Genomic DNA, 144179 nt, shown 5'->3' on the forward strand with positions numbered 1-144179 from the left:
AAGACACTGAGCTGGTATTGTAGTTCTCCCATAAACCAGCCTTTGTGGTATTCATGTGTCTCCACAAACAGAGAGCGGCAGAGAGAGAGAGAGAGAGAGGGGAAGGGAGGCAGCATGAGAGGGAGGGAGAGAGCAAGAGGAAACAGATTCTCAAGACCTGGACGAGCCGTGGGAAAAGAGGGGTCTTGTTGAGGAAAAGCAAGAAATGTCTCAGGACATTCCTTTGTGATTACACAGCCCTGGACAAATCCAGACATTCTTGCAGTTATTCTGTGTCTTAAGGCTCAAGTTTAAGTCAGTTTCATGAGTGGAGTGTAAACAGCAACATCTTCATGTCCTTAGAATTGTTGTGACACATCGTTACAGTTACGTTTTGTAATTTTTAAAGCTACTTGATTTGGGGAAAAAAATCCAAACTTGAGGAAAAAGCTGTGGTGGATGAAGTACCCAAAAAACAAGGTCTGTTTTTATTTTTTTTGCAACTTAAACAATTTAAAGAACAAAATCAAATTTTTCTTTCCCTTTCATTCCTTCATTAGTCCATCTGTCCCTTCCTCATTCTTTCCCTATTTTGTGGTATCTAATGAAAATGCTTAGGGGAAATGTAGAGAAGCAAAAGTATACATTTCATTCAGGAAATGTGAGCAAGTAGAAGTAAAAGTTGACAGAAATATAAAAACTTAAGCAAAGCAAAAATACTCCCCAAAAAATACTTAAGAACTTAAAAAAAATATATTATTACTTCGTTACCTTACACCACTATCCCCATGTCCTTCGAGTTCTTGTTAGACATCGTTACAGTTATGTTTTGTGATTTTTAAAGTCATTTCATTTTGGGTTAGGGTTAGGGTTAGGGTTAGGGTTAGGGTTATTGCACCAATTATACTTTTTTATTAATGAGCTTCGCACACAATGAAACTTTTGCACCATGCTGTCCCCGTACAGCCAGAATAAAGAGGTCAGAGAGACAGGTATCTACATAAACAAGAGGATCCAAGTGAGAGGAGGGCACTGTGTGCAAATCTCAGGTTACATGCCCATGATCCTAGCTGAAAGTTAGCTGCCCCCAGTGGGAAAAAAACATGTTCCTCCCTTGTCACAGCTAGCATGAATGAGAAACAGCTCCGAGGAATGCTCCATTATCATCCTATCAGCAGCACTGGGGGAGGAGAGCTTGTAGTCTCTCTTGCAGAATCATGTGTCTGAAGGAGGAAGAAGGAGGGGGGGCGAGCGGCATTGGCCTACAGACCCGCAATTGGTTTGAGCATCCTCCTCCCCAACTTACCAGACCTTGCACTTCCTCATTTGTCTAGGTCATGCGTCCTTTTTTGTCAGTAATTAATCTGTAGCACCGCCTTCCTATATTTATCCTTTTCACTCTCAGTTTCTCCTTCACCTCTTGTTCTGTTAGCCTTGGGTAGATTTACACTTGGTTTTTGATCACTGTTCACTGTTGAATACCTGCGACTCATAATGGATTGCTGGAGCCTTTTAAGTGCCACGTTTTTACCAAGCATGATGAGTGTCTTGTTGACCTTCACATCATAATGCATCTGCTGTGCAACAGTGCTCCCACTCCGCTCCAAAATGACCTTTCGGAGCCCCCTCACACTTAACACGAAGTCAGCGTGTTACAGTTTTTGATGGTAAATTAATTTTACTTGGGAGAAAAAAAAACCCTACACAATAACGTTTATAATATCTGCAACATGAAAGGAAAAGGAATAAAAAGTATATGTTCAGGATTATCTTTGATCAATGGTTCCCGAGGTCTGCCAAATTAGATGCCAGTTAAAGTATGCAAATCAAATGAATGCTGCTAATCCTGGATTTACTGTGATGACGGGATCTGCAAGGCCTTTCAAAACAATTATTCAAATCAATCTAATTAAACCTGTTGAAATTGGCTTTAATTGCTTCCCTGACTAAACAAACACCAAGTTCTGGCATGCAAATAATAGTGCAGCTCAATTGGCTTTTCCAGGGATGTGAAAGGCAAAAACTGTGAGCTGCAGCGCCCCTCAGTGGCTGTTAGCTGCTCCTGTCTGTGAAAATGACGTCAGCCCTGAATAACACTGTGTGTATGTGCGTGTGTGTGCGTGTGTGTGTGTGTAAAGGCTATCTTTGTCACAAAATTACCCATATTCTGGTCATTTTCAGTAAAGCCGGGGATCATCTTCAGTTAATCACAGATAGCAACCACAGAGCTGTTTGTGCTTGCCTTTGAGACAATTATTTCTTATGTAATCTGCACCTGGCTTTAAATTAGCACCTGTATTTCATCTAGACATGTATCCAGAGTGTAGAAGTTAGTGGTATCTATTGGCAGAAATGGTATATAATATTCATAACTGTTTTCATTTGTTTATAATCAACAGGAATTTTTTTTTTTTTGTTAACTTATAATGAGCTGTTTATATGCACATTAGGCACCCAGGTAGTGCTCCTTGGCGTCAAAGCAAAATTTTATAGGCTAAACAGTGTAATCACATCTGTCATGTGATGCTCTGTGGTTCATAAAGACGTTTCATAAAATAAAAAAGTATTGCACAACAAGGTTTACATTGAGGTGCAGATCACTGGCAGTAGACGCGAACGTAGAAACAAATGTGGCACACACTGGTGCCATGTACATTTCTCTTTTATTTAGATGACGTTTCGGCCCTAAGGCCTTCTTCAAGATCAACAGTCATGACTGACAAATTGTCTAAATCAAAGAGAAATGCATATGGAGCCAGGGGCACACAGGAGAAGATTCAGTTCTGTAACCTCACTTTTAGATGCCACTAAATCCTACATAATGGACTTTTAAGGTGGTCATTTTCTTTGTTTTGTATGTCAGCTCTCTCTCCCTCTATCAAATTGATCACCATCTAACAAACATTAATCGATGTCTGTCAACAGTGTAATAAAAGCTAAAATGCCCAAAAAATAATTCAACATAAACCCTATTTAGTTAAACAGGCCTATTACAAAAACCAGCCAATGCTATGACTCTGATAAGCACAATCAGTTATCAAAATATAAAACTTGATGGAAGATTTGCCCACGCGCATAATTCATTTCAACAGCCTCTACTGCTGAAATTTGTTATGTGAAATAATTAATATCATGCAGTTTATGTTTTACGAAGTTTGATTTACTCTGTTCTTGAGATGTCCATGTCAGAGATTTCTGTCTCCACCTAAAAAAATGTTTTGCTGCACAAAGCATTGAAACACCATAATTTCCAAAATCTACTTTTTTTTCAGAAACAAAGTTGCTTAATGTACAGAAACTTCACATGAAAACTGACACGACAAGTTTCCATTAAAAAAAACTCTCTATTGGATAAACTGTCCCTATAGAGCGTGTTCTGTGGACGATGTTATCGCTCTGCTCCAAATGCTTTGTCTAATTAATAGACGTGTTTTCTGTGTTCATGAATCTCACAGAAAAACACTGGTTATGTATTTGGCATTTACTCGGCAGAGCTGAAAAGCATGTAAGTAGCTGTAAGCAAAGTTTTCACTTATTAATTTTGACTTGCATTCACAGTGTCTCCCTTGGGGCAGTAATTTTGAAAATGTCAGAATGCCATGATGCACGTAAGATGCATCACATGCCCCAGTTTAGTCGAGATCCAATGAGTGGTATCTCTGAGATATTTCATGTAAAGTCAGATTCTTGAAACTTGAATTACATGAACTTTTAAACCACTATTCAGTTCAAATGGCCACAATGTAGATGTTTTAAAAGATTTAGTCAATATTTTAATGTATACGCCATTAGATCATCATGGATATAAGTATACTATAAGGACAGTTTTTGCTGTCTCTTCCTATACCATAATGGCCGATATGTTCCTTCATGCCATTAATTATTTCATTTTCTGCATTTTCTCTATCCTTATTGTGCTAAATTCATATGAAGGTTGATCTTTACACATGAACGTCTTTGCTGCTCATCACATTAGGAAGGTGACAAATGTGAGGTTTCTCAAACTGGTGTGCTATAATCGTAATAATCAGAAGTCAAACAGTGATAGAAATATCTCATTGCTGTACCACGTTGTAAAAATAACTGATTATAAGTAGTACGCCAGTTATGACTTTACTAATATCAAAGTATTATCGGCAACATGTACTTGAATATATTAGAAATGCTCATTATTCATAGCTGCATTTAGAATGCTGTGTTATTATCAAACAGCTGTTTTATTACTGTTGCAGATATTTAAATATTTTTTATTTTGTTTATGGGTTTGTTTTGATTTGATATACCCTTGGGTAGTTTAACCTGTTACATGTCTTCATATGTCATAAAACTATCAAATATTTTGTCCATATGCAAATTTTAATCTACAAAGTAACTAGTTGTAAAATAAATGAAGCTGAGTGAAAAGTACAAGATTTCCCTTTGGAATGTTGCCAGTTAGGAGCATAAAGTATTGAATGTAAATTAAAAAAAAAAAAAAATGTAAACAAAATAAAGTATAACATAGTAATATAGTAGGCTAGTATATGTGCTTGACAATTGTACTTGAGTAAATGTACTTAGTTACTTTCCAACACTCCCTGTGATGATTGCAAATTAAAAATCAAACTCATGCAGACCAGGACAAATGCACATTCACCCCCTGAAATTTACACCAATGTCTGTACACAATGTTGCATCCTTGTACTATTTACTGTAGCCTATATCTGCTATATTCCAGACTTTAACCCCAAACTGTGTATTTTATATCCAGTTGGATTGTCTGGCTTATGTTTTGGGCTGATTCGGAGGGATTATTTGCCAATGTCTCAAACACACGGACAAAAACTAGCTGTGGTAGTGACTTCAAATCCATGACAAATGCAGTACTTAATAATGCTGGATTATTGCATGTCTCATTCCACAGATTTTGTTAATCACCCAAAATTTGTACACAGACCCTACCCTGCAATTTTTTGTTTACTTTTTTGTAAACTTGTTTTCATTCTCATCATTTTAAGTCCAGTAGTATCTCCTTTCTCCTGAGTACTGAAACTTTGCTGTGAAAACAGAAGTAACAAAGCCATACGTTTGAAACATTTAGAGGCCTTGGTGACATATTTTGGAAATGTTGCTGAAAGTGATTTTTTTCTGTCAATTTAGAGTGTATTAAGATTATACCAGAGCTAAAATATTGCATTGAAGAATCAACAATCAGCAGGTGGTGATAATAGTAATACTTTGTTCCAGTGCACATCACAGTGTCTGTACTTTACTTTATTTTTTCATATTTGTGTCAATTTTCACTTTTACTCCCCTACATTTCTCAAATAAAATGCATAATTTACTCCACTAAATTTCCTCAGAGTATTTTAGTTACTTACTAAAAAATTGGGTGGGAAGGGAGAAAGGGAGGAGGGGATGGACAGACAGACTACTGAAGGACTGTGAGGAAAGAAAAAATTGCATTTTGATCCTTAAATGCTTTAAACTGCAAAAAAAAATTAAAAAATAAAATAAAATTTCAAGTGTAATGTGGACTCCATTTTTTGAGGCAGTGTATGTTAGGATGAAATAAATGTAATAACTTTTAGATCTGACCGCTTATCTTTGTGTTAATAGCATTAACTCGACTTTTACTTTCAATACTTAAGTACATTTCATAGGATAAAATTAATTTGGATACTTAGGCACAGTACATATCAGATAGGGCCTACTTAAAAACTTTTAGCCAGGTAATACTATAATGGGCGACTAACTTCTGCCAAAGTCACTTCCTGGTGAGAAATCTGTAGGCCTGCTTTTACTTAAGCGTGGCCCTCAGAAGGAGACTGGGGGGAGTTGTAACATTTTTTTTGTTTTGATGTCATTATTCAAAAACCTCTTGATCTATTTGGAGAAATAGTTTATGTTAACTTGTATCTGTGTTGTACTTGTTGACAACCATCAATTATTTTTACATGCAACATCAGATTCACAATATTGATCAAAACACTGGAAGTCATATGTTGCATCTGCCCCCAAGTGCAGGGGCGATTTTAACAACACACTCAATACCTAAATATACACCAAGGACAACGATAAACCTCCAAGAATATAGATAAAGTTCAAACAATGATATGTCAACTGAATAGCTGATTGCAGTTGAAATGAAACAGTTTGAATCACACACAGTATGAGACATCAGTTTGTCTGTTGGCAGGCAAAGAGGGCTCACCAGTGTGTTTTGTGTAAAATGTTTGTCCTCTTTTACTGCAAACAAATGTACCTTTGAGTACAAATAAAGCAACCTTACATACTTTATCCATCACTGTATACAGGTTTGTATTAGCAAAACAACATGTTGGTGTAATTAATCCCAGAACATATGACAGACTTTCTTACCTTAGCCACGTGGAGGTGCTGTTCGCCTCGGTTTGGGAATTTCTGAGGCGTCAAACTCGGTGAGACGTTTGATTTTATCGTGTCCATAAAAGTGTCTTTTCTTCACGGAGTGAACATTAATGTGGTTGTTCAAATCTTCCTCACGACGCAAACGTGACTGAACCATCTGCATACGGATAATAAACCACCTGAGAGTAATCTCTCCGACCACTCCCTCCGGCTCATTACGAGTCACCTGACCGTCTGTGTCGACAGCAGTCAACACAGACGCCATCGCTGTGCTGAGGCGAGGAAATCAAAGGTGAGGGTGTCTATGCTCACAGTGACAGTGCATCCTGTTAGCATTAATGCGAAATAAGACTTGTTTCGGGGACCGGATGCCTCAAACGAACATCGGTGTAATTTAGCACCACCGATTAAGTTAAGGTAAAATGTCAGGACTTCTGAACGCCAGCTTTCAAATGACAAGCTAACCAGCTAGCTCAAAGCTAACGGGGCTGCGAGCCTCTGTAGCAAACAGCTCTGCAGAAAAACAGCTGAACCACCCCGGTGGCACATCTAAACACCGTCTTGGTAGGTAGTTAATATTTCACGACAACTGGCTTGAGCACGTTAAACACGTCAAACTGCCGTCTTTCGCTTAATCAGCAAGCTTGTGGTCAACTGCTAACGTTATTTTGTAGCTAACCGAACGTTAACGTTACTCGTCGCGAGCTATGGTCGCGAGCCACCTTATGATCATATCTTTATTTATACAGACTGTTTCGACCGGAAGCGGAGCGGTAAAAAACATGAGGGAAAAGTTACATTTAATGTCGATCTACGCGATTTAGTCCAAACATTATTCAACTGTAATTATCTAGTTATTTTAACTGTATTTGCAAGCTGGAGGCAAAGAGGTAAACTATCTAAACTGCTAGCTGTCAGGCCGGAGTTGAACCAGGAAAAGTAAAAATTAACTCACATCGAAAATTTAAGTTTTTACTTAAAGTCAGGGACTAACGGTAAGCTACCCAATTTCTCATTTGACGTGTTGCCAAAGCACAATTACTATTAAAACAATGTTAAAGTAATTTAAAATTAACGACAGATCACAAGTAACAATATTAGCAAAATAAATAATTAAATTAGTTAAGAAAAAAGAATATACAGTTAAGTAGTGTATATATATATATATATATATATATATATATATATATATATATATATATACACACATCTCATATGTCTCATATGTGTTAACGATTAACATGTTTTGCATATAGGTGTGTATGTGCACTACTGTGTGAGAGGTTGTTTAATGACGGAAAATTGACATAATTACACATACATAAAATATTTATACATATATCGTATATAGTACTTAATGTTTGAGGTCATTAAAAAATAATAATATATTTCAAATTCACAGAATCAAGTGTTAATAGCTTTAGCTGTCTCTTTCTGATCATACATGTTGTATTGGTTACACCTATTTCCACCTTACTTTTAGCTATTTCTGTTATATTTTGCATCCTACTGCTGACTAGTTTTTATATTTTGCTCAGGTTAGTTAGTTACAGTTGAGTAGAGTTAATTTAAACCTTGTTAAAACTACTGCAATCTACTAAACAAACTATTTTGCAGTAAATCCACTGTTATAATGTTCATTGTTTCATAGAAGTGTTGATTCAGTTAAATGATTATTATGACTAAGACTGTGGTTTGTGGTGCTGTTGCTTTTGTTGCCCTCATTAACCCTAAATGGATCGGTCAAAATATTCCCAACAACTTAATGTATAAGGCAGCACGATCCTACAGCACCACAAACCACAACCTTCATCTCACTTCTCTGAGACCGTTGCAACATAAATAAACACTGAAAGCTTTGTGAAGGTGGGATTCATCGCTCACTAGGAGACATGGCACCTGCAGCTTCTTTCATGGCAATGAACAGCAGCAAATGGGAATATTTCAAGTTTTATACATGCAAAATATTTTCTGTACTCCCCAGACACACTCGTCAGACTGCTTCTATTAAACTGTTTTGTTTTATGCTAAAGCATTTTATGTTTCCTATGTTTTGGGGTGATTCAAAGGTTTAAGTGCTGTGTTGTGGTTTAATATGTTTGTTATATGTTATTTACTGCTGGTCGTTTCAGTCTGACAGGCTGCTGGCTGGCTGAGCTATCTTTGTCCACAGGTGCCATAGCTAATGTCAATGGATCCATATCACTACCAGGGACTCACTCACACTGCACCACCTTATGTCAGGAACTCTCAACTCTCCCACTCACATCCTCTGTACTTTTGGCTTTTAGCTGAATGCATCAATAGCACTCAAGTAAATTGCAATATTCTCATTTTTTTTATATAAGTAACCTTGACTGTGCACTGTGTTGGATTCAGTAATGCAGCTTAATAATGAATGATCTCAGTGTCTCGTGACTGTTACAGAGCACCTTGCTCTCTCAGAGTGCTACTGCTTGCTCCGTGGAAGTGTCATGTTCATGTGAAAGAGTTCAGTCCCAAAGATAGGCTCTGTGACTTTGATACCAAGTCCAAGAAGCAGCATGCTGGCAACTTTTAGTGTTTACAGACACACTGTCACGTGCACTCTGTCAACAAATCAGACATGCTCGCACAAACCGCCCCACCAAGCTTTATTACTAGACGTATTTAGAGGTTGCAGCAGGCATTTTAAAAGTCTTTGCTGCGAGGTGTAAACTTCCTGCCCTGTCCCGTCACTGGGTGGTGAATAAAAGATGGATCTGTGAGCATTTCTTCCTGCTTCCTGTCAGCTCATCTTGACTGTGCAATAATATCTTTTGGATTTCTCATCTTCACATCGCAACAGGCAATCCGTGATGGACTCCAGGTCTCGCAGACTTCCTTTTTGTCTGTCCAGCTCAAGGTCGTCCTACACATCCAGTCCAGCAGTCTCCTCCTCATCACTGGGCTCCAGTAGGTTGTACAGTAGGGACACTGTGCTGAATAATGACCGCTTCCCGAGGGCGTCATCAGCTTACAAAGCGGACTTGGACCACCAGGTAGGCCGACTGCACAGCCCAGTTTTATACACAGTGCACACCCGTCTACAAATTTGCCTACAGCCTTCTGGATAATTGACTCCTGGTTTACAGCATCAGTCTTGGTGTGTTGTATATGGTTGCATGCTTTTGTTTTTCGGGGTTTTTTTGGTAGGTATGTTTTAGCTGTCATGTTAGGTGAACACCAGCTTCATCTGATTTAGCCTGCTAAAGGTCACAGGGGGACAGCTGGAACAGTGTTGCTTTCAGTGGGATGAAACGATCAAGAGCAACAGTGACAACAACTGCGCTTATTGGGCCTCGTCCACGCCATCCCGCTCTGTTTCTGTTCTGCTTGAGGCTTTCATCATCTGTTTTTTCCAGTGTATTCCAGAGAGACGGTGTCCAAGTAAGCTCTTTTCTCACAGGTTCCCACAGGAGCACGGTACAGTAGCTAACCACATTTATCAGTGGAGCAACAGCAGACACTTCGGAGGTCTTTTTATAGGGCAGCCTAGATTCCTTGGCACACGTTGTGTGTATTTCAGTCCTGCTGCTCGTCACAGTCCGTCTCAAAAGATAGTGTTACTGTTGGCCTGGGCCCTGTCTAGTTCCTGTACTTTCCAGAACAGTCCAGAACAGATACAAAGACCCAAAAAAAACTGCCAATTGATTTTTTTTTCTTGCACAATTTAAAACACACAATGACAAAAAACAACATCCACGTTAACACATCCATGTTAACATCAGCTCACGCACAAATTGGAGAACCCAATCAGAATATTGCTCCATAGAGCAACTATTTTGTGGTTGTCCCACTACTAAAATACAGCAAAAGTATGTATATATATATATATATATATATATATATATATATATATATATATATATATATATATATATATATATATATATATATATATATATATATATATATATATATAATTACTGTTTATGCATATATATATATATATGCATAAACAGTAATTAATGTTTTAAGTTTTGCCTTCTCTCCTTGTGAAGAGTTCCAGTTTCCTGAGCTCGTCCAGAGACTACAGCAGCTCTGACAGTCGCTCTACCAGCTGGAAGTTGCCCTCTTCTCTGACATCCTCCAGCAGATCTTATGATCACCCGTGGACCGAATCCTCGCTCAGCAGTCGGAGCAAACCGGTACTGACGCCCCACTGTGTCATTTGTTTTTGTCAGGCAAAATACCGCCCTCCTCAAAACATTTTTAGGGGAAAGGTTAGAGTGATATTGCTGAATGAGGTCATTGAAATTTATTTTTCAATGGTCGCCTTTCTTTTCCCAGACTGATTCTGAGGCGAGGTTGGGAATGCGCTCCAGTCTGTTGAACGCCACTGATGACGGCGATTCTAAAAGAGCCAAACTCTCATACAACAGGGGACTGTACTCAAGAACGGCTGGCACCTCAGCTACAGGATCCACCTATTCCAGTACTGGGCTCAGCAGTGGCAGAGGTACATATACCACCTTTTTACTACAGTTGTAATATCTTCATCTGTCACAGATAAGACAAAATACGAACTTATGTTTTACTCGACCATTCCTGCTTCAAAGTAAAAGCCCTTTGACAAACTTTTTGACAGAATCCCTTTAGTTGTTGACGCGAGGCATTTTACTGTGAAACAATGGCAGGACTGTAGTTGATGATGCAGTAGCTTGCACAGCTTCATAATTGTGAGTAATAATTGTAGTTATAATAGCAGGCAGCTCTGCAGCAGCTGCCACAACTAACAATGTGAACACACACTGCTCACGCATGTGATGTGGCCCAGGTGTAACCTCAAGGGCAAGTGATGGGCACTGCATGCAAACATCCTTAATACAGCCTCTCCACTATAAAGTTAAAGGAAAGATGAGGGTCCATATTTTGAGGGTATTTAAAATCACATTGTCTGGATTTCTAAATACCCTGGTGTACTGTAATACTGTCCTATTGCCCATACCTACTTCCCATTAGTGTTTAACTGAAATGGAAACTGAACCAAGCAAACCACCGAACAGTTTGTCTACTCTTTTGTAACAGGCACGGGTGAAAAACAAACTGACGCCTATGATTCATCGTGGAGCTCATGCCGTTTACTCTCACGGTCGCCATCTTCCTCTTCAAAGCCGCTGTTGTCCACGAGAGAGTTGGAGACAAAGAACGAGCCCAGCCTCTCAGGTCTAGGAGAAAGAAGGATCAGGACTCCTGGACTGGCTTCGTCATTGTGTAGGCATATTTTGAAATGTAAACACACGAAACCTGTCTAAATGTCTTGTTACTTATGAGCCAGTCTCACACTTCTGTCCGCTCGTTTCAGATCAGACAGACAGAGTGACCTCCACATATGCACAGGGAGCACGGCCCAAAGAGACTGCCTACTCTCCCTCCTTTTCTTCCTCCTCCTCCACTGTTAGAGAAAGCTCCCTAAATCGCCACCTCCCATCTTCCACCTCCTATCGATCCTCTCCTCTTGTGCGAGACTTCAGCAGCAGGACCCCATCCCGTTTCTTGAGCGGCTCATCCGCCCTCCACTCATCTCAGGGACAATCAAGAAACCCTGACTCTTCTTCAGATAGCTCCTCCTCTTACTCCTCGCACAGCTCCAGGTACACTACTCCCCTGCCCACATCGGAGGCCACGCTTCCTCCAAGGCCGGCCCCAGAAGGTGGAGAGCCAGAGGGCCGGCGCTCCGCTCGGGGCCTTTTGTCCCGTCTCTTTTCACGGCGCTCCAGCCAAGACTCCTCTAGTGGATCGTCCAGTGTTCGCTCCCTCGACGAGGACAGTCCATCGACTGGTGGAGAGTCTGTGGACAGTGACGAGGGAGCTCGCAGTGTGGAGCCCGAATCAGAGGCAACCTCGGGTAGCTTCAGGACTCGTAGAGCAGACCTCGCTCCTATACAGGAAAACCGCAACGATGGCTATCGTAGTGGCCAGGCTCCGTCCAGAATGGCGTCGTGGAGAGAGCCTGGCGTCAGCAGTAGCAACAACACCAGCAGTGGAGGAGGTAGCAGCAGCTACTCCTGGCTGTCCTCCTCCCTCCGTGGCCGCTGCCCTCCCCTCCTCTCTCGCCTCAGAAGACACACTCGGGACGATAGCTCACACTCAGCTGCGGGCTTAGAGGAAGGCTACAGCCGTCCACATTTATTGAGAAGGTGGGACGACCTCGAGTACAAAGCAACACAGGAAGAAGATGACGACGAGGACGAGGAGGAGGATGAAGAGGAGGAGGAAGATGAAGGAGCAGTTGGTTTAGAGGCTTTTGGCACAGGTCGACCCTGCAGACTCGAGGATGAAACGTTACCTGAACTCGAAGATGCCTCGGTTGAATTTTCGCCACGCCGCAGAGTCGGAGTATATAACAACATTTCAGCCTCTATGGGTCCATTTGGTGGTGTTGACAGTCAGGCGGACGACCAGAAAGAGAAGCACATTTCCAGTAGGGATCAAGAGAAGCTACGCAAGATAAAGGAGAGGTAACAACATTTTAACATCCAATATGTGCAGTTATTACTTACGTCTTCTAGAAAACTTGGATATAATAAAGTGATTTGGGTATGGGCTTTCTTTCTTGATATAGACTACTGCTGGAGGATTCTGACGAGGAAGAAGGCGACCTGTGCCGAATCTGCCAGATGGGGGAGGAAGTGGCCACCAACCCCCTGATTCAACCCTGCCGCTGCACAGGTAGTCTGCAATACGTCCACCAGGAATGCATCAAGAGGTGGCTCCGCTCCAAAATTGGCTCAGGTAAATACAAACTTTTTACTGGCTGCAGCTTTCACCAAAGCCAAGTCTTGTCAGCCAAGGTGATAACCTTTGTTTTTCTTTCAGGCACAAACCTCGAGGGCATCACAACATGTGAACTCTGTAAGGAGAAACTGCGTTTGAACATAGACAACTTTGACATTCAGGAGTTGTACAGGACACATGTTCAAGTGAGTCGCCATATTACTTCCTTTGGTTAGAGAACTGAATTTCAAAATGTATTGCACCCAAACTGAAATGAGTATGAAACAATTTATGGTTTATAGAAAAATGGAAATTGCCCTTAAACATCAGTATATACGTTGATAATGAATATAGCATGGTATCCTGGGCAGGAATTGCGTGAAACATTTGATGAATTAAAATCATGTCAAAGTACGAGGTTGCATCTATACAGATGATTGAATAAATGAGTGGAAAAACACAACAACTGCAGATGCAGATTTGAACTGTTCTTGATGGCTCCACACACATGGGGTTCTCCTTTTATTTTGCCAGCTATCTGCTGTTATATGTTTAGATAAAAACTGTAAATTGTTTACTGAAAGTGTGGGTTTTTTTGTTGTTTTTTTGCTTCACAGTCAGAATATGACGAGTTTATCAGCAGCGGTCTCTATCTGGTGGTGTTGCTGCATTTCTGTGAGCAGAGGTTCTCTGACGTCCTGGGAGCAGTCGATGCTGCTGGGGTGAGAACACACACACACACACACACACACACACACAACCCTGTACTTCTAAGCTCATTAGGACTCTCAATGACGTGCCTCTTCCTAGTGCAGGGATGGTTTCTCAACTTGCTTTGCCCAGGGGACCACTTTTGCAAAATGACAGAAGGCCAGGGGCTAGTTACTAAACAAAGATTGATAATATTTATCAGATAAAGTGAATAACTACACAAACTAGTTGCAGAAGCCCTGCACAGGTCAGATGTTCACAGGAAAAAAAGACAATTTTGATGCTTTTTTTAATGCACTCGGGCTCCTTATTCATATTCAAGTACACAAAAATATTCCCAGTGGGAACCTTTTTATTTCTATTGTGAATTAGAATATTGTCACTCTATTGCTGACCAGATTTGGCCTATGGTGGCACAAGTTGAGTATCGCCACCCTAACCGTCACAACTACATGCCTAACCCCAACCCTCACCTTTACTCATGTAGATCTCCTCTCTTTTAATCTATCCTGAACCTTAAAGCCAAGTCTGAACCCTCAAACTGCCATTTAAAGGCCCAAAATGTCCTCGCTCTCATGGTGTTGATTTTGAATTGGTCCTCACACAGATAGATGTACAAATGTCCACACACACACACACACACTCTACAGATATCATTGGCCGAGAGATCTGTTTGTCTTTTATTGCTGTCAGACTTCATTACAGTGTTCAGGGGCTCCTGTTTGCCCAGTTGTTTTTAATACATCATAGCATTCTTACACATTGAACCACAGACGCCCCAAGTCCATACTGATTTACACAAAATTTCACAATCTGAAAATGTTTAAATGATGAATTGTGGTTGAGATCTTGAAAAGAGAAACTGCCTCCTTTTCTCACCCAGTTATTCAACCTGGTGAGAATTCTTCATGAACACATGGACAATCTTGAAAGTATGTTGCTCAATCCTTCTCTTCTATGTTTTTGCGTTTGTTCAAAGATAATTTGATTTGCTGCAAGCAAGCTTTTATCTGTAATGTTTAAAGCTGCAGTACACTGAATTATTATATGGCTACAGAATTTGACTTAGTGTGTCTGGGTTCTTGCAGTTCCCCACGCAGAAAGTGACGAGGAGCCGCGAGACAACAGACCATCTATCGAGTTTTCTGACCTGGATGATGATCTTGAAGAGGAGTATTAATTACATGAAAGCAGTGGATTGAGGGTATATTTAAAAAAAAAAAAAAAAAAAAAAAAAGTGGGTCACTCCATGCCATATGGTAGCTCACCCAGTTTTCACACATGCTTCGACATTGTCATGTTCATCTGAAATGCAACGGCACTGAGAAATGCCAAGTGCACAGAACATGTCTCGCCTTTGTTTCCGGTGGCTTTTGCAGATATGCAAACTCAAAAAAATATTTTGGTTGACACCACTGTATTTGTGTTTCTATGAGAGTGCACTTTATTCATTTATAATTTAAGAAGAGTGCAAGTCTTTTTAACTGTTATACCACAAGTGCTTTAATGTTTAAATGAGAAGGCAGGAATTGAAATAGCTTTGGTAATAGCGGTGACAAGGTTGATACTTAAGTGGTGATGGTAAGGCGGATGCTTTTTGAAGAGAGTATAAAAAGTGGCAATTATTCGGGTTTTTTTGTCCGTTTCCTTTTACATTTCCCACTGAGAATATGTTTATGAAAAACAACTTAAACCCATCAATAAATTTTCTTTGTCTATGTTTCAGTGTTTGAAATGCTTTATGTATGTCTGTAAATCTAGTTTCATGCTTTCAATTTTGGAAATAAACACTGAATGCAAACTGCCTTATTTGTTAAGCCTTCCTCTTTATTATATATATTTACTGTTATCTATTTATGGTTCAGGCACAACATAGTTAACAGAAAGGTGTTTCTTGTGATAAGCAGGTAGATTTCTCGCACTGATGTTGATGGGTAATTCTCGATTACATAGTACAGTATGTAATAAGAAAAAAAGTCATAGTAAAGTATGTGGTCAAAAATCACAAAAAGTCATTATTCAGTATGGTGTCAAAATAATGAGATAAAGTCATAGTATAGTTTGTTGTCAAAAATCATCAAGTCAGTATAGTGTATTGTCAAAAATCATTTATATAATTTGAAACATTAACTAATAAATGTGAAGCTTTTTAAGACAGAAATGCCCCGTCAGAACCCTGTCACAGTGATAAAATAGAAAAAGACATTTTTTGAAGACAGAAAATTTTATTGGAAGGACACTGTACCTTATTTAAGCTTGGTCTGTTTAGGAATAACAGAAAAGTTTAAAAAAAAACAGAACAAAAACACCCACACTAACACCTACACTAACATTTGGTGTAAAACTTGATACGAATGTGTTAACAAGCCGTATTGATTCCAAAAAGTGAAAGGAAAGCTCAGGCTTTTGACATTCAAACGACTCAGAGCATCTTTGGTTCATTCTCAGCTATAAAACATATTTACAACGCATTCACAGCAAATGCAAGTGCAATTTGAATGTCTCTCTCTCTCTCGAAAAAAAACGAAAAAAAAACCTCTCCAAAGCTCGTTGTGCTTAAACATAGTGGCAACTGCAGCTTCACGACATTATTAAAGTGCGTTCTTGCTCAGTAGTTAAGTGCATAGAAAAGTCAGATCAACATAAATTATACAAACACGTCTGAATCATTTTGAGGCTAAGACGGTGTCCTACGTCTTTAAAACTGATCAGCAGGACTTTTAAGATGTTTCTTTCATCATTTAAGTATAGCTGCGTATTGACTGAACAAGAAAATACACTAAAGATAACCCTATCCAAACGATTTAATACTCCCATTTCTTCTCAAGCAGTGATGTTTAAAGGCACAGTCAGTGAGATTTTCATCAATCCCTGTTTTTTCTTACTTTTTAAAAGGCACATACCAACTACAAATACCAATGTTTTTTTTAACCAGAGTACAACCTCTTTACAGTTTTTTATGGGATTTTCTGAAGTTTGGATTTATCAGTTGTTTCCAACTCCTTTCTAATGAATGTAGCTTGCACTCGCTCCAGTAGCTGCTAAATGTCGCTAGTTGGCGACATATGCTCATTTGCATATTTGTGACATCATCGCACATAAATGACTTTTAATTGCTGAATTAGATTTCGTAGGAAATTTGAATGGCCTGAGAGCTATGGTGCTTTTACTATAGTGCACCACTTTCTAGTGCTTCCAATTCAGAGTGTCAACTTAACCCCAGAAACCACAGAAACTCACTGCAACTGACCTCCTACCTGCCCCCCACCTATTAAACAAAGGAGAGAACAGCGTGGGAGAGACCCCACGCTGATGATGTAGAGCCATGGACTGGGATTCAATGAGCAGCACACTATATTTCTCTTTTTTCCTGATGGTCTGAATTACTCACTAATGCTACAGTCCATCACCTTGGAGGTCACACCCAGTCCAGTACAACAAGTTGTAAAAACCAAGATGTTAGCCATACCAGTCCAAGCCAGCTTAGCCATAGTTAGCAATACCAATTGATCACAGCGCAATACACTGTATTTTGCACATACACTGTAGCAACATGTCCACAGAACGATGTTGGACAAAATCGTGAAAAAAAAATGTCTTAGTATAGTACGTTATTGAAAATCATGATAAAAGTCATAGAATAGTATGTCATCAAAAATCATGAAAAAAGGTCATAGTATATTGTCTTCAAAAATCGTGAGTTAAGTTATAGTCCAGAATGTCATCAAAATCATGACAAAAGTCATATTATAGGATGTCATCAAAAATCATGAAAAAAAGTCATGTTATATAGTATGTCATCAAAAATCATCAAAACTGTGTGTATTACTGTTTTAGTGAAATATAAATGAGACAGAAGTTGCTGATAAACACTTTCTGTTTGTTTGAGATGAGGACTCCCTCGACAACTAGATGATATATCTCAAGGGGTTATCCTTTCAATAAATTTAACTAAATATTACTGCAGCTTTTACTACTGCTGCTACTGCTGCGATTTGGTAATCCAACTTTGGGGAATGCTCCACTCGAAATTTCCAACTTTGGTGGTGGAACACAACATAAATTTGTCACAAGTCGCTCTTTTAGAAATAAAGTTGCTAAGAGGGTCTGAAAAGTTAAATCTAGCAAGAAAGTCATCAAGTTGGCAACACTGGCTGTTGCTCAGGCCATCAAATTGGAGCTCAACGTAAAAAAACTCAACAGCAAAAATCTCTAATGAAATACAATCAAATGTTTACATAACAGCCACAGTCTTTAGTTTCTTACTTTTCCTTGTAAACAGTTATGGGTCATACTTTGGTAGCGAATTAGCTCCAACTCTATTGACAGTGAAGTCTTGGCATTATTCTGAGTGATATACACTGTGTGACAGTGCAAGTCAAAGAAAAAACAGGTTTTGCTGTATTTTCAGGTGAACTGGCCCATTAAAAGTCTATTAATTAATCCATTAATTTTAACTGTGTGGAAATCAAAAGTTGAAAACTGGAATAGATTGAGTAATGGTAATTACATTTTAAAATTATGAGTGGATGTTTAGTTTCTGATACTATGGAGACATTCATACATCAGTGCAATTTAACCCCAGTTGTAATGTTGAATGGGAGTTTTTTTATCGGGTTATATATTTCTATAAATCAATTCAAAATATAAAAAAAACAAATAATGGAACTCTTAACATCCCACTAATGTCACTGGTCAACTTTTACCAGACAGCATCAGCCCCAGTATTTACATTCGGTATAACACTGGGCTCTCGATAAACAATCTAAAATAACCCAAATTAAGAAACTGTATTGGCGAATATTCACACTTCTCTAACAATATTTACAGTTTAAACATCATTTTAGAAAGTTTGCAGGTTCGAGCAGGATAAATAAATAATTTAAAAAAGGGGAAGGCTGTATCTGCTCTTGCTGATAAGTACTCACATGCACACAAGGCACATCAATACTCCCTGAGGCGGATTATTTAGGCGAGCTCAGTCAGCGTCTGTTATGATACTGGTGCCATCCGAGTCATCAAAAGTCCTCTTGTAGCGGACAGTAGAGGAGAAGTGAGCTCTTTTCTTCTTATAGATGATAAAGCCAGCGACTGCAAGGAGAGCGAGGACGACCACAATGAAGAGACCCAGCGCCACATGAGAGCCTCCAGACTCTGAGGACACAAAATAGAAGTTAGTTAGTCAAAGGTTTAGTTGGCTTTAGCTGGTCGAAGATGGTCCTGACCCAGTTCTTGCTGATCTTTTATTGTTTGACATGCTGGTGTGACAGCCTATCAAGCCGTGCACATTTACCTTTATGCATAACACACATAAGACTTAAAAGATTTATGCCCTTTGCTTTTCATACTTTCCCCTTCATGACACTGTTATTTCTCCATACTCAAGTGCATTGATTTGGTTTCAGTTTTGCAGTCACTTCAATGGATAAACCATCACCAGCTGGTATGACCAGCTAAACCATCAAAAACTACACAAAAACATACCTTAACCTGGTCAAACAAGCTGGTCAGCCAGTTTAACCATCTTAAACTGGTCGAGCTGTTTTTTTCAGCAGGGTTCATACAGCTTTTATAAGTTCAGAATCTCTATGTAAGAGAAACTGATTAAGATTTAAATGTAACACTTATTTTCACTGGTATTAGTTAGCAAGACTTTTTATGCACTTGTATATATATATATATATATATATATATATATCAAAATTTGGTCACAAAATAGTTATATTCTGTGTTATTGGGCACTTCAACTTTTTCAAGATACTCCATCCACCTGACAGGTGTGGCATATTAAACAGCCTCATTACTAAACAGGTGTGCCTTGAGATGGCCACAGTAAAAGGCCACTCCTAAACTTGCAGTTTTATGTGGAAAAAAAAACTTTTTTGAGATTTAAGATGAACTGAATGTTCATTACACTACCACAAGCTGTCTCCAGTTTCCTTTCAATGACTTTGGCAGTATATCAACCAAACACACAGGAGCCACACCAGCTCAGGACCTCCACATCCTGCGTCCTCACCTGCAAGATCATGTGAGAGCAGCCAACCAAACAGCTGATGCTACAACCGAGCAACAAACAAGCGGCGCGGTGCCTAAACTAACAATGGCGGCCGTCAGTGTCAAAGACGTGTCCAAAGATGCAGTACAGAAGCTCCTTTATTTCACACAAAAGCCGTCAAACGGCTCTTCACTACACCGTGGAGTTAGCGTTAGCTAGCCTTTGCTTTTTTGGTAACGTTACAGCTAAATTCACGGACGTCCTATTGTCAAAGAAGAAAAATACTAAAACTAGGTTGAACAGATAGCGGCTATTAGCTAACTTAAGCTAACGTCACCTAGCAAAGTTTGCTGCACGGTGACGTTATAAACGATGTTCACATCGTGTGCCATGAAAATATTAGATGAAAATAACTGTTGCTAACGTTATCTAACCGTTTAAAGGCTAACTTTACACTGACGGGTATCATTTGGTTCAAACAAATGGTAGCATTTACGTGAAATTGGTTAAACCTAACGTTAAATCATGACGCCGCGTCGCAGTTTGTCACCAATTTTTTGAGAATCTCACCTACAAGCTAACTTAGGCTAACATTACCAAGCACAGTTTTCTTTATTGTGACGATTTACAAGATGCTGTGAACACAATGTATGAGGTTATATATACTGTCACTTTGCAGCAAATTTTGCTAACACTATGTTGTCTTACCTTAGAACAAATGTTGACATCCTTTTTTGCTATCTACTGTAGGTTGAGCTGCCACGCGTCTTAATCCAAATGAAACACTTTGCTCTGTTTATGTGAGGTTTAGGTAACGGATTAAAACACACTTAACTGCGTACATTTAAATAAAACCGCAGGATGTCCGCGCTCATTTTGTAGCTGCACGAAATGTGATTGGCTAGTGGCGTTCGAGGGCGGGGCTTAACTGAAGAATTGCTGGTCAAAAACTGTCAGAAACATGTATGTCTTATACAGCTTGGTCAGAAACTGTCTCAGGGAAGCTCATTTGCCTATTGTCATCATCACCAGGGTCTTGGCCTGACAGCATTTTGTCGTCTGGCACATGTTCCAATATCTGCCAATATACAGCAACTTTGCACAGCTGTTGAAGAGGAGTGGGCCAAAAACCCACAGGACCATCAACAACCAAATCAGCTCCATGTGAAGGAGATGTGTCGCATTGCATTAGACAAATGGTGGTCACGCCAGGTACCAACTGATTGTGTGACCCAAAAAGCACTTCTGTAATGATCTGAAATCCCAAAAGATAAAACTTCAAATTTTGGAGTAGCCTTTCACTGTGACCATCCCATGGCACACCTATTTACTAATGATGCTATGTAATGAGCATGCTGATCTGCCACACCTGTCAGCTGTAAGCATTATCTTGGAAAAGGAGAAGTGCTCACTATAACTATAACTATAACTATAAACTTTGAGAAAATTAAGTATTTCATGTTAATAAAAATGTCTTAGATCTTAAATTTCAACCTGCCAGAAATGGGAGCAAAACGAAATAGTTGTGTTTCAGGTTTTGTTCAGTGTATTGGACTGAGACACGCAAAACCATGACTACTGTCAATAAAATAATGTAACTTCTGAAAAGGTGGAGCTATGCTGCTGAGATTCAGTTATACATACCCATATTCTCTTTCTTGCTGAGAGTTAAATAGAAGGATTGATGTCCATGAATTAACATGTTAAACAGGGTTACTACAACTGAAGGCACAACTTTTTAAGACTCTTTTGGTGCTACTTGATTTGAAATTTAGGACCGATTTTACAGTAGCCAATTTTGATGGAAAAAAACCCAACTTACTGAAATCAATTTCTTAAGGTAAGGGGAAATTTTATTTTTTTTCAAATATTCATCGTAACATGACGTTTGGGTGATGTTGATGCAAGAGGCATTTGATAAATTATTGATTTTTTTTTTTATTTCATAATAATCCTGCCTCCAATGTCTACACATTTTTTGAAAGACTGACTTGAGACATTTTAATTCCAATTAAGGTCTTATTTTTGGATTGATTAATTTCATGCTTTTTGAGACTTTTTAAGGATCTGCAGGAACCCTAGTTATATATTATTGTATCTTCTTGGCCGGGACTAGAAATGCCTCGGAGTCTCCACTGGTCGCCTGGTCAGGTTAACCCTTTCTGTTTCTGACTGTTAGTGTTGCTTCAGTGGTATCTATCTTACCATATTACTCTCTGCATAAATTTGCACAAGCGCATTTCCTGAAATGTCAAACCATTACTTTAATACAGTCTTGATACTCACTTGCTTCAGTTTTGCAGACGACACGACTGAGGCTGTTGCTGCAGCTGACAAGTTTCCAGATTCCTTTGTCTCCTGCCATCATGACGGCACAGTGGGGCTCCGAATTCTTCCAAGTAACCTCAGTCTCAGACTTCCAGTTAGAGTAAGCCAGAGCCGAGCCATCATGCCACGATACAGGCTTACCTGACAGAGAGAATGAGGAGATAATGACGGGAGAAAGGGAGAGGGACTGACATCACTATTTCACAACACAAATGTCACAAGTGATGTGTTTCTGAGTGATGGTGAGGGTTAATATCTGAGTCAAATGAAGCGAGTTGGGTACAGCCCTAGTATGGATAAAATCTTAATTGAAATACTTAAAAACTGCAGATTTGACATGTCATTTTATCTAAATCCTCAACAACATTTTACTGTCTTGCTATCATTGAAAATTGTGTGTTTTACCTTGAGAATCGAGCTCCATGTCGAGCCACACTCGACTGGTGATGAGATGGTCATCAAACATGTGCTTTGACACAAAGTCGCTCTCCTCTTTGGTTTTTAAGGTCAGTAGTTGAGCATCTGTCAGCAGAAAAAATAAAACAATTGGTGGGCAACAGTTGCTTCATGTGAATACTAATTATAACCCTTCATACACGGAACAACAGCTCACCCATGCTCTGACAGATGCTCCTGGCCCGCTCCATGCTGTACACGCTGTAGTTGTAGAAATTCATGTCGAAGGCGTAACAGTGATCCTCATGCTGCACCCACGTGGCCCCAACGTTGCTCTCAGGGCAGTGATTAGCCTCTGGGGTAACCTGCAGTCTGGCTCCTGATTCACAACAACACAGAAACAAGATGGACGACGGTCAATGCCACTTCAACTCAAAATAAGGCCCAGTCCATGCGGACACATGTATGTTTGAAAACGCCGCTTTTCCCTCCTTCGTTCTCTTTTTTTCCTATTAACACACACTGTTTAAAAACCAAAAAAACTCATTCCAAATGACAACACAAAAACACAATTAAAGTGATGTCAAGAGGTTGCTTAACCAATACGCAGTGATAAACCCGTCACCCAAAAACCTCACAAAGAACAGGTAGAAAACCGATCAGGAGTCTGACAAAAACCTGTTACCAGAAGGCTACCTAAAGCAGTGTCCTACGCAATGCACTCTGACGCTTCTGTTTCTCAATATCATGGAAGAGTAACCATACATTTGTGTGTAAGCATAAAAAAGTCCTATAATCAAGGTTAAAGGCAGCATTTTTTTGGTCATGTCCGCAACTGCAGGAAATTTTGCTTAATTTGTGATGTCTCATAAAAGGGGAAAAAAAGATTGATATTTCTCTCTTAAAACTCAGTTTTCTCTGTCTATACATCAACACTGTAAACGGTGTTTCTAAAACTTCTTCACCCTGGACGGAGTTTTACAAAATTCCGTTTTTAGTAACCTAAAATGCAGTTTGCATGTAGACGAAAGCCCAAAATGCATAGAGAAAGCTGCGTTTTCAGATATACTGATGTTTGTGTGGACCAGGCTGAACGCCAGGTTCACACTGCACAGAGAAGTGCCACAGAGTGCGTCAGTTTTCCATAAAGCGCCATCCGCTTCCTTTCGGCACTCGCACTGAGAAATTGGCCTGTTCACACTGGACACACTGCAGCTTAGAGAACTGCGGTACATAAAGCCATAATGTAAAGGATTTAGTGGTGATGGTTTTCTCCTCTAAATCATTGGGAAAAACTAAACCATTCTATGCAGATTTGAATAATTTCCTTTTTCCTATGTGTCGAAAGAAGAACAATATATACTGTATAAATAACATATAAAACACATCTGTGTCTTACTCTGGGAAGGTGTGGTGATGGTGGTGGTGTAGCAGAGGGCGCCGTCTACCAGCGTGTTGCAGCTGGTCCTTACCCAGGCTCCAGCAGGGGTTACAGAAACACAGCTGGCTTCTTGTTTGTTTGAGCTGGAGCCATCCTGTGAGTCAGAGATGGTGGCTTTGTAGTCAAATCTCGTTCCATCAGACCACTCAAAAGCCGAGCCACTGACCTGCACAAAGAGAGACACACAACACGAGACATGTTAGACGGTCGGGTGAAGTGAAATTATAAGCACAGAAATATGATGCGCCACCATGTGATAGAAACTGAAATGAGATATGCGTGGGATTATTTCTGCTCAGATTTTGTTTTTTTCTTACATCCTGGTTGGATAGGCCGATCCACAGTGGGAAGCCGTCTGTCTTGACGATGAGGTTCACATGTGCACTGTGCTGTACATCGTGGATGCTCGCCAGGTGGCCTCCACGCTGATCACACTCTTTCAGAGCCTGGTGCCAATTTAACTTACGAGTTACAACTTCATAAGTCAAGTTGCCGTAATGCTGAAAATCCATGGATGACTTATTGTACTCCTGTTTTGGCTCTTTGGAGGGAAGGATAAAATAATTTCAGTATTGAGAGGTGGACAGAGAAATATGAATTATTAATGTTAAGTGTGAAACACCAACCGTTGTCCAGTTTGCAGGTCACAATGCTCCTTTGTTTGAAGTCTGTGTAAAATTTTGGGTTTGAGATGAGAATCCAGTTGCCGGCAACAGTGAGACCAGCCAGGAACGGTCTATCTACATCCGGCCTGCCATTTGCCCAGTTGGAGTACTGGACATTTGTGCCATCATACCACTTCATCTGGTTGTCTACAGCAGAACAAAAGTACTATTAATCCTGGCATAATGACAAAAACATACACACACTCTAAGGACCATTATTGAACGAGGCTGTTACTACACTACTAACAACAGAAATATATAATAAAAAAACAATTCCTTGTCACATTATTTAGTGTTTCAGTCCTCTTACCTTCATCAGGCAAATGTCATAAAGGCAAACAAACCAGTACCCTTAATATATGTTTACACAGCGCCTCCCTATTAGGGTTTATATTAGCAAGTGTTGCACCCGTTATATAGCACACCGATTGCAGACTGAAAAACAACTGAACAAGAAAAAAAAACTACATAAATGTCAGTAAAACTACTCACCGTTTTCATCTTTGAACAGCCCGAGCCAGACAAAGCGGACCAAGCTGTGAAACGGTACAAGCTGCTGCTTAATGAATTCGTTCTCTTCTGCATTTCGGATGGTTAGGATGTCTGCATCTGCATCTGAAACATAAATGAATCATCATTAAAAACTTTAGCAACATCAGTCTATTAGAGAGAGTTTCATGAGCATACCTCCAGATAACGACACATCTACTCTCACTTAGCCAGACCTATTCCACACTTTGTTTTACACTGTGCCAGCTGGGGAAAGGTATGGCTGAACTCATCGTAACGCCACACTGAGGGAAGAAAAACCTTCTGGGTTGTCTGTATTTTTTTTTTAATGAGGAGTAATCAACCCTTACAATCAAAAGAGCCTTTTTTTAAAAAATCTGTCTGGAGTCACAAAACATATTTGGCCCTTTAATGAAACTAGTCATTTATAAATATGTCTTACCACAAGCTTACCGCAGTGGGCTATTCATGATTATTTGGTATTTTAACTTTGCGGCGTTGGTGTTTAAAGCATAAAAGCATAACGCATAAAGCATATTATCTCTCCATGCACTATTAAATTCTCTATTTTCCACTAAGACTTTTCCTTTTTTGGAATTGGAATCCATAGCTAGCCTAGCTAGGGAGACTCAATAGTAGCCACAGGGTTTGGCAAAATATTGAGGAAAAGGTCTCAGTGACTCACATTTTGACAACTATGTCAACTATGGCTCACAAAATGTCGAAACATTTTTTATACGGTATATGGGCGACGCATTTTAAAATTGGAGAATGTAAGAATCACTTTAGGCCTACAAAAATTATAAAGTAAAACTAAAATATTAAAAAAATAACCATTATTTCCATATAAGTTTTTGTCAAAGCCACAGGGACAAACAGGAGAGGGGCTTAAGAGCTGCAAGTTGCGTATCGCTGGTGCGTAATCATCTTGGACAGTGCTAAGCCAAGGATACAGCGGCAGTGTCCTTCCAAAATAGTGTCAGAACGGAACTTGCTTTTGGTGGAAATTTTGCACGCATGGAGGTGAGGCCTGGCATTAAAATGGCTAAATCCCAGCAAAAGAAAACGCAGCATAAAACACAAAAACACATCTTAGCGTGCAGGTTGTTAGCCCAGAAGCTGTTGTTTCACGCACAACACTAAAACAAAGCTAAAGATAGATCTGGCAAGAATCACGTAGCAGTGTGTATTTTGATTACATTAGAACTATGGCAGACTTACTGTATGCAGTCTACATCCTGTGAGTCAAACTAACGTGAGTCCAATGTTGTGAAGTACTTACGAAGGTTTTTGCAGGTGTCCTGAATCTTGCCTTGGTCAAACTGCTCCCATCTGGTGGCGACCAGCTGGAAGGAGTAGCAGTTGTTCTTGAAGGGGATCCAGTTTGGACCGTTAATCTTATGGGGGCACTTCACTGCAACATCCTCTGGTGTGGTGATGATCTCTTCTGTAATACACAAGTTTATAGTTTCAAAATATTAGCATCTGCAAGAATGCTGGCACATGCCAGCAGAGAAGGAAGAGATTTTAGAGGAGATGAAACCTGTCAAGTTTTCAAACCCTAGGACTACAAAAAAGATGAAGAGAAGAATAATTATTTAGAGTGCTTTTGTTGAAGTTATAAAGTCTTTCTTTCTTCTGCAAAACCTGAAAAACTTTATAGACTAAATTTACAATGTCACAATACTTCCCTCTGGAATTACACCCAGATGTTTCTTGTGTTTTCTTTTGACAGTTGGGCCAAAAAAGGAAGCCATAACTTTATTTTCTGTGCTTCTACATTTCTTCTACAACAGACTATAAATCCTGTTACCACAGATGACGTCTCAGCAGAGCAGTACATTTAAACAGCACACACCAAACTTGTGCTTTCAACATTTTGAGAGAGGACTGGCATAACTGAAATCCTTACACAACTTCTCCACCACCACCATGCTGAACAAATGCACCAAGAAAGGATGTTGTAACATTCAAAGCTTTTCTGACAGAATAAGCAAAGAGTGGACCTACAGATTTTTTTTTTTATCTAGAATAAAACATTTTGTACACCACCACTAGCAGGATTGAACTGTATGAGGATATGCAAACGTTTCCATTAATCTCCATATCTAAACTCACCGTGTGGTTTGTGGCAGATCGCTCCTCCCAGTTCCTCATCGCACTCGGTGACTTTCCAGAAGCCATCCGTGTCCAGATAGACACAGGAGCCACTGGTGACATCGGAAGACCAGCGGCTGAACACAGTGTGGCTGTGGTCGGTCCAGCGGTAGTGGATCCCATCCTGAACACAAAACAATGCACAAAAGATTTTTTTGTAAAGGAAGTACCTTGCAAAAAAACTGACTTATGATAAAGGCAGCTCTTCCCTTGGTACACTTACATCTTCACTGAAGAGGCCGATCCACATGGGTGTGCGTGCACGGCTCACGTGCACAGTCAGGGTGGACTGCATGAAGGTATCGGCCACACTCGCCAGGTCCATGTTGTTACTTCGGCACTGCTCTAAAGCCTCAAACCAGGTGAGATTTTTGGCGAGCAGCAGGAAGGTGTGGTTATTGACGCTGAAGGGCTCTGTGGGGATGTGGCGTTCCTCCACTTTATCTGAAATGAATGAACCTTGTATCATGCCATGCAAGTTGTGCTAGAGATTTAAGTTGCTTTAATATCTCGGTTGCAAAAAAGAAGTGGATTTCTTTTCCCTGTTTAAGTAATTATCGGGACACCTTATTGCTTTTATTAGAGAGAACACAGTAGAGAAATGACAGGGAATCAGGAAAAAGAGAGATGGACAATGATATGTACCGGCTGGCATCTACACCTCAAGGCAACCAGCCCTTAAAGATGTTGAGTTTTAAGCCATGTATTATTTACAGCCCTTCAAATATATTTTCCAGGGTTAACGTATACTTACTAAAACGATAATCAAAAAAATCTTAAGAGGAACCTTAATATGGCAGGTTAAGCAACTCAATGAACTGACTTTTTGTAAAAAAAAAAATCTGGATAACAAAGTAGTATTAAGTGTTGGAGTTGGGGATTTACCTGCATAGTGCTGACAAATGGCCACATTTTGGTGTTGTGTGCAGGAAGAATAGTCCCAGGTACCCAGCATGGCAGAGTTGGGGTTATTGATCAAAAACACACACAATTCCATACTCGCCAGATCCAATGACTGTCGAGAAAAAGGGGGAAAATGTACAACAAGTAGTAAGAAAAATTACATTATATATTCAAGTGTGATTAAGATTTTTTGTCCCGTTTAAAGTTTTCCTTTTGGAGAGATGTCATTGGTCAGTGCTAAGAGTTAAAAGGATTTTGTATCTTCAGTCTGTGGCTGACTGGATAAAGATAAAGTGTGGTAAAGCACAACTTATCTTGTGCTCTGAGTCTAAGTTTTGTATTAAAAGAGCATTCTACTGATACTGATTCCTTTAACCAGGTCAGACTCACAATAGACACAACTGTGGTGGATGCTTCCTCCAACCACTCAAGTTGCAGTTACAGTTTACACCCACGAATAGCCAGACTCATATGTAGCCATGACAGCTAACAATGCTTCAAATATGAATGTTACTGCAAAGAAATTACATACTCTAAAACGTGGATGCTTGACACACATCTTCCAACTGAACTACTGAAAAAATAAACATATGTTTAGACACCAAAAGTAAACATCTGCAGAGCCTGGAACCTGATATTTTAGTGAAATATGTGTTTTGAACATTCACCATTTTTTTTTAAACTTAATTTGGATAAAAAAACAAAGATTAGTCTTAATATCTCTCATGTTTCAAGAATTCCAAAAAGTTATAATTTAACAATGCTCCAAGAATTTTAGACAAAAATACATTGGGAACTGGACTATGTGCCCAAAAAAACAATACCTGCAGCCAAGGCTGTTGCCGACAAGGAAAAAAAAAAAACAATGCAGCACCTTTATTTCATTGTAACAACCTGGTGCCCTCAGTGCAACATGACCACCATCAGTTCAGTCAGAGATTTTGGTGAGTTACACCAGTAGCAGCAAATACAACTGCTACCCTCAAGTAGAAACAAGAAGCGGTCCATGGAGGTCAGATAAGCTTACTTTTTTCCAAATCATCACCTCCAGTTTTTTCAAATTTCTAGTCTCAAGTAACATCACAGCGGCTTTATAGAACTTATTTTGCACATGCAAACACCCATAAAAAGAAAAGAAAATCGAGTTCCCAGTTAATACAGAAGTGAAGGTAAAGGGAACTTACGGTGACTTTTATGGCTCTGTGCATGCCCAGCAGCAGGGGGTTGAAGTTAAGGTAGTTAACTGGGGACTCGTCCGCCCATTGAGGGACGTCACGTTTGATTTTCAGACCAATCCATATCCTTTCCATGTTTCTCATGCTTGGCAAAAGGGTGGTGATGAAGTCTAAAACACACACATATAGAACAAAAATGTTTTAGGTTTGATAGAGGATGAGTGCATTGACTCTAAAGAGCCATTATTTATAATTAGAACAGCTCAAATTTGATAAAACATAAGAAAACAAAACAAGGTGTTTAACATCATCTGAGTCATGATAGAAGTGCTAACCATGCTTGTCGGGTTCACTAAACATTGATCTGGAATAACGGCAATCCTCACCTTGCTCCACCTGATCTGATATAGAGACCAGGGTTCCCCTCACCGACTGACATTCTTCACCTGCATACTTGAAGGGCACAGGCTTCAAGCTCGTCATTACTGTGTAGCACTAAAATAAAACAAAAAAAACAGAGCAAAGTAAATAAATCTTTAACAGAGTGTTGCAGTAATGAGTCCTTACACATGGAAAAGGTTTGCTTTTTAGCACTTATGGTTCCCTTGTTTTGAACTAAATGGGTTTTTGGTTAGATGCCCGGCATAATATCTGTGGTTAAAAGAAGCTTTTCATGTTTTGTTCTACCATATTAAAATACCTCAGTTAGTACATCAATCGTGAATTTTAAGTCTTTAATGTGTTTTACAAAAGGCGTCTGTAAGTAATGAGACTACAGAACGTCATCTTCACAGCCTTTACTTTTTACCTTTGGCAGTTGCATTTGTGCTTCAAAAATCATAGAAGTGGCGTTCTTTTGTTAAAATGACTTTGCTGAACAAAATGTGTCTTAAGTTTGTTTTAAAAACAGGGCTTATTTCTTTATAGTAATCCAAAATCCAACTGGAAAAATCCCATTGGCTTTTTGTCAGGGGAACCATGGCAATGTCAACTTCTGGGTTGGCCTACAAAAAAAGGTCATCCCTGCAGCATTTTAAAAAGCGATTTCTCTCAAATTCGTCTGACTACTGCACAAGTGCTGGAATAATCTCAAATTAAGACTGTTTATGTCGGATCATTTCTTTCCAGACAATTGCAAAATTGTAAGGTCCGTGTTAAAGAGTTTCCAGGCGGATTTTTCTTTTAAATATATAAAAAAATCTTATCTTTCTCTTATCTTAGCTCTAACGTCTGTGTGTTATGGTAATTCTTTCAATGTGTTTGTATGGTTATAAGAATAAGACCATGATAACAGGAGCTAATCTGTTTTTGAGTGTCATGCAGTGTCAAGGATGTAACTGCAGAGTTAAATGTGCTGTTGGCTCAGACCTTATTTCTGAAGGACAGAGATCCATTTCCACAGGGCAGTCCTCCAGGCCGAGGCTCCAGAGGGTTTTTCTCCACTGACGTGGTGTTGTGTCTCTCACACACAAAGGACAATTTCTGTTGGCAACTGCCCTCATATTCTGCAAGTAAACATGACAGTAAATGTGAATAAGTAAAAGAGACTGTAATTATGTCCATTATGAATCCAATTACATTATGTACATTACGTAAACCAATACCTTGTAAATATTACTAATTACTTAAGGTTAAAAAGAGGCCATTTTAAAGTACAGTTGTGTAAAATCAAGCTTTAAAGCCCTGAAAAGCAGATTTTTTTTTAAAAAAAAAAAGGCATGGCGTTTATTTTTATCTTATACTATGGATTCTCACCGCATGGAGGTTGTTGTCTGGTTTGATATTAGCTGAACCAGAATTTTTATTGAAGTTTCCAAGCAAACGAAATAAGACATTTGAGTGTTTATACATTTAAAGCATATCCTGGATTCAAAACGCTGTGCAACGCTAAGACTCATTTAGAACAATATAAATAAAAAAGAAACTTGAAAAATGCCTGACATTATCAGTCTGATGAAACTAAACCATGTGTAACTGTCACCTTCTTAATCATGGGGATTTTTCTTTACTGATCTAATGTGTTTCCTGTCACATAATATGATAAATTCATTATCAACCTTAATCATCCTCAGTTGTATACAAACAGTACAAAGTTAACTCACGTGGAAAGAAAATTTCAGGACTGATGGAGGTGCATCTGCCCAGGAAAACTGAGTGGTAAAGGTACAGCTGGGTGTACCTGGAACATAAATTATTCAATTTAACCTCAACATTTTACCACATAAAAACAGGTATAAGTGTCATGAAATGATTATGTTCGCATACAGACAGCATATATGTGTGTGTTACTGTACTGGCTTACGTCATGGGGAATATCCGCCCGGGCTCTTTCAAATTGACCCACCAACTTTGCTTGGGAGAAGTCGACATCTGTTAAAAACATGCAAGCTTTAGTACTTTATGATAGAAAACACATGTAAATATTTTTATTATCATGATCTCTCCTAAACACAGTTTATAAGTAGACAGAGAGAACTTGTGTTAAGACACTTGGGATTATGGAATGAAAAAGTGAATTTTTTATAACTTAAAGCATTTAAAAAACCATTTTCATGTTAAATACTTGACAGTAGTTGTTGTAGGCCTACGTGTCATATTTGGGAGCTCCTCATTGTACATAGTGTTCAGAAAGTTGAAATTAAATGTCACTAAGCTTGTATGACATTGATTATTGATTTTTATTTTTGTTTGTGGTTTGTTTGGAGGATTAGCTTTTTTCTTCTTTACTCTGAGTGCTTCCAGATGTATTCTGACGAAATATTGTCAGTTTCCCATGACCAGGAGATAATGGAAAGAATTTTCCCGGTCATTAGGCTCAACAAATCAACTGTGGATGCCCATGGGGAGAGAAAATAGGGTAACTGCAGAAACAGAGAAAAAGACTGGAAATTTTAATTTATCCAAGTTTTTAACTTCTTTTCACTCTTATTGCACAGCATATTTATGAACCTTTTAGTGCCCAATTTATTTGACCTTAACGCACACACAGTTGAATTAACTGGACCGTTTGCTAAAAGCCTGCCCCAAACCAGCTATTGTCCAGTAACAGCTTGTCAACCGTAACTTGGCATGGCAGTCCTGTTCATGGCATGGATGTATAAAGAGAACTGGATTTAGCGTTGGGGTCTGGGCCCTGTTTTTGACTATGAAAATTGCTCAGTGGCTCATGAAACCAAAAATAAAAAGGATTCATCTATAAAAAATTACCCAGATCTTCTGCATTGTGGGGCCCATCAAGCAGGAGCACGAGAGACTTCCTCTGGGCCTAGCAACTAACTTTGGTTTACCCTCTGCTGACTTGAATAGGTATACAATTATTTAATCATGCGGCTCTTCTAGATTTTCAAAACTTTACTGGACCAAATGGATCAAATTCTGAATGGGGAACCTGTCAGTTTTTTAGAAGTTATGATGCTCGAAAAGATTTATCCACTGATTTAAAAATGTCTTTTCTTTTGAGCCCAATGGCATCACGTGACGAACTCGGACGTTGTAATTCCACGGTTTCACCACTGGCTTCAAGGTCAGGCGCTGTTCCAGGGGCTTGTTTTGACATAACTTGTACAAACCCACAATTTCACTTACAGTCTCCTGAAACTCACCTCTTTTAGGTACTGTTGGATCTTTAAGACAGCAGTTGAGCTGAGTGGTGAAGCCAGTTTGCTGTCATTCATACTGCAGAAGAGCTTTGCTTCCTCAAAAGCTAGCTTAGGCTCCTTAACAAACCAAAACTCGGCTCCATCGATGAATATAGATGTCTCATGGTGTCCACCTGAAAAGCACGACAAACATGCTCTGAAGTCATGACACATTTTACACAGCGAAAACACATATTACACCCAGAAATAGAAAATAAGTTATTCTCAGTAAAAAAGATGAGTCAAAGAAATTCTGGCCATTAATAGATGAATTTACAGGCTCAAAAGATAATTACAGCTTCACAGAATCTGAAAAGACTTGGTTATTACCGGGATTGTACCAGTCCGGGTTCTTGGGTGTCTTTCCTGTTGAAGCATTAACAAAGAATGAGTTAGAAATAACCAAAAACACACCAATAATAAGATGATGTGTTCGTGTAGATGTATGTACAAGCTCTTTAAATTCTTAAATCATATGTTGAGAAATCTATTTTTTGGTTCTGTTGTATAAAACTGCACAAACCTGTTAATGACTGTGTGGATCACACAATTTTGGAGACTTTAGAAATTCCTGTAAGTACTGGTAAGCTGTCTTTATGAGACTGTATCTCTTCACAAACAAAAAACAATCTCTGCTTTGTGCACACATACACAGAGTATCTTCAGTCTTACCGCGGGGTATTTGGCAGACCCACTCCAGCCTGGCGTCACAGTGAAACGGTGTGGCGTAGAAAGGCGTGGGAGGTACGTCATGCAGCAGGTACACTAACAGGTGTGTCAAGGTGCTCTTCATTGTCTGACAAGGACACAAATTGTTAACACAAATATTACCATAAAGGAAATACACAAGAGAAGCAGTTTTATATCTGTGACACTGCATATCTTGTTGCTCCCTGCAGTTCTGTGACAGTGTAGGAAGGGAACGTCTCTCTTTCTGACAACACAATCACTAACTGAGACAATCTAAATGAGAGCAAAGGTCAGAGCCAGATGGCAAGATGTAAAGTTGTTCTGCAATGTGGGCAACAACAAGAGAGGAACACAGGAGTTAAATAAACTAAGAAATGATCCTCAGAACAAATTTGCTATACATCAAAAGCCTTCGTGATGTGAAAAAACAAAGAGGAACAACTGTTAGCAGGTGCCTTTTCTGGGATTTTTTTTCAAAACAGCATAATATCACTGAGCCAATGGGGGTAGATTTCTTCAGTGGCTCTTCTCATGGCTCCTACAACAGATGAGCAAGTGGCCTTGACTCACAAATCAAGCTGTACAGTAAAGATAACCAGATCACACTGAAACGAAACTAAAAACATGTTGGAAAACAAGATAAAACACTATTTCAAAAACATAGCTGGTTGTTGAATGAAGACTTTAGGCAAAAAACAAATATTTATTTCTCCTTAAAATCTACAGTTGGTAAGATTTCTAAAAACATATTTTTGTCATATCTTCTGTTACTATATCAACACAGTATTATAAAAGAGAAAAAACTCATGTTCATCTTTCTTACTCGTAGAGCTTATAATAGCATTTGCTAGAATCCACCATATGTGCACAGAAACAACCAATCAGAGCCGAGGTGTCTCTAACGCAGCTGTCAATCATGTTAATCGCTGCACATGAACTGCAGTCAAACTGTCAAACTAAATAGCTCTGATCAAATACAAATCAAGATTCTGTTACTGCCTTGACTATTTCTTGCTTCAAATGTTTTTAGATACATATTTTAGTGTACTGTAGCTGTAAAATATGAACGTTTTTTTTTTTACAGACTATCGGTCTCGTGTGGATGCACGTTTCAGGAACTATAACTAAAAAAAGTATATTTTTTTTAAAGTTACCAACTACAGCTTTAAACTCCCTTTGGTGAAATAAATCCACTCGGCCCACCTTGAATGCAGTGCAGTCCCGACTGTATGCATCATCCTCATGGAAATCTGTGTGTAAAATTTCCATAGATACCTGTTGTTGAGACATTAAAGAGACATACATAAACATTCACACTTAAACAATTAGTGCAAAAAGTCTCTCCAAACCAGATATGTTGTGTTTATGATAAATAAAAGTGAATTTTAAGAATTTACTGTGTAGTACAATTATAAATATGTTAGCTGATGAGAGAATATTTCTTGAAGAAGTCTCACATCAAAAATTATATCTTAAAATTATTTGCCATTTGTCCTCTCACAATGCATTTGGGCTGAGTTTATTTATACTCACAGGCTGGCCGTCACTCCACTGCCAAGAGCGATCGGTTGGGTTTCTCCTGTTCAGGCCGACCCAAAAGTGCCGGCTATCACTGCAACAACAATACCAGAGAAAACCATTATCATTAACAACACTTTTTCTTTTCTTTCAAAGTAAAAGATGTGAGATGAGAAAACATTTTTTAACGGTTGAGAAATTTTAAAAGGGATTTTGGCATTTTATTCTTCACTACAACAGTTTAAAATTGATTTCCTGAACAAGTGTGAAATGTGATTCAAGAGATGGCATGTGTTCATTTTAATGTTCAAGTAAAGTAATGAATGTTTATGTGAACAATAAAAGGAGGTCAGACTGACATGTTTTGCGTTCATCTCTGTTAGGTGATTAGTGGTGCCGTGCCCTCCCCACACTATTTTGCATTCAGTGTGTATAAAGTTTGTTCATGTCAGAATGCCTCAAAATAAACCATGACAAATACATTCATGCTAATAACGCTTCAAAAAAGGAATACATGCAGGACTGTGTGCACATGTGTGTACCTGATGCTCTCTCTCACAATACTGTGCAGGGCCCTCATCTCACCGCTGTTTGTGAAGCTGGGCAGGTTGGCTCCCAGCTCCTGACAAAACCTCTCAGCTTCCTCCCAGGTGCGTTTCCTGCTCAGCCTCTCCTCATGAAACACCTGACGAGGTAAAATAACAATTTACAACAGCTACTAAAACAGTGCCGGCAAAGTAACAGACTGTATTGTAAAGAACGCCAATTCAGCGTTTAGATCATGTGATTTAGAATCAAGTGACAATTTGTGGGTTAAGAAAGAAATGGAAAAAACATGAGATAGATGATTGTTTTCATTGGTCCAATGCAGAAACAGCTTTAGTAATAGATATATGTTTTTGACAATACTACTTTTTGACAATAATAAACTGCATGACTTATCTGTTCCTCACCATTAGGTCTTGGAATGATGTTAAAACATTTTTCAAAACTGATATATTAGTGCCAGAAATATTGTTTTCCTCATTCTATGCATTCATCTTACTTGTCAAAGCCTGCTGCATACATTACCCACAAGGCAACTCAAGTGTGTGTCTAATCAAAAATGCATTACAAGCTGTGCCAGTGGTATAAAATGGTATATACTCACTGTCTCCTAATTCACCTCACACACATAGTTTGACTGGATTTTTGAATGTAAGATGTATGATATTATGTAGATGTGTTTTAAGTGTGAGTGAATGGCAACAGAGATGGGGTGTCAGAGTGGCATGTGGTTGCTTATTGTATCTTTCCTTTTTAATCTCTAACGGATGTTGACCCTATGTTTTTATGTGTTTTATTTGTTTTTATGTTATGCTGTTGACATTTGGCTTGTAAGAGCCAAATGTGTGATTTAACTGACTAGACAGTAACTGTTACTAACAATTTGTACATTGGGTGTCGCTGCGCTGGTAAGAAAGGTCAGTGTTGCCTTCAGGTGTTTTTCATGAAGGGAAAAAGGTTTTTGACTGCTGTGGTGCATAAGACATATTTGTTCATCCTGAAAGTTGTGTGTTCAGTATTTTGATGGAAACAAAGAAATGTGCATTTATTCACATATACGCATGATGGTATGAATAAATATGATGATAGTCCTGCAAACCGGAGCCAACAGGTCTTTTTCTCATCGCAACAAAAATCACAACAAAAGGAAGGGTGTGTCATCGAGCTGAAGCAAGTGCGTCTGACAGGTCAAACTGGGTTAAATATCCCAGTGCCTTTAAGTAATAGACTTAGCTCATACACTTGTGAATGCAAGACAAATTTCTAAGTAAATGGACAACAAAGTATTATCTGATCATCTTTGCCGCACAACTAATGGTAGAAAAAGTCTGTGTGACCAGTGGTGTTTAAAGACACAGTCTCTCTCTTACACACACACACACACACACACCTTGTAGCAGTATTTGATGTTTGGTCTGGACACCCATCCATCAGGACAGGTTGCGTTGGGGTTCGGCTCTGGTTCTGGGGATGGGGGTGGACTGAGGTCTTTTCTACAAATGGTGCCGGCCTTAAAAACGGTACAGTTCTTCGCCTCCCACTTGCCCAGGGGTTTTGCGATGGAAATGGCTGCACAGCGTCCAGCCGGATCTGAAATATGCACATAGATGACACAGTTAACAATACTGTGTGAAGTAATATGATGGATGTGGTTATTTCCTGACCATTTAAATGACAAATATTTTAACATTGTTGAAGTTGTTGTTTAATATGTTGGTTTCACTTCTGGATCAGGGTTCCCTTTAAATTGCAACTATCATGCTTTACCATATTTTGTTTCTTCTATATAGTGTTACGATCATGGATGTTTGGATGACAAAAAGTGCTGCTATTCCTATTTACAGTCACTCCCCAGCTGCAATGTCAGTGTAGAGAGGCTGAGATATGGAAGGCCAGAAAACGCTGAGTGATGAGAGCAGAGTGTGCTCTGAGACTCTGCTTTGCACTGTTGTAATTTTTAATATGACAGACACATTTTTGTACTATAATCATTAACCATGAGTCACTTATGACAAGACTCATCCTCCAGTCTTGTGCATCAGGTACTAAGTACAGCAAAAGTGGCTTTACTAACCTGGTTCAAACCAGCCCCAGTTGGTGTATGTAACAACACTCGAGGAACCATCCTGGCTCAACCACTGGTACTCCCCCGTGTTCTTAATGTCCTGCAGACCTATCCAGAAATACTGAGGATCTTTGCCTATCTGCTCCCTCAGCAGACGGCTGATAAAGGCCTGCTCAAACCTGGAAAGGGTGGCCAAATATGAGAATGCTGGAAAGTACGTATGTGGGCAGCAGCTGATTAGTGTCGGTGTGTATGTTTGATCACGTTGAGCACACTCCTACCTGTTTCTTATCGTGACATTGCAGCGGTCTTTGAAGGATACTAGTTCGGTGTTTACTTGATAACACGAGTTGCCATGTCTCCTCCAACCCTGAGGGATAGACAACAGGAACACTTGACCTGTATTCAGTTTACAAGAAAGACTCTTTCGTATAAAGTCCTAGTTCTCATACAAATCCAGTCTTCTGATGGGACTACTGAGAACAGTCAGATCAGTATGATTGTGTGTTTTTGTGCGAAACACTGCAGGCTTCTCTTGGAAAACCAGGTCATTCAGACAATACTCACATCTTCAAAGCTACATCCAGGCTGTGTCACTGATTCCTTGACCTCTCCTTTCTTCTGGCACATGAAAGGTAACCTCTCTGTGCAGTTCCCAACCCGCCAACCATGAGACTGCAGAGCACGGACACAGGTTTGATTTTGCAGGCCTCAAATAAACAAACTTGTACAGCAGATTGTAAGAAGATAAAAACTCTTGAGTCACTCAACGCACAAGCCCAACCCGACAAGTCTTGTTACAATGAGTGGGGTGACACACAAAATGCATGCACTCACACCCATATCAGTACACACACACATACACACACACCTCTCCAGAGTAGAAGACACAGGTGGTATCCAGAACGGGCTGGATTGGTTGGTTTTGGTCCCAGTAGGTGAAAGTGACAGGTGTCTCATCAAGCCACTTGAAGACAGTGGGGTTCACGCCGCTACCAATCAAACCGATCCAAACGTCCAACAGTTGGCCATCTGAGAACACACATAAGAACATCAATTTATGGAAATGTTTAAAATCAAGGCAGCGGTCTGGTCAGAGAACATTTTGATTTTTAATTTACCTGCATGGAAGTTCGTGTTGATCATCTCTTTGCTGTCAATGGAGTGGAAGCTGGCCAGATAGCCCTTCCCTGCTCCCTCGATGTGGTTACAGTGCATCTGGGCATCTGTAAAGTTTCCAGGTTTGTCCTTGACTAACTTGTAACACCAGCCACTCCACGGGACCCAACCGTCTGCACACACTGTTTCTTTGTATACAAAAGACTCTGTAGAGAGGGAGCAGCACAGATAGAGGACGTGAGGGGAAAATCACAAATTTGACTCAAAGAGCTTTCTGATCGGTACAACAGGGACAAAAGGAGGGACAGAGGAGGGATCTCACTTCCAGAAAAGAGACAATATGTAGCTGTTATATGTGCATGTGAGAGTAGGTAAAAGATTTGGTCTTGTTGGGTGTACTATATGTAGCTATGGGCTGCTAGCTAAGCATCGAGATCCACAGCCTGTTTTTAACCATGTAAGAATGGCTCTATGGACGGGATTGTTGGTCTGTCAGTCCACCATTTTGGTCCAGACTGAAATATCTTAACAATTATTTGATGGATTGCCAAGAATATAACAGGGTTCCTTCAGCTAAAGGCAAGCTATATCTAAGACTTTTTAAGACATTTTTAAAGCCACAGAATTACATTAACACCAATTTTACAATAACCAAAATTTAAGGAGAAAAAAAAACATGTACTGACATAAATTACTCAAGAATAGGGACTTTCAAGGCGGCCTCTAGCTCAACAGGTGCCAGATGCATTAAAATATTCTAAAAAATAGATATACTATCTTCTTTTGAGATATCACAATACAACATTTGAAAATGATGACTCATTATATTCAACTTTTTATGTCTTAGCATTTTTAAGACTTTTAATTTTTAGATTAATTAATTTAATACCTTTTTAAGACTTTTCAAGGATCCACAGGAACCCTTGGATAAATTAAAATTCTTACAACTTTGTTGATTCCCTGACTTTCAAATCCAACCTCGAGAGCCACCTTTTTAATTCTGCTTTTATTGTTTGATTTATTCACATTTCTTGCTTGTCTGTCTTACTTTTGCTGATTGTGATTTTATTTATTCTGTATGGTTTTAGTGAATTTAATTGACATTGTTTTTGTTTTTGTTGAGCGTTATTCAGTTTTGTGAAAAGCGCTCCATAAATAAAATGTATTATTATCATTATTGCTGCAAAATTTAGTACAGACATTCATGTCTAACTCGGGATGATTTATAATATCTTTGGTGACCACCTCAGTTTTCATCACACCCCATCAACAAATCTTATTTGTCAAGTACTTTCTTTTGTGACCAAATACCTGAAGACTAATGACATCAGCTGTAGGTGAGATCGTGAACATAGTTACAGCAGCCTTAACATCAGCATGAGTACAGCCTGACTGAGCCTCTGGCATGGCTGTAGACCAGAGTTTCTCAGCTTGCTTTACCTGGGGGCCACTTTTGCATGACAGGAGGCTACGGGCCAGTTAATAACCAAACAATAAAATTTATCAGATGTAACAAATAAACCAGGCTAATCCAGTTGCAGCAGAACCACATGGTTAAGGTACACAGGGGCATTTCAAGGATTTAAGGACATTAAGGGCAAAGCTCAGATCCTCCCCTTGTACTTTTTTTTGAATAAACAAGCTCTATTTTTAAGCTTTTTGTGCACTCTGACACCTTATTTATATTCAAAGTATCAAAAAAGTCCACGTGTGACTTCATTAAATTTCACTGTGAATTCAAAAAGGTCACCAGGCCACCCTGCACCCTGTCATGGGCCAGATTTAGCCCACAGGCAAAAAGTTGAGTATCACCGATTTAGACTCTTAATCTTGTTTCGGTATGATTCAGAGGAAATATATAAGTGCAGAAAGTGATGGCAGCTGCAAACCTACCTGTTGGTGCTGTGGCTGAGGCATTGACGGTCTTCTTGCAAATGTAGGGCAGCCGTTTGTTGCACGATGCAGATTCATAGTTTTGTTTAGAGTTCAGGACTCCGCAGTCTGACTCAATAAGCAGAGAGGTGGATGGCATTCCTGTCAAACACATTTCCACACACAATACATCAAAATAAAATCGCAAACTGACAGTGACAGCAGAGCAAAGGAGTGACCTTTACCTCTGGATATCTCTTTAGGTTCAGCATATCAACTGTGTTTCACACAGAGAGGGGAAATAAAGAAATGTTTCATGTTGTAATAACAGTTCAACACAATGCTGCTGGTAGCAACATTGATCTGTTGTAAATTATAGCAACAACAAAGAGCTCATATCAACAGAAGGCCAGATGCCTGCAGTAGCCTTGACGTTCAAACAGCAGAGTTAAGTTGAACAACATCTTCCCTTTAAGAAGAAAAAAAAAACAGCAAACATATTACAATAGCTACAAGGCTTTATAAAGCCCTCCATTCAGTACTATTAATGAGTTATTCAGCGACAGCAACAATCCCAATGCCACACTGTGTCCAAAAACCAAGCACAATGAGCTTCTTTACAACACTGGCCTCATTGTTTCTCTGACTGACACCAAGTCTCAGTTTATAGAAGGCGAGCGACAACAGCAGATCACAACAGGATGCAGGGTTTTGGTGTGGTAGGAAGAGCAGGTATTTCCAGACCCAAATCAGGTTAAAAAAAACTAACTGAGTTTAACCACTGACTGTTTTAACATTTTTATATAAACGTGCTTACAGAATTACTCTCAGAAATAGGACAAACATTAGAAAGTAACACTAGACAAATCAAAATATATAACCATCATCACCTGTTTCCCAGCGCAGGACAGAGAGAGGGGAACCATCAGACCACTGCCAGCCATGAGACGTGTCTAACTGGTTAAGGCCATTCCACATCCGCTCCGGCATTCTGTCAAGGCCCTCCAATACTGCACAATGCGACATTCACAGCACACAGGACAAATAATGGATAGATTTAAACAAAGGAGTTAGATTATAAGATTATATGAAACATCTGGATGATTTGGAGCTGTGAAAACAACACAATAAAACAGATGGATACACAATAAATTGACTTGGTAGGAAAGAGAGGAGAAGAGTGGAAGAAATGAACAACAGTCGAGCCCTAACTGAAACATAAAACTGATATCATTTGGTTCAGGAAGGATGGACAGCCTGATAAAGGGAACTGGTGCTGCTCCAGTCACACCTTGATGTAGTTTTCAACTTCCTCAAATTAGTAAGTACACTGGTGTTACAAGGAAAGGAAGCAGTTGCAGGTGCTGTTTACATGGTTTTAATATTTCTACAGAAGCGCGTGCAGCCCAAAAAACTGAGAGAGGGCATTTAGGACTGAAATCCTTGAGTCTACAAGACTTTTTAGTTAACTTTTAAAAATGTTTCTGATGTTTGAATTGACAGTTTTCAGCTTAGTGTGACGAATAAGGCTCAAAGACGAAGAAACAGAGAAAAGTCGTCTGTCTTCATTCATTCTCACTTGCAGCATTGTAAGTAGTCAGACGCAGCCTTGTGTTGCAAATTTACAGTAATTACTGACAAACCCCGCAGCATCCGTTTCTATGTAGACTTGAAGCGTGCAGATGATCTGCAACACTTGTTGTAGGCCAGATCTTGGTGTTAATGAGGTCATACTTCCACTCACACAAACAGATGTTTCTCACTCATCTAGCCTCACTTGTTTTCTTATCTTTAACTTGCATGCAAAGAACAGCAAGCAGTAACAATACAATAATAAAGCAACAAAAAAAATGAAGAAAACAACACCTTCAGAGGGCCAAAGAAGTAAAGCAGTATATAAAGTCATTAAATGGAGCTATTAAATGGAGATGCGGTTCTACTGTCTTTCTGCTCTGTTTCTTTTTTTTACTGTCTTTATTGAGTTTTCAAAATATACAAAATCAACAGACGTAGAAAGACCCCATTAATTTCCCCTACCCATTGCCAACCCCCTCCCCACCCCCCTGATCCTACCCTGACAGGCTACTACTGTCAAAAATAACAAAGCAGTAACAGCAATACAAACACACAAAATTAACCATACAATGCACAACAGAATAAATGCATATAAGGAGGAAAAAAATCTATGAATTTGTATAAATTCACAAAAGAAAAAAAGGGCAGAAAGAAATAAAGAAAAAAAAGGAAAAGGAAAAAAAAAACAACCGAAACATTATGCCTGCTGCTCCACACACCCATTTACGCTTTTATACATATTTCCCTATGACTCATCCCAACAGTTGTAAAGTAGGACATAGGTGGGGACCACGTATTACCAAATTCAGCCTTCTTTCCCTTCAAAGTCAATCTAATCTTTTCAAACTTTAGATGGAAAATGACATCCCTCAGCCACCTGGCATGAGCAGGGGGGGTGGGATTTTTCCAGTTGAGCAAAATGAGACAGCGGGCTAGCAAACAGGTAAAGGCAATCACATTTTAGAAGTTCCCCGACCAGGCAGTAACCCACTAACATCTTGTAAGCTTCACTCAAAGATTTAAAAATTGAATCCCAAAAAGAACGTAAACTTGGGCATGACCAAAACATATGAATTAATGTAGCTGGCACAGATTTACATCTGTCACACGTTGCATCCAAATTTGGGTAAATTTTAACCAATTTTGCCTTGGAAAGGTGAGTAGGATGTACGATTTTAAACTGCATGAGCCCGAATCTGCTACAGCTGGAGATGGAAGAGTCGAGAATTGAGAATCGAGTCCCAGGTGTCATTCAAAAGCAGAAGGTCTAAATCCTGCTCCCATTGTATTTATCTCAGAGATGACTTCATAAATCTGGGAGATTATGCCTTTCCTATTTACGTCAAAAGACAGCAAACTGTCTACTGGGGCAGTTGGGGGCATATTGGGAAAGGAGTGGTACTGTTTCTTAACAAAGTCCCTCAATTGTAAGTACTGAAAGAAATGGGCACATGGTAATTTATATTTTGTCACTAATTGTTCAAATGATGCGAACACTCCATCCACATAAAGATCCTTAATAAACCGTAACCCATTCCCATGCCAGGTGCGAAATGCCATGTCCATCGTAGCTGGTGTGACAAGGTAGTTGGACATAATGGGCGCCATTATTGAAGGACTTTGCAAGCCAAAATGCTTCCTGAATTGCAAGCAGGTATTAAGTGTTGAGCATGAAACAGGATTGCTGAATTAACTGCCTGCTGAAACTTGTAAAGCAGAAGAGGCCAAAGAGTGGGCGGGAAGACTGTGACTCAATGACAACCCATTCGGGCACATTGTCATCCAAGTGGCCTTCGGCCCAAAAGATGATTTTTTGGGTGTTACTTGCCCAGTAATAATGTAAAAGGCTGGGCATGACTGATCCTCCCACCCCTCTATGTCTCTCCAGAAAGCTTTCTGCTCTGTTTCTTGAAATAGTTTGTTACTTAAACAGTTGGGCAGGGGTCGCCCTCAAAATAAAGGTTTTTCCTTTAAAGCACTCAAAGAGTACACATGTTGTTTCTAGGCTTTGAGAAGCACACGCAAGGTGATATGTTTAGATATTTATTTAAGATTTATTTTTAGTCATTATTTCTCCTTTAAAATCAATCAAGCATATCATCTTTAAAAGTGCTGGAGTTTTCTAACTTAATTATTTTTGCAATTTTTATCACTACACATATTATGAATGTGTGCGTTGGGAAGCTTTCCCCTCATTTTAGAGCATTTGAGATCGTGCTGAATCAACACTTCCATCATGAAGCTGACAACTTTGATTACCTTGAGATTTTTGTCAGGTTATAAGCAGAGGAAACAGATGAAAAAAAAGTTGAAAAAGAAGTAATAAATAGGAAATCAGCCTTACAGGTTTTGGAGTTGAGATCTTCGGGCCCAGTCACACTCAGCAGATCAGCTCCCTGACTACGACATGAATCCAGAGCCTCCTGCCAGGTCACCGCGGCACTGGAAACAAACTCATAGCAGGAGCCCCCTTCCGGCCCAGCAAACAGAGTCTGGCATCCCTCCTCTGCAAGGTCAAAGAGGCAGTGTCAGTGTGAGCGAGAGAATCTCAGCATGTCATTTAATTTTGTTAATGTAATTTAACGTAATTGATTACAGAGAAAAATAGATTTGTGCCAGTGAAAATGGCTTGCACACATCAGCTTCTGACAGACATTGTAAGGCCATTAATGTCAAAAATCCAGCCGTACAATGGAAACGTCAACATTTAAAAAATCAGCTGAATATTATCATGAAGCTTGTGAGAATATAACACAACATGCCAGGTGTTAGACAGTGTCCCTTCTTTCTGTCCTGGGCGTAGTCCGATGTTGTGGCACACCAGGACAGTCCAGGAAAATCTGCATCTGGGAGGCACCCATGATGCCAGCTGCCGTTGAATTTGAAGGGGAACTCACAGGGAGAGCCGGCTGCGTTCCCATCAGTGGTGTGGACGACTGTGAAGAGAGAAGAGGGGAGCAAAGAGCAAAGATCAGGAAAAGACACAAAAACATGTCAGGACAGGGATTTGTTGAAAGTAAAATTTGGTGTCTTGTTGCGTACAAAGATCTACTTTCTCTTTTCTCAAAACACACCAACACACACACCTAACAGATAATGTCTCTGAAATGAGACCACAATGAACTAAGGTGAGAGGAAAATCTGTCTACCTCACCTTAAATTTACATCAGACATGCTGGTAGGGCTGAGCAGTATATCAATATTATATTGATTATGTGATATAACACTGAATATGGTCTTAGATTTTGAATATCATAGCATCATAAGTGTTCTCTTTTCCTGGTTTTAAAGGCTGCATTACAGTAAAGTAATGTAATTTGCTGAACTTACCATTATATCAAAGCTGTTCTATTATTTGCCTTTACCCACTTAGTCATTATATCCACATTACTGATGATTATTTATCAAAAATCTCATGGTGAAAATATTTTGTAAAAGCACCAATAGTCAACCCCACAATATTGTTGCAATGCTGATATCAACATTTCTTTATAACTGATTTTCTGCATGTCAGTCAGCCTTATATGCAAGTATATAAACCAATGACTATGGACAAAGGAGAAAAATCACTCTATAACTGAGAGGTAATAAGTGAGAACAGCGAGAGATTAAAATCATCTTAGTGCTGAAAGTCTAATAATAGAAGATGTGAAAATCAAGTGATAGTCTATATCTTCTTTGTTTGTGTATTTTTATATTTATATTTTTGTTTTATAGAAAGCATAAACCATCCACACGTATATTCTGGGCCCTTTGGATACACATCTAAAAGAAGTGTTAAATTTCAAATTTTAATTCCTGCTTCATGTGAGGGTTTTTTTGGACAGTGATGGATACAGAGATCATCCCATATATTTCAGCAAAAATACCCTTTGAAATGACAAATTCTTTGGATGATAAAAATGTATTATTTGCAGAAAAATCACCTTTTCTTAATGCCACTGTGGCTCTTATTAATGCCAATCAACAAAAAAATAAGCACTTTTATCAAACTTAGTACATACTTCCACAATTATTGGATAATGTGCAGTTTCAAACCCTAAAATTATTTACACTTAAACCTTCTTTGTCTACTTTTATGGACACTTTTAAATGTAATATGCGGAAAACACAAGTTTATTGTAAATTTCTAACATTTCTTCATATTGTCCAATGTGTTGGTTCTGCTAATGCAGAAAACAATACTAATAAAACAAAAGTGAAACTTTTGTCGTTGCACTGTGCCACACAGACTCTGTGCATGTACACCATTATAAAGCACACCCAAAGGAAAGCCCCAAAAAGTCTCAGGACATAATTTAAAAACCGATACTCAGGTTCGAGAGGAAGTGCTACTCTACTAACCTGGAATTTGACACAACATGTTGTTTCTCAGCATAAATGAGTAATAAATGATGGGAATGGCGATAACTAACCAGTCAGGTTCTGTTTTAAAAGTACAAGAACCAGTTTTGTCATGTAAGACAAAAGCCAGCGGAGGCAACACCTCTAATACAAGGGTGTAACGTATCACAAAGTTCAACTGAGGGAATGGGCTCTTCCTAAAGTGTTATACTCAACACAAACTGAACACAACTTTCATTTTCCCCAGAGCTCCAAAATGGACAGCACAAAGCACTTGTTTTGCAGATCTACAAGCATTTTCTCTCTCATATAAAAACAAAGAAAATCACACTCACCGCGATACGGCCTCTTGCAGATGCTGTCCTGGGATCCCCCTCTAACCCAAGTGTCATTAGAGTCCCGTTTAGTGACGACTTTGCCATCACTGACCGCCAGGCCCATCTGATAAACAGTGAAAACAGCCCCATCCAGGCATTGCCAAAACAACAGGTTGTTGGCGCCACAGTCGATCAGGGATAACGTCTTAGTGCGGACGTCTAATGCCAAGCAGAGAGACATGTCCACATGGAAGAGCCTGTGACCTGAACCCCACTTCCACAACTGGGACTTGCTGTTTGGGTCACAGGAGGCGAGAGTCAAGTCTGCCGAAGCCGCTGCAGCCAGGCACTGTCTGGTGCTCCCGTGCTGGATGGTGAAAGCATCCTCGTCTGTGGTGATGGGACAGACACAGAAAACAGTTAAAAAATGATCAACTTCAGCGTAAAATCTGCTTTGAGCCTTTTGTTACCGTACCATCAAGATATGAAGTTGGCTCTGCAATGAAATTCCAGTCTTAAATTATTACTGGGCTCATGTGATCTTTTGAGAAAACATAAATGTAATAACAATAGCTACAATTTAGAGCAGTCAGATCATTTCCTCTGAACTTTTTTGTGGTACATTTTGGAGGTTTTAGCTGCAAGAGGAAACAGTATATATATATATATATATATATATATATACATATATAAGAAAGCCATCACAAAGAAATGGATGGAGATAAACCTTGAAATATAATATATCTTAAGGCTAAGACTTGAACAAAATGTAAAACACTGGAAAAATGATTTCCTTTTATTTGTGCTTTTATTGCTTGTTGTTTTTGGTCTTTTTTGTTTGTATTACTTTATATTGGCATTTTGTGTCCTGCATCTTGCATCATTTTTCAGCTCATTTCAATTTGATCCTAACTCTAAACTAGTTTTTGTCACTTGTGTTCAAGTAAGATCGTTTGGCTTTCTGTTGTTGCATTGCCTCTTATTTCTGCTTGCAGGTCTACTTTATTATTATTATCATCATTATTATTATTATTTACAGTAAATATGCACAGTATTTATAAAGTAAAAAACCCTCACACTTGAAGGGTGTTTTATAAAGCTGATTTCAAAATTAGTTTTGGACTAATTTTATTTCAATTTTACTACTTTTAGGCCAACATATAAGATAAAAATAAAGATATCCATGGCAGTGTGAAATAGTCTTTTCCCGTTTGGGAAGACATTTTTACAGAAGATATCAAATTATCTGCACAAACTATCCAGAGAGAGTGTACAGGAAATACATACACAGCAAAACAGGAGGGAAACAAATAACCTGTTTGCACACTTAAAGTCTGACCACACACACGCTCTAAAACAGTAAAAAAAAATCATATCACAGCTTCGGAGTGTAGTATTGGAGACAGTCAGGTTTCATCAAACTCTGGTAGCTCAGCCTTCATAATGAGAAAGCTGAAGAGATGCACACATGACTAACACGGAGATACTGGGGGAGGGAGGGATGAGTATGCAATTTGTTTGACCTGTCAGATTATGGTGCGACATCAAACTCACAAAGGGGATGGGAGCAAAGTCAAACTACTAACTTGCCTAGTTAAAATAAGAGCTGTTTTTTTTTTTTGTGCATTTGCCCTCAGTTATTGTAGTCCCGCAGGTTTGGAGCTATTGTCCGCGAACTAATGTCGCGCTTCTGTTGACGAAGTTAAACTGAATGGCCGAAACAGCTTCGTCATAGCTGAAAATAGAAAGCAGTGACACAGAAATGAAAGTTAGGTGTCCGAGCTTGAGGTAGCTACTTACCGAAACCTTTAGCCAGTGAGCAAGTCCCCAAGAAAACAGTTGTGTCCAACACAGTCAACAAACAAAGACAAAGTGTCGCTGTGGGTATTTTTCAGCATGGTTACGGCTCCGTCTTTTTGCTGGAGTCATAAAGAATTTGTCCTCTCGGAGCGGTGAACTGTGAATGTAAGCCGACCGATAACTTAACTCCAAACCGAAAGTGAACAGATAACTAACTAACCCAGTTGTCCCAACTGTCAGCTGTGTGTCCAGAGTCCCGCTCCGACGGCCCGTCAAGCCCGCACGAGCCCGAGTGAGGGAAGAGACTTCCGGTTTAACATGCAAAATAAAAACCAACTGCTCATCAGGAATTATGTGGAGGCAAATCAGAAGTATTAAAATGATGAGTTTAGGTCTTGTAAGTTATTGTATGTGATAATAATTAAAAAAAAAGTTTATTTATTTTTAGATGAACCATGACCTAATAAGTCATGATTTTTTAAAATAATAATATTACTCACAATGTTTTTTTCATTAAATTATATTGTAAAATAAAATAATATGAAATAAAATATTCTGTGAAGTTCTGTAGTGTTATGTCAATATTGACTCTACAGTAATAAAGGCTACTAAAACAACGCTATATTCATAGAAATATTAGTACTAATTCAAAAAAATAAGAATTTTCATTGGGAATGATATGAAAGCTCACCAGAAGTATAAAAATGATGTTTAAGTTGTCATAAATTGTTGTACATTATAAAAAAAAAAAAATCAGATCAACCATGACCTGCCAAGTTAAATATACAAAACTGCAACTAACAAAACTATTACTACTACTACTACAACTACTACTAGCCTACTACTACTACTCATAATAATAGCAATGATGATGATGATGATAATAATAACTTTGCCATGAAAAATATTGTAAAATAAAACAAAATTAAATAAACTATGTAAAAAATAAATAAAAGCATACACGCAGAGAGAGAGAAGATGGAGAGCATGAATTGTGAATTAAAATTTGATTGTGAAATCTGAATTTTGCCTTAATATCTCAGGACTTTGACTTGCATATGAGCATTTTGACTTAAGCTGTCTCATAATTCGAACCTATTTAGTCTCTTTGGACGGTCTGTGTGAGCAGAAAATGTGATGTGGGCCCAACTAACCCTTTAACTTTGAAGGCGAAATGACTCTTCTTCCGTCTTTGCCTTTTCATTTCCCTGCTCTTTGCGCTCGAGCCCTCCCTTCACATTCCCAGAAAGCCCGGATATTTTCTCCGGTTACCGCTTCACGCCCACTCCGTTTGTTTCCGTCAACTGAAACGCACGCGCGTCGTGGTTTCAGCTGCAGTGGAGGAAAGGTGCAGCAGGGCGTTATTGATTTATCTTGAACGTAAAGTGGCACCCTAATGCTGGCAGATGTCATGAATTATTAATGTTATTAAATCCTGATGTCTGTTAACTGTTAGAAAAACGGCTAATGGTTGCATTTTGTCCTTTTGTGTTTCCTATCTTAGGATCTGCCAAACGCTGAGACCTTTATTTAGGCAATCTAGCGGTTTGGAGTGTATCGTATTTAGATCAATGTTATATTTGTACACAAAGGCCTACAAACTCAGCATTGTTTCCAAAGTGACAACAGGCCTATTTCTTGTGTTACCTTGACAACGATGTTAGTCACTGGTTCATTATTTAAATAACTGATTACCAAGAATAATATTCAAGGAATAAAGATAAACTCTCAATAAAAATAGATGCATAAACTAAACTTTGCTTATTAGAAACCAAAGACCAAAAGCTCCGCGGACTGCCTGCCAAGTTTCATTTACCCACTAAAACTGAACATCCAACACCTGCTTTGTCTTTCCCAGTCTGTCTGGCTGTTATTCACATATATGTGTTTTTATTGTCAGTGATAATGAAACACTACAACAAAAAAAAAAACCTATAGAATTTTAAAAATAATTATTTTAAGGATCATGCATGGATTACTGAACGGGCCCAGGGGCCCAAAGTGTCAGGGGGACCCCTGACATGCAAATTGTGTACCAACCAGGGGCTACTGAAAATGTCCACTAACAGGATAAAACAAACAAAAAGGGACACTAAATGGCTACAAAGAGACAAAAACAACCACAAGGTGCCACACAAATGACTACAAGACACAAAACTACCTCGAGGACGCCCAAACTACTACAAACAGACACAAAGTAACCACAATGACACACACATTGATGACAAAGAGATACAAGATGCAAAAGAACTGCAAACAGACACATAGTAACTACAAAAATGGGCAAAACAAACACAAAGGAACATAAAAATACTTAATAAAAGGTAGACAAAACAAGAACAAGGAGAGATAAAGTGACCAAAAAAGACACCAAACTACCTCAAAGAGACACAAAGTTACCCCAGAGTCCCAAATGACTACAAAAAGATAAAAAAAACAACCATGAAACACAAAATGACTACAAAGACACACAAAAAGACGAAAAAGAGATGCAAAGAAAGTGCAGACTCACAAAATAACTACAAAAATGGGCAACTCAAATACAATGGGTCATAAAAAGGACTACAAAGAGACACACAACAGCCAAAATGAGACACAAAATGACTACAAGCAACACATAACTACAAAAGACATATAGTTTACTAAAAGAGACACAAAATTACTGCAAAAAAAAAACCAAAAAAAGACACATTTCTAAAAAGAAACAACAACAAAAAAGACACAAAATTACCTCAGAGACACAAAACGACTCATTGCGTCATAATCTGTCCATGTTAAGGATTGAGCCTAATTTTTCCAAAGAATAATGGCCACAATAAAATCAATTTAACGCAAAGGACAAAATATGCAAACAGTTAGCCCTGAAAATCTAAAGTTCTGTCAGATAGTGCATGGTTGTATATTATTACTACATGAATTATTTGATCTCAGATATTTTGTTAAGAGGATGTTGTAGGAGGAAATGTTTTATTAAGGCTGCCGACTAAAAAAGTGAAGTAATTAACAGACTGAAAAGGGAAACGTGCAGATTTTTCCAACTGCGGATTTCCTCTATTTCTTTGACTCCTCTGTTACTCATACAGCGGGACTCAGTGATGAAACTAGATTTGTTAGGCCGGACTTCAATTTATTAAAACAGAAAAAAATGTGCAAAATACATTGAATAATTTGCTTTGCATGATCGGACAAAAGTGAGCGTGAGATAAAAATCCATCAGTTATGCCTTACACATTTTCTGTTAGTTTTGAACATACAAAAAACCTCTTTTTATCAATATACAGCACATGTATTTATAAAAATAAAATAAAAATACAAAAGTAATACTGACAACATTGCTGTACCACGTGTGCAGCTCCAACAGCTCCTAAATTCTGAATGAAATGTACAAAATTACAAATGCCACTGTAATTTCTATTTTCTCATCAATCAGTCTCTTATATGAACATTTCCTTTCACCCGTTTGAATCTTAACCTAACTTTAACCTAAAAACCTTTTAATTCAAATAATTTTCCTAAATATTGCTTGGCAAGTGATTAACCCTTTAGAACCTGGATTGACATCAGTTTTGTTGTGCCACGTTTAGACGCCTTCACAAGCATTTAAACCAATGGAAACTGGAGGAATTAGTTTGATTTCTTTTGTAAACATTGGAGAAAGCCAATAAGAAATTTGGAAAGAAATGTCCAGAAAGTTGCAAAAAAATTTGCAAAAGGTGACAATTATATGATTTATATTTATATGATTTATATGCTGTGGGGAGAGTCTTAATTAAAAAAAAGGAAACTATATTTATTATTCTTATTATTATTGTTTTTGCTTATTTTCAGGTAATTTTCTTATTTTTTTTATTTTTGGGTCATTTCTTGTCAAGTTGCTCATTGCCTTCTTTCCATGTTTTTGAAAGAAATCTAGGTTTCAAAGGGTTAAATCCTCAAAATTCAGGATTGTAACAAACATCAAGTGTTCAGTACCTTTTTTAACAGCTCTCTGGCATCCTTTGTGAGTTTAGAAATTCAGACGTGTCAGTGTCAACGCAAACCTTCACAAACATTTGTCACATTTAAATGTTTTGAATGAATGGAAACTGTCGAGAGCAACTGGGATCCTTCAAACACATTCTCAGATTACAGAACTGAACTTTTTCCGTCATCGTCTCACCACTGTCCTGAGGAGTCACAGCTTTACAGTGTAATGTGGCGTTCATACCTGATGGCGACAGACGGACAGAGAATGGGAGAGCCACAGAAACCTTAAAGGAGTCGCTGAGTGCTATTCTCCTGAGTGAGACTCCAGGTCTGTGATCAGCACGTTTCCGTCAGACTCTGTTGCCTGGGAGCTGGTTTGTCTGTAGTAAGCGCTGCCGAGCGTGGGCAGCCCACGAAAACGTGACGCGTTCCTCTTGTACACGAACCACATCGCTCCTGCCAGCAGGGCAAAGATCAGCACAGCCACCAGCACCGCAGCGGAGATGACCCCATGATGTAGACCTGAAATACACAGCACGATAGCTTTCATGTCATCATGTTTTAATCCTGAGCAAATGTGCTCAGTTTCTTGTTCGTTACTTGAGATTAAATGTCCCCAAAATTTGCAAGAAATTTGTAAAAAAAAAAAAAGTACCTGAAAAATAGCAAAAAATAAGGAAAGTCAAAAATTATCATTTCGTGACATTTTCAAATATAAAAGCATGATGATTATAAATATAGTTTTCTGTAAAAAAACAAAAACAAAACAAAAACACTAGGTTTTTTTCAATTTGTAGGACATGTTTTGTCTAAGTTGCCCATTGCCTTTTCACCCGTGTTTTCCAAAGACATCAAACCAATCCAAAGGTTTAAATACTTAAACAGCATCTGAATGCAGTACAAGAGAAGTGATGTTGATCCAGGTTTCAAAGGGTTAATGTGTAGTTTGATGGCTCACTCAGTCAGATACTGTATATATTTGCAGTGATGGAGAAAGTATTTGGATCTTTTACTTTAAGTAAAAAAAAAAGTATCATATTGTGAAAATACTCCACTACAAATAGAAGTCATTTATTGCAACTTTACTTAACCCTTTGAAACCTTGTGCTGCATTCAGAACCCTTCAAACCCAGAGCAAATTGGCTTGCTTTTTTTTTAAATAGGATGAAAGGCAAAGAGCATAAAGTGTTTGGCAAAATAGTAGATTTGGAAAGGTATTTTTTAAAAAGCGCGGGGGGAAATGTCCAAAAAAAAATTCTATAATCATCTTAATTATATATTTCAAAATATTTTACAGCATTATTATTTTTAAGCACATGTTTTTCAGGTTATTTCCCTTTTTGTTTGTGCTTATTTTTCTTTTTTTCTCTTCAATTTCATTTATTTATTTTCCTTTAGGGTTTTTTTTTAACAGTGTATTTCCTGTACTTTTTAAAAATGTTTTTTGGTAATTTTGGGTAATTCCTTCTTTGGTTACTCATTGCCTTCTTCCCACATTTTTGTAAGAAATCAAGCCAATTTTGCATCACATCATATCCCAGATTCTGTAAAGATTCTGTCACTCTCAGCATGTTTAATCATACACTGTATCCGCACTGAGCTCGTAGCTGAGCAGATGTGAAACAAAATTCTCATGCTGATGGCATCAAACCAAAATATAAATCATTTAAATTAAAGTGCACTTTACCATTTAGCGGTTCCACTTCCACTTCAGGAATTACATCTGTAAGAGAACACATACAGTAAAGTTCGATATAACTTATCATATATCGTCTTGGGGTATTCAAACCAAAGAAGAAAATCGAGACTGATAATGCTTCTCGAAAGCTCTTTGCTACGAAATGTGATCTGGTTAAAAAATAGTGCAGTACCGTTTATCAAAAGAATCATTAAGAAAACCTTATTTTTGACCTTTTCATCTTAATTAATGTTTTCAGCTATTGTGTCCTCCTTGTATTTGTGTGAAACTCTGAAACTACACAGCCTTCTGTGAATCTGCAGCTTTCTGTGGCAAACACACACTTGGTTTTCAGGCTACAGAAAAGTGATAAAGATAAAAGCACCTTTATCCTGAATGAATGCACATCTTTCTGCATACAGTGACAAATGCAAAGGCATTGTTGAAGTATCTGCCAGGTGTGTTTTGGAGAAATTGGAATCAGAATAGTAATTTTTACACCTACAATAGCAGATTTTTTGGCCACTTTGGCTCTGGTTTGGCCTGTGTCTGATGTTTGGTGCTGGGTGAGAAGTGCACAGGGAGTTCAGCAGAGCGTTTTTTGGCTAAAAACTGTGATGAGAGCGAACTAAAACAGAAAAGTAAAACCAAAACACTGAGCTGAAAGATGATAAGATGCTACACAGAGTTTGAGGAGAGCTGTAGAGTGATGTGATAATATTATTCTATTCATCAATCTGTGATCAAATCTAAATTTAGGGAAAAAAAACTGATTGAAGCGACTTTAAATTTTGTGAATACGATCAATTAAATGTCTTCCCGCTAGCGCCTTTGTCCTTAATAAGTGAAGTAAAAAGGCCTTTGCATTTTGATTTTGTTTTTATTTAGCCTTTATTTAACCAAGTTTGACCCACTAACATCAAAGATCTCTTCTACAGGGAGAGCTGGTCAAAAATAGTAGCAACACAGTTTTTAAACAAAAACAAAAAACAAATTAAATTAAATTAATAAATAATAAATCTGAAGGCAAGTGGGATTTCTCTAAAGACTTTAAGTCTCTTTTGGTGTTGCTTGAATTGAAATCTAAGACCAATTTTACAGTAGCCAATTTTGATTTGAAATAAAAACCAAACCATGTACCGAAATCAATTATTTAATGTTAGAGAGAATTTTATTTTACTTTTCAAATATTTGTTGTAACATAAAACATGAACCTTTGGTGATGTTAATGCAAGAGGCATCTGATAAATTATTGTTTTTTAAGTTACCCATTATTTTGAGCTTTTGCAATGCAATGTCAGAAACAAAAGAGTCATGGAAATCTTACCTCCAATGTCTAAGCATTTTTAAGATTTTTGAGAGATTGACTAAAGACATTTTAACGCCAGTTAAGGACTTATTTTTAGATTAATTAATTACACGCCTCTTAAGACTTTTTAAGGATCCATGGGAACCCTGTACATTTTTTATCCACACAGAACTTACTGCTAATTCTTAATTAATTTGTTTTGTCTCTAATTTGATCCCTGTGGCATTATTATCTGGGTAAACTATAATGCAAGAGGAGGTCAACAAATACTTCAATATGTTGTATGAGTTCAAGAGACCCATTATTCTTTCAGACGGCCACAGCTGAACTTACCAGAGATGGTTTTGCAGACGAAGCCAAGCCGCTCGGTGCACTGTGACATGTGCCACACACCATCAGACACCCTGGTGGTGACGCAGGAGTCTCCAGTCAGCTGCTTGGAGTCCGGAGCTTTGTTGAGCCAGTTGGTGTAGTCCATAGGTGAGCCATCCACCCAGGAAAGAGAGTCAGCTAAAACCAGAGGCCACAGTTTAATAAAATGGGATTGCGGGGGAAACTGTGATCATCCGATGTGTACAAATTCTTACTGTCAATGTTGAAGTACATCCCCAACCACACGGTGTGGTGAAGGAACCCCGACGACCACAGCTGCTCCAGAACAAATCGGTTCTCTGTCTCGCTCTCTATGGTCAGCACATCCGAGGTGTTGACTAGGAGGAGACAGAAGCACAAACTCACAACTACTGAACTGTTGAAAGGAATTATTCAGAATTTTGGGGAACATCGTCAATTCACTTTCTTGCTGAGCGTTGTATGAGGTGTTAAATTCCACCCTCATGTTAGCACAGTTAAAATGAAACTACAGCCAGCTGAATGTTAGCTTTGAGAGACTGTAAAACATAGATTAAGATTAAGATTGCTGCTGTAAGGCTATTCAATGAAGGCTGGGACATGACCTTTGACCCAGTGGGAGCTATGGTTTGACACATGCGCAGTGTAACTAGAGCTGCAGTTTTGAAGGGTTACAGCAGACAGTGCTACATATAAAGAGAGACGTCCCCTCAGGGTCTGTTTGGGTGTTCTCAGCCTGACAGAGCCTTTCAAATGTGAGGCTGCCAACACACAACAGAATGCTTTCATATAGAAAGCATCTGTTAACGGTCTTTTATTAACCCTGTACATATTGGCTTGGTTTCCTTCAAAAAGAAAAGAAGAAGAAATGATACCTACGAATTTACAAGAAATTTGTAAAAAGTAAAGAAAAAAAACAAACTAATGGAAGTGACCTGGAAGAATTGCTTTAAAATTATTATAATTCTGTACCATAATGTAACTGCAAATGTAAACAGAGTTTTTCCATAGCTTTTCCCCAGACATTTCCCCCTAGCTTTTCTTTTAAAATAAATAATTTCCCAAATCTATTCATTTCTTGCAATTTGCAACAAGTGTCTTACCAAGTTGCTTATTGCCCTTCCCCCATGTTTTTGAAATAAATCGTAGTAATTTGCTCAGTGTTGAAAAGTTTAAATACTTGTGAAAGGCATCTGAAAGTAGCACAAAAAAAGTGATGTCACTCAGTCTCAAAGGGTTAACGACCTTTTCAGTAATTGCAGATTTTTAATTCTCACCATATCGTTTTTTTTTGCATAAAATAATTTCCGAATCAAGGCCGACTATGGACGCCTCAATGAAACAAAGCAATGATCTCCTTGTTTTATGAGCCCTCTGTGAGCACAGACCAGATTTCACTACATATGTGAGTGATATGACATGATATAACACCCTGAAACCTCCTTTTTCTGTTTTTTTTTAAACATTATTTTTAGGGCCTTTCTTGCCTTTATTACAGTGCAGTTAGAGAGTGACAGGAAAGGGGGAGAGAGAATGGGGATGACACGCAGCGAAGGCCACAAGCCGGAATCGAACATGGGCCGCTGTTAAGGACTCAGCCTATATGGGGCAGACTCACTACTCATTGAGCTGGAGGCCGCCCCTAAATCTCCCCTTTTTAACCTCCTAGATGAAGGTGGGGAAATAGTTAGCCTGCCTCTGTCCTGCCAGGCAACAAGCAGAAACAAACAGGGGCTTGAGTTTAGTCATACAGTGTGCAGTTGCTGGACAGAACCATGATCTGTTTGGAGACCAATAACAAGGAAAATGAACATGCACATTTCGATAAAAAAAACGTCACTCACCATCACGTAATGTGGGTTTTTAAATTTTGTGGATTTTTCAGTCAAAGGTGAAACAGCAAAGATATGTTGGGTTACAGTGTGCTTTGCCCACCTCATTAACTTGGCTCCAATACAAAATCTGAATGCCGTCACTGACGTCATGTCCTTTCCTTCTTTTATAGTTTTCTTTGGAAGTAAATGCTCCTTTTGAAGAAACAGTCAGGCGCATAATCCCCTGGAAAATTTTAACCACACTTTCCTCTTACTTTTTGTAAGGATTAAACAAATGAGGTATCGTGTAAATTAATGAGTTGCAGAGGTTTTGGTGGCTGTTTCCAGTCTTTTTGCAAAGCTAAGGTGATTAGTTGCTTCTTATTAGCTGTACAGACATGAGAGTGGTACTGCTCCTTTCATCTAACTCTCTGCAAGAGAACTAGTAAGTATCTCTCCCAAATATCCACCTATTCCTTTTAACCCTTTAAAACCTGGACAAATTAGTTTGCTGTATTTCAAAAACATGGGGAGAAGGCAATGAGCAATTTCATAAGCCACGGCCCAAAAATTGGTATTACTGAAAAAGTAACATGAAAATGACCTGATAATAAGCAAAACAAAAAAAAGAAAAGTAAAAATGAAAAACAAACAAGAAAATTACCAAATAATGTGGCACAAATTATAATAACTTATATTTTGTCTATAACATAATTAAAAAAATAAAATTACAGTAACCGTTAATATAGTTTTCTTACATTTTTCCCTATTTTTTTTTTTTTTATATACCTTCCCACGCCACCCTTTTTGTGTTGACTAATTTTGTGGTAATTTTTTTCTTTTTCCAAAGAAATCAAACCAGTTTGCTCAGGTTTCAAAAGGTTAAGGCCAATATACTGAAGCAGCTCCTCCATTTGACCTGCAGGGGGAGTATGTATTCCATTCTGCAGGATACTGTGATACAGCGGCCAATTCTTTCATCTATTTGTCTAATTTTCCATCATGACATTGTTGTCATGTAGACAGAAATCAAGCAGAAAATGACTACTCAGGTAATGAATAACATACCTTTCTGCCTGCAGTGCTCTCTTGACTCTTCAAATGTGAGTTTCTGCACCACAGGTTCAAAGTTGTAACAGCCGTGTCCAAATTTCACCCACGTTGAGGGACACGCCACCTCATATGAGATGAATGGTTTACTGCCTGTGAGACGGAGAGCAGGAGAAAATCATGAGTGACAGAAACCCAGCAGCCGAAGACATGCAGTGCTTCGATTTTCCAGTTTCACTGCAGTTGCACTGACTTGGCGGGTGAAGGTGACACAGGGCCCCTGATAGCATAGTTTCACAGTCAGCTCTCCGCCAGCCTCCGCTAACGTCCATGTACACACACTCTCCCGTCACAAAGTCTTCATCGTCATCGGCTGGGTCCCAGTGTGTGTACACGGTGTCACTGCCATCTGACCACTGATAATTGATGCCATTCTGTAACGAAGCACAGCCACCAATGTGTCAGTCATAAAGTTACACTTGTGGTGCCACAAACACTCAACACTTGTTTCACATGGACCTGTGACTGAGTTGTTCTTTGCTGTATTGCATCTTTTGCACTTATGCAAACATTCGTTTATTACATCAAATTATTGTGCCTGTATAATACCCGCAGGGTGGTGCTACATGTCACCACTGACTGCTACACTATTGCTGGTACTGAGTGTCTTCCATGTGCAGACTATGTATTTGACTGTTTTCACTGAGTTTCTTTTCCCAAAATTAAGTTTTACATAAAAAAGATCTTCGCAACAGCTTGCTTACAGTTATTCATTCTTGGTCGTGCTTACTTACACTTACACTGAACCTTTAAGGATGTTTGTTTTTCTGAGGGAGATTCCCGCTAAAGATTCACCAGAAGTGAAGCACACTCAGAGTTCCACTATATAATGATTCAGCATGATTCACAGCGGTGGTGAACTAGGGCGGATGCTATATTAATGAGCGTATAAAAGTTAAGAGAACAGAATAACTGTAGGTGGCAAATGAGACAGAAAATGAACAAGATCAGGCACGAAAAAAAAAGTGAGCATAGAGAATCGGCTCCCTTACTTCCTGCGTTCATTTGTCTCCATGACTAAGACATTCCACAGGGGCTCAGTGATACTTGAATCCAAATGTTAAAGCTCTGACTGTCTGCAGGGAAAACACGTCTGTGGATGGAATAACCTCCACATGGGCCGAAGGCCAGGACGAAAAACCCTCAAGGGATGTGAGACAACTGTAACAAGCCACTGGCGGGCACCTATGTATAACAAAATCATTCAAAGACATAAACCTGTAGTTTAGGACCTTTTGTAATGCTGTGGGTAACTTATCGTCCCTTGTTAAGATTTAGCTCTAAGCTATTCTGCTCTAACTTAAATATTTCTTTGTACATTTATTACTCAAGAACAGTTCAAAATCTGCAGATTTTTCAAAACTAAGAAACTCAATCAGATGTTGTGAATTACAAGGACTATCAGTGTTTATCTACATGATTATGGCCAGTTTTAGGATGCTGATGACATGCCGACATGCACAAATTGGGCTTTTGGCAAAGAAACAAAGATAAAAAGCACATGAAAAGTTTTCAATTACCATAATTTAAAAGCATGCCGATTTGTATTCTCTGCAATTCATGCTCATTAACCAATTTTAAATGGATACTTTTGGGAAACACTTTGATTTGCTTTCTTGACAAGAGTTAAATGACAATACGACTCTCATGTCCGTTAAATGTGAAACCACAGCCAGTACATTTTAAGTTTTGCTTAGCATAAAGACTGGAAGCAGGGGGAACAGCTAGCTTGGCATGGTTCAAAGGGGAAAAATCTGCCTACCACACTGGCTGGTAATAATGGATAGCGCCACTTGGACATCACCCATCAATGTGTGGCCTCTCGTTTTGAGGCCGTTTTTAGGGCCTTCGCCATCTTAGAGGTGGCCCAAGGTAACCATATCTGAACGTGATGGTGGAGCTGGGGAGCCGAGGTGACATCTGATTATATAGTTTAAGCCTTAATAAAAATGTAAACAGGTATTTAAAAAAATCACTCTTTGTAAAAGTTGTCATGAGGGAGGAAATTAGCTATGGAGACCAAAACTGTTTTTGTCCCAGGCTGTAAACATTTTTCTTCCTGCTGTAAAGTTGGTGATTTTAACATGGAGGTCTATAAGGAATGACTCACTTTCAGAGTGAGCCTCAAGAGGCCATTCATGAAACTACATTTTTTGGCATTTCCGCCTTGGCCAGGAACAGTGCTCAGCCTCACTTGCACTTTTTTCCAGTGGCCACAGTATTGCAGAAAAAAAGAGAGGTGTTTTTTTTTTTTTTTTGCATTCAGTGTGAACGCGGCATATTTTTTACCGAATTCGGTGTGAAAACAGCATAATGCCAGTGTGAACATAGCAAAACTGAACACGATGAAAATTGTCCCATCGTGTTACTCGCACGTAAATGGCAGCTGGAGTTTTTTTTGGGCATTTTGAAAACCGTGAAAATTTGCCCTCAGCAGTTGTGGTTGTGCTTGCGTTAGCTAGGAGAGGCAGCTAACAGCTAACGTGGTTTGCAACGAAAGAGTCTCCGTGCCCTGAAGAGAAGTGAACCAACACACTACACTCTTCTTTATTTATCAGATTCTCGCTCAAGTTGAAAAATTTCAACTTCTGTTTTGTCCAACGCGTCCACCATGTTCATCGCGCGGCCTGGCAAGAATTCACATCTTTGCATTGACTTTGTATACATACAACAAAAAACTGGACATAAACACGCAATAAACATGCAAAGCGCTTGCATCGGGTTCGGTGTAAACACACCATTAGAGCTGAGTGAGATATGGCAGGCAGGTCAAGCACTTCTGCGCATATTTGAAAGACCGTAAGTTTTTTTGGTGTATGAACCAGGCGAGCAATTTCATTGAACTGAATAGGCCCCATCTTGTGTATCAAGCTATTATTATTTATCAGTGGTTATTCCTTCGTCTACCATCACCTCTAAGATTTTTTAACATTTTTAGTCTGGTGTAAGAAGTAATGGTTAAGACTGTAGACAGAGGGATTTTTTCAACCTTTGGACGGAGCCACGCTAACCGTTAGGTTATTTTGTTTCCAGTCTTTATGCTATGCTATGCTAACTGGCTGCGGACCGATATGAGAGTGGTAACAGCCTGCTCATGTAACACTTCAAACATATTTCCCCTAAAAAATTCTCCTTAAAGGTAATCTGTACAATAGCAGACAAACACACACAATGCCAGTTCTCCGACACAGACATACAGTGGACATACACAGTGCAGAGGGATACAGAACATATAGCATGAGAGGATACATACGTCTTGACTATACAGTCCAATCCAGTGGGGGACTGCCAATCTATTGACAAGGACAGTAAGGAAAGCCTGGTGGTAGGCATCTGTAACGCTCACTAGGTCAGAATCATTCTCTATGCACATATGCATCGCGTCGTACCAGCTCATGTTGCCAGACACAACCTTGTAGCTGCGGCTCCTGTACTCAATATTTTCAGGGAGAGGTTGGTGATAGGAGTGGGTGGGGGGTTTGGAAGTGTCTGTAACAAGAAAAAATGAATAAAGAGAAGAGTGGGAAGAAGGACAGAGGTATTACTTCACGGTGTTAATGTTAAACACATATGCAATTTATGTATAAACAATTACCTATCAGTCAGGACAGGTAACCCTCATGTTGTCCTGGGGTCATTCGGACCCCAAATGAAATCTTTTGCTGTCAAAATATGTTTCCTTATATTTATGTAAACAAGGTCTACTGGCCCTAAATTCCAAAACAAAGGGATAAATGTGTGGTAATGGGTTGGACTGAAGTAAGACTAAAGGTGTTACACAGAATTGATTGACAATTTCTATAATATGCTTTAAATAACAGTCAAACCAGGCGGGGTCATTTTTGGCCCCAGATGACAAAAGGTGTATGGCAATCGGGAGGATATTACGAGGGCATAGTTTTACATTTTGGGCTTAATGTTTTCTTTGCTGAGAGCTAGAAATGGATACTGCTCTCATATCTGAGGAGTAACTTCCTTACTTGAGTGTCGTATATGCATTACGCTATCTCTCATGTATTTAGCCAATGCTTCATCCGAATCAAGATACAACGTGTTTGTTAGTTAGCTTTAAAAGTGCTGATAGGTTAATTTTTCGGTATCTTTGAACAGAGCCATGCTTTGTTTTTCCAGTCTTCATGCTGACTTAAGCTAACTGTTTCCTGGCTTTAGCTTCATTTTTACTCACAGATATGAGAGTATTGTCGACTCTAAGCAAGAAAGAAGAAAAGAAAGTAAATAAGTGCATTTTCCAAAATTTAGAAATCAAAGCCATCAATTCTTTTAATCAAATAATGCAAGGCAACATGAAAGAAGGGGCCCAGTGCGTCCATAGAAATGTGTCAGGCCACCACGTTATTGTATTTTTTTAATCAAAGGAAAATATATTTCAACCATATTTTCCCATAAATGTAGCCATTGTGTTTCTATGGTTCATGCTAACTTTGCACTTCAGGATACAGGAAACAAGGATATTGGTGCAAGCTTTGTGAGCCTCTGACATCTTCCCAAATAAACATGATTTTTACATGAATTATTGCAAGTGCAAGTCTAACCAAAAGCAAATACAGAAAACAGCCACCTGAAACTGCAATTATGGCTAACTACTATTATGACAGGAACATTATTGTTCCAGGTTGTGGTACTAAGACTTTTTCCACTGTGAAAAACATGTCCTGATACACTGACAGTGCAACAACGTGACGCTTGTGGAAATACACTGAACCAAAGCTGAGCCCTCCTCGGCTGCAGAGGACTGCCTTTGACTATCTCCACAAAAATACCATCCACAGGCAGCAGAAGACCGAATGTAAAAAAATAATAAAAATAATAATAATAATTAGCAAGCTACCTTTCCTTAGCTGTGCTTACCAAAGATTACCTTGACATACGCACATGGAACATGTGAAAATCTGAATTTTGTGGAGAAAGGACGCAATTACCAAGTGTAACGGAAAAATAATATAACGAGTACTGTAATACATAACTGTTGACATGAAGTAATAAGTAATCACATTACTTTTAAAAAACGTAACAGTTATAAATAACAAATTAGACTTGGAGAAACAAGCCCTACGTTGGTCACAATGTCCACATTTATGGAAAACACACCAGCCAGCCAGAAATTTCTTTTAAAGACACAGTAAGTAACATCAGAGTGCAGATGCTGTAGAGCCCTCCGTGGAGTGAAAGTGTCACAGTCTTAAAGTATCCATGTATGACAAAATTTCAATATGATTTTACGGCACCCCTTAGGTGTGCTTTGTTGCACTTGTAACCACACTCAACAGTGATGTCACAGTACACTTGTGAGTCACTGCTACATGGTGAGAAAGGTTAAAACACTGGTGATCAACAAAGATGATTTTTTTATTTGCATTTATTTGCATTTTTTATTTTTATTTGATTTTTTATTTGCAGTTTACTTTAAGGTACTCTGTAATGTGCCTTTAAATTTCATTGTGTTTTCTATTTTTTTGTGTATTTAACAATATGTCTGTAAAGTTTTTTCAGTTTTGTTCATATTTCTCTATTTGTGGGCCAGTTTCACACTGCGGCTGTCAGGAAAGAAAACACTTGTCAGCACTCTCGATTCTACTTCGACACAGCAAAGAGAAAAAGTTATAGGAGAAGATAAGAGACCGTTCAGCATCAGAGAGCTGGAGTGGTTTGACAGCAAGAGACAGACAGACATGCTGAAAAAGAGTCGGAGAGACGATGACAGACAGACAGTGACACAATAAAACAAAATATAAAGAAATTGAGGGATTCTCACCTTGAGGTTTTTGACAAACAAATCCATACCCACTCTCACTGCACTTCTCATCGTACCACTTCCCTGTCAGGTGGAAGTTGTGGTTGTTGGACAGAACGGTGCACAGCGGCTCATCAGCAAATCCAGTGAGCCACTCGTCCTCCTGTGAGTACATAAAGCACACATGAATACACAGAAATAAGAGAGACACCTGAATGTGCACAAAACGCAGATTTTTCTTACCAAAGGAGCATTTTGGTTAGAAACATCTGATTACAAAGACTAAACTTCTGTCATATGTGCCGCTAACAGTGAGTTGATGTATCCACAGGGTCTTACAGTGAGGTAGCTCTTTGGTTCAATTGGGGACCAGTTGGTGAAGCTGACTGATTTCCCATTGGTCCATCTCATGGTGTCCTCATCTCGCAGTCCGATCCACACACCCACGGCGCTTCCCTGGAGCAACATGGTGATGTAGGCTGCAGAAATGATGACATGACAAAAGGAAATAAAAATAAAAACACAACAGTGTTCCTTTCTGACATCACAAAAACAAAGTGATTCATCGGACGGTTGTGCAGCTCACTTCGCCTCTACCTTGTTCAATCTCGTCTTCTACAGCGACCAGCGTTCCACCGAACGAGGAGCAGATGGACTGGGCATCTTTCCAACTCTTCCCATCCTTTGGGCTGTCAGGGAGGTGAAGCAGGAGACACTGCCAACACACACACACACAAACAAAACATGAATATCACATTGTGAAATGCAAATTATTATTCCAAAATAAACACCGGGACTGTTGTTTGGAGAGGTCGAGAGTCACTGTTAAAAAAAAGCCAAGCATGTAATCATGTAGAGAAGGACATGATGTCATGTTACTGGTGAAACAAGAACAATGTTTGGCAGCTTTTATGAATCGACAAGAGTTCTGCTTCTTATGATTAAATTTGAGGAAAACCATGTTACTTTACACAAAACATTAACATCTTCACTCGTTACATCCTGTGTAGCTGGAAAAAGCACGTTAACGTCCACTTTAAGACGAGTTTGATAGGAGTGCCCTTGTGGCAGTCGACAGTTTGAGTTTGCGGGGAACTTTGTTTCATGTTGTTCTCATCTCTCTCACTGCCCTCATCTCCTGTCACTCTAATGAAGGCATTAAATATCGTAATTATTCTTTTTTCCATATTTTATGATCAAGGAAAGGACAGACATTGCTACAAGGCTTTCCATTCTGTTTAACATGCAGGTCGATGATACAAGACTGCATCTATTCAACATCAGCAGGTCTCATCTTGATAGTAAACAGTAAAGAATGTCCATCTCCATGCCCATTTTGGGCATTTTCATTTATTTATTGACAATATTTATTTCATTTCCCATTTAATTTTCTTTTTTTTTTTTTTTACGAATTTATTCATGTTCATATTGATTTACCATTTATTTATATACTATTTTCCACATTGAGTATAAATTCCCCTATTTATTTAATTTCCCATTTTACATCTTTATTTATTTATGTTTAAATGTATTTATTTGTGTAATTATTTACACATTTATTTATGTATTATTTTCCCTATTTGCCTCCCCCTTTATTTCCTCAAGGACATTTCCTTTTGTCTGGACGCTCTGTCTAACAGTGGCACGTACAGTCCTCCATATAGAATAAGTGATTTATATCTACATATGGAGCTGGTCCTCTCCCACAGACTCCATGTCGTCTCTGTCCAAAACGGACAAATCCAACACTTGCTCTAGATAGGGCCATTTGCATTTTTTTACTCAGCCAACGTAGTTCTCCTACATGCGCAAAAGATGCCACTAAATCCTACACACTAGAATTTTAATTTGAAAAGATTTTACATGCTACCAAAGGAAAATAACTTCAAAATCTTTCTTTTATCACCCAATATTGTAGTTTTACTAGCATCTACATTACTCGTCCATATCTATCCATATATCCATATTCATATTTTAAGGGAGACTAAATTTTGAAATCTAATACTGATTTGGATGATTTAAAAGAAGATCAACTGGTTTTGCTCTTCAGTGAGATTGACTCAGCTTCATCAGCAGGGGGTTTGTCAGAAATTGTCAACATAACTCACTCAAGAACAGTGAATGCAAACAAAAACATCCTGCTTAAACCCCAGATGGGAATTTGGGAATTTAGAGAAGTAAGAGAACAGGGTAAAATGAGCTTCTTTTATGCAGTTTTCATTGTTACAACAGAAGAATTGTATAATTTAAAGTGGTAACACTTTATTTTAATGCCCCAGTGTATCATTTTTAAGTCATATAAAGACAGTGAATAATTAGTTTATACCACACTATCATGTAGTTATAAGTAGATTAACACATTTTAACAATTATAATTTCTCTTCAGAATACTTTTTTTCTACAACTGTTTTACTATATTTTCATTAATTATTTGTTTAAACCCCAACCTACACCCCAACCTGCTTTTATCTGCTCACAGCTACATTTTAAATGACATTTTAAATGACTATAAAACCATTTTATTTATGTACCGCCTATAAATGCTTAATAGGGGGTTAAAGTATAGTGTTATGTCGTTAAGTTATTTTATTTTCCCCACAAGAATCAAATATCTCATTTTACCAATTTTACTAATATGTGACCAACGTGTTTAATTAAGATTCAATGAGAAAGTATTTTTAAGTGTTTGACTTGACTGACAGGTTAAAAACACACATAAATGATGGCTGTTGCTGCTGCACCCAGCTCAGCTCCACCCTACCGCCTTAATTTAGATTTTTTTGTCTCCAAAAACAATAAAACACTAGCAAATTATAAACAAATGTCAAAATAAGCCACCAGAAAATCATGGATTATGTCACATACAACACATACATATAGTTCCACAGTTTTTGTTTCGTTGCTTTAGTCTTTAACATGGGTCATAAATCAGTGATTTAACAGTGTGTATGCATGTGCGTGTCCAAACGAACCTTGTGGCCAAAGTAGAGCCATTCCTCCGGACATCCTCCGATGTAGTGCGGCTCCCTGGGAGTCTCCACCACAGACACAGTCTTCCTCTTGCAAACGTAGCCGTGGAGATCGCTGCACTTACTCGGCGACCATTTTCCTGCGACATACCAGGAAAACCTCAACACACTGTAGCATGTGCAAGTTAACATGCATCAGTGAGGGTTTCTAAATATGTTTACCTGATGAAGAGGACATTGTGATACACAACCTGTTTGTCCTCGGGGCACCACCGGCCCTCCCCTCTGCCCAGTTCTGAAAGTCTACCTCCGTCTTGTCGCTCCACCTGCAAAGAAACACAAAAATACATTTAATAAATGGCCCTAGATGATGTCCAGACGTAACCTTTCCCACAAGCCTCTACCGCGCCTTGTTTGTGTAAAGAAGTAGAAGAGTAACTCAGTAAAAGCTTTTTGTTTTTGTTTGCTTAGACACTCAAATTGTTTATAAAAATCTTGAGTTCTACTTGTTAGATTTCTTTTTCTATTTGGAAACGCCTGGAGCCTGTTTTTCCTTTTTAGCTGAGCTCTGCGTCTTGTTATATTTTTGTCAGGACCACTTCAGTCGAAGAAAATTTTATTTCCATTCCCAGTATGATAATTTGGCGGTATGGCTCTGTGCTGTTGACCTCTCTGCCCTTCCTCATGCCAACATGGAAACCCAAAGGCAGAGCAAGTGCACCAGAGCAGTCACCAGTCCTCAATTTACTAAAACTTGCCCATCATTATTCTCATTTAAAGTCTAACACAAAAAACACCTGTGCTGTAGTAAATGTGTGAACTGTGATTATGTGTCTGTTCCATTTATGATTATTATAACTTCTTCTTTGTCTGTTACATTGTCATGTTAAGGAGAGAAATACCTTCAGTATTTGAACAGACTGTAAATTCTACAGGGGAGGTTTTCACTATGAGCACTATGTTTGCTTTTTTGTTTGTTTAGTTTTTTTTAATGTTTTTATTATTTATTTCTATCACATCTTGTGTGCTAATAAAATTCAATTAACACTGATAAGTCAGACACAGCTGGGGTGGAGGCAGGCTGCATAGTGGCTAGCAGAGGAAGCAGCAACAGTAAAGCAGTTTGTAAAGGGCGCCCTGAAATGAGAATGCAATTCGGATGCATGTAAAACAATCACGTGATCTATCAGCTGACTCCCTCCCATCAATCAGCTGATCCATCAGTTGTTTTGGCTGCGTGAGTTTGTTTAAACCGGGGGGGCTTCTGGCTTTATTGTATAAAGCACTGTGTATCACAGTTTTTCTTGTATTAAAAATGCTATACAAAAATAGTGACTAATTGATTGATTGATTGATTGATTGATATGCAACATTACATCATTACCTCTGGCTTACTTTGACATATTTCACTGATTACAACACTGCACCTGTGAGCCGCACATGCAACCATTTGCAACTAGTACGCAAGCAATGCTCCCAAATTTCTCTTGTGAAACAGGACCCTTGGTTGTAACTACATCAACATTTCTTTACTTAACATCTTTCGACTGCTTCATTAGGATCAATAGCAGCGACAGGAAATGTTAAACTCCAGGCACACACACCTGACCTCCTCTCCAGGCCCGTCAACAGACAGGCCGATCCACCAGTCGGTCGGGCCCAGGGAGAGCTGAGGAGACACAGTGAAAGGAACAGAAATGAAAAGGAGCTTACTTCACTTTTACAATCCTCCTCACTGGGCAGGAAGATCAGCTTTTCAGAGTCTCTCTGACATAAGCGTCCATTCAGCCGCTCTCCTTGGCCCGTGCTTCGCCTCTTTCATCGCCTTGTTTTGTTTCCTTTATCCCCTCACAAGCCTCAACACCACAAGAGATTTCTTTTGTGTGGTCCAAAAGGCCACTGCTGAAAAACAGCCTTTCTCTAACTCCCTGTGTGTGTGTGTGTGTGTGTGTGTGTGTGTAGGCACTCGAGCGTGAAAGTGTCCGCATATGAGGTACGTTTCCACTTGCTCGAAGTGTGTCTGTAAACACTTGAGTTTGTATGAGAGTGTATTGTGTTCATGCACGTGTTTGTTTTTCACTGTGTGTGTGTGTGTGTGTAAGCGTGTGTGAACTGTTAGGAGAATGGCCTTATTGGGCCATTCAGTGGAGAAGAGTCTCTGTAATTAAGCAGATGTCTTTGACTGTGTGCTCCTGTGTGAAATTGCGCTCCTGCTCAATGACAACATAACAAGTGTTTGTGTCTCAGTGCACCTGGCATCAGTGTGATCACTGCACGTAGATGGTGGGAGCAAAAGTGAATGTCAGAAGTTTTTCCTCCTAAACTCATGGTATGAGAGGTAAAGGGAAGGTAAGGATTTATTCACAAAAACACTGAAGCTTCTTTTTGTATCTCCACGGCTATAATACTACTTTAATGTGGAACAAACTAATTTCAGATTTGTTTTTTTTTTGTTAAGTTATAGTTATAAATAGTTATTTTTGTCTTTTAAAATATGTCAAAATTGTTATTTCTGAATGAATAAGCTGTAAAATAGATATTAATGTGTTTAAGACAAAAAGACATTTTGCATATTGCATGTTTTATAATGAATAATGTTTTAAAAGGGAGACTGCAGAATAAATTAGACCTTTAAAATTATTACTGAAATTAAATTAAATTATTATCAATCATTACTGAGTCAATACATTTTCATAAAATGTTACAGTAATATGGGTTATCACAATTATATCATACAAATTTTTGCTGCATATGTAATATTATCTTTTGGAATTTTTATCATTTTAGCCACCATAATTATACCATAAAATTTTGATTCTGCCAAATATCTTAGGGTTTATATTTTTATGAAATTCACCGCCATGTCCAGTTTAAAAAGTGGATATTGACAAAAATGTATATGCATGTTATGTCACAGGGAAATAAAGCACTGGCAATAACAGACCCGCCGCAAGCGCTCCTTGATAAAGTGCAGCTCCTCTCTGGAGTGAATGGACACCAGGTAAGCTCCCATCATCTGGCAGGCCAGAGAGACAGTGTCCCAGTTAAAGGGCTGCTTCGCCAGCAGGTACTCAGCTCCACGGTAAAACACCCAGGGCTCGCTCTCTGTGGGGGAGCCAGGCAGACAATTATACTTTCATATACATTTTCAAGCAATACCATTTCAAAATACTGGTGGTTTTAATGAATAAATAATTAAAGTTCTAACTGCTGACTGACAGATGCTGTTTCACATCTAATGACGCCATTCCAAACTGCAGAAATACAGTTGACTCAGTTGCTACTTTAAGTTTTACCCTCTAACAGCCGTTGTTGCCACATGGTTGAAATTTTTTGCGATCAAATTGCTTTTTCAAAAAACTTGGCAAAACCCAATTTCATTTTATACAAATGTTTATTTTAGTATTTCGAATATACTGTAATTCTAGTCAGTTTTTCTATATTAAATTGACTTTTTTTATAATACATTTTACACATTTTTGATATTTATCTTTATTCTGAAGTTACTTCTATTTTCAAATTTTTTTATATTGCATTGGCAATTTTTAGCATATGTTTTATACCAATTTTTATTCTTTTACAAGATTTATTTTTATTTATTATCATAATTATTATAATTATTACATACATACATACATACATACATACATAATTATTTTTACATATTTGTGTACACAGTTACTTTTAGTTTCAGATTTCTGTTATATTAAATTGACTTTTGCACTTTTTACAGTGCAGTATACTGGAATATAAAAAATAATGTGTATTTTGCAAGGGCATTTCTTAGTTTGGCTGTAAAGGGTTAACAGTGTCCAAAGAAATGTTACATTTTTGGTTAGACAGTAATTGGCAGTCCTTTAGCAGATGTTTTTGTGTTTCTGTTGTCACAGACCAGCAGATTAAAGCTGTTTAATGCTTGTCACTGCAGTCCGACTAAACGGTGTCAAGTCTTTACAATAAGCTCATCTCAAAGAAAGTTATCCTCAAAGTCTGGAACAAAGAGATATCCCCCTGTTTTGAAACCTGGCTTACGGAGTTCTCTAATACTTTATACATGGAGAAAATTCGATATGAGATGTCAGGGAAAGCAGGGAGATTTAAACAGATTTGGCAACCCTTCCTTGATTATACCACAGCTCTGCAAAGACCCTCATGACACCTCACTGACTTTAACTTTCAGCTGAATATTTGTCTTCATGTACTTCTCATAATGTAATATAATTTTATCAAAGGACGACCACAGAAACATACTTAACAGAGCACACTGCTCTTTTTCTCCCTCTCTCGCCTACATGTGTGGGGAGTAATGGGAGGAGGTGAATAATGTTCCTTTTTCTGCCACCTCAATGTTTTTTTCTTTTCTCAATGGAAAAAAAACTTAAATAAAATATTTATAATACTGGTATGATTGACTGTAATTAGTTTAGTTTTGCTTTGGGTTCTATTTTTATTTATTTTACCTTTATTTATACAGGTAATCTCATTGAGACTCAGGGTTTCATTCTCATTGTGGATTCAATGGTCAGTCAGCATTTTCTTCCAAATGCTAAACCTGTCAGCCTGTAATTAAATAATTCCTGAAAGAATGCTGTGGAGTAATTACTGCAAACTAAGCCTTTTGAGTGCAGTCATTTGTAGCCTTGTTTACCCTGCCATGCCATATTTTATCTAGCTTGCTTTGAATCATATAATTGTAGAGACATAAACAATATTTTCAAAATCAGTGTCAATTAATGCTTTTGTATGCCAGAAGCAATAAAAAAGTAAATTAAAATTGCACTTACGCTCAGTGTACCAGTAGGGTTTCCTCAGTTTATCACCTGCAACATAAATCAGAGTTTGATAAAGTAATGCAGCACTGATATGGGTGCAGTATGTCTGTGTGGAGAGTGGTCCTACGAGGACGTTTACCTCTGGCCAGCTTACAGATCCACTCGTGTTTGGCGTCACAGGGCTGCGGCGTGAGAACATTGGTCAGGTCGCTGTACACAGCACAGTCCCTCCTGTCGTCCTCCTCGTTTTTATCCTCTATAAAGGAGGTCACCACCTGCACCACAACATACACACAACAAAACCATCATGCATTTATACTAATATTTCTGAGTGTAAAAACACGGCATGTGAGCGTACTTACAGGAGAACTATCAGACCACTCCCACGCTCCGAGATGTTCAGGGTCTCTCTTATTTAAACCTACCCAGAACCAGCGACCTTCTGTTCTAAAAAAGAGGAGCAGAACAACAAAAACACACTGCAACTTAAGTTCATCTGATCAAGTGTTTTAAACAAAATTTTTGTCAGCAATGTTGGCAACTTTTTCTTCCCAATAAGCTTACTAAAACTATCCTCTCTGGTTAGATGTAAAACACGTGATAAAGTGGTTGTATGCTAAATTTCTTCAATTAAATTCCAATTAAATTGTGAAAAAAAAAAATCTTGTCACTGGCCCACAAAACATGCATGCACAGAATTAACTATATCTTGGCAGCAACTCAAACAAAACCTTAGGTGTATTTTTTATCCCAACCTCCATTTCAAAAAATCATATCAGCAAGACTGTTTTAATCATCTGAAAAAAAAAATCACGAAACAGTAAGTTTAAAGTTGTAAAGCTGCAGAGGTTGTTGCATGTGCCTTTGTCTCTTATTGACTAGACTACAGCAATGGTCTTTTAAAATGTGTAAACCAGAAATGGCTTAACAGGCTCCAACTGCTACAAAATATGGAAAGAATCTGCTGTGCGTGTAGATTTAACCCTCGAGGTGTTTGTGCCTTTGCTATCAGGGCAGCTTAACTCTGGTATGATCTACCTGAGGAGCTCAGGCTAACTAAATCATGATCTTGTTTTGAGTCATGTCTTAAAACCGATTCGATGTTTGACGTGTCATGTTTTATGAGCTGCACATCCTAGATTTTTATCTTATGTTTTTGCGTTAATTGATTTAACTCCTGTATGATCTGATTTTATTATTTGTTGTACGTAAAACACCTTTTAACACAGATTTTCAAATGTGTAACACAAATAAACTTTTAGCGTTATTATTAGCAATAACATCCTAAGATATGACTAAAATGACCAATCACTTTACAAATTTCTCATCTGACTGTTTACATCTTCATATCGCCCAAACACTGCAATTCAGGAATTTGATATTTCACAATTCATTTCTTGGTTACACGACTTATTGTGGTTTCTTTCACTGGAGGCATCCTGTAGAAAAGTAATCATCTGTAGACACATTATAAAACTCCCCCAAACCACATTTCATCCTCAGGAGCCTGTAATTAAATTGTGTACCCGCTGCTCTACGCACATGAAATAAAAACACCTAAACTGATACATTTATCAGTTCCCAAAACATTCCTGCACTGATGAGGCCCAGAGGGCTGTACCAACCCTTCAAACATGGTACTGAGGAGCTGCTTAACAAACACCTGCTCCTCATAGTGGTGGAAACTGGCCAGCTGAGCCCCAAGGGCCTGGCAGAAGAAGTCTGCTTCCACCCAGGAACGTTTCATCAGGACTTTCTCATTGTGGAACACCTGGGAGAGAAACACTCACTGTCAGCTACAACAAACAACGTCAGTAAGGATTTAGATGCATCAAACAGTTTTTGTGTTACTCTTCTGTATATTTTTATATTCCGTGTGTATTTTTCAGTGATTTCAAAAATGGTTCTTTATTCATTGAGGCAGGTAAGAGCATAATGTGTCAGAATTTCAAATCCAGCATATAATATTATGTATACAGGGGGCAGACAAAAGAATAACATTACATTATAGCATTGCTATGCATTTCTGGTGAACCTTACCATGTCCATTTCTCTTTAAACTCTTCTAAAGTTAAATGATTATTTTTTGTGCAGTTTATTTTTGTAGCAGGCATCAACATGGGCTCTGGGAAAATGTGAGGGGTATGTTTCACTTCTTGACAGGGGTAAAATCAATACAGCATAATTTGATATTTTAAGTGACAATATTGTATTGATACACTGGCACCAAATATAGATTTTTTTGTTTACTATATAATTTATTAATACTGCAAATAAAAATTAAACCTTTGGTAGCCTTCTAGAATAATAAAAATCAATTGCTTTTTCAGTTAACAGAATACACTTTCCTGCAATAAAAATGACTGAAATGGGAAACTTTTTGTTTAAAACTTATTTAAAAAGTTTTCACCTTTGGGGACATAAAAAACATAAATTCCCTATAGGTGTAAATGCGATTAAGTTTGTCTGTCATTGTGTGTAAAGCCCTTAAAATCCAGTTTTACATTAAGTGTTTTTAGGGCCACATGTGATTTCTTGGCTCATGCCTGACGTATGAAAAGTTTCCCCTCTTACAAGCTGATGCATCTGGATTAAAGAGGAGAGATAAGGACAGAAGAGAAAGATGAAACGATGACTCAAAAACATGAATTGGGACAAAGAAGTGAGAGGAGCAACGAGAAAACAAGAGGGTGATCTGACCTTAAAACAGTGGAGCAGTCCAGAGTGTGATTCCCACCCTGGAGGACAGGGGGCGAAGGCATCAATGTGGTGCTCCGGCAGCTGGACCTCATGGTAGCTGCTGACGCTCTGCTTGCACACTGAAAAGGCCTTATGGGATTTGCAGTCTTTCACCTCCCAGTGACCCAAAGCCGGGCCACCCGACAAAACAACACATCCACCTGCACTGACTAAGGAAAGAAAAAGGAAAGGAGAAGGTAGATTCACATTAACCAAATCCCCAATTAAACACAATTACAATATACTTTTTCATAATAAGAAAACATAAAACTCACCTGGCTGGTGTTTGTTCCAGTTTGTGAAGGTGAGAGGCACTGAGGAACCATTGTGAGGAAGCCAGCCGTACTCTCCCCTCTTCTCCTCGTCCACAATGCCGATCCAGTAATACCGGCTGCTGTTGGCTCCGCTCTCGCTCAGCAAACTGTTGACAAACGCCTGCTCAAACCTGCCGCCACGAGGGAGAGGAGAGGTGAAAGAGGCTTCATTGTTTCCATGAATAAAACACAGTAAATCATTTGCTTAATAAGCCACCTGCTTTCCATTGTGAGGAGAGGAGCCTTGCAGTAATATCCCATCAGTGCATCCTCAAAGTTCTGCTCGTGGCTAGTCACAGTGTAGCAGGAGTGGCCATGTCGCTTCCAGCCCTGCAGTGTCAAAAAATAACAAAATCAACAAATCAAACTGCATTTGTTTTATTTCAAGCTGCAGCTTTTTCTATATTGCATAGAAAGTAGAATGACTGGCCCGAGGTTGTAGGCCTCAATAAACCAGTCAAACGTACGAATTCTTGAGTTTTGGCGTAAAACATGTTTTGTGAGGTCACAAAGACCTCTGACCACATTATTCTAATCATTTAATCCTTCAGTCCAAGTGGACGTTTGTGCTAAAATTGTTGAAATTCCCTCAAGGTGTTCTTGAGATATCATTTTCACAAGAATGGGACAAACAGATGGACGGACAACCCAAAAACATAACGCCAAGCCAATGCTGTTCCTGGCAAGGAGGGTTAAAACATTATCAAGTAAAGTACATTAATAGAGGTTTTGAAATAAAATAAAATCAGACATATGATGAAGAATCCAAATAATTTAAAAACAGCCGAGGACTCGACTGCAACGATCTGATTTTTAGAAAACGTTTGATTCAATTTTTCCGCATCGGTTTTATATCAATTTTATGTGTAGCTGCGACAGAGAGAGAAATTTCTTATTCTAGTGGTGACATCATAGTGTTAGACAGCCAATTACAATGCTCGATACACAAAGAAGACAAAGACTTGAGTGATTTTTTAGTTTTTTTTAAGAAAATATTTTTGCTCAAAATATGACACACGATGTCACAGCAATAGGACAATTAGTTGGTGAGATATTTCAGTCTGGACCAAAATGGTGGACCAACAGACCGTCAAATACTATCATCCATAGAGCCACACCACTGATAGAAATACATGTTCATATTTCTCAAGTGAATGTATTTTAAAAGTTTCCAGTGACAAAACTCATGTATCATTTTGGTACAACTGTTGAAAACCTTCAAAACTACCCAGTCCTAATCTGGAGTGGCGCTTATCTATGTGTGTGTGTGTGTGTGTGTGTGTATGTGTGTGTGTGTGTGCGTGTGCGTGTTTGGTGGAGTGGTGGGGTTGTTTTGACAACTGGTGTCAATTTGCCCCCCCCTCTTCACCCCAATAACCCATCAACCCCCCATCCTCCATATACATAGGGTCCAGACACCTATACAAACATTTACAAAGAGACAAGCTTTCTTTATATCTAGAGAGTCTTGAGTCATTTTATCAACAAAAAACACAACAGTAAACATTTAGAAGAGCAGACAACAAAGACACTAAAGTGGAGAATATACTTCTGTTTGCTAAAACCCCAGCGGGAATCAAAAAAGACTGTTGGATCTACTGATGTTATGTTCTGCCTTCAGGGCCATTCCCGGCCTCATGATCCAGGGCATGAAGTTGCCCGATGACTCAGGAGTCTGATATTCTTGTAAACAGATTCAGGGAGCAACATGAATGCCAGACAATACGTCAGCAGTCCAGTGAATCAGCTCATTGTGCTTCTGAGGGGGCAACTTGCTCAAAAGTTGAACTGATGCGGGCGTGTGGCTCCGCCTGGTGCACGTCCCGATCTGTATGGAGCTATTGTATCACTGCACAGCACAAAATCTGCCTGACAAACGTAAGCACACGTAACTTCAAATGCTATCGGAAGTAGATCTCTCTTTTTTTTTTTTTTTTAATACAGAATGTGGTGAAATAACTAAAATGTTTAAATTTTATCAAATCAACAGATCAGATTTTTATGGAAAATAATCTAATTACATATATCTTGCTTTTTTGGAGACATCAGCACTTCTTTTTCCAAAACGGAGTTGATCCTTATGGAACAATGTGAAACCAGACATCTCGTGCTGGTAGATCAGGGTTCCTACAACTTAAGGCAAGTGGGATTTAAGATTTGAGTTGAAATTTAGGACCAATTTCACAGTAGTAAGTTTTGATGGAACAAAAACCAATTACTTAAGATAAGGGGGAATTTTATCTTACTTTTTAAATATTTATTGTAACATAACACATGACTTTGGTGATGTTAATTCAAAAGGAATTTCATAAATTAAATCAAATTAAATTACATAAATTTAGATTTTTAAGATACCCATTATTTTGAAAGATTGACTTTTTAATGCCAGTTAAGGCCTTATTTTAAGATAAATGAATTCAAAGCCTTTTAAGACTTTTTAGGGATCCACAGGAACTCTGATGTGACTTTTGCATGTTTCTAATAATAGAGCTGAGCCACATTATGAGTAAAGTCCTATTAGAGAGCATTTAAAAAGATTAAGTGTTGTGTAATCATGTAATATTTGTAATTTGATCCCATTCTACTGCAGAGTTCGGTCAAAGGTCGAGCTACTATACAGAACAGTGTTACTGCCTGGCAGGGTTTCCCTGTCTGTCATAAACCATTGAGTACATGTTGACCTGGATGTGTGTGTGTGTGTGTGTGTGTGTGTGTGTGTGTGTGTGTGTGTGTGTGTGTGTGTGTGTGTGTGTGTGTGTGTGTGTGTGTTCATGTTCGTACCTCAGGACAACCTTCATCCCAGGGTTCAGGCTGATGAACAGGATTCTGGCTTTCTCTCCTACATACAGCGGGCAGTCGCTCATCACATGACACTAACAGCCAGTTACCCTCCTGTGAAAGAAGTGATTTGAGCTGACACGATTACATGATTAACCCTTTAACACCTGGACAAACATCAGTTTTCTTGTGCTGCATTCAGACACCCTTTACTCGCATTTTAACCTCTGAAACCTGAGAAAATTGGTTTGAATTCTTTCAAATACACGGGAAAAACATAGTCAGCAACTTGGCAAGAAATGTCCTGCAAAACAAAAGTAAAAGATGATAAAAGGAAATGATCTGAAAATTAGCTGGGGGGAATTATTAGATATAAGCAAAAAATGCGAGAAAATATATTAACAATTCTCTTAATTATATATTTAAAATGTGGTTAAGGAAAAAAAATGTATTAAATTTTCTTTTGCACTTTCTTGAGATAATTTTGTTGATATTGTTTTTTTCAGGTCATTTTTTTCAAAGTTTTTACTAATCTCTCACTAATTTTTGAGCCATTTCTTGTTAAGTTTCTCATTGCCCCCATCCTGTGTTTTTGAAAGAAAACAAGCCAATTTTCTGAGATATCAAAGGGTTAATCAGTTAATTGAAAGCAACTGAATTGGCAACTATTTTAATAAATAGTTAATCACCATTTGATTAAAAGGGATTTGATGGTTCCAGCTATTCAAATGAGAGCTATAAAAGACAGAAAGAAAGCATTTCCTTATTTTCCCCCTTAAGTGGAAATATAATCCTAAAACATTGCACACACAGGCCCGAAATACAGACACACACACAAACAGGACTAGTTGGGGGTTCAGTACTCGGTGAACTGGCACCTCTCCAGCTACAATCAGTGTTTGGTTCGTACAGGGACATGAACCCTCTGGCTCACAAGCCAAGTCCCTGCAGAATGAGCTTCTGCCGCCCCACTTATTTGTCTTAAATTACAGTTAATTGAATTTCATTGGGTTTTGAACTGCTAGTCAGACAAAACGAGATATTTGAAGATATCACCTGAGGCTCCTGAAAATTGTGATGGACATAAAGACCAAACAACTAAAGCTACAGTTGGTAACTTTAATAAATAAATAACTTTTTTTCACATAAATTGAAACAGTCAACATATCCACACAGCACTAAATAAACAGATAATCAGTGAAAAAAAATCATTCTCTTCTGGCTATTTGAACTCTTTAACGCAGCTGATTGGTTGAATTCCACAGTCCATAAAAAGCACAATGAGGGGGAGAAACATTTTGTTTTCATAGATTATCTGTCTCATGAACTTCTTTCAGAACATAACAACAGTTTAGCAAATATGACACAAGGATTTTTTTAATAAAAGTTACCAACTGTATCTTTAAGGAGCTACACTCACTTGTTAACTGAGCTTCAAGAGGGTTTCTACATAAAAGACCAACGCAGAGTTTCCCACCTTCCTGTCTGCTTTGACACAGAGTGTTGCATCCGTCAGGTTGTGAGGGGGGTGATACTGGTGCCAGAGCGTCAGAGTTACTGGTGAGCCATCAGACCACTCTACAGTCGGTGACGATTCGGGTTTCCAAAGACCGATCCACACCTCCATACTGTCCCCAGAGTCTGCAACACATGAGGATGCATACAAACAAATACTATTCAGTATCCCCTGGTGTTTCTCCAAAGTGTCTATAACATAGAGAACTTAATATGATGATGCTTACAGTTAGCCATGAGGTTGAGCAGCATTTCCACCTCAGACAGGGATTGGATGCTGGTGAGGTTTGCGCCCTGAGAGCCACAGGCCCGGGACGACTGCTGCCAGCTTCCTGCTTCTGCCTCAGACAGCAGCTGGTAGCAGAAACCATTATGAGGCCACCAGCCATTAGCACACTCTGTGTGGATATACTGCCAGTTCTCTGTACAAGGGAGAAGAATCGGGAGAGCAGAGGAGGAGAAATCAGAATGGGACAGACCAGAATAACATAAACTCACAGCAGACATTGTTTTGGTCTAGCCACCAACAGCTCAATAGAGAGAAAGGTCAGAAGTTCGCTCCCCAGGTGCGGCGCAGCTGCTGAAGCCAAGAGCAACAAAGAGCTAAAAGAGCGTCTAGCACTTTGACTCATAATTCATCCCTGCTATAGTCTAGGACACCTCTGAAGGTGCAGGAAAGCGGTCTACATTCATTTGTTTGTGTGTGCGCATGCTCTCACCCAGTGGCTCGGCTCTCCGGGTGTCGTTAGGCGTCTTCTTGCAGATGTAAGGCAGAGCGGACTCACAGGAAAGACTCTGCCAGTGACCCTCATGGGCTGAGCTGTACACGCCGCACTGTCCGTTGTCCTGCAGCGGGCTGGCAGGCAGAGCTGATGGGAACACAGTGACAGGACTAATGTTTTTTACTAACTCAGGTGTTTTCTTCCTCTTGCTTCATCATCGTTGAGAATCCTCCCCAAAAAGCCCCAAACAATTGTTACTGTTTCTGTAAAAACTGATTATTGTGCAGTTTAACAATTACGTCATTAAACCCTAATGTAGGGCTACAGAAATTAACTGAAAAATGATATACATTGTCATATGGCTAAGTACAATATCAAAACCACAGGAAGTGCAACTTTTAGATAAAGTTAAAATTAGTCACAACAAGCAATTATAAATGAAGCGTTGTGGTGCTACAGAGTTGCCCGCCCTAGAAATGATATTAGAGATTTAAGGGAACATGCTTGTATGGTGCAGACCCCAACATAAATCACATATTCTTTTTTTTTTTTTTTTTTTTTTAGTAAAAATGAACTTTTTTACTAAAATTGAGACTCAAATCATAACCCCAATGGGAATTTTTCTTGCATAAAAATAAAATGAGACACAATGCACTCATTCACAATTAAACATTTTAGATGGGGGCTGGATCCTCAATGTAAGCAACAACTGAACAGCCTTCCCGTGAATTTTTCATTTTGCCACACGGACAACAGGCAAGATGCTCTTCACAAACGGCTACTTCTTAAAAACTGGACAGTTCTTTTATTTTAATTATAACATATTGTACATATTTCATATTTATTCATATTTATATATTTCATATCTTGATTTTTGCAATACTTTTTATGCTTTTATTTTGCATTTCATTTTCTCTTCCCATTTTATGTTAAGCACCAACACACCAAAGCTAATTTTTTGTATGCAAAAACCTTGACTACAAACCAGATTCTGATTTTGTAAACAAATAAACAGTACCTGTGGTGAAATTGACCAGTGACAGAGGTGCTCCATCAGACCACTGCCACCCCCGTCCATCCTTCAGGTGGTTCAGCCCGATCCACACCATCGCTCCGACGCTTGCCAGTCGATCTACCAAAAGATACAAACACAAGAATGTCATCAACAAATCTTATCTGATTTCCATGGAATAATATCAGCTGTTCTCTCACGTCACTGTGGGATAAAAAATAATCAGGAGAGCAGATATTGATAAAATAAATATAGAATGACTGAACAAAACCTGCAAGAGCCTGTATGGTCTAGTGTAGTTCTAGTGTAGCGTTCGTGGATATAATGTTGGATGTTTTATTCAGCGGCTGACAGGTCCCTGTATGCGTTTTTTACCAGATGCCTACCTCTGATGTACCTGTGCTCTGCCAGGCTGGTGATGCTGAGCAGATTTCCTCCCTGAGCCTGGCAGGTTGACATCGCCTGACTCCAGGTCAGGATGGTGTACAGGTTGAACTGGTAACACGCACGCAGCTCCTGGTTTGACTCCCAGAAACGCTCACAGCTGGAATCTGTACAGAAAGCCACAAATTAAAACTGCAGCAGAGATCTGAGAAGAAACACAGGTACAAGTGCATTTTTTTTTTTAATTTTTTGTCATAATACTATAAAAATGGTTAGACAAGGAGCACCCTGATATTTCAGCCTGGTATGAAAAGTTAATGTTGCCATTGGTGAGACTACTACATGTGTTAAAAGGTATTTGTAAGGGGCTGCTACTCAATAGCAGTATACCTGCAAGCTAAGAGTCATAAGTATGGGAGTAACAAATATAGACAATAATTGAATACTAACCAGATCTGGTTGTGACTGCTGCTATTGCTGTTTTTTTGTTAGTTAGTTTGCTTGTTGTTTTGTGGTTTCTATTATATCTAGTTTTAATGGTTTGTTAGACACACACTGTACACTGTAAAGCCCTCTGAGGCAAACCATGTTTTGTGATAATGGGCTCTATAAATAAAACTGACTTGACTTGACTTGACACTGATATTTGGTTCAATTTAGTTAGTGACATCAGGAAGTCAGTGTCAGGACGTCTAATCACGCCAATGACAACTTGATGTAAAATACTGACGACTGATGACATTGATATTTGTTGGTTTTAAGCTCTGCGTGTAGCCAAAATCCAATGTCTTACAAACATTTCATGCCAGTGTAATGCTGATTTAGAATAACAGTTGGAAGATATGGAGACTAAAACCTAGTTAGACATTTAAAACATTGTAAACCCAATTTTCCTTCCTACCAAAATCTAACATCTGTCCAACATCTTTCTGAGGTCATAATGACATCAGGAATAAGTAGGTTTTCTTTTAATTACATCAATGTTGCGATCACAGTATATGGTATCCATCTTAAACACTGCCATCTAAAACATGAGTTTTATTTAAACATGTTTCAATGACAAATGTATTTTTTATTTACACATAACACTGCAAAACATAAGTGGACACCCAGACACTACACCCTTACGTGATCCTTGAACATTCCCGTTCAAAAGCATGGAAATGAATATCTTGCTAAAACAACCTCCAGTCTTCTGGACAGGCTTTGTTTCTACAAGATTTTGGATCATGGCTGCAGGGATTTCCTGTCACTCAGTCAAGGGAGGAGTATTGTAGTTGAGCACTCAAGTTGGGTGATGAGGTCTGACTCACAGTCTGACTTCCAGTTCATCCAAAAGATGTTGGATGAGCTCAGTTTCAGCTCTGTGCATGTCAGTTCCCACCAAACAGTCATTTCATTATGGGCCTGGCTTTGTGTATTACGATGTTAAAACTGGAGGTGTCCACAAACTACAGACTGTATAGTCTTTATACTCCTTTCTTGCTTTGGTGTGTCTGTGTTTACCTGGCACGGGACAGAAGCCCCATCTTTCGGCCTCATCGTAGCGAGTGGAGGTAGCACACCACTGAAGATGGTCCTCGCGGCCTTCAGTCGTGCACTCAGAGTACCATTTGTTGTTGTATTTAAAGGGCAAAGCGCAGGGCATCCCATGCGCATTTCCCAACAATGTGTGCGTATCTGCAAATAAAAAGTGTCACGTATGATTTTAAATGACAACGACATGTGCAGACAAGTCAGACAGACACTAAGATGACTGTTTTATGTTGCGTAAGTGTGTCAACTGTCAACAAAGAGACGAAAATAAGTCATGAAACATGAAGGAGATATGTCAGGTGTTTACCTTCGTATGGATACGAGCAGGGCCCCTCTCGGGGGGTGTTGTACCTTTTCCACTCATGATAGGAGTTTTTCTTTACCACCACCAGACGTCCAGCCACAGCCACCTTCCACTGGGAAGCTCCGTAAAGCATGTTTCCATTGCAGCGCCACCACAGCACGGGGAGGGCCATGTCACACTCGAACGTGCCAAGAGGCTGCGTTGTGTCAGAGATGTTTAGGCCCAAGCACATGCTGGTGCCCAGATTAAAGAGGCGATGACGGGAGACCCACTTCCACAGCATGCGGCGCGTGGGCCGCCCGCAGTCCTCCAGCACCAGGTTAGAGCGATCGACCGTGATGCAGCGTTTCAGTGGCTCACTCTCCAGGATAAACAGACCTTTTTCTAGAAAGAGAGGGATGAGACACAAGGAGGAGAGGAAAGGAGGAGGTGTGGAGAGAAGAAGGGTGAGAGACACAGAGGAGGAAGAGAGCAACTGATGAGAAGTTTTTAGCCACAAACATTAAATAAACTGAACCACTTGCTCATTTTCTGCATTGATTTGTGGTGGAAATGTCTTTAATTTGACCAAAATAAAAGTAAAATACCTCTGCTACTTTCATGGTTATTTGGCACAAGGTCAAAACTGAGATACTGTGTTTGTCCTGTTGTTTCTCATCATATGCTATATAACTGAATAGTTTAATTTTGGCAGCAAGATTTAGTTATTAAAACTTGAATTATTCCCGAAGCCTCACATGAGTTATTAGAAAAAAGTGAGTTATAGTTTGCCTGATAAAGATTTATTAATCAATGAGATGTCTCTGTCACCATTTAAATAAATATTGAAGAATAAAGCAATGTATACATTTATTGAGTACTACATTAAGTCTTACTCAACTTGTTATCCTGTGGTGAAAAGGTCACATATCGTATGACAGCGGACCACCACAGTGGGATGCAAATCTTTTTGTCTTCCAAAACCAATAAACATCTTCATGTAACTGGATACAATAACAAAACAGAGGATTTACACTGAATATATACAAATGTCACTGATGAAAAGGAAGAATAATCTGTCCCTTCATGTCACTACTGCACACTGGAGAGGAATAACGAAAGTGTGTATTAGAGGCGTATTTTCAGTGTCCTCTGTGTTTATATTTGAGTGAACTAAACTTCACACAACAACCAGTGTGTGGGATTTAGGGGCATCTATTGGCAGTGATTGTATATAATATTCATAACTATGTTTGAAGTATTTTTTTTAAATAAAAATAATAACTGTCGTGTTTCGGTAACCTTAGAATGAGTCATTTACATACGGAGCGGGTTCTCTGCAACACAGGCTGCCATCTTGCTCTGAAGTAGCCCAGAACAGACAAATCAAACACTGGCTCTAAATCCAGCCATTCATTTTTTCACATTGACCACTGCAGTTCTCCTACACACTTTGCACACGGTACAAATTAAAGTTGGCTACAACCTCACTGCTAGATGCTACTAAAGCCTACAGTATTTGAGGGGGAGAAGAGAGTGTTTACAACTGATGTGGACAAAATGAGTTCATGATTATGGTGAGCTGCTGTAGGAATGCAAAAAACATTTATTATCATATTGAAATAATCTTTTAATTATTTAAAAGATTAATCAGTTATTTAATTTTTAGCATATACGATATCTCACAATTTCTCAGCACTGAGATTGAAATCGCCTGCTTTGTCCACCAACTTTCCAGAACCCAAAAGTTTTCAATTTACAATAACAGTGAACAGACAAAAATGATGACAACCAAAGAATATGGGCCATTTACTGAGTCTAATTCAACATGCAGTGATAGAAAACAGATAATGAGCATATCCACACATAACAGAAGCTGCAATCACTGAATGCATGACGTTATTCATTGATAAACTGATTTATTTTCATTGATTATCACTCCACTAACTGACTGACTGAGGTCAACTGATCAGCTCTGCTGCAAACAGTTAAACGGGCTGCTGTTTATTCTGAGCTGCATGGTAAACATCTATATTTGGACTTTTTCTGATTTAATTTATGTTTGCTTTTAAGAATTCACCTTGGGGACAGACAACAAGGAAAGTACATGCTTGTCTTCAGTACTTTTTTTTCACAGATAATAAACATGACTGTTGGTAACATGAGCCAGGCTGCAGCAGTGGGGCTCAACAAGGGGACTCAAAGTTAGTTTGGGGTCCTCAGGAAACTACGGAATTAAAGTAAAAGTTAAATTTCAATCACGGTAAGATCAGCACAATGACATGTTGCATTCTCTACTCCCTCATACACTTCTCTGTATAGTTATATAATTATCTACCGTGTTAAAAGCACAGGGTGCAGTGTGAGCTTACTTTGCAGAAGCTCATTAACATTATTTTTTTTAAAAAAAGGACAGCTGGAGCCAGATGATTGAACTTACTGTAAAACTCCATAAGCTGGTTTTTCTCCAGCACTTCATCGTCCTCCTCGGTGACACACAGGCAGCTTTTCGCCAACAACACAGCCACACAAACAGCCGCCACAACAGCAGCCCCCGAGTCCACAAAACGACGCGACTGCATTAACATTTCGACGGCGGGATGCGGAGTTGAAGTGCAAATGTCCGCACATGCCGAGGCTCCCGGTCACAGAGAGGAGTATTTGGGGGCTCGTTGTGTTTTTCTGCCTTCATGGAAAAGTTTGTGCCGAGAAGAGTTTTTCAGTGGGGGACCAGCGACGTCACGTCTGACGGAGGAGCTGCTGCTGCTCTCCGGACTGAAGCTGCATTCCTGCCGCCTGTTTTCACTGGGCCCGAGCCATAAAACTTTATTTACACCGAACAAACGGGCTCCAATATACAATACACAAATACAGAAACATAGACAGACAGATAATTAGATAGATAGATAGATTGATATCTAGACAGATAGATAGATAGATAGACTGCACTTTTTAAGGTGATTGAATCAGTGGCGTAAGATAGTTTTGACGGGCTCCAGTGCACAATTTTATGATGGCCCCCACTGACAGATTTTGCACACAAACTAGCTCCCCTATCACTATATGAGATAGAATTGATTGATTGCTACAGAAAACAAGAAAAAAGAGAAAAGAAAACCACTGTGTAAGTGGGGTTTGATTTTTTGATGACATAAGGTAAATGGCAACATTTAGCCTGACCTGCATAAAACTTTTACACTTAACGAACATGATGCAATAAATAGTAAACAAATAAATAAACATAGATAGATTTTTTTATTGACTGCTACAAACTATTTTACAGTTTTGTACTTTTATGGAGTAAAATTTTGAATGAAGGACTTTTACTTGTGACAGAATATTGCCTCACTGTGATTCTACTACTTGTACTAAAGGTAAAAAAAAAAATCAGATTGCAGCTTCCTCATCTACATAAATAAATTGGAAAGCAGCAGAGGCTTAGATATCCTCACACAATCCCAAAGCTGATCAAGCTCCAAAAACACTGGATCGTACAGTCTCACACAATGCAAGTCAACAATAGCATCTTTCATTAACCACTCCTCACTCTAAATGCATAGCCTACAACTTGTGTAGTTCCCAAATTGGGAACTTTATAGCTCAATCTGTGATGATCCTGACAATGCCAGGGTAATTTTTTCAGACTTTGGAAAGCTTCTTCAAAGCCACAGAAGACTTCATACAACCTTTTTTAAAGAGACTGTTGCCTCAAAGGTCCCATCAGTGCACACAGCACACTACAGATGTCAGCTGTGATCGGTACTCTTAGGATGCTATAACCCCAGGTTTTCTTTAGGTCATTTGATAAAACAGAACTTTATTAAGGAAAATTCTCCACATGGGCACAATTTAAGGTAAAGTAAAATAGAACTACATTTTAACACAGATCCCTTTTACAAGACAGGGCCACAACAAGATAATGTGGGCTAATAATTTGTTTAAGTGGTGCAAATTTGCGAATGTTCAAATGACCAAAACAAAAAAGAAACAAAACTGACACACGGTAAACCTGGGGATACCAGAGCCCTGAGGCAGTTTTTTCAGATGGTTATTGATTTAGCCTTGAATGGAGTAGGAGAAAATGAAAATACTACAGTAGAGTTTAAGTACCTCAATACTCTGAATCAGCGGAGTTTAACCTGGAAATGGATAGCACTTAACCCAAAAAATAGGTGGGGCCTAACTAGAAGTTATAAAGGCTGAAATTGATGTGGGTTCATCAGAAATTGCAACTAAAGAACAATCTCAGGATTTAGCTTTGGATAATTTTGATCACAAAGATAAGAGACTTCAGCACAACTACCCAAATGAGGATTTCCCTTCATCATGAGTACAGATATTGACACACTTTTACTCCCTAACAAACATACATTTCATCTGAGTACTCAGCTAAACCTTTCTTAATACTTTCCCACTGCAACCAAAACAAATGTTAAACTGAATTTCTTAGCACCAAATCTAATCAACTGAATCAATATCTGTCTGTGTTATGAACTACACCGTAACACACATTTCACAATAAATCAAAATTCAACTTTATTTATGTGCCATGCCACTAAAAAAAACAAAGTCGAAGGCTCAGCCTTACTTTACAATAAAACAACAAACACAATATTTTTAAAAAATCATAACATCCACCTGTATATATACATTCATTAAAATAAAACAAATATTTTTTTCAGTAGTAGACCACTCGAAGTGCAGACTCCTCCTTTCCAAGCTGCATGTTACAGTAGACAAAAGTTTAAGTTTTCAGGATCATGCATCAGGAAAGTGCAGCGTTTTACAGTAAATCGACAGTGCACTTTTACAGCAGCAAGTTCATCATGTAGTGTCTGTCTGATCACAGTGTCGTCTACTGTGTTATATAAATATCTCTGAATCCACACAGAGACTCGTACAAAAACAAATTTTAGTACAAAACTTTCTCTCTCTGTCTCACACACACACACACACACACACACACTCACTCACTCACACACACTTAAGTGCACTCAGATGTTGTTTTGCCTCCAGTTTGTGATCAGTAGTGATCCAGTGTAATCTTTTCTCTCTGTGTGTTCTTATAAGTTACATTTTTGAATGTAGATGTTGAGCTTTTGAATAGAGGGTTGGTCCCCTGAAGAGAGACAAAGAAAAAACACAAATTAACATTAATAATCACATCAAATTAAATTTGTTCACACAGTTTTTGGACAACAGTGGAGGTTTATGGCCTAGAAGAAGAAGCTATTTAAGGCCTTGGCTTATCACAGAGATAATATATTTAAAGGGTTAAAGTTATTGTTGGTTTCAGTTTTTTCATAGGATTTGTGGACAACAAGAACAAAATTGTATATTATCAGTCATATCTTACTGTCTGCCATTTTGCCTTTGACCTCTCAGCCTCAAACTTGGCCACCTCTTTCCGGTCGTGGACCGACACCAACACCTTCCACACAGCCAGCAGGATCAGGCCGATACACACAATGGAGAGGGAGACCCCCAGAATAATCATGGGGATGTTGGGAGGCTCCGGGCAACCTGGGACAAAGCAGTGGACAAAATTAGACACCAGAACTTTCCGTTTCATCTGTTTTCTGCCTCGTTGTAAAACTTACCGTACATCTGGAGATCATAGACAGTGGTCCCTGTTTCACCTCCTACCACATTAAACGAGATGCAGCACTCATTCTCCGCCATCAGCGTGCATTGCTTAGAACGGCTCTTGTCATAATCTGAGAAGAAATGTGAACATAAATATCCATAAGGAAGCCATGAATCCATCGTGTATCATCTTCCCTTTGCACATTGTGCTGAGAATGTAAAAGGATATGCTCGCCTCTGTTGTGCTGTCAGTGTGATTTCCATATCAAAGACTAAAATCTGGTGTGTGTGCATGTGTGTGGACCATGCCATTGTATTTAACATCTGAAGCCTGAAAATCCTCCGTGATAATCAGATATACCTCTCAGCTTGCACGAGTATAGCGGGTTTAAAATAATCTCTTCTATAAAGGAAGACGGGGTCCTTTGGCCATTCACATGCACTACAAAAGCTCTGCCTGTACGACAAGGTAAATAATATGTTCCCCATTGTCCACAGCAGCCTCAATGGACATGGATGGCGTTGTGTTAAAGAGGGTAAAGGACAGGCTTCACAGAGACATCGGAGTCGATGAAGGTCAGCATTCCTCTAGATCTGTGACCCATGGGGAAACTTAACATGGCCCTGTGTTGATACCACTATCAAAAACACTGAGCTGTGAGAAAATAGCAACAACAAGCATTAACAGCACAGGCAAGTGATTGTGCTAGAAGACTGCTGTATATGGACTTATGGTACATTTATTAAGCTTTACTGTTGGTGCTCATCCTGTAAAAAATAGTATTTTTTGTTACTCTGAAGGGATAGAGGTTTAATTTGGACATACTTTTGTCACAGTCTGCTCCTATTACATAAAGGTCACTACCAACTACTCGCCTGCTCTGTTGTGCTGCAATAGGGTCCTACCACACCCTGTTACAACTATTACAAATTTTAATAGGACTTGGCTTGAAAACTTAATTAAAACTCTAATTTTCAAAATCTTTTAACCTCAAAGGTCCAGTGTGTGGGATTTTAGGGTGAGATATTGGTAGAAATGGAATGTAATATAAGTATGTTTTCTTCAGTGTACAATTACCTGAAAATACAAATTGTGTTTTCATTACCTTATGAGCTGTGTATATCTACACATGGAGTAGGTCGTGGTCTACGAAGCCTGCCATGTTGCACCGCAATGTTTCTACAGTAGCCCAGAGCAAACAAACCAAAAACTGGTTCTAGATTTACATTTTTGTGTTTTCATGTCAGTCACCATAGTTGGCAGCCCCTTGACAGTGACAAGCCATGTCGGAAAAAGTTTTTTTTTAATATGCAACTGCTTTATTCACTGTTTTTAATGTTTTTACCGGTTTAAATCACCACGTTCAGTTTTTTTTTTTTTTTTTTTTTGGAGAAGAGGGGAGACTGCAGATAAATTAGCACCTGCTAAAAACCTCCTGAACTTGTGGATCTTAAGTTATCAGAGAAAAAAGTTGAACACACATGAGCAGGTGCTGGGCTGGTGGCTCGACTGTGCTGTGCCAAACACTGTCATATAAACAAAGACTTTTTAATGTCAAACTACTTTGTTCAGTGTTTGTACCAGTAGTTTTAATCACCTGGTCTGTTATTGTTATCTGCTATTTTTGAGAGAAAGCTGCCTATGTGGCTAATTTAGCTCCCATTAAAAACAAAAAAAAAAAAACAAAAAAAAAAAACACCTAAACAATGAAGGAATTCTAACCAGGAAACGTTTCAGCTGGTTGCAATCGGCAATCCTTACAGCTGGATGCCACTAAATCCTCCTAAATCTCACACATTGTTCATTCAAGAGTTTTATTGCTTATTAGGATTTTTTTAGGTTACTTTTAGTGACTTCTTTCCTCGGATCCATTGATTTTAAGTTCATGACAGTGCGATATGAATATCAACTTGCACAGACTTGAAACCTGATGGTGATGCTTCAGATTTAGTGACCTTGTTTGCTGTCAGTGTTATATCACTGTAAATCTATTCCAAGAAACTCTCATATCAAAGTGTGGCTGCTGAAAGGCCACACACCCCTCAGCTACTGTTATCAACAAACCAGGATGAGAAGCAATAAGCAAACATGGACGCTGTAAGAAAGACAACACTCTTCAACAATGGCTGCTTTGTAGCAACAGCTCACGCCCAAACTTTAGACGTTACTATAACATGACGGAAACAAAATATTCCCCGTGATAAATGGATCACCTGAGGCTAGTTTCAAGTATCAGCTGGTTGATTTTAACAGCACTGGCATGACCTGTAATACGTGACTGATTGGCACATAACTGTGTGGCACTGGAAAATAGATTAGTGTTATTAAATGCTGTTAATGGGTTAAAACATGTAAAATCACAAGTATTGTCCTTTAATTTGAACACCTGCATCCTCTCATTATGTACTTACTTAAAAGAAAAACCTTTCAAAATGCATTATTTTTTTAAGTTGACAAGTTTGACATACAAGACAAGAGCTGGATGATAATTCACTATTTCGGTTATTAAAATTTCAGCAAAATCATATGATGATTTGATCTTATCATGTAGTGTTTTGTTGCTTTTTTCCAAATTTATGATTTGGAGCAAACTTCAACAAAAAATTGACAAAATTTCAGTTGTTTGACTAAGCAAGTTATGGCGCTATATGTAGTAAAGAAGAAATACAACACATTTGACAGCATTTGGGGCTCATTCATGCAATTTCTGGAAGAAGAAGACTTCGCAAAGGCGTTACAGTGAAGCACTGTAAATTTAAATATATTTTCGATATTTGAGTGGATCATCTCTTTTATTTTTTGTCCACCAAAATGTAAATTTTGTACCTTTTAAACAAATACAACAGCCGAACGTGCATTACTTTAATTATACTCAAAGTACCTTTATGTGTGTTTTGGTTTATAAAGTTTTTGTTCGACAGATGCAAAGCCTTTGCTCCCATGTGATGCACAAGTGAAACAGTTAATATAATATTTTAATGTCTGATTTTGCGTGCGTTAAAATACTATAATATGTTGTTATTCACATGACATAAGCGATAAGAAATGTGCAGAAAAGATGCAAAAACTACATCACATTCAATCATTTCTACTGAAGTGCATCATTATTTAGAGCAGTACCACTTCTCAGATACAGAACAGGTAGATTGTGGAGTCCTTTACCTGCTGTTGTGTTGATGGAAATTTTAGGGATGCTGCACTTTTGATCACACGACTCTGCATCGTCTTTCTCTTGCAGATGGCACTCTACACAGCTCCTGGTGTTAAAACAAGTGGGAAAACAACAGGTCAGGTTTTCCAAACAGATGAATAAGCTCTGAGGAAGCTAAACCTTAATGAGTCTTCAATCACTGACACAGCGAGCACAAAGACATCAGTGTTGGTCACTTATCACAGTTTTCCCAAGGCTTCAGTCATTCTCTATCATCTGGCTGCCCTGTAACAGTGGTATCAAATGGCACCATCTCTGACAGCTGCTTTATAATGGAGCAAGGAAATCTTAGTGCTGTGTTGGGGACATTAGCCATCTCTTGATGTCACATCAAAGGTGTAGACACATGAACAAGGGGACCAGAAACTGATATGCCTGTTCTCAAAAGAACAGACGGATCATGTGGCGTAAAGAGACAGCATCTTATATCTTTCAGGTAAAGAAACAACAATTATAGAGGTAACACCAACAAAAGCCTCAGCATCACATCCTGGTTCACCTCTAAGAGCTGACTGCCTGAATTTGTTCTCACCTTGCAGAGCTACAGGCGTCTCCACATGTTGGACACTTCTCACATTTGTCCCCAGACGCTCCAGGTACAGAGCAGACACAGTGGCCACACTCGCACTTTCCTCGTCCACTGCAGAGAGTGCCATCCTCCGACATGCACGCCTCAGTGCTGGCGCTGCAGTTGCAATACTCCCCGGTCCAGCCGCTTTCACAGTGACACTCCCCACAGTCACACACCCCATGGCCTACAAAGACAAAATCACTGCAGCAACAGCCTCAAGAACACATGAATAATTTCCAACATTCATGTGTGTTACTCACCTCCACAGAGCTCCCCACGGAAGCGAACACAGGAGTAATTGTCACACTCGCAGTAAGGTCCGTAGATGCGTCCAAAGCTGGATTCATGACACACACACTGCCCGCAGTAGCACTGCCCCTGACCGCTGCAAATCTCAGACTTATTGTTTGCCAGGCAGTTTCTCAACAAAGCACTTTCCTCATTGCATTCGCACTGCGCCCCCAGGAACCCCGGCTGACACACACACATGCCACACTGGAAAGCCCCTTGGCCCTCGGTGCACTGGCTGCTGTTAGCTTCTGGAGGCTGCCGGCAGTCACACGAGCAAAGAGACTCCATCTCCACCTCCAGACTGTCCTGTAGACCCACCGGTTTGAGGGAGAAGTGCCGCACTCCTGACAGGCATCCTGGAAGCACCACGGACACGTTGAACATGACCTGAGGAGCAATAAGAAGTCCAACGAAAACAACAAAATTAAAAACATAAGACAATGAGCACAAATATGCAAGTCCCCACCAATTCTTAAAGCAGGAAACACAGACTTTGTGCCTTTTGGGGTTGTTTTGTGTCACTTTGAGGCCATTTAGTGTTTCCTTGAGGTCATTTTGAATCTCTTCGACATTGTTTAGTGTCTATTTAAGTACATTTTGTGTCTCTTTGGTTGTTTAGTGTCTTTTCATAGTGACTTTGGGTCTCTTTGTGGTTGTTTCGTGCCTCTCTGATGTAATACTGTGTCTCTCTCTCTTTGTGGTCATTTTGCATCTCTTTCAATATCTTTGTAGTAATTTTGTGTCTGAGATCATTTTTGGTCCCTTTATGTGTCCTTCTGGTTGTTTTGATTATACTGTATCTTATTTTTCTGTTGCCAGCTGCAGATATCTTTGAAAATTGAATGTATTGTCATCTTAAGTCACTTAGACACAAATTCATATAAGATTAAGGTCACCTATAATGCACTTTGAACTGCATTAGCCTGTACGATAGGTGCTATGGAAAATACAAAGAGCAGTTTAGAGCCAAATCACTGACCGTCTCTCCAGGTTTAATGTTGGAGCAGCGTTTTAAATCAGGGAGGACGTTCCCGTTTGGGCATATGGCTGTAAAAGACATCTGGAGCTCCTCTGTGTCTCCAAGGACCTCCAGCTCGATCTCTGATCGCAGTTCCTGGAAAAAAAAAGTACACATAGATTTCAGCACCTTGTATGGAAACACAAGTGGCAGCTCAGGTACTGCACAAAGTTTTTCCCTCTCCAAAAATAGCAAAAATCAAATTAATATACTGACTTCTATTGTCATGAAGTGGAATTTCCAGGGCCTTAGGGGAATAACACTTTCACCCTGCGCTGACCTGCACTGTGCTGAGACTGTTTGAACCCTCCTATCTCGCTCTCTCTTTTTAGGTGAGTCATCATCCCAGGTGTGCTGGGCTTTACAAAGCACCTGAGGACAGCTAACCTCAGCTGCAGGAAAGGCTGTGTTTGACTGACTAATGAACTCTCTGACGGACTGTCTGGGTGCTAACAGAGGGTTAATTGGGTGTTTCCTATAGGCCTGTAATTGTACTGTGGCTTCAGTGTTGCCAAGGAGGAGAAAACACGGGGACATTTACGGGGATACACCCAATTTAAAGATGGATTAAAGTAAAGTATTCAAGATTTAATTGTTAAATATCTATCCACAGAGCATCAATCCAAAACTAAAGGTAAGTATAAATACTAATCATGGGCCTTCTATCACTAAATATCCCTCTGTGTGTATTTTATTTCTCTAACTCTCTACAATCAGTGCGATAAGGACTCCTCTCCTCAGAGTGGTTAAGTGTGGCAGAGACTAAAAGTGGGTGTAAGTGACATAAGTGATGAAGTAATTAAAGGACTTGCCACCAGTCGCTGCCGCCAGGGGGGATTTACAGAAGGAGTGCAAGAGAGAGACAGACAGAGAAAGACAGAGAGAGAGAGTAGGGAAGAAACAGCAAGTCAGAGTCAGGAGGGGCGAGGAGATCAAACAGCTGGGACAGGCAGAGACATGCTGTCAAACATGCTGATGCAAAGCACCGAGTGGTGGAGGGAAAAGACGAAAGAATGAAAGAGGGAAACCAGGAGAGATGGAATGGAAAAGATGAACAGAGGGTTAATTCATGCACGCTTTATGTTCATATGTTTTGCCCTCAGCCCAAAACATTTAGATGTCAATTATATCTAACACAGATTCACTGATTTTACAAAGCAGGTGTTTTCTGTCATATTTCTTATGACCCGTGCCTGCGTGCGTGCGCCCACACAAACACACAATCTACCCGCACATCCAGATCGCCAAGACCTGTTTACTTACTTTGTATGCTGTTACGATCAGTTCAAGGATGTTCCGTGAATCTTTCGCTACGACTCCAACTGTGGCGCCAGGTATGAGATTTGCATAGTTCTGTGACCGAAAAAAAACAACCAGATAAACATTTTAGTTAGAAATGTGGGCAGACTTGTCTCAAAATAAAAGTGCAGAAAAGAACCGCAGGAAGAAAAGAGGGCCCGTTTGAACAGGTTGAATGAGAATGCAGCTCCATGAATAAATATGTTAACCTCAGTAAACACTGTGCTCACACAAACAGTTTGAATTTTTTTTAAGTTCACTAGTTTGGACATTATTCTACTGAATTGAAATCAGTGCATGTATGATAAGAAGCAGTTACCTTATAGATGTGTTTCTGGTTTTCTGTCACAGCAAATATCAGTAAGATGTTGTTCTCCAGCACCTTATCAATCAGCTGACCGAGAGTGGGATACTCCTGGGGAAAAATGGGGAAATGTCACAAGTGAATGTGTTGTGAGTTGCTGACGAGTCATCACGGCAGACCCTAAAATGACTCATGAAATTAATGTCAGTAAAAGTCATGAAACTGAGGTCAAAGAAGTAGATCTGTGGACTTGAGTCAAATGACTTGGCCTGCAGTCAGACTCGAGTCACAACTTTGATGACTTTAGATTCAACTTGACAAAATTAACTCGACTTGAACCTAAACACTAATGACTCATAACTTTACTCACACATTAGCCTTTTGACTTAATACCCCTTGAACCGAATTGAATACACCTTATTGTGAACATTAAAAAAAATACTATGTATACGTAAAAAAAAACAACAAAAGTAATAAAAAACTATGAACATGTACAACAGATTTTCAATAAGCCACATAAATTAACATTCTATGTCCCACTGCTGTTCCAATCCATCAATAATAATAATAATAATAACAACATTTATGTAGCACATTTCACAGTGCTTCACGGTGAGATAAAAAGATGTACATGAACGTATAGAGAAGAAAATAGCAATTAAGCATACAAATTATAAGAAAAAGATATACAATACACAATCAGTCTCAAAAAACAACTCTCTACCACAGCATCCACCCCCACCACTTCACAACTGAACTACACAGTGGTCAACAAAAAACAAATTGCAGAATGCAAAATGTGCAGGTTAAAAAATCCTAGACACTTCCAACAAACTTTAAACACAAATTTTTAAATATATGCATGCTTTTTTTTACAAAAATATTTACTATATTATTACCCTGTTGTTAAAATTGCATTACATTTGGTGAAGAGTGAATTATGACTTCTTTAGAACTTACAAAAAAAATCTGTCTAAAGACGAACCTCTGTTGACTCACCTGCATTGTGGACATGGAGTATTCATTGTTGACATCCAGGTGACACTGCCCATCATTGGGAATAACGATGCCGGCCATCTTACTGTCCATCCCAAAGTGTGAGTCAGCATCACTGACAAACACCAGCAAACGCATCGAATCATTCCTCCAGCCTATCTTGTCCTATCAGAAGACACATGATGTTGCTCATCCTCCTTCTTATATCATCAGGGGTTAACTCAACTATCTGATTAATAAAATGACGGAGCTGGCAAGACAGAATCGCAAACTAACATCTAAGGTCATATCTTTGAGTAAAATCTTACCCCACAAACAGCTGCCTGCATGATGGCGTCGAAGCCACACTCTGGCACATCGATATTTCCAGATACATGCTGCCTTGCAATGATCTCATTGAACTTGTCAGTGCTACTCGTCAGAGACAAGACGTGTTTGTAGCCAAACGCTGGCAGGCACACTGATTGTACATCGCTGCAACCCAACAGAAGACAAAAACAAAAATGTGAACATCGCTGATATTTAAAACATCACAAAGAGGATGTTGTAGAGGTCTCTGGTGTTGTTTTAATATTTGTTGTATACCTGCAGGGGTTAACCAGCCCCTCTTTTGTGATCTTGATGAAAGGCAGGACGGGTTTCTCCACAAAAGAGCCAAAGCCCATTCGAAATTTACTAGTGAGGTTAGCCATCTCTTTGGACAGAGCGGAGCCCAAGCCTTTGATCATCTCCAGATCATCGATCATGGATGCCGAGAGGTCCATCAGGTAGTAGATGTCCACAGGATAGTCCTCCATGTGTTGAATCTTGACCTGGAAAGTCACCTGACTGCCTGTGCAAAAAAAAAAAAAAAAAAAACAGAATCAAAACCTTATTTTTCTCTAGTCCTCCTTAAGACGAGAAACCACTTTATCAAATCAGAATGAGCTGCGTACCAGGTCGCAACTTGAGTAACATTTTCTGTGGGGAGATCTGAGTGCTGTTAACGCTGCCTGTCTTCTTTCCGAGTGGGCGATCCTGCAGGATTTGGCCTCTGGAAACAAGGAATTCCAGCTGGTCCCTGGCACATCCCTTTTCTAGCAAGATATCCAGTGTGTCACATCTTTTGCTGACTGAAAACCAGTCTGTGAAATTCTGAGAAGTGAAGGAAAAAGTCAGGTTTGCAGGTGGAAGACTGATTGTTTTATAGCATGCAGTAAAATATTCAGCTTTATTATCTTCACTAGGGCCAAAATCCAAACAAGCAATGTCGTTTTGCTCACTTGCACCAAGAAACTGCACTTCTTTTTTTTTTTTTTTTTTTTTTAATGCACCATGCTCATCTGTTTACACGTTGTGTTTTCATATATACAAACCAGGCTGCTTACCTCCTGAGAGCACCAGGCACAGTGAGGACTGAGCTGCAGACACTCATCACAAGTCACAGCGCTGCCAGCCGAACATGATCCTGCAGTACACATAAACACAGTTAGTGTCAACACCAGCCAGTTTCCTGCAACAATTTAAAGCCTCTCAGGCCTGAAATGTTGGAGTTTTTAGACCAAATTAAAAGATAAATCCAAGATGTAATGCATTAATTAAATATATAGTAAAGTGTAGGTAGAGAAAATTAATAAACACTGTCATAAAAAAGGGCCTTTCCCAATAAAACATCAGCCATAAATACCAACACAGCATATATAGTCTTGCTGTTGAGTAAGTTTACTCTTTGTTTGCCTGTTATAAACGTGTTACCCTTGATATCTAAGCCGACCGGCAGTCCTGCTTACCCTCCACGGTGTTGATCCAGTACCGAAGAAGCAGGCTCAGTAGTATAAGCCCCATTAGTCCGTGAGGTTACTGCTTATGAGGAAAGAGAATAGGAATATTTCAAGTTGTCTCATACAGGAGTGAAACATATCCACTGTCTTGCCGCCTCGCTTCGGCCGAAAGTAGAGTAGAGAGGAGAGCGCCGCACTACCTGGAGAAAGGAGGAGGAGGAGGAGGAGGAGGCTGTCTTTACCTGCGCTGCCTTTTATGTTCACTTCCGTCCAGGTGAGAGAGCGGGGCGGGCGCGAGGACAAATCAAAGCCACATGCTGACATGCTGGCCCCTAACTGGTTTTGCTTTCAAAGCTTTTTTTGTCTGAGAGGTTAATCAGAGACAATGAAATACCTCAATAAAAGGAGCTCAATGAAATAAGAAAAAAAGAATAAATTAAAAGATATACAGCGACTAAGTCAAAAACTGACAGGCACAGACACACACCAGTTCAAACATGCATACTCAGTACCTTAACATAAAATCATCATAAAAAGTTCTATACAAAAAAAGAGAATAGTGAACATAAAACATGTATTATCATATAATTATGATAAAACAGGTTTGCTCCTCCTTATTTTAATTTGTAATTTTTTGTATCATCCACTGAATTTACTGTGTTCAAACCTGTTACTAAAAGTTTATAAAATGAGCATAAGCTCTAGTTTTAAAGACCACGTAAACACACAAAAAAATGCGCAGGCGCCCTTTGATCCTGTATTCTAAAACTTTAATGTCAAAAAGTACAACTTGGTATTTTTTTTCGTAAGTATGCAAGAAATGCCTTTTGTTACGTATGATACGTACATTCGAGATTCCACGCTGGAAAAGTGCGCAGTCGGAGTTGTACGTCACTACGTCATCGTAGCTAACGGATGTCAACACCGATGTTAGCATGGCGGCGTCCGCTGACACCTGGGGACAGGACATTTTTAGAGTTTGTTTTTTAAAGCAGCAGCGAAATTATAGCGAGAGGAAGGACGACCTCAACCTTAACCAAACGACGAAAACAAAACAGAAGAGATTTTTTAAACGGACGGGCAGTTAAGAAACGGCTTAGCTAGCAGTTAGTGACTGGACCGTGTTTTACACCGACATAAACAAGTTTTCACCGGGAGAGATGGATGTTATCCAAAAGTAACAATATCTACAGACGGGTGAGTCAGTGTACGTTTATGTTTGGCTTCATACCAAGTTGACGTGTGTTTTATTGTTGCTAACTAAATGTTAAGACAGAAACATAACTGGTCGCCTTGCCCCATAATTATGGATATGCAGTGGCCGAAGTATTAAGTTCCTTTACTTAATTTAATTATTTATACCACTCTGTGAAAATACTCTGTTGCAAGTGGAAGTCCTGCATTGAGAATGGTTCTTATGTAAAGGTAAGTCAGTATGATGAGGAAAATGTGTATTAAAAGTAAAAAATATCACATGCAGACGAGTGTTTAAAACACACACACAGACCTAAAATTCAGAGTCATTAAAAAAAGTAAGAAAACCACAAAAAACTATAAAAAAACACCCACCTTAAAACTCAAATTTATTTAAAGAAAGACCCCCCCAACCTCAAATTTCTAAACAACAGCAGCAGCAGCAAAACACCCCCACAACTCAAAATGATTATCAAAATAAAAAAAGAAACTAGAAAATAATTTTAATTGTTTATCAAAATATTAGGGGACTAAGTTTCTGTAAATTGATTGTTTGATTAATCAACCGATTGTTGCTGCTGTACTTTTGTTAACTGTTTAGTTTAATTTATAAAAAAAACATTATATTTTATAATCACATTTCCAATGCATAAATCATAATTTGTAAAGTAACCAAACCTGTCAGATAAATGTAGTGAAGGAGAAAGTAAAATCATTCCCTCTGAAATGTTGTGCAATTAAATTATAAAGGACATAAAAAGAAATACTTAAGTAAAGTACCTTGAGTATTGATATTAAGCACAGTACTTGGGTAAATGTTATGATTTACATCACTGAGGATACAGTGATTGCATTATGATACTGAACATAGGCTACTGGTGCTCAGTAGTTACATTTCAGAAACACTGATTTTGTAGCCGCTTTTGTGCAGTATGTGAATCCTGTGACATCGCTGATGACAACTTTATTGATATTGACTGATGTTGAGTGTGCGGGCCTGTGCACACACTTGCCTGTGCACACACTTGTGTTCATAAAATGAAAAGCTTTATTAGGTTTAATCTGGCTGCCATGATTCAATATCTGCAATACTTTTGACCTCATGGCACATTACTGCTTTGTGGTCTTTTTCTGCCTCTTCCTGGTTGCTAGGTTCTAATTTGAGTGCCTTTTTGCTGGTGAAGGTTAGTACAGTATTCAGTGCAAGCAGTGGTCACCCCTTACAAAAAAACAACAGTGTGTTGGGTCCTCATGTGCATTTGACCCCCCCTCCACCACTAAAAACAAAAGAAGCAGATATCTTTTACTTTGACGAAATTAAAGACATTTTCGCCATAAACTGTTGCAGAGAAAGGCACAAAAGGGTGCTTAAAAATCACCAGAATGCTAAAAATTAAGTGTCTGGTGCTCAAAATGTCCTGTCTGAGGAGCCCGAACCTCCCATGTCATATGTGATATATGTGTCATATGTGTCCCCTCACATCTTGAGAGAGTTTCTTCTCGTCTAAGTTTTCCACTCTCTTGCTCTGTGAACACGACAACACATACGAGCTTAAAAGTCCAGGGGTTTGTGAATTAATTAAAGTTAATCAATGTACCATTGATGTGCCATGTCCACATTTAAAGTGGCTACTTTACCAAACCCTTCACCCTTGATGCAAAGTAAAAAAGTCTGTTGTTGCCCTAAGTCCCTTCTCACACCCTAACATCCTTAGATTTGTCACTCCTTGTCATTCAGGTCCAAATTAATTTACAAAGACTTTAGAGCCTCTTCAGTCTGAGTTCAAACGACCTGCCCGAGGAGTTAAAGGCAGTAAACTCTGTCTCGATTTTTAAATCACTTATAAAACCCCACTTTTTTAGAATAGCTTTTTACTTAGGTAATTTTACTTACGTTTTATGACATTTTAATTAATCATATCCTGGCTCGCCATGCATATAGTGTCTAGCTCGTAGTTTGTTTAATTCTCTCTGTGTTTTTTAAATGTGTTCTCTTTTTACTGTAGCACTTTGTAACTGTGTTGTATAAGCTGCTATATAAAAAGCATTTATTATTATTTAGTCAAGACACTTTCCTATACTTCAACTTCACAGTATTTCAGATATAAATATTGTATATTTTAGTCTACTACATTTACTTAAGAGCTATAGGTTCTTTCCAGATTAAGCATTTGCTTTGACAAACGTGAAGTTTACAGTAGAAAATGCCTTATAATGATCAAACCAAAGGTTCACTTTTTGGCCTCTGACCCCTTTCAAAAACACAGTATGTAATTGGGGCCTCCTCATGTTTCAGATGTGACTTGTAAGCAGTTAGACATTTTGCCTCTAAACTCCTCAGGTGGTTTCATTTAAATAACAGCTTGAGGCCCAAAGGGGTTAAATTATCCAATTTTGCACACAAAAGCAGATTTATCTTGTGACCTTTTGAGAGGGCCCTTCCCCCGGGTTGGGAGCCACTGGACTTGCAAACTGTATATAGAGAAGTTAAAACTAGCTGTTATCATGTAACAATATAATTCTGACATTTTAGAATGAGTACTTCTACTTTTGATACTAATACTTCTGTATTTTGATTTATGTAGAGCTTTGAATGTGGAACTTGGTATCTTTATGTCATTTTGGCTGAGGCTTAATCACTGAAGTCTGACTGAAGGGGAATAATAAAATACAGACAGGCCACGCCGTAAGCAAATATAGCCTTTATACCCCCCAGAAACCATAACAGAAGATACAGTTAATCATTAATGACACAAGAACGTGAATCATTTTCACTGTCTCACAAGAATAGTTTTGACTTGACGATTGACTCAAGACAACACTGAGTCTGTTGGCCTATCACAAGATATAGATGAATATATGAATATATGAATGTGCGCCTGTGTATGTGCGAGGGGGAAGAAGGGTGGAGCAGTGTAGGTGTTGAATCATTGACAGCTGCAGTGCAAATATCACTCTTGTCCCAACTCAGAGGAATCTCACAATTCAGCACCACACCCCTCTGGATCTGGGTGAGTCCCATCTGTCACCCCAAACCAAACCCCACCGCCGCCCCTCTTAATCCTTCTCACCCCTCTCTTCTTCTCCTCCTTTCTTCTTTTAATGACAGCTCGTCTCTCCTCGGCTGCTCTCTGTATTTTGATCCACCTTACCCAGTAGCCTTCTTGAAGTGTCGGCCTGTGAAATTGCCATTTTATTTGTACCTCCTTTGGCTTACAGCCTTTCGTTTTGTGCCTGCCAGTCTCCTCTCCTCCGCCAAGCTTGCCATCATATTCTGAATTTCTCAAGAAGTGTGATGCAATCAGTCACCATATTTTGTAACTTTTTATTTCTAAGGTGATTTCATGTCCTGTAAGTATGATCAAGTGGATTATAGATGCTTACAGTGTAATAAGGTGCAGCAGTTGCACCATGCTGACTTAAATCTAAATTTTAAACCTGGTGCTTTTCTGTTAGGTTTCTGGAAAATGAAGCATATCTGACAGTAGTGTTTGAAGCACACACACCATGACATGATTTTTAAATAGTATCGTCAGAAATTCAGCAATCCTTAAAGTATTCTCCCACATAACTCTCTCTCAACGCCACACATTTACTATGCATAGAAATGGAGGTACACATTAACCCTGCAATGAGCCAACTCACCTTCAGGGGCGTCCTCTGATATCATGCTGTCTCGTCTCAGTCTGTCTTCCTTGTCATCAAGTGAAAAATGGAGAGAAATGGAGGAGCATCAGGCCAGTACATTCAGTCCTATTGTATCCCAGCAGTCGTCAGAGTAACAGTAAACCTATTGTAACGGCGCCCTTTATGAAGCATGGCGCTAGGGTGACCCTGCTGCCCATGCTCCTTGGCTCATGTGTGCTTTTGTGTGTGTGTGCGTCTGTAAGTGGCTGAGTGTGTGTGCATGCATATTGGGGTCATGTGTGGGTGTTTGCACAAGCTTCAACTTGCCCGTATGTGTGTGTGTGTGCGTGTGTGTGTAGGGGGAGGCTGTGATGATAATGAGTGACAGTAACAACTGCAGGCTGTGAGACCTCCACAGGAGCCAGCTTCTTTATTAAGAGACGACATGACTGATGTGGTAGTGTTGCACTCTAGAGGCTAAAGCTGGTGTAAACTGCTGCACAACACTCCTCACTCAAAGTAAGGGTCTTTGTGATTCGTTTGAAATGTGAGTGTGTGAGTGTGTGTGTGTGTGTGTGTGTGTGTGTATGTGCACATGTTTGCTCAAGTTCAATTACTTGTGAGGAGGAGGAGGAAGAGGAGGGAGGAGGGAGAGGTGCTGCAATACAGCCTCCTTCTCACAGAAGTATGGCTGGAATGCAGGTGTACACACACGAGAGTGGAGAACAACAACAGATCATAGGCCTTCACAATAAAAGAATCCCTATAGTCTACAGTAAATGCTAACATGCTCACAAGGACAATGCTAGTATCTTGATGTTTAGCAGGTATAACTTTTGTTTTTGTTAGCATTTTCTAATTAGGTCTAAACATTAGATGATGTTACTAGAGCAAAACTCAGGAGATTAAAATTACTACAATTCAGCCTCCAGGGATCATGAATGTATACTCCAAATTTCAAAGCAATTCACTGTTATTTCAGTGAAGAAATGCAAATTCAACCTTATGTGTCGAAATAATTCAAATACCAAAAGTCATAGAGTGGTGCAGGGATGAGTACTAAAACATGGCAATGAGGTGGCACTTTTCCCCTTCCGGTTCCCTCGTCTCAAAGTTAACAAAATGCCTTTTTTTGTTCTACAGCATAAAATACCCCACTTGCAAATTGTGAAGCTTTCATGTGTCTTAAAAAAGGCAGTTGCTAGCAAGCACAACTCAAAGAGACTGGCAATTTTTTTTTTTACATTACGAACAATTAATTCCTAACCCTGAATCTGACCCCCAAACCCTAACCCCACTATAGTTAGCCATTTTTCAACATTTTCAACGTTTAAATTTTTGAACTGTTCTTTTGAAATTCTACACCAGAAACTTCTTCAAAATGCTTCATGTGGCGCTGATGTTGAAGTCATGCAACCATGGTGTAGGCTACTTCTTTTAACGTCAACAATTTACTCTGCTGACTGCAATTACACTTAAAAACAAAAAAGTTAATTCAGCTAAAGAAGTAGCAGAAACTATAGTTCTTAATGCATGATATGATGTTTTAATCTTAAATTTACCTGCAAAATAAAAATGACCAGATTTTTAACGGCGTGGTACTTATTACAAATGCAGATTGTGCTGAAGAAGATAAGCATACAAAATAAAAAGATAAACGTGTTGGAAGCGGTGCATACCTGTAGCTTGTTTATTGCCTGACATGTTAAAAATGTTTGTAGTAATTTTTAAGTCAAGCAGCAATATTCTTTGTTGTCATAGAGTGATTGACATCCTCATTCTCACGTTACAGCAGTATACGGAAACACTCAGATCGTGGTTGATCCATGTGACTTTTAAAATGATGGTTTTAATGTTCAGATACATTAGGAAGGGTTATTATTAAAAGTATTGTTCAACAGATAATCGATCCATAGCAATTCCTCATCAGGCAAGTCAGGTTGTGTTCAGTGGTGGAAGTATTTAGATCCTTTCCTTGAGTAAAAGTATTAAATGAAAAGTATTATAGTAATTATAATGCAGAAAAATACCCCATGTGACTGTTACATTATTATAACAATATAGATTATTACTATGAATGCATTAATGTAAAAGCGCTATTTAATGTTGAGCTGGAGCTAATATTTAACCATTTCAAACTGCAACTAATGATTGTTTACATTATCTCCGATTATTTTCTCGATTAATCGATTGATTGTTTAATTTTTTAGAATTTGGAAAAAATAAAGAAATGCTGCCATTACCTAGAGCCCAAAGTGAAATAATTACAATGCTCGTTTTGTTCAATTGTCCAAATCTCAGTCATTTTTATTTTATCCTTAAAATATATAAAAAGGAAACGTGGCAACTGGGTTGTTTGATCTTTAGCAATACATCATATTTTATAAGCTTTTTATATGTTTTCTATGCAGAAATTTGAAAAGTAACTAAAGTTAGATATTGTTGTGGTGTAAAAAGGACAAAAATTCCCCTTGAATAAATGCACTTAATTTCCACCACTGATATTGAGTCAGACAGTGCGATAGCAAACACTATTTCCCAACCAAATAATTAATTTAGAAAATACCTAATTTGCAAGTTAATTAGTAAAGAAAATAATTATTAGTTCTTGCCCAATGAAGATTATCAAATTGTAATGTACTCCTCTCCTTTTGGTCGATTTCACTGTTGTAATATGGAAATTACAGTTTTGAGAGCAACAGGCAGTAACGGTCTGCATCTTTAGGAAGCATTACATGTGTTGAGTTGCTGACGTGTATCACACTAAATGAACGATATTGGATACTGAAGCAGGCCTCCCCTCTTAACGTCTGTGCCCTGAGTCTGACCTTGGGCCCTCTCAAGGGATCAGTGCCATGTGTCCCCTCAGCTGTGGAGAATTAAAAGAGAGACACAGAGCGGATGAGAGGAAAGAGAGAGGGAGATCTACTTGGCATGTATCTTATGTTCAAAGGCTTGGTGCCTTTACAATAGGAGCTTGATTGACGTGTGTGTGTGTGTGTGTGTGTGTGTGTGTGTGTGTGTGTGTGTGTGGTAGTGTGTGTGCGTGCTACATTGGACATGTATGTATATTCCTGAAGTTGGGGTTGACTGGGATGTGTGTTGGGGGGTGACAGTGGGTGTGATGGCTAATCTTGATCCCTTTGCGTGGGCAGAGATAGGGGGCATGGTGCCTTTATGTCTCTGGGTTCAGCTGTGCAAAGTCTGAGCTTAAGAGGGGAGATCCGCTACAAGAGTGGAACTACAAAGGCTGTGTGCCTGAAATAGAGCAGGAAGTGGCCGGGGCAAGAGCACACACATGCTGCACTTGTTGCTCATCTGATCCGTCATCAGTTGCTTCCATAAAATCAGATGTAGCAGATATCCGGGCTGCAAAAGTGTCCCTAGTTTCATATCTGCCGGACAGCTTTGGCTCACTGCGCCCTCTGCTGCCAGGTAATCAGCACAGAGCATTTACAATTGATGATACAGGATAGCAGACTTTTTTAAAGGTGTCTTCTTGATACATACTTTATACTAGGAAATGAGGTTGTTAGAAGTTGGTTGACATTTTTAAAGTTTAAGCTTGGATTACAAACTGAGGAGTTTTAAGGTTGCAAGCTTCTACCAGAAAGGGAATATCAATAGGATTCAATACTTCTTTAGCCTGACGGAGAAGAGTGATTTTTAAGGTCAGGATATCTCGACCTCTGCTGCATCGACTTTGTCTTTTTGCATTCAAATCTGTCTCTCTGAGATACCCCCAGTGTTAGAAAGTGCAAATTTCTGAAGTACAGTTCTAAATTTTTAAAAATATTTACAGTTGCTATGATTAAGACTATGAAGTCAACAAGTGCGATCTTAAGGATAAGGCTGGTGATATTCTGTTTTTAACTGTCAAAAAATACCACAAAAAGACTCCCGATCAATTTATCCTACTAATGAGTAAACAACAAGCCTAATTTATCTAATCCTCTGTGCCATAGAGCTCTGTTGTTTTCCAAAACATATTGAAAATCAACCACACTGATGCACTGAATGACATGTTTCTTCATTACAATGAACTTTGAGTCAATCCCACATCCACTGTTCTGCTGGTGTAAATACTCACAAATGCACAGAGTATGTATTAATCCGCAGCTGAAAATGGCCCACAATAATGGCCTATTTACTTCTGTTGGAGTTACACTTTCAAAACTTTGGTGGACAGCTATTTTAGGAAAGTCTATAGCTTTTTTGTTTTTGTAAATTAATGTTGATAGTAGGAATTCATGGGACTGATTGTCAGAGACAGGTTGGAAAGTATTGAGAGATGGATTAATGCATTATTGATATTTTTGTGGAATTTGTTAATAATGAGAAAAGTATAGAACAACCCCAGAATTAGCCTTTAATCTTACAAACACATAACAGGCCAACAGACCCGTCAACAAAAGAGACAGGAGGCATATCTGAGAAAGAGCCTTTTATTCAGCACTGTTTTTATTCCAATGTTTTCAAAGGAGAGAGCAAGGAGAGGATTGAGAGTCAGCTGAAGGTGACGGGGGAAAGCAATGAGGATAACATGTACAATATTTTTTTTCTTTCATTTTTACATTTTTCAAGCAACAAATGTTCAAAGTGGGAAAGTACACTCAGTAAAAGCAGGTTACTGCTTGTATTTTCTGGAGGTGAGCATTTACTGCCACAGTACTATTGATCCGGGAAAACCTCCGTGATCATACAGCTTTGACCATTTTTTTTGTCTCATAGTAGTGTAGAATTTCTAACATCAGAAATCAATTAAATGGGAAAAAAAGCAAGGCAAACAATAAACTTATTTTTTTTAACTTTTGGCCCTGAATGTATAAATTACAAATCTTATTCTGAAAAAGACAACCTTTGAAATACATGCTGTCAGTCATGTGATTTCAGTTCTTATGAAGTACTGCTGTTTTGCATGAGGCAAGCTTTGAGATCCAAACTGCCTGGCATGTACACTATCAAAGGTCCAGTGTGTAGGATTTAGGCACATCTTTTGGCAGACACTATATATAATATTCACAGCTGTTTTCATTAGTTCATAATCGCCTCACAGTAAGAATTGTTGTATTTTTGTCACCGTAGAGTGAGCTGTTTATATCCACATACAGAGTGGTTCCTCTTTGATGGAGTTCTGTTCAGAACAAACACTGTAATTCTCCTACATTCTTGGTGCACGAGACGACTTTCAATTCTGCAACCTCGCCACTAGATGCCACTGTATCCTATACACTGTACCTTAAAGATGCTGTATGACCAAATGACCAAAGGTTGACAAATCCTAGCAGTACTTACGGAGAGCTTTCCAGTTGCAGTGTAACCACAGACAGAGACTTTTAGTCTTTTTTTAAGGAAAAATAAAAAAGGAAAGGGAAAGCTGTGAGTCATCTAAGATCTAGAATGGCAAAGGCAGAAAAATGTACAAAGTAAATGCATGTAGCCTGCATTCATTTGTTTCAAGCACATTGTAAACCACCTATATCAAGGAGAAGCTAGTAGCTGTCATACTTTGAATCTTTAAAATGGACAACTGACAACGCTCATCGTGTTGAGAAAGGAAACACCAGAACAGAAGCAATGACAAACAACAATGACGCAAAATGTTTCTTTGCAGATCAGGAAGAGAAACGCTGCATGTGGGAGACAAACGGGCAGAAGTCCTATTTAGCCAGCTCCTGAGCGTGGCTTTTTGTTCTGCTTCGTCCACTGTGGTGAACAAAAGGGGGGCTTTACCTGCAAACCCCACAACACCAGCAGACTCCAGCAGAACCATGAGGTAGATCACTGGTCACAACTGACCACAAGAGAAAAAAAAACCCTCCTAAAAGATGTCCATTGGGTGTAAAACTTGGAATTTCACAAAAGTACGGCTCTTTTTTTCATGTCACGTCTTGACGATTTAAAAAAAATGGATAGAGGGAAAATAAGGAGTTACCTTGCTCTGAGTTTGTCACCGTTCTTTTTTCTCAGTATTGCCGTGGGACTCTCATTGTCTTTATTGCTACCAGACGACTAGATAGCGAAACACTCAATGGAAATCTCAATGATTTCACACACACTTTTGATCAGTCAGATAGAAATATGACACCTGATCAAGTTCTATGAGGAAATGTTGGAGAATGTTTGATGTGACGTAAGGAAGGCACCTTTTCCAATAATAAATTCATTTATTTCCTAATGAAATGGTCACCTGTATCAGCTGTCCAGTGCAGTTGAATATTCATCGATTTTGTGAGATATTCGGTGGTAACTTTGAAATGAAGATATTCTGAAACTTCAGTGCAAACAAGGTTTTGCAAGTTGTTTTTCTCATATATCACAAATAAAGGAACTATAAAATCATAGAAACCTTGGAGGGAGGGAAACTATCTCAGTCTCATGCATTTTAATATCACATCATACAAGGGGAGAAGTGGGGAGGAGTGGCAAGGGGGGTCCTCTGGCATTTGTTTGAGAATCCTTGAAAAAAGAGAAAAAGAAGAGCGTGTTGTTTCTTATCAAAATAAATCTTGGTTTTGTTTTCTGTGATTAGCCAACTGCTTGAGTCCATTTACACTGTCCTCATTTTCCACCACAAACTACGTGGCTGTGCAAAAAGTTCATGTATCTGGTCCAATCAGAGAAGGCGGTGACTGTTACCACTGTGATGTCATCGGTAACCTCCCACCTGCCCTCTGGCTCACAGAGCAGGAATCTGGCCTAAAAAAAGACAGAAAGCAGGAGCATTCATATAAAAACAAACTAATATAAAAACCAACATTAGGATCTTGTTATCTTTGACCTGCAGGCAGCCTGTGTAAAGGTTTTATAGACTTTTTACAACCTGGTTACCCCAAAATTCGTCTTATTAAAGCAAAAGTAGGTAACTTTTATAAAATAAGCTTTTTTTTATATTTGCTTAAACTCTCACTATGTTTTGCAAGAAATACATGAGACAGATAGTCTAGGCTAAAAATCGTGTCCCTTCTCCTACTGCTTCCAATGTCGGGTTCAGACTACACACTATCAGTCTGATTACAGCTGTGCTACAGTATCAGCTTGGATCGTGAACGACAATGAGTGTCATGCCCCATAATCGATGGTTTTTGAACAAGTACTGCCATTAGCATCAATCTGGCAAAAAATGTGAATGGAGGAGGATCTAGGAGTCAAACATACTGTCAAATTCACAGTGGCTGGGCCTTTATTTACCACAACTGCAGAGTGTAGCAGCTTCATTTGACAGACTGCATTAGACATAGGTCTTTATTTCTCAGTCCCTCTGTAGTTTTCTATTTTTATTTTAATCTGCTTCCTTTTCCTCTGTTAAAAAAATGTATCACATCACCATTTCAAACTCAGCACTTCCTGTATCAGTTTCAAATCAAAAGACTCTTATGCTTTCTGTAGCTGCCAGGTCAGAAAATCCTTGCAGTGCTTCCAGGATGTTGTGTTTACAATTTACGCGAATTCAGCCAATCAACATGAATTCTGCATGACCTTGCAATTTCGTCAAATCACCCTAAATTTTCTGCAAATTTGACTATTTAGAACGGGCAAAATCTTATTTCATTGTGGAGCAGCATGCAGCATATCGATTTGCTCTGTCCCCCTCACTTTCTTTGTTTATCATTAGAGTGATATCATAACTGCTTGGAGATGGGAGCTCGGTGCCTGGGGCCATGTCTCACACACACACACACACACACACATACACACACACACACACACACACACACACACACACACACACACACACACACAACACACAGTGACAGTGACAGAGCTAACTCCTAGCATCACGCAGTGAATGTTACTCAACAGTTATTAACATGTTTTATGACAGATTTGAGTTGTTTCGATGTGGGTGTGAGATTAATGACTCAGTGTTGAATGTTAGCTGCTGCTGCAGGGCTATGGCCCAAGTGGCAAAATAGGACAAGTAGGGATAAGATAACGTTGTGTTGTGTTAGCTCGCGCTAACCAGGCAGAGAGAGCAGGAGGACAGCGGCATGAGGACCGTCCTTGAGCGATGCGCTGAATGCCAACAACAGCTGACTGTCAGTGATCTGATGTGAAATCCACCATTTCAGGCTGCAGCAATCTCCAAAACAGCCAACAAAATCCTAGAGGTCAGAATTTCTCATTTCACAGCTAAACGGTACGCTACAATATGTTTCTGAAAAACATTTGAGGTAAGAAAAAGGCAACACAGTAACAAAATCTTGATTAATATTCGATCAACGTTGCCTGGTTTGACAGTTTGACCGCTGCTCTCAAGCATTAATTGACATGACTGACAGTTGCGTTACAGACCCCTCGGCTCTGATTGGTTGTTTTCGTTCACATGCTGTAAGGCCATTAGAAGTGCAACATGGCAAAAGTAGGCAGAGAAGTATTATTTATCCCCCTGATTATCTGTCTCATTTAATGCTGTGTGGTTATAGTGAGGATTTGTGCAAATATGACAAAAATATATCTGTTTTTAAAGGTTAACATCTACAGTTTTGATGGCTCAAAACTGATCTATATGAAGACTTAACAGGTGGTTCATTAACCATTTGTAAAGCACATACTTTTAAACATATTAACCTTTGGTGTTGAGTAGAAAGTGTTATCATAATTTCTATCTTGTGGAAGTAAAATTGCTAAAATAAACAACTTGCTGATGTTCACATTTTACATTCAGAAACTACAGCGTACCTGTGATTACTTGCTGAGTTGACTGTATGGAGATGAGTTGTTGGAAGAATCCACTTGTTGCGGCGTGCCGTTTTCCTGAAAAGCAAAACAGCGTCTCTCATTTAGAGCGTGATAATAACTATCTTCGCTTTGTTTGCACTGAGATAATTGATCGTTCTTGAGGCAAACACTTCAAAATCAACTCAAGGGTAAAAGATGATTGGAGTGGCATGGGTTGTTGTAATATCCTAAAACAGTTTTTGTTCAAGAGTTAATCACGGACACCAGTTAGATTGAGTTGAATGAGCCAAAGATGCAGTAAACTTACAGGTGCTGCCTGCATGGGAGGATATTGAGGCATGTAGGCTCCCTGGACACCAGGGTTGCCTGAAATATACTGTAAGACAAGGAAAAAAATACAATTATTGAATGGTACATTAGATTTTTACAAACCTGAGAGACTGTGTTTCTGTATATACATCACATGCTACCCAACTTCAATTTCAATTTTCAATTTTATTTATAAAACCCATTATCACAAAAAAACGGTTTTCCTCAGAGGGCTTTACAGAATACATCTTGACTTAACTTAACTTAAGTTATGTCAAGTGCTAATGCTAAGTTAACTTAGCATTAAACTGTGTTTTGGGTGATCAGATGAGAGTACAGGTATAAATGCTTCAAAGACGCAGTGAGGAGAGATTGTGACACATTAGGCCAGAGATACATTGTGAACACATCTAACTCAAATGTAAATGCATTACATTTTCAATCAACATACAAGAACTATGTGGGTGAAAAAAACCTGCACAATTGTTAGAAACTAGCGAGGCAACAGCAGCTCTCCCTCACATGACACAGAAGATCAGGGGTAAACAGCGGCCTCTTTTCTCTCATCTAACATTAAGACCACTTCAGTATCTCCCTCATCTTTAATGTATCCTTGCCGGTCACTGTTGATACAATATAGTATGCCTGTTTTATTCTGACTGACCTTGCTGTTCTTCCTGTCTAGTTCTGATGTACATAACAAAAAAACCAATGGAATGGACGTACAACATTTTTTAAAATATTTGTTAGATTTTTATGCCAATATGGTGTCTAAAAATGCAGACAATATCATCAGGTGTAAATGCAAGGTGTAACGCTGGTCAGTGTGTACTTAGTATTATAGATATTACACAGCTATTTTTTAAAATAAAAAAAGAATCAAAAATACAAAATAAAGATTTCCACTGGTTTTTATGCAAAATGTCCCAATTAAAGCTCTTCCAGTGAGCCGCACAAGTATATGTATAATCACTGGCATACTACAAATTGCATAAACTGAAACTGACATTTTGTTTTAATGTGAGCATTTTGTATTTAATTATACTGTACAGTTTTTATTTGATAAACGCTGTGTGATATCCCATAATTCCACTCACCGCTCCAGTGTTTCCCAGTGACAGCTGGCCCATCTGCTGAGTAATCATGGCTGTGGGGTGCAGTGACATGGAGGGATCCACAGAGGGAGACATCACAGCAGCCTGTAATACAAGGCAGCAGAGTTTTTAACACAGGTCACATGACTCAAAAAAACTAAACCGACTACTTCTGATAAAGCACAGGATGAAACAGCACACTAAAGCTCCAAAAACAGCAACAGGCAGTGTGTGTTGAGTACAAATATATCATGAGTTACTGTTTAAAACCTGTTAATGTGAGATAGGCCAGAAAGATTAGCTGGGAAAAAATATAGTTAATGGCTTTCAAGTTTGACAAAATGTCAACATTTGCAGCAATAATTGAGGTAAAGGTGAAGTATTATATTCTCCTGGGTTATTTAAAGTGATGAAAATATGTAAAAAAAATAAATAAATAAAATGTGATGTTGCCAGCTCTAGTGTTTTCAGATGTGGTATATTCCTTTAAATGCAGCGCCTTTAGGGAATAGGCCGTTTCCTAGTAAAACGTGGGGGAGGGGACAGATCAGCAGAGACACTTGTTCCACTGGAAACCATCTGTTGGAAGAGTCAAAGAGTCACAAGACTGTCTCTGCTCCAGGCATTTCCTGCTGGATCCAGAGAGAGGGAGGAGGGGGTGGCTGAATGTCTTTTTAGTTGTTCCATTTCTCTTTCATACGCACTCCAATACTATGTAAATACACAGTGGCTGTTTCCCAGAATTCGTCTCAGCTCCGTCCCTCTCCGGCATTTGGGGAAGTTATTCACATTGTTGGTTGATTGTGTCAGCAGAACGGGCTGATTAAAGTAACACTCTGTAGCTGCATGACATGTCCGTTTCCTGTACACAGAATGGGAGGTGGTCTGTGAGTGTATGAAACAAAGCAAAAAAAAAGCAAAGGCTCTCTTACCGGGTGTTGCATGATATATGGTTGATGTGCCACCCAAGAATGACTCTGCACCTAGCGGAGGGTCAGACAGGAAGGGAGAGGCAGAACGAAAGACAGATGCAAAGAGAGAGTTATTGATGCGCCCTGAATGAAACTTTTATGTTACAAACTAACTTTACAATTTAAATAAGCATTGTTTTTAAATGGAAATTAAAAGGATGTTAGTCTAAATGCTAAATGTTCATGTACATATATTTAGACTGAGAGAGAGTGAGAGAGAGAAAGAGAGAGAGAGAGACTTTATTGTCCACCCCAGTGGAAATTTGTCTTTGGCTTTGCTCACACACAGCAAGATACATACAAAATCATAAAGCAATACAACATCAATGCATTTTCAAAACATTATTTCCCCTAATGGACCTTAATGACATGACAGTCAGAAAAAAAGTCAGTGTATGTGTATTTAAAATGTCTGGTATTCAGCTTTTTAGGGCTTTCTAGGGTCTTTAGGGCTTTCAATTTTTTCCCCTCTGTTTGCATGATGGCTAATTCCTGACTGGATGCAAGTGAACATCAGATTGTTGTTTTTTCTTTCTGCTTGAAAAAGAATGTTTGCAACTCTTTGAACACCTCTAACTTATTTTTAGAGCAACAGCATGCCATTTGTAGGCTTGATAAGAGCTCAATAGGCTACCTGAATGTTGTTGTCGCTTGTAGTATATCTGGGTAATCTTTTGCACTCCATCCTCCAGAGATTGCTCGCTAGGAAGACGAGTAAGGAGCTTTAAAATTGCCCCAGTGACCTCCATGGATTCATGAACAATTCATTCATGAGCTCCATGAATTTGAGGGTATGCGTGTTTGATTCGGAGTTACATAAACTTCTTTTTCAATCCCTCAAACTTCTTTTAAGCTATGCTGCTTCCCTCACTGCCAGTGTTCACCAGAGGGCTCTTAAGCAACCAACCTTGGAACCACAAGCTTACCGTCATATTACATGATTTCTGGTTGACCAAGCTCTTCAAACACTAAAAAATTCAAACAATCATCGGCTGCTACATGGTGCTGCAGAACTGTGCGCTGGCCCAGGGCAGCTTTAGCACCTATTCTTACATCTATAGCACCTGTACAACCCACACACGAGCAAAAATACTCTCTAACCCACATATACACACCATAACCTCAGACATAACATAGAGAGGAAGAGAAAGATAGTAGGACAGGGATGATTTAAAATCAGTTCTGGCTGTTGAACATGTTTATATTCGGGATCTCCTGCAGCACCTGGTAAGCGGAGACTGGAGACATGTAGGGAGACATCGCAGGCTGCACAGTCATTATCCTGTTGCTCACTGGATATGGAGAAGGATAGTACCTGGGGAAAAGTACAGTATTTCAAAAATAAAGCTCAAGAATTATGACTCTAGTTAAAAGTTCAATGGCATCATGACCTGTGGTGTAACTTACCCATTCTGTATAGCTGCTGAGGAGGGGTCATAGGTAAGAGTCATTGCACCCTGAAGGTGAGAAAATTGAGGAGAATGTGGAGTTACATATTTGTATTTTACTACTCATCCACTCCCCCAGTACTTTAACCTCCTTCCTTCTGGATGCAGATGACATATGTGCAGACAGGCCAGTTACAGCAACAGCTTTGTTTCTATAGCCATTCAAGCTTTAAATAACTAGCCTTCTCTGAAGTTACAAAAAATCCATATAATCCACATAATCCCGTGTTGGCTGGGTGTAGTTGTATGCCTGACACAATAATAAAAACTCAATTCATTAATTCATTCTTATCAAACATAGTGGCTACAATGCATGTAAGTTGATAGGCAGATACATACTAGTCTGAGATCCCCTGACTGTCCATTGGGAACAAACCCGCTGTGAGCATGCTTCTTCCTTTGACTGTCTGCAAACTTACACAGCAAGGGCTGAGAGGGAGCTGGGGGAAAAGCACAAAAGAAAATGACATATTAACACTCAGCAATCAATCATCGGCGCCTCCACAGTTTTCATCTGAGGGAACATGTACAGAAAGGTGAAATTCTTTCCTACCCAGAGCGCCAGAAGCTATCTTGATAAACTTCCCATTGAAGTGGGAGATGACGGCATTACACTGCTCTGTTGTGTCCATCCTGACAGGGGAGAGGATATAACAATGACTCATCATCAAATCACGCAGAGACGATCTACAGTAACATTTTCTTTAACACAAAGTGGTATTGTCAGGCGTGACGCAAATTGGGATAACTCTTGGCTCCCTTCATACAAAAGTTGAACATGATTGTCACTCCTCATTTTAATGCTAGTTCACATTCTGAACAGTCATAAAAACAAACCAAAGTAGACTTCTTACATAAATATGATTAACTGTGTGTATATGAATGTATGGAAGCCCTTTTTAATTTCCCAGCAGATAAACTTTTAGGTGAAATCTCTCCTTTTGAGTAGACCGTGTATGTGTGTCTCCGTGTATGTGGGAACCGAGACGTATGTGGGTGGTTCTTGAATGAACTAAAATCCTTGTAGCCCTACTGTTCAGTTCCTTTATGGTTTACAGTCGACATTTGTTGTACGTTAACTGAGAAAGCAAAACCTTTTGTTTTGCTGCATGTGACTATATTTTTAATGCCAATTGTATTGTTCACTAACTGCTTCATTCTGCACAGCTTTAATTAAGACTAAAAGGTTATCTCCTACATCGGAGATAATATCTCTTTTATAAGAGATACATTTAGGTTTTGGCCAAGATCTTTCCTTCACCTTTAGTGCTTCTGTATGTATGGCAATAGCGGCTAATAATCTCAATTCATCTTAATTTCTCAAATGTCATATAAAACAGACAGGAGCAAAGACATGACTGACCCCAGTTGATAAAGTGACTATTGAATTAAAAAATAAAGGTGAAAACTTAGTCGTAGTTGCTCTAAAATGCAATAAATATATATAGAAAAATGCAAAAAAAAAAAAAAAAAAAAAATTATGTTTTTTCAAATATTCACATCTTATTTTTAACAAAAACTGACTTTATTTTAGTTTAGCAGCATTATTGAACAGTTTTTTTTTTTACACAGCATTATTGTTGAGCAATAGATAAAATTATTTGAATGGTAATTTGGTAAAAGTTCAGTGTCTATTATCACAGGTTTATGATCAAAGATGAAAATATATTTTAGAACTTTAAAGGTGATTCAGCAGAGAATAAATGAGTTTTGTCAATCTTCTGTGACTGACCTGGCGAAGCCCACGCCTCGGCTGTTGCCGCTGTAGTCTCGGAGGATCCGCGTGGAGACGACCTGGCCAAAGGGCTGCAGCATGTTCTCCAACTCTTTCTCATCCACAGAGAGAGGCAAGTTGGAAATGTACAGATTTGTGGGGTCCTGCTCCTGTTGCTGCTTATGGAAAACACAGTGTAAGAAAAGAAGAACTTTGAATGTCATGTTTTATAGGGTATTTTGCAAGTAACATGCTAAAATGCAAGAATTATTTATCTTGAATCAGGCATATTTTTTGAGAACTGCAGTTAAAGGCTGTGCAAAATTTTTTTACTGATAAATGACTGACAGCATATTTTTTCCTCTGCTATGAATTTGTGTGGATCCCGGTTGGAGACTTAAGTATCGTTGAGGGTCAGAAGAACATGTTTGGTTAAACAAACACTGACTCTCCTGCACACACACTCACACACCCACACACACACTGAAACACACTTCATCTGTACTGTGCAGCAGCTCTGCGCCTCTACGGTCTTACCTAGAAACAGCAGGAGAGCTGCGTAGCCTAGCTACCGCAAGACACAAACTGTGTTCTGCCGTGTTTGTTCCAAACAGAGCAGCTACATGCAGGTCTCCAGAGAGCAACCCTTCATCAATGAACTCTTACACATGAATTTAAGCACAGCAACACACGCAGGGCTGGAGAAGGGAAAGGACTGAAAGAAATAAAATGATCCAGACAATTTGTGCTACTGTACAATGAGACAAATCACAGATGTGAGGCAGAAACACCCTGTTTTTCATCTAAAACTATTTTTGAAAAATGAAAAACTGGTTACTTTGAATTAGTCACAGAGGATCTAGAATGGCTCAAAGCAGCAGCACTGTTGCCATAGTGCTTTGCTGCAGAAATGCCCACATCAGTATGCATGAATGATGATTGTTAACCACTCAGTGACATAGGAATAATGCTGTTAAAAAATCTGTACAACCTTTAAAGTACAACTGAACCCGGATGGTGTGTTAGTGTGTGGGCTGGTGGTCCGGTGTGTTACGTGTCAATCTGACTGACAGGTTATTTGGCAGAGAGGGACGTGACATCTGGTGTCTACAGTGAAAGTAAATGGGGTCACGGGAAGAACAGCTTGTCAGCTGAGGTCATGTGACCAGTCTAATGTCATTCTCCAACACACACTGAACACATGCGCGCATTAAAGAAGCACAACCCCACAGAGATGTTCACAAGCAAGACAAATATGCACACATGCACACGCGCACATACATATACTCACAGAAACACACACACACACACACACACACACACACACGCCTGCACCAAACTCACCTTGGCCATCTGGGCCTGTATGCCGCTGGTTTTCAGAGCATGTACTGCCTTTAAAGCAGCCGCTGGGCTGTCAAAGTCTACAAAGCCGTAACCTGTAGTTGGTAGAACAGTATTTATATGAGCAATCACAAAATAATAAGAACTATCAGAGGGTGAGGTCATTTATAATGATTTTTATTGTCAATACTATAAACATATCAAAATATCTTTATATCACCAGTCATGATGCACAATTATGTTTCTAAATTAACGTTTTTTCACGTTTTTTTTTTTTTTTTTTTTTTTAAAAACAGTGTCTCTCATAATGTTTCCTGAAGTATTTTAAAAGGAATAGTTGAACATTTTGGAAAATGTTTTTATCCATTTTCTGCTAAAGAGTTTGATGATATGATTAATACCACTGTTATGTCTGTGCCTTAAATATGAAGCTAAAGACAGCAGCCTGTTAGCCTAGCATAAAGATTGGAAATGTGGAAAAACAGCTAGCTTGACTCCGTCCAAAGCTTAAACAAATCCAGCACTTCTGAATCTAACTCAGAGCCCCTTTCACACTGAGTAATATTGGGGAATATAAGGCGGGAATATTGCATTGTTGTGCTATGTTACAGTTTTGTAGAAAAGGTACAATTACAGAATGGTGGGACAAAAGTTGTCTCATCTTTAAGCCGAGCAACAGGGCCAAATCTGCATCTGTGTAAAAGGACAGCTGGCAGGACAGGACCATGGATGGGACGGATGTTACGTTTTGACAGCATGTTATGTGTGCAATCCAGCGCCAGGAGATTTAAAAGCAACTAGCAGCAATTAGCAGTTAAAAATGTCTGTAAATTTGGAAAACAATGAGATTCAGGTGCTCCTTTCCACCCAAGCAGATGATATGATCCCCCACCATATAACAGAGACTGTAAATGATTGTTATTGCCATGTTACAACATTGTTATTATTAAGAAGGCACTGCTGACACATAGGCTTATTTTATATACCACAATAGAGGCCAACACTGTTGTGTTACATGTCACACCTGTCATGCCTCTTTTGCTTCTGTGATGCTGATATGCTGTCTAAAATCACACACTGGAGCAGCATTATGCTGCTGTTGTTTGGTTCTGTGTAAAAAGGCAAAGGGGACATAAAGAGGAGAATTTGTAGCAGCTCTATAGTGCGATCTCTGTGTAAAAAGGGTTAAAATAAATATTAGATTTTTTGTTTAATCTGTGTAAAAACAAAGTGTATAAATGACAAGTTGCAGTATGACAGGGGACTATTTCTTGGCTGGGTGCAGTGACTAAACTCAAAATGTCAAACTATTCCTTCAAGAACCTAACCAGCACTTAGATTAATGACAAAATACACATAATTAGCGTCCCTTTTTTACCATTTTTCCAAAGCTTACTATGGTGTTTCATTTCCATAAAGTGTGAAAATCTATTTGTGGAGGTGGAGACTTTAAATCGCCATGAGTTTGGTAATCCATCATAATCTCTGCATTGTAATGCAGTGCAAATTTTGCACTTTCAGCTGCAATGTCACGCAACAACATAACAAATTTGACAAAAATAAAAGCAGACACATTCATTGTTCATGTTCTCACGGTGATGGATTACCCATGCAAAATATCAATTCACCACAAATGGATTTTCATGCATTATGGAAATGAATGAAAACCAGGAGCTCCCTGGAAGGTATGGAAATTCATTCAAAAATCTAAAATAACATGTTTCCATATCTCACAAGTGTGTAGTCACATAATACATAACATATAAAGTAGTGCGATAACACCTGTGTGACACTTTATAAATGTCAGCTGAAAACAATTCTATATTTTTATGCTCTAAATAAACAGTCTATGGACTTAAACATGCAGTGGGGATATGTAAGAGGGTTTAAGTGGTATTTTTTGTAATCATACAGCCCTGGTGAGTGATGGCTGGTAACTTACTGACCTTTACATTTGTTGGTTGTCTTGTCCAGGATTGCCTTTGCTGACTGAATCTTGCCATACCTGTGCACATATCAACATGTAGATTACTAACAAATAACTCCTATACAACATTAAATAAATCAATTAACAAGAGACTGGTGATAGTATTTCATCAGGGATGTCTCTTCATCAGCTGGTACTTCTCATTATGTACTGTTAATGTGAATTTTTAATCAAATTCCAGAGGATTTTATGTGAATGAGATCAAAAATAAAGTACAAACCAAGCAGAAAAGAACAATTTATGAAAATAGTAACAACTGGTCATATACAGGGGGCCTCCTCGTCATATTTCAGAGGCACATACATCACTTCTTTCTCCTATATGTTTCCAAACACTAAGAATCCCAAATGTCAGCATCAGGGTTTTCTTTATCTTTGACTTTACACTCAAGTTGAACTGTGACACAGGCTGTAAGCTGCTATCTGAGTGCACACAACATACAGACTGAATGGCTAGCTTACACCATTCAGACCTTGTTGCAGTGAAAAGCGCTTTCATTTCTGCTTTGTGCTGGCAAACACCATTGGGAACATGAACAAAACACAAGCAAACAGGACACAAACAGCTGCTGCTGCTGCTGGTTACATGGGTGAATGCCTCTCTCCATATGCTTGTGATTCACAGAGAAAGAAAGGAGACAAAACTCCACTAATTATGGCATCCACCCCACTAACCACTCCAACTAAAGCCTTTAGTATCAAGTATCGAACATGTTCACTGCGTTACATGACTCTGTTTTTTTCCCTTTTTTTTAAAAAAAAAAAAAAAAAAGAAAACATTCATTTTTACAGTCCGCTTCACATACCACAGTTGAGCTATGACTTTTCCATGTGTGTGTCTGTTTATAGAGGTATGGTGGTTGGAGCATTTTATGTGTCAGAGCACATTATGGTTAAACCAGTGTGTGTCTTTGAATGCCAACAGTCATGATTTTGCACTAAAACTGCATACAGTCAGGATATGTTTTTTCAGTTTATTCCCTTTATCTGTAACAATTGATTTGTAAAAAAAGTTATCTTATTTAATAAATTTTCCAAAAAGACTGCTCTTAGGAAGGGGGAAACCTATCGGAAACAACTTTGAAAAGTTTGTGATGTAACCAGTTAAATTTCAAATAATTTGACATTTTTGTTTTCTTGTTGAGAGCTTAATGAGAAGATTGATACTACTCTCACATCTATACACTAGATTTAAAGCTACAGCTAGCATGACTCTATCCAAAGGTAAGAGAATACCACTAATGTTACCAGCCCTTTAACACTCATTACTCAACTCATCACCAAACATTAAGGGTAAAATGAATGCTTTTGAAGGGGTTACTGTAGCTTCATAATTGTCATACAGACATGAGAGTGGCATCAGTCTCCTCACCAAACCCTTGTCAAGAAAGCAAATAAGCAAATTTCCCAAAATGCCAAATATCCCTTTAAATTGTGAATCTGTTTATAAATAATTGGATAATTTTAAGGGAAACAGCTGGCATGGCTCTGCCAAAGGTACCACAAAACTTGTAATGTTATACCTCACAAAACCTTTCCCACAAAAATTAGCACATGCACACGGGTAAACCTGCTATATGTGGGAGATTGTCTTCATTCCCACTGCCAGTTAACTAACTGCTTTAGCACACAAATCTGCCTTTCTGTCAGCTTTTGTGTGTGTGTGGTTGTTTTGTTGGTGTGTCCATGCGACATCACGGACAGGCTTACTTACTTAATTAGAAACGTAATTTCATTTTTTTTTTAACTTTGTTTGTAATATGACGAATAAATTTACTCTCTACCTTCTATGTGATCAGTATCTCTTTAAAACTCAGTGCAGACTACCTTTGAATAATGTTTGAGCGCAGCTCGGGAGGAGACGGATGGTGAGGAGCTGAAATCACCGCGTTCACCCAAGTTTTGTGTTCTCATCATTGCGGAGGAGGCAGAGGCGATGAAAACCTGTGTCTGCTGAAGAGTCATTTGACCCGGGTGTGAATGCTGATCGTATGCATTCTCATTGCATTAAAAAGCCAGATGAAGCTTTACTGGCCCTTTTAAACTCACCACTTAAAGGTTCAGTGTGTAGGATTTAGGAGGAAATATCGATCCCACTCAGGCAAAAATGGAATATAATAACTATGTTTTCTTTAGTTAATAATCACATTAAAATAATGATTTTTGTGTTTTTTGTTACCTTACAATAAGCAGTGCATAAGGAGCAGGTCCTGGGTTAACGTCAGGGTAACCATGTTGCACTGCCGTGTTTCTCCAGTAGCCCAGAAAGGACAAACAAAGCACTGCCTCTTTACAGGGCCATTAGCATTTTCACATTTTTGCACAGTTAGAAGCCCATCTGTTACAAGCAGCATCAGGGTGACAATAATAATAAGTAGTTTCGAGTTTATAGTTTGTAACTTGAAAGTGGTTTATTCAGTGTTTTTGTTTTGGAGCTGAAGTAACTTCTATTGATAATGCAACTCCTGCTAAAAACCTCAGTGAACATTGAAGGAAGTCTAATGAGGAGAAGGTTGAGCTGGCTACTATCGTAAATCCTGACCGCTAGACGCCACCAAATCCGCCTAAATCTTCACAATCTCCACACTTCACTTTTAAACTAATAAAAACTAAGTGTATAAATAACATGTTGTGATTTTAAAAGGCTTAGTTGTTTATCCCTGTTTTTAGTGTTAGTGCTAATATATGCTAACCAGCTGTATTTTCATGGGCTTCGTATCACACAGACAGGAGAGTGGCATCAATCTTTCTATCTAACTCTTTTCAAGAAAGCGAATAAGCGAATTTCCAAAAATGCCAAATATTCTTTTAAAGGTCTAGTGTGTAGGATTCAGTGGCATCTTGCGGTAAGGTTGCAGAACTGAAACTTCTCCTGTGTGTAAACCAAGTAGGACCACGACAGTGGCAGACGTGAAAATGCGACTGGCCTTATCTAAAGCCAGTGTTTGGTTTTTCCATTCTGGATCACTGTAGAACAAGATGGCGGACTCCGTGGAAGGACCCACACCATATGTAGATGTCAATGGCTCATTCTAAGGTCACAAAAACACAACTCTTCATATTTCAGGTGATTATAAACTAATGAAAACATAGTTAAGGTTTATGATTATTATGAGGGAAAAAAAGGTAATGCCTGCACACTAACTCCATGCCACACAACGTTTCGATCGTTTCGAAGTTTTTTGAAAGCCTTTCACCTACGCGATGTGTGTATAATTATCCTTTTTTCAACTTATGATTATTATGAACCATTTCTGCCAATATATGCCCATACATCCTGCACACTGGAGCTTTAAATGAAGAATTTATTTACAAAAAAGCATTATTTAATAGTTACATTAATGTAACTTAAATTTCACAGTAAGTTTTACGGGCTGTATTTTTGCATAGTACGTGCCTGCAGTCATGGAGACACCTTCGTCAAATTAGGCTGAAAAGACATCGGTATGTTATATCTCAGACCCACTTTTGGCCCCGTTTTTCAGCTAACAACCATATCAATGAGAAAACACTGGTGTGCACACACATTAACATAGTTGTTATGCTCCCTCTATATGTCTGTGTACTTACTGGTGACAGAGTTTGACCAGGTCCAGGTCTGTGGTGGCAGGAGGCAGGCCGCGGATGTACAGGTTGGTTTTGCTGAGCTGCTCCAGGCCTGTGCTGCTGCTGTTGCTGCTGCTGCTGGGACTGGACGGAGTCATGGGGTAGGACTGCACACAGGAAACCCACTGTTAGGACGTTTATGGGCGCTAGATAATCTAGTTTAAAACCCAGGTCAGCCGTGATCACAAGAGCATCTCATCATCCGTGCAAAAACAAAAATGCAGAAACACACAGAGGGCAGATGTTCATGCTGAATTAAAAGTCACTTTTGTACTCTTTTTTAGGTAATAGGAACTGCTTATCAATGATCCACAGAGCGGCCAACACAGCTGAGGGTCTCCTACATTGTGATACACCTGAGACAACATCAGCAGTGAGGGTATATTTACTAAATTACGGTTATTACGTGCAGTTCTAAGGTACCTGCTATTAATAATCGTTTTTAGTCCACTACATTTCTATGATACTTTGTGAAAAACATATGATGGGCTTATAAAATACGATGTAATGCTTTACTAATACACTACCCATAAGATTGCCCCAGGAATGAGTCCTAAAATCCAGAAGTCAGTATGCATTTCAGCACTCCCGGCTTTTGGTTCAGTGCCTAAAATAAGGTCTGTGGTTAAGCATAAAAGATTTTTAAATTTTGTTCAACATAAAATATGTCAGTAAATACCCCACTTATGACTTTTGATGCTTTTGTGTCTTGAAAAAGGCAGTTGGCTAAGTGGCTAAATGAGACTGCAAAACATCATCAAGCCAAACACAGCTTTAAAGACTTGACACATTGAAAAATTACAACATTATGTGAAAACAACTAATCATATTTCATAAATATTGTAACACTCTAAATGGAGTGTTTCTGCATTGTGAATGCTTTCACTTTTTGTACTTCAAGTACATTTTTTCGAATAATACTGACTTAAAGCTGTAGTTGGTAATGTTATAAAAATTAACTTTTTGCCATATTTGCTAAAACTGCTACTATAGTAACACAGTTGATGGCTTTCCCTCTGGCTCCTCGTAGTGCTTCTAACAGGTTTTGCAAGAATCCACGATGTGATGTAAACAACCAGTCAACACTTTATATTGACAGTCATGTTTAATGTAAGTTTTAAATGTGTAACTTCATGTAAACTTTAATGTTTAATCTGTTTTAATGTACAGCACTGTGTTGACTATAATGTTTAATGTATGTTTTAAATGCATCACTTTGTATTAACTATAATGTTTGATTTATGTAATTTTGTGTTGACTATAATTTGTCGTTTATTTTTTGAAACGTGGACCCCAGGAAGACTAGCTGTGCTTTAGGGCACAGCTAATGGGGATCCTAAGAAATAAACAAATCAGAGCTGACAAATCTCTAACGTAACTGTCCAGCATGTCCATCAGTGCTTATGAACTGCGGTCAAACTATCAAACTAGGCACGTTGAAAACAGTTGAGTCAAAACAAAGGACCACCCAAGGGCCAAACTAAACTTTCTCATTTTACAGCTAAACGGTGCACTAAAATATTTTTGTGAAAACATTCTAGGTGTGAAATATGCAATGCAGTAACAGGATGTTGATTCATATTTGATCAGCACAGCCTGGTTCAACCGCAGTTCATGAGCAGAGATTGACGTGATAGACTCCTCGGCTCTGATTGGTTGTTGTCCTTCAGCCACAGTAGTTTCTGGCAAATGCCATTAAAAGCACTACGGGGAGGAGAGATGTGATTTTTTTCACAGATGATCTGTCTCCCCTACTATTGTCAGGATATAATGACAGTTTCATCAAATATGACAGAGTTGTTTTTATAAAAGTTACCAGCTGTAGCTTTAAGTAACATTTTAAATACAGGACTTTTAATTGTATTGGAGTACAGTATTTCTACTTTTACATAAGTAAAGGCTTTGAATACTTCTTCCACCACTGTCAGTTTGACCTTTAAGCTCCGACTTGCTGTAAAAGGGTGATTCTGTCCACAGATACACTGCAGAGCATATTACAATATATCAGTCGCAGTGGGATTAAATCTGTGTTCACGTCTTAACATCCCACTGTGTGTGTTAATAAGAAACCTACAGTTTTCTTCATAGTCATGAGAAAAACCACGCAGCGCTGCCTTGCAATGCATTTCCTTCCCCTTACTCATTCATTGAAATAGCTCCCAGCCACCCCATTCCTCTCCAGATAAGATCAAAGACAGTGCATGGCAGAATTGCACCATCTGTCCATAACCAAAGGACAATCCACTCCAAGAGCCAACCCCATGCATACAACTACAACTATGCCAACAAGAACCACTGAGAATCCTTTGTGTGATGGATAAAGCTACTTTTCTCATAAAGATAAAGAATTGATCGCTGTGAAAGGATCATCTGTAAGGCCTGTTGTGTGTTCAAATGGAGGCCCTCATTTCTGTTGCAATTACCATGCTAACTTTATTTGAGGCCATTAAGGGTTCACATCAGGCCTCTAAGACGATACGCCCACTCCATTAGAGTGCAGCTATGGTGGTACATTTCACAGAGGTATCATCACACCCTATAGCAGACTAAACCTGTGTTACGCCTACACCGAAAACTCATTCACCGCTTCCCTGCAGGGATTCATATGAGGCTGGTTTCAGATTCCTCAAAGTCATATCTGGTGAATAAATATTACAGTTTAATCTAAAAAAAAAAAGGTGGATATATGGGATCTCGCAGGCTGCAAGGCTCATATTTCCATCACCAGAGGTTACAATAATAGCTGCCTCTCACCTCGGCGCCTGCTTTCCATTCCCATCTTCCATCCAAATCGAAAGGTGTGATGGGAAAGCAAAGGGGCATGGCCTTCAATTACCTTTTTCGTTCACCTGAGAGGTCAAAATGACGGATGCAGGCAGCTCAGTTCACCCCAGCACACTGACACACATTACATTACACTCGTCCTCTCTCTCCCTGGATTCACCCAGAATGCATTAATCTATAAAATGGACTACAATAACCGTCATGCATATTGACCAGAGGGGGCGAGTGACTGGGCAAACAAGGTTATATGGACATAATAATTAAAGTCCTGGTTGTAGACCTATAGATCGGGTCAGCAGCTGGTTTTATCCCTCCATGTAGCCTATCAGAGGATCAGCTTCCCGTTTGACAAGTCGGCTCAGAGCAGTGGGTCTATTTTTTAATTGAATTTCACTAATTTGGTATTAAAAGGATGAGATATAAATGCATTATGAGCCATATGAAAGCTAGAAAGGGCTTTCCAATGTCATTTGTGGCTGCTATTATTCAGCCTCAAGTCAGAGGGGAAAGTAGGCAGAAATCAAATAAATAATAATCAAATAAACCAACGTGTGTGTTTTTGGCCTACCTGCTTACGATTGGCTGTCTTCAGTGGGTTGCCTGTGTTTGCAAAGATCATCCTGGAGGTTATTTTATTTCCAAAATTTTTTTTAAAAAATCGCAACGAGGAGCCACAAGAGATCCAAGCGGTGTACGGAGCCTGTGAAATAGCCAGTCGGGTTTAAAACATCCGCATACTGAACCGGCTGGTTAGTAAAAAAGCCTCGGTCCCTGCATAGGTATACTGACACATCTATACAGTCAGATGCACACCAGGCGATGGACCAACCCTACGGTCCGGTTCATTGATCTACGACGTCCTGCTGCAGACCGCTCGGCAGTCCCACCTACTACAGACCAAACCATCTCCGCCTCTGCAGGGTGTTTGACATCAAATAAACTGCGTGGCCGCCTCATACAAAGTCGCGCCGGCGGTTGGCTTTTTTGTGACAAAGGCACGTCGAGACGTCTGGTGTGTGCGGCTCAATTTATTATCGGCTACAAAGTGCTTTTAGGTTTGATTTGTAGGCGCACAATCGGTTGGGCTGAACGCTCGTCGCCTTTCATGATGTTGTCGTCCGCACATACCAAGCATTCTTCACCCCCACCTCCTCCAACCACACACACACACACACACACACACACACTCTCACACACACACACACTCTTCCTCTTCCTACCCTTCCCCCCATCCAACACACTACATGTCAGAGAATCAGGATGCAATGAAATATAAGCAGGGGCTGGCCTGAGCTGGAGGTCACACTCCCTATAAACTATAGGAGGAAGTGGTTAACAAACATTTGGAAATAGCATGCTTCAAAAAAAAAAAACAAAATGTTATTCTCTTCAAATTAATATACTTTTTTGAAATACTGCTTGTGTCTCCTATAGGCTCTGTATAGTACTGCACGTAGATCAAAATCATATGGCCAAGTAAAAACAATTTCAGTTTTTTATATTGGTTTGTTTGTCTGTTTTTGTGCTTAATATAATACACCAAATAGACATACAGTTAAAACAATGACAACCAAACCCAAATGGGTAAACATAAATATTTGACTATTGTTCAGATACATATTATGTAGGCTATGAATATAAATATTTATTATTTTGTTTGTTTTTAGTTAGTTTTAGCTCTTTATATACATACTCAGAAACAGACGTGCTGCTAAAACAAGGACAACAAAGCTCAGCAAGGTAAACATACTATAAACATAAATATTCTGTAAATATTCCAAAGGCCTATCGTGTATATTAAAAACATGTTTTTGTTTGTTTTTGCTCTTTACGTACACACTCAGAAATAGGCATACAAGGACTAAACAGCTCAACACAGTAAATATAAATATTTGAATACAATTTACATGAATATTCCATGTTGGTCCATGCATAGCAAAAAACATTTTTTGTTTGATTGTTTGTTTTTTGTTTTCGCCCTTTATGGGCCTCTAAATGCACAAAAAGAGGCATACGGCTAAACCAAGTACAACAAAGCTCAACCAGGTAAACATAAACATTTGACTACTAAAAACATAAATATTCAGTATATTAAAGTCAACACAATTAAATTTGTAAAAAGACATCTAAAGATTTAACTGTTAAAGAGAAACAAATATTGACCCCTTCACAAGCTTATAAATCAAAGAGAAGCATTAACATTTTCACAATGTTTCTATCTGCTTATATGCACTTTGTAAAACTGTAAACTAAGCATTTTCACATACGGCACACAAATAACTGAACACCACTGACTGCTGGGAAAAAAAGAGGAACTGTGGCTCCACTGCTTCTGGTCAAATGTTTCTAGTGCTTTTTAAAATTGGTTTCAAGATGCTTTGACCTCTTTCTACATTTCTGATCTCTGGCGTTTGACCTCTAGGACCTCTTGAGGTTCATCAGACACGGGCTTAAATAAAGCTTTTAGTTGTTGCACCCCAGATGGAGGACCAGCCCCCCTCATTACAGCAGGTCCACCCCCTCAATAGAATCAATCAGAAGTCATTTCAATCCAGCTCTATTCTTTATCCACTGCCTGCATGCGGGGTTGTGTGTTTCGGTCTTGTGCTGGGTAATTCTTATCATATGTGGAGCTGGAGCAACCACCGAGGACAGTGAGGTCATGTCCTCTGCATTCTTTCTGGGAGTTGAGGGATTTTGGCGCCTTGAGGGACTTTATGTTCGTCTAGACATAGACATACATTGGAATAGCCAACATAATAATAGTAATAATAATAATTTTAGGCCAACACAAAATAAATTAATCAAGAATTTTATATTATAATCTATGTTTTGACCTTTTTCTAAATTTACCTAAATGTATTTAACTTTTCATCATTGTTATATAAATTAAAACATTTTCCTGAATAAAACATTGTCTAGAATAAGAAACATTTTACTATTTAAGTCCAGGAAATATCTGATAAAACATTAAGTAAACTTGATGATGCCAATGTTTTGTATAAATGAATAAATGACAATGTATTCCAGACATGGAAACAAAATAAACAAACAAAAAGTTAAATCAGTTCCAACAAATAGGCAGAATAAAGTGAGAAACATGTTCCATACATTCAATTTACAAGCACTGACATGCCCGAAAAGGAGTGGGAAAAAGTTTACACTTATTTAATCCTGCCCCTTCTCCACAACTCAGTCATTTGTCTACATTTTAAAGAAATATTTTACATATACAAATATACATATACCTTACACTTTTCAGTATTTACAGCTGCACATACTCAATATGGAGGTCCAATACACAATCCCATGAAGAACCAGTATATATCTACCGGAAATATATTCTTGTTTCTGTGTAAACAGCATTTACACTTAAAAATATCTATTTACTTAAAACAACAACCAGTGGATGACGTCATGTTAGCTACCTCCATTATTTTACACAGTTAATCGCAAATATCTAAGTTTACATTGCACAATGACTGACAATACAAATATATCATACAATACATTAATAATATATTATGATTCATACAAACACTTAAACCATGTTGTGGAGCCAAACTTTGGTCAAACACATACAACTGTACTTTAAATTCTAGTGGAGATTGCAAAATTTACAAATATGTTGCCTGAATTTTGAAAAAAAATGTTTCTAAAATGACTCACAGGTCATATAAAATATTTTTATTTGATGGACGTATGCAGCTATGCAGCTGTATAAAATTGGAGTCTTGAGTTTGAATATTTTACTTTGTGTAAACACTATGAAGCTTCAGCGTAGACCTGAAACAACTGCATGACAGACAACTATCAAATGTCATTGAATAAGATAATTTCTCCAGCCTTAAAGCTACTAAAGTGAAAGACTTCTACATTTTTGACCTCAATAAATACATTTTTTTTCTTTTAAAGTATTTTGGGGTTATGTTGGCCTTTATTTAGAAAATAGACGGCATGTGGATGACAGCAAATGAAAGGGAGGGTGATGTGCACACCAAGTGAATCAAACTACAAACTCTTCATCACAGTTTGTGGCAAGTGTTTCAACCACAAACATTTTTCAGTGTTTATTCAGACAGCTAAAGACTGATAGACGCAGCAGAGAAACTCCTAACTTATGCTACACAGGCACATATGTGGCCCTGGAGATGTTGGAGTTAACTGTCTAGGTACACATTTGCCTTTCCCTTTTATCTAATTAAACTCATTTTATATTCACATATGGACACTTAGGGCACAAAGCAGTGCTTGCCACTAGCAGCCATGCTGCTGGAGATTTTTAAGGCGAAGCTAAATCCAAATCCCATCAGGGTGCAGGGAGGCTCTTAAAGCATCAAATTTCTCTCCCTTATTTCCTCTGCTGGCAGGATTAAGGTTTCATGCTGGTGTCGTGTTACAAGCTACTTCTGACGTTGCTTGGAAAGTCCAATCATTCCTATCTGAATAATCAGCTGCAGTGGGATTTGTAGAGATGATTTCCTGTGCTTGTTCAGTTTGGTAGTTATTGATTAATAAACCAATTAGATCAAATATGTTGAAAACTTCCATTTTGGTGACAGGTGAGATTTTATTTAATATTTAAATGTAAATAAATGTAACCTTTTGAAACCTGGAGTGACATAATTTCCCTGTACTGCTTTCAGATGCTTTTCACAAATACTTTGCACCCTGAGCAAATTGGCTTGATTTCTTTAAAAAACATGGGTAGAAGGCATGGGCAGCTTGGTAAGAAATGTCCCAAAAATTGCAAGAAATTAGTACATTTATTTATTTATTTATTTTAAATATAGGAGGAAATGTATTGGGGAAAAAGAAAAAAGTTAGGGAAAAATATATAGAGAAACAAAAGAAAAAAGGTAGGGGAAAACTACATTTATGATAATCATATACATTTTAAAAATCATGTTACAAAATTATCATTTTTTAGCACTTTTCCCAGGTTATTTCTGTGTTTTCTACTTTCTTTTTCTTTAAAAAAAAAATCTGAAAAAAAACATAAAAACTGCACATATCTTGTCTGTTTGCGTTGTACATTTGACCTGCTTTGCTTCAAATAAATTAAACATCCAGTGGGTCAATTGATCAGTAGCCTCTGGCTAATGTAACCATCTCTCCATTGTTTGTCCGGGCAATTTATCAAAACGCTGTCTCTCTGTTTGGAGCAACAAAATGAGTAGGTTTCAGATTGAACCAGTGGGAAGCTGTCAGCCAATCACATGCAGAGCTGAAATTCAATGAGATAACCCAGTCAGCAATAATGATGCAGAAAACAATAAACAGGGCTGCTCTCAAGGAAAAATAATGACAGGTTTTGGTGGAGGGGTCAGCAGCAAAATGTATTTTAGTAACGAAAAAAAGTCCCATCTAAAAAATCATTATCAGTTTAACTGTAAGCTATATTTGCAATATTTTCACTGCTTTGTCTTTCTGTCAGACATCGATTTCCACCAACAAAACGAAGCTTGTTCTATTCAAAGCCAGACCCTTGAGAGAAACAGGGATTTAGCATTGCTGAATATTGTAGGCGTTTGACGTTTAAAAGGGTTAGTTCACAATCACCAAAGTCACAACATAACACAGACTAACTAACTGAGTGAAGCAGCAGAAGACCTGCAGCTCCTGTGTTCAGTGAGCTAAAATGACTGTTTTTGTCTGGTGGTGGCTCTGACAAGAGCATAAATGTGGACCTGAAGACGTCAGAACAGGCTTTCTGACAGAAAAGTAAAGCAGAGAAAATATTGATTTTTTTTTTTTTAGGTGGCTAAAATTCATTTTGTTGCTGACACGCATCCAAAGCACTTTATTTCTGAGCTTCTTTGTCGGACTCCAGACTGTTTCTCCAAACTGAGGGCGTGCCGACTGACATCCATGGATGCAATACACCTACTACCGATAAGTGCTCCATACAGCCCCACTTCTAAAAATCCAAACTATTCCTTAAACTTAGACTGGATCTCAAAGGCCATAGCACTAGTTAAGCCCATCACAAAGAAGCACATCCTGGTTACGACTGCTGAGTGTCTAGGAGGCCCTGTGGGTGTGGAGAGGGAGGGACCAAGGAATGTGGATGATTATCTGCACCTTCCTCATCCACTGAGGAATTAGGGAATTTGAAATTCTACTCAAGGATCTCCTCATTCCCGCGGACCTGTCTGGCCAGGCAGTGTGGTAATCAGAAACAGTACTGGATGAGATTGTGCGAGTTGTTCTGGATTGGCAGCTGTCTGGCTGGAATATACAAAAGCCAAACAGAGAAGCTTTTTCACAAGCCCAGTAATGGTGTGGTTTGGCTCTGAGTTTGTGGCTCCTTGGGGAATAATGAAATGCTTGCATGCTGAAATATGAGAAACCACATAAACATCACAGCCGTTTTCATTCTTTTTAGTATTGAAAGAGAGTAGCTGTACATTATACAGTGCTGTTTTTTTGTTATATCAAGATGACGTGCACGAAGGCAAGGTCATTGTGAATATTTACAATAAATTCAACATTAAAATGTATTGCTAATTACCTTAAAATACATACTTGAACATTCAAATTACAGGTAATGTTACTACCAGTCTCCTTAACAATCCATTGACACGCTTCATTATTTCAAAATGAAAGTATGTTATGTAGTAACTGTATATAAAGATGTTTCCACTTTATACCCCACGTTTAAAAGTACTAATTCATTAATTAATTAATGAATGTTTGACCAAATAAAGCATCCATAGACCCAAACATAAGCATACAAATACATGAGAAACTCTAGATTTTGTATTTCCAAGACACATATTATTAATTTCAAGTAGAATTTGAAAATCATGAACGATTTTTGGTATTTAATGTAGATCAGAATCTGCTTTACTGTTTAAATAAATCACAAATGTAATGAAATTCAACCTGGCAAATTTCCATCACACAAAAACGTACAACAGCAAGCACATTTAAACCCATTGAGTCTCTCTTTAAGAAGCGAGTCAAAATCCTGGACAGAAAGCCTTTCCAATTCCATTACTGTAATATCATTAGTAAGTAAAATATTTTAAACTTTGACAGTTACTTAATGTTCAGGGATTTGTGTCTTGTTTTTAATGCTTTAAATAGGCTTGTCCCCCCACCATTAAATGATTTTATCCAGAAAAAGCACAATAACAGGATGAACACCAGAGCTCAAACCAGAGGAGACTGTAATGTACCGAGGCGCAGAACTGAATTTGGTCAGAAGGTTGTGTCAGTTAGAGGAGCACATTCATGGAACAAACTACCAGCACATATCAGAGACTGTGACCACTATTTAACCTTTAAAAATGAACTCAAACACTGGTTAAAGACAAACCAGTCATGTATTCATTCATAATACAGTATGTCTCCTCCTCTGATGCCCGTACCTGGCTAATGGCAAATCCTGCTTCTTAACCATTTTTGATAATGTCTGTGGATCTATTGTTGTCATGTGCAAAATGTGTCCATTTGTCTGTAAAGTGTGATGTTTTCTGTGTTTTGTCTTCTGGTCAGCTGTATGTAATTGTGAATTTGTCTTCTGTTTTATGTTCTTTGTGATACCTGCATATTTACATTGATGCGCTGATAGGTTGCTGATATGTTGATTAATGTGCATTGTCCTAATTCAATACATTTAATAAATAATAATAAAAATAAATAAATATAAGGAATAAAATTAGTAAAACAGGCAGATCTCAAAAGGCAGTTTAAGAACTAAATGGAAAATGTATTTTTTTAAATGTAAGAATAAAAGCAATAAAAGATAAAAAAAGGATGACATTACAAAAGCAAGTCTATAAAAATGGGTTTTGAGAAGTGATTTAAAAGAAGTCAATGATTCAGAGATATCATACATGATTATATCTGATATTATTATTATTATTATTATTATTTATTATTATTATTATTATTATTATTATTATTATTATTATTATTATTATTATTGTTATTATTGCGCCTCCTTGTGTCTCGTTTGGTTTTTGGCGTCGCCAATCGGGCGGCAACAAACTACGTCATCCTTGCGACGGAAGTAGTTTCACTGGGGAAAAAAAAAAAAGCAAAATCACAATTCTGGCTGATTCATTGTAGCCAGACGGTTTGACTCGGTTGAACAGAGAAATACAGACTTTTCGAAACAGCCGAAAGATTTGACAGCAGGTAAGTAGACTTACAACTTCAACACAGTCGGTAGCATTTATTAAATGCGGCGTTGGTGAGTCAGAGATAATAGTTTGTTCCTGCTTTTCTTGTGCGAGGTGACAGAGGCTTAGCATCAGAAGCTAACAGTAAGCTAACGCGTTTGGTAGCATCGGCGATTTAATGTCACTTTATGCTGAATGTGCCTAATTTTGGAGCTTAAACACAACAAAATATGATGTGTATTAAAATCCAGTGCGTGGTTATCCGGCTTTCTATGCCGTGTTTGCGTGACTATGGGGAAATTAGCTAACTGAAGCTAACTAGCGCCTCGGCTGCTAACCTCAGTAAGGTTATTTCTTCGGGTCCCCAGATGCCCCGTAAAGTCCTAAAATGAACTCAAAAGCCCCATGCCTTAAATACACGAAATATAATGCAATTAGCACACTGCCAGTATGATTCCCAATCTACCGTTTTATTATATCCGCACAGTGATAGGTCAGTTTACTACTTTTTGTTAAACCTAGATGAAACGCTTGCTAATAAATCCAAAGTTGACCTAATGTTTATCTATTAACTGTCAAAAAAAGGTCATCTATTATATTTGCCCATGTAACTATATGCTACTCCTACTAGTTAGGGGGGAAAGCCTGTTGTAGGTCAACACACCTCTCAGGTTTACCTGCAGGGAGAAATCCAAGCAAATCCTGACTCAAATCCATATACCAACACAGTCTTAAGATTTGGTACACATATAGTTGTTTATATTGAAGTAATGTTATTGATGTGTTTAACATTTAGGAGCCAAATGTTCTTCATATTATATACATATACTGTATATGTTCCATTTAAAAACCTAGTTGAGTACTTGGGCCATATGTATTTGGAAAGCTTTGGACTGATTTTTTCCCCCTAAAACGCTCTTGAATTTATTTATGTCTGATCTTTAATGGACATATTAAACATTTTTCTCTGATATGTGATAATTATAAAGGTTGTGGATTGGCTCTGATGAAGGCAGAACTAATCACTGTATGTGTGTTCATTAGATCTTGATATGGACCGGCTGCTGAGACTTGGAGGAGGAATGCCGGGGCTTGGACAGGTAACACAAAGCATACATTGTCCATACATAAAAAAAAAAAAAAAAGATAAATAAAGGTTTCTGTTCCAGACTCTTGCCTTAATATTTTCACATCAAAAACACCCATCTTCTATCATATGAATATACCAGTTGTGTAATATCTATACTTGATTTGTGCAGTAATGTGATTTTAGCCATTCAGCCTGTCTATTTAACATATCTTGCTTTCACTTTTACTGTTTGCAGTCATTACTCAGGTGCATTAAAAGTATTTGCTAAACTGATCAATACCTATATGTCCAGTGTTCACTAGCCTTCATCAGCGTTTTTTTAATTCTTTTTTTTATATGTTGCTGTTTTACTGTTTATTTATTTTAGTTGCTCTATGTTTTTTTTTTACTGTCATTATTAGATTGATCTGTGTTATTTTTACCCATGCACACTTAAAATGCTTCGTGTTTTTTTTTTTACTGATGCCTTTGCACTATTACCTCTGTTGCTGTAATGATGTGGGACTAGTAACAGATTATTTTATCTTAATCTAAATGAAACAATCTTCATTTATTATATACTAAATTTACTTCCAAACTTAAATTAACTGGAAAGTTCTTCTACCCATAACATAGCTCAGGGCCTCGATTGTGTCAAGCATGTGCCCAGTGTTTTATTATTAATTTAAATTTGAACTTGAGTTTAATTAATTCTCAGTATCTCATGTTGACACACAAATCTGATGTCAAGCCCATAGTAATAATGCAGTGTACCACAAAATTAAAGGATACAAAATTATAACCCATAATACATTTCCTGCATTGAAATTTTAAACAATAGTTGGAATGAAAGGATTAATCTGAGTGACTGCTGTATTGGAAAGGCCGTAACTGATAAATAACTTTGACTTCCCAGGGCCCCCCAACAGATGCACCTGCTGTGGACACGGCAGAGCAGGTGTACATCTCCTCTCTGGCCTTGCTCAAGGTAATCACACATCACCTGACCTAAACATTTTATTTCATGGTTAGGCTGTGTTGTTCTTTATTGTATTCTTACATTATAACAAACTGTCATGTGTTTGCTCTGCACTAGATGTTGAAGCATGGGCGTGCTGGTGTACCAATGGAGGTCATGGGACTGATGCTGGGAGAGTTTGTTGATGACTACACAGTGCGAGTGATTGATGTGTTTGCCATGCCCCAGTCAGGAACAGTATGTATTTCCCCCTACGATCAAAATGATACCCCTGTAAAATTACTCATAAGGCTGACATATTCTTGTTTTTATTTGTAGTTGCATAGTAAATCATTGTAAGAAGAAAGCATCATACACAAGAACTTATATCTTGCTAACTTCTGCCTCAATTCTTCATCCCTAAGTAATTTTTTTTTTTTTTTACCTCTCAGGGTGTGAGTGTTGAAGCAGTGGACCCTGTGTTCCAGGCCAAGATGTTGGACATGCTGAAGCAGACCGGCAGGTAAATCTTTGACACCAATCTACAGTCAAAATGCTTTGAAATGAATGAAAAATAGTTGGTCAGTGTTTGGCTCTATTGTCTGACCAATTGAACTGAGCCCTGCTTATGTTTTTTGGATGAAGGAATGTTTCGGACTGGGCTTAGGCATTGTAAATAGTCAGTTAGATTATAGCAGTCATTTTAACAATTGTTATACACTAACTATTAACAGCAAAAAATAAAAAAACCCCAACATCTTCTTAACATGTTTCCTGTCTGTCATTCATGTGGCTCATCAGACCAGAGATGGTGGTGGGGTGGTACCACAGTCACCCTGGATTCGGCTGCTGGTTGTCTGGCGTGGACATCAACACACAGCAGAGCTTCGAGGCTCTGTCGGAGAGAGCTGTCGCAGTCGTGGTTGATCCCATTCAGAGTGTCAAAGGGAAGGTAAGGATGCACAGCTGCTGCTGGAAAACTTTAATACTCACTAGGCGGGTTTCCATTTACCCTCAAATTGCGCAAATTGAAACTGCGAATATAAAATAAGCCCAATTGAAACATGTCAATTTAAGAAAAAACTCCTTTTTATCACAAAAAAGTTTTTATGCCTGTACAAGGTGGTTTTTCAGGCAATTTGAAAAAGCCATATTTCACAAAACTGCAATGGAAACACTTTTGGGGCTTTTATAGGTCACATGATGCTATGGTTATGTGCTTATCAGTAGGAACTGGCTCCCTCAGGCATGATTCAGCAGTCGCAGCAAAAGGTGTTATTGCATCGCATAACTCTTAAAAAGTTTAGCAGATCATCTGGAAATTTGGAATCCACAGTTCGTCTGTGAAATCATGGCTATCGCGTCCGAGAAATCCCTCACACGTGGTTGCTCCCACGTATAAGGGGCTTGTCTTTCCAGTATTGCTTACATAACACGCCTGTATCGTCTTAGACTGGAAATAATGACGGCCAGTGAGGTTACTGCAATAGAAATAAGTCTGCTCATGTTTTGAACATCCATTGCCATGCTTTTGGAATGTTATTGCGAGAGGAGAAATCATATAACGTCACTCAATGGAAATGCAGTCATCTTGCAGTTGTGTTATTGACATTTTAAAAATATTGCTTAATCTTTGTGGCAAACTGTAAAGGAAACCGGCCTAAGTGGCTCTAATTTTGGGTGCGTTATACAATAATTAGAAATAACTCATTGTTCAGTAAACTGGTTTCACACGTGGCCTCTGTCTCCTCCAGGTTGTCATTGATGCCTTTAGATTGATTAACGCCAACATGATGGTGTTGGGTCATGAACCAAGACAAACCACATCCAACCTGGGTCATCTGAACAAGCCCTCAATCCAGGTAACACACCGTACACACACCTGGAGCCTGAAATGACTCAAGGCGGTTTGGAGATAATAAAGTGGTGTTGTTCTCACTTCTAAACCTGAATAAATCCTCTGTTAATGTCAAAAATTCATATAGGATTGAATCACAATTAAGTAGTGGAGTATTAATTTTAATGTTCAGGATATTTCTCCCAGCAGCCAGAGGCTATGTATGTTATCACTTTGATATATAAAGTGGTATGTGTAAAATTTTATATTTAATTTACGTTTTACCGCTTTTCAGGCTCTGATTCACGGTCTTAACAGACACTACTACTCCATCACCATCAATTACAGGAAAAACGAGTTGGAGCAAAAGGTTTGAGAATACCCTGTCACAAGTTGATTTATTTTGGTGTTTTTCTTAAAGAACACGAGAAACATGTCTCTTATTGTTCCCCAGATGCTGTTGAACCTGCATAAGAAGAGCTGGATGGAGGGCTTGACCCTGCAGGACTACAGCGAGCACTGCAAGCTCAATGAGACCATTGTCAAGGAAATGCTGGAGCTGGCTAAGAACTACAACAAGGTACACCTTTTAGACCTCGTCCAATAGTCCTAAACTCCTTAGAAAACACATTGTATTCAGCTGTTAAGAGAAGTGGAATAGCTTTTGAAAGCAGCATTAAAGGGGAAAAAGTCATGATTATAATTCATTTTATTTGCAATGTTTATGTAAATTTGAATACCCTTGTCATTACAACTTTTTAAAGTATTTGTCCGACTGACTACATAAAATTCTTAATACAGGGGTCAAATGTTGGTGTTTTAACCAACAAAACCACTTATCTATCATTTTATTCAAATTCTGACTCTGAAGCTGCAGTCAGAGGATCACTGAGCCACTGAAGTGTGGCTGTTGGAGTTTTTTGACTCCAATCATACTTGTGCTGGTGCTTAACTGGTGCACACACGCACGCTCTGCTCCCTTATCCAGGATTCATTGGGTCTTGCGAAGCCCAAAAACTCTATAGTATTTTCTTAGAGCAAAAAGCGTGACATGGAAACAAAGCTTGCAGGCAGAGCATGCTCCTGCATACTGCTCCCCCGCAGTATTAAGACGCTGTCGTATTTCCAACTCAGGCAGTTGAAGAGGAGGACAAAATGACCCCAGAGCAGCTGGCAATCAAGAATGTTGGAAAACAGGTAATTATGACGTTTGATGCTTCAGATTAAAAAAAAAAAAACAACTGTATATGTTTATTATGTATATATTGTGTTTGGTAATTGACAAAGTGCTAAAGTTGTGTTTGTTGTTGATCAGAGGTAAAGAGTTAAATATAGATTACGTGGATTAGAGACAAGTTGAGCAGATATGTTAGTTATGAAAGCAGGGATCAGGTTACTTTGTCATAAAAGCTTTCTGTAGTTTGTTGAAACCAAAAACTTGCCAAAACATTAATTGTATTTGTTTAAAATGTCTTGTTGTTGTTGTTTTGTTTTTTTTTTTTCTTTTGGTCCCTTGTCTAATTTTCTGCTTCCTTTTTGCAGGATCCCAAGAGGCACTTGGAGGAGCACGTAGACGTTTTAATGACATCCAACATCGTTCAGTGCTTAGCTGCCATGTTGGATACCGTTGTTTTCCAGTGATGAGCCTGTGTGTATAACTGTTAATATTGCAACCCTTGTTTTCTTTTATATAAAATAAATGTATGTATGAAATGAAGACACTGGCGTGGGTGATGTCTTATTTTCCTCCCTGAGCAGTACGTTTCATAATTCTAACTTTTTTGGTTTGAATCAAAATTATGGATAAGACTTATTGTGGATATTAGACTTATGTCTTTTTATATTTTAAACAAGGTACAAGCTAAGTTTATTTCCATTGTCAACTGTGCATTATTAACAGATATCTTTTGTTACATAATGTTATCTTTTTTATCGAAAGCTGGGACAGAAAGCTGCTTCAGTAGAGCCTCTTGGTATATTCCTGCAGTACCCATCCAAACCACTGGATGGTGCAAGAGTTAAAACTAAAAACTAGACGCTGAATTAAAGACTGCGTACATTGAGTCACAGCCATAGACTGTATATATATATATATATATGTGTGTGTGTGTGTGTGTGTATTTATATTATTTACAGTCTATGGTCACACCGAATGTTTTATTCTTAGGCTTGTTTTAGTTGAAGGTGATGTAGAGTGTTGAGTGTAGGTGTCTTGAAGAGTTTGTATACAACATTTCAGAGCATAAACCATGTTTTTCATGTTTTAACATGAACAGGATTTTGAGAATTACTTGACAGTTTTTTGGCAAAGATGTGTGCATACTTTAGTGGCAAACGACACCAAATCTTTTGCCATAATATAAACCAACAAACATCAGATTTACATAAATATTGTAAATCAACAAGCATCTTTACTGTGTTCACTGTAAACTCTCATTGCTCCACTTTGGAACCAGTGCGTATTGACACACTGTATGCTTCTCCCTCTACTTATGTATATCAAAATCAGGATTCCTTTCTTATTTGGCAAAGTTTTGCACAAAGGAAGAATATGATGAGCGATGAAAACCTTTTGCACTGTTTAGACAGAAAAAGGGGTGATTAGCAAGTGTGAACTCTGTCCTGTTCTTTAAATGTATTTATGCTTATGTTTGCATCTATCATTTACAGCAGACAGACGTCATATTTAGTGAGTAATTGGCAGTGAGGACATAAAAGAGGAATTAAGTCTTCAATATTTCCACTGACTTGCATAAATTGTAGCTTTTGAAGATGTTGCTTTCAGAAAGGCACAAGCAGGAAAGATGGAAAAAACATTAACCTGACACAAACTATAAAATCCTTATATATACTGTAATCCTTAGGCTGCACAAACAGTTTAATATACAGAAAATCTAGATGATTGAGAAGGCCACCAATCATCTGATACCAGCATCCAAATGAACACTGTTAAACTTTGTCCAAAGGATTGTTTCCTTGTAAGAGGATTTGTGTTCTCATAGTGGGAGCCGTGCCTAACAGCCCATATCCCTCTTAGTTTATTAGAGTTTGAAGGAAGAAAAGTCTCTATAATGGGTTCACAGGATCTCAGCCAGAGATGCGGCTCTTAATGCGGTAACTCGAGAGACAGCAGAGAACATGGAGCATATGGTCTTTTTCACCCAGTCCTGTATATACTAAGTAGACAGAGAGTTATGACAGATGTGGCCCCCTGCCATTAAAATGGACCTAAAGGGTCTTTAGGTGACATCACTTTCTAAAGACCCACGCAGGAGAGAATTGGCTTTCTGTCTGAGCACACCCTGAAAACCGTGCAAATGTAGGGCTGTGAAATGAAACACCTCTCCTAAGGCCTTTTGGGAATGACAAAGTGGGCCCATTGTCCGTAAGGTAAATTCATAACCTAAAAGTTGAGAAATCATTTTTTTTAAAAGGTGAAACTCCAAGATATATTGGATGTCTGCTACAGATGGCTGGGTTACATCAACATTGCAGTTTATTAAAGTGCTGAATTCAAAATCCATCAAAGCTGTTTTGCAGTAAAGAGATTTTAAAATAAATAATTTTATAATAAAAACAATAACAATTATTCTGTAAAAAGATCAGAGAAAGTCTCATGTCAGTGACTTATAAGGATCTCATGATAGTTTTTACTGCTTTGAAATGTCAGTAACAAAGAGGAAGGACTCAAGTACAAGTTCTGCATTTAACTTTACTTCAGTGAAAGGGTCGAGGCATTATCAAGAAAAATGATTAATGTTAATCTGTACATAAAAATAACTTCTAGTAATGGTTTTCTACCAAAAAGTTTGATCACTCAGTAAAAAATTATTCGAATTCCATCCTCTCCATCTTAATCCAGAATCCATTATGCTGTTTTTTTGCCTCAAAAGTTCACAACTGGGCACAAGATGTTTCCTACCGCACTGAAAAGTCCATCCTCTGTTTTTTGTAGACTAAAAGTTTGAAGTTTCCACATGACGCTTGTGTTAGTTACACAGTTAGGCTTCAGTAATGTCACAAAATTACACTTTCATGTTGATGCCTGAAAGGGACAGTTCACCCCAAACTCCACAATACTCATTTTCCCTCTTACCTGTAGTGCCATTTATCAGTCTATATTGTTTTGTTGTGAGTTGCTTAGTGTTGGAGAGAGATGTCCGCTTTCTCTCCAATATAATGAACCCAGATGGCACTGGACCTGTGGTGCTAAACACACACACACACACAGCAATGTCATTTTCTAGTGATCATGACCCACCTACTCAAGATAATCCACAGACCTTATTGTGGGCAGGTTCATGTTAGAACTATTTTCTTTCTACCAAACTACACCCATAAACTGTGTCATGGTGCAGAAGGAAGTGTGCATCTACAGCGAGCTCACCAAGCACCGGTGAGTTAGCAAACATTACAGCTCATCCAAGGAGGACGCCATGTATGTTTGGATCTCATGCTGTCAAAAGCATGATCCTCTTGTGTATGAGTGGATGCACGCTTCTTTCTGTGTTGTGATGCGGTTGGAGGGTGTA

General features: G+C 38.7%; 6 protein-coding genes across 10 annotated transcripts; 2 read left to right on the plus strand and 4 right to left on the minus strand.

Moving 5' to 3' along the window:
• The first annotated feature begins 6552 nt into the window (after window positions 1–6552).
• On the plus strand, window positions 6553–15602 carry marchf7 (membrane-associated ring finger (C3HC4) 7). 4 transcript variants are annotated; one of them, XM_042492950.1, is made up of 11 exons: window positions 6553–6640; window positions 9176–9368; window positions 10371–10517; window positions 10660–10828; window positions 11398–11583; window positions 11675–12830; window positions 12935–13104; window positions 13189–13292; window positions 13704–13808; window positions 14681–14729; window positions 14886–15602. In XM_042492950.1, the coding sequence occupies exons 2-11, from the start codon at window positions 9186–9188 to the stop codon at window positions 14975–14977; spliced, it is 2361 nt and encodes a 786-aa protein (XP_042348884.1). In that variant the 5' UTR covers window positions 6553–6640; window positions 9176–9185; the 3' UTR covers window positions 14978–15602. The 4 variants fall into 4 exon arrangements, with proteins under 4 accessions (XP_042348884.1, XP_042348905.1, XP_042348899.1 ...); XM_042492965.1 differs by lacking the exon at window positions 6553–6640 and adding an exon at window positions 6675–6765; XM_042492958.1 differs by lacking the exon at window positions 6553–6640 and adding an exon at window positions 6772–6912.
• Window positions 15603–16002: 400 nt separating this feature from the next.
• On the minus strand, window positions 16003–48942 carry ly75 (lymphocyte antigen 75; the record flags this gene model as incomplete). Its single annotated transcript, XM_042487577.1, has 35 exons — window positions 16003–18951; window positions 22082–22264; window positions 22529–22645; window positions 22737–22898; window positions 23919–24126; window positions 24278–24501; window positions 24587–24772; window positions 25118–25240; window positions 26418–26582; window positions 27254–27416; window positions 27516–27736; window positions 28178–28307; window positions 29380–29540; window positions 29757–29865; window positions 30739–30875; window positions 31473–31549; window positions 31673–31740; window positions 32973–33142; window positions 33339–33374; window positions 33681–33804; window positions 34902–34973; window positions 35232–35310; window positions 35759–35901; window positions 37153–37352; window positions 37837–38006; window positions 38109–38197; window positions 38395–38502; window positions 38699–38859; window positions 38949–39152; window positions 40840–40980; window positions 41709–41828; window positions 44738–44899; window positions 45156–45329; window positions 47073–47444; window positions 48855–48942. Coding segments are annotated over 35 exons (5223 nt in total), but the record flags the coding sequence as incomplete, so codon positions are not given.
• A 3767-nt stretch (window positions 48943–52709) lies between these two features.
• Window positions 52710–86619, minus strand: pla2r1 (phospholipase A2 receptor 1). The gene is made up of 30 exons (XM_042492985.1): window positions 86299–86619; window positions 83883–84263; window positions 83546–83719; window positions 82042–82206; window positions 81662–81775; window positions 80641–80790; window positions 80149–80343; window positions 79884–80047; window positions 78410–78520; window positions 75846–75958; window positions 75590–75759; window positions 75276–75484; window positions 74201–74346; window positions 72938–73022; window positions 72715–72850; window positions 72588–72623; window positions 70748–70908; window positions 69408–69472; window positions 68026–68129; window positions 67807–67943; window positions 65432–65549; window positions 65174–65313; window positions 64856–64997; window positions 62336–62571; window positions 59276–59456; window positions 59041–59175; window positions 56395–56517; window positions 56141–56317; window positions 54508–54543; window positions 52710–53342 (listed from the first exon to the last, which is right to left on the minus strand). The coding sequence occupies exons 1-30, from the start codon at window positions 86444–86446 to the stop codon at window positions 53125–53127; spliced, it is 4470 nt and encodes a 1489-aa protein (XP_042348919.1). The 5' UTR covers window positions 86447–86619; the 3' UTR covers window positions 52710–53124.
• Window positions 86620–88467: 1848 nt separating this feature from the next.
• On the minus strand, window positions 88468–99082 carry itgb6 (integrin, beta 6). The gene is made up of 15 exons (XM_042492997.1): window positions 98905–99082; window positions 98503–98582; window positions 98071–98269; window positions 97721–97967; window positions 97444–97609; window positions 97139–97300; window positions 96155–96250; window positions 95800–95889; window positions 94498–94632; window positions 93488–93905; window positions 93189–93411; window positions 92608–92702; window positions 89459–89575; window positions 89215–89381; window positions 88468–88977 (listed from the first exon to the last, which is right to left on the minus strand). The coding sequence occupies exons 1-15, from the start codon at window positions 98957–98959 to the stop codon at window positions 88882–88884; spliced, it is 2346 nt and encodes a 781-aa protein (XP_042348931.1). The 5' UTR covers window positions 98960–99082; the 3' UTR covers window positions 88468–88881.
• Window positions 99083–108147: 9065 nt separating this feature from the next.
• rbms1a (RNA binding motif, single stranded interacting protein 1a) lies at window positions 108148–128737 on the minus strand. Of its 2 annotated transcripts, none has more exons than XM_042493010.1 (14): window positions 128220–128737; window positions 124832–124974; window positions 121222–121280; window positions 119279–119370; window positions 117953–118113; window positions 116774–116853; window positions 116560–116660; window positions 116180–116229; window positions 115997–116087; window positions 114734–114784; window positions 113805–113906; window positions 112706–112774; window positions 112399–112473; window positions 108148–110415 (listed from the first exon to the last, which is right to left on the minus strand). In XM_042493010.1, the coding sequence occupies exons 1-13, from the start codon at window positions 128268–128270 to the stop codon at window positions 112405–112407; spliced, it is 1119 nt and encodes a 372-aa protein (XP_042348944.1). In that variant the 5' UTR covers window positions 128271–128737; the 3' UTR covers window positions 108148–110415; window positions 112399–112404. The 2 variants fall into 2 exon arrangements, with proteins under 2 accessions (XP_042348944.1, XP_042348950.1); XM_042493016.1 differs by having other exon boundaries at window positions 117953–118110; window positions 128220–128735.
• A 6957-nt stretch (window positions 128738–135694) lies between these two features.
• psmd14 (proteasome 26S subunit, non-ATPase 14) lies at window positions 135695–141364 on the plus strand. The gene is made up of 11 exons (XM_042485986.1): window positions 135695–135799; window positions 136828–136883; window positions 137769–137840; window positions 137949–138068; window positions 138263–138333; window positions 138612–138762; window positions 139565–139672; window positions 139943–140017; window positions 140102–140227; window positions 140782–140844; window positions 141190–141364. Exons 2-11 carry the CDS (start codon window positions 136836–136838, stop codon window positions 141286–141288), a joined length of 933 nt encoding a protein of 310 aa, XP_042341920.1. The 5' UTR covers window positions 135695–135799; window positions 136828–136835; the 3' UTR covers window positions 141289–141364.
• The last annotated feature ends 2815 nt before the right edge of the window (window positions 141365–144179 follow it).

The sequence above is a fragment of the Plectropomus leopardus genome, chromosome 1 (assembly GCF_008729295.1).
Source record: "Plectropomus leopardus isolate mb chromosome 1, YSFRI_Pleo_2.0, whole genome shotgun sequence".
Taxonomy (NCBI): domain Eukaryota; kingdom Metazoa; phylum Chordata; class Actinopteri; order Perciformes; family Serranidae; genus Plectropomus; species Plectropomus leopardus.

Excerpts from the sequence above, each read along its gene's own strand:
- marchf7 (XM_042492950.1), top strand. The coding sequence starts at position 9,186 with ATGGACTCCAGGTCTCGCAGACTTCCTTTTTGTCTGTCCAGCTCAAGG. Across the intron at positions 10,518-10,659 it reads TCAGCAGTCGGAGCAAACCG|ACTGATTCTGAGGCGAGGTT; the intron begins GTACTGACGCCC and ends TTCTTTTCCCAG. Across the intron at positions 13,293-13,703 it reads TGTACAGGACACATGTTCAA|TCAGAATATGACGAGTTTAT; the intron begins GTGAGTCGCCAT and ends TTTGCTTCACAG.
- pla2r1 (XM_042492985.1), bottom strand. The coding sequence starts at position 86,446 with ATGTTAATGCAGTCGCGTCGTTTTGTGGACTCGGGGGCTGCTGTTGTG. Across the intron at positions 69,473-70,747 it reads TCAAGGAGCGCTTGCGGCGG|CTCTCCCTGGGCCCGACCGA; the intron begins GTCTGTTATTGC and ends GTGTCTCCTCAG. Across the intron at positions 62,572-64,855 it reads TGTTTGTCAAAAACCTCAAG|ACACTTCCAAACCCCCCACC; the intron begins GTGAGAATCCCT and ends TTCTTGTTACAG.
- itgb6 (XM_042492997.1), bottom strand. The coding sequence starts at position 98,959 with ATGGGGCTTATACTACTGAGCCTGCTTCTTCGGTACTGGATCAACACC. Across the intron at positions 98,583-98,904 it reads CTGGATCAACACCGTGGAGG|GATCATGTTCGGCTGGCAGC; the intron begins GTAAGCAGGACT and ends TGTGTACTGCAG. Across the intron at positions 89,576-92,607 it reads TTCCATCAACACAACAGCAG|ATTATGACAAGAGCCGTTCT; the intron begins GTAAAGGACTCC and ends ATTTCTTCTCAG.
- rbms1a (XM_042493010.1), bottom strand. The coding sequence starts at position 128,270 with ATGATCTTTGCAAACACAGGCAACCCACTGAAGACAGCCAATCGTAAG. Across the intron at positions 118,114-119,278 it reads TACAGGCCCAGATGGCCAAG|CAGCAACAGGAGCAGGACCC; the intron begins GTGAGTTTGGTG and ends GTTTTCCATAAG. Across the intron at positions 112,775-113,804 it reads CACTGGGAAACACTGGAGCG|TATATTTCAGGCAACCCTGG; the intron begins GTGAGTGGAATT and ends CTTGTCTTACAG.
- psmd14 (XM_042485986.1), top strand. The coding sequence starts at position 136,836 with ATGGACCGGCTGCTGAGACTTGGAGGAGGAATGCCGGGGCTTGGACAG. Across the intron at positions 140,018-140,101 it reads AAAACGAGTTGGAGCAAAAG|ATGCTGTTGAACCTGCATAA; the intron begins GTTTGAGAATAC and ends ATTGTTCCCCAG. Across the intron at positions 140,845-141,189 it reads TCAAGAATGTTGGAAAACAG|GATCCCAAGAGGCACTTGGA; the intron begins GTAATTATGACG and ends TCCTTTTTGCAG.